We start from the raw sequence: 139659 nt of genomic DNA on the forward strand, positions 1-139659 counted from the left end.
ATTTAGACGGGTGGATCAAACGCTTCCCGACAATGAGCGTTCTCGACCACAGCAAAGATATGATTAAAAGCAGGAAGTATTGAACGCGCGCTTTTCTTGGGGAGATGACCCAAGTAACAAAACGTACTCTTAAAGGAACTTTTGGTTACTTGGGGAGTGCCCAAAAGACAGACGGTGGGTGAACGAAGCCGATGAGATGGAGAGTCAGTTGGATTTGTGGCTCGGTGTGAATCGTGTGCCTTATATTCGGCATCCCGGAGTAGGGTAGGTCTTGGGTAGACGCCCGTGGACACTACTCCATCCAACCGACATTACCCGTCTATCTTCGAGCAACTCTATTGCGGATACACCTGTTGGTCACCTTATCACTCGGCCTCCCGCCCATCACGCGGTTAAACGGCGGCCCGTAGGCATTGTCGTGACACCTGACGACATCTTGATCGTCAGCCGCATCACAGCCAAGCCATCCATCAGTTGCCGCATTGTCCAACCACCGCCCGTCGGCCACCTAGCCACACGCTCGTTGGTTTCATCTTCATCACCATCGACCGGTCTCCCGCCGATTTGCCCTTCCGCTCGATAATCCGTTGGCCACCGCTTTGGCTGACTCATGCATCGTGCGACCACCCGCCAGCCATCCATAATTTGGAAGCCAACCAATCACCCACCCGTAACTGTATGTTTGCATGAATAAACGCCTCTCTATAAAAATTAAATAAGGTAATTAATTGAATGTTTCAGCTATCATACGAAATGAGCATGGGCGTACTGCTTTACACCGAACTCAGATGTTTGAGGGCCCATAAACCCGTATCAAGACCAATTTTGACGACCATTTCATGGCTCATGGCTTAATTTTTAATTTATCAATGTATAACAGTGATAGAAAGACTAAACGCCAACGAGCCAAAATTGCATCAAAACATACAAAAATCGTTTTTTAGAATTTTTCATGTATCCAGTGGAAATATTTTCCACCGCTTTATCATATAAACTATTGAAAATAATCACAATGAGGATATTTAGCCTTATTCGAGGGAGGCGCGTTTTGAACCCTATGGGCGTGCTACCCTCACTTCCCCTACTGAGCCGAAACACGACAAAACAGGCAATCTGATTCTGATATTGTTGATTCAGACCTTCTAAAGTTAGATGAAACATGAAATTTTGTGGCATTTTCGTTCAAAATGTACAACATGAGGATCTGATATTCCATGCAGGACTTTTCAATAGCAGTAGTTCTTTTGTACTGCATAAAGATGGTGGAGGGACCTCTGCAAGTGTCGTTTTGAGAAGTGTGTGGTCTGGAAGGTGCCCGGCGCTGGGTGATCTTCCTCTATAACATAGTTTCGTTGGCTTCCTGCACAACATATCTGGATCTAAAATTGTTGTAAATATTTATATGGCAAGATTTTATACACAATGGTAAATTGATGGATGGTTGTACTTACAGTATTTACAATTCCATTCGATAGCCTCAGTTACATCCTATATTATAATAGTGCCAATTAAGATTACATTCCTGTTGAGAAAATCTGTTTGAAAGTGCGACATATAAAAAATTGCCACAATCTCGAACCAACATGTTGGATTTTTATACAAATATTGTACAAAAATCTAACGAAGTCATAATATTGAGGAAAAAGTTCATGTTTACGTTTGTTTATTTATGCATAACAGTAAACAAATAAACATACGTCAAACAACTCTATCGATGAAGACATCTGCCACATTGCCGCACATTCGTTCGTTGGTAGCAACAAGGGGACCGTCGATACATAATCATCGCATATGTACTCGCTTACACATGCCCTCCCTGGTGGGTGCTAGGCGAAACATCCGTCGACGAAAGACAGCCCTGTGGAACATTTCTATGCGCGTTCTGCTACGGTTCTCATATATGAATCGATATATAAATTCTATGTGTGTGTCGCAGGTGGTCTACACAAGCGAATTTGGCTTCCAAAAAATATGTGCAGGGGGCTATGTTGTATGGCGAGCAAGGCAGTGTTGTGGGAAATCGTTCGATGTTTTCTGGTATAGGAAATGGATGATATAAATGGACTGTTGGTGATTAAAGCTTATACATATTTATTTGATAGGTACATCATTTTATGACTGTAACTTTTTTGCACTGTAAGGTTATCATTTTTTTACATCATTTGTTTATGTTTCCAACTGGAGCTACTTCCCAAGCAATCATATTGAGAGCAAATAAAAAACATATTTTCATGTTTACATCAAATTGAAATTATAATTTGTTTTTAAATTTTAATTTTCATGATTTATTTGGATTTTACTTCTCTGTACATCATACACTGCCAAAAATATCTATATAAGATATATGTGTCGCCGTTATAAATTTTTGCAATAGCTCCACCCTAATATAATCGATATAGAACCACACATAAATTAAATAATTGCTAATTCGAGACCACACATAAAGTTTATTTGAATATATATTTTATTAGTAGTTCGTGTGGAGAATGATTATGTGTGCACTGATATACATCATAAGTTAAATCTATGGATTTTTGCCAATAAATATGTGTAGATTTTTAGTAGTGTACTGATTACTTATTCTGTAATTGAAAACCAAGATCATAATTAGGACTTGCTCTCAACGACAGCAGAACATGTGTACGATTTAATATTATGATTTTCTGCTGTAGATTTAATTTTTTTAACTAATTAAAAGGACCATAACAACGTCAACTTAAGTAATAAAAATCGGTAACTTCACAACATTAGTACAAGTTAACGATTTGAAATCAAGCTTTTCTCGGGTTAGTAGTTTAAATGGATAACACTGGACCAGTATAGAAATTTGCCTTTAGTGGGAATTTCAAAATTTCTTTTAGCCCAATTTTTTTTTTAATTACAGTTAAACTTAGTCAAACCTCAAGAAATCGATATTAAAGAGACCATATGGTCAATATGTTGAGGATAAAATCATTGGAAAACTGTTTTCACAATAACCCAGAAAGTATTTTTTCAAATGGAATAATTTGCTTCCATGCGTCGTTATCAAGTCATAGAACATCGTCTCATAGAGGTTTGACTGTAAAAAACAATTATTTTGAGCTTTTCAGCGGAAACAACGACTGAGGACGAAGAACCGGAGCTGGGATATTCATGTCCAGCCCGAGTGCTCCCAGTATCGTAACCAAACCGAAATCGTTGTCTGCCATATCGCCATTCAGGTGCTCTTCGTTGTGCTACCTCTGGATAACCTCAAATTTGTTCGTAAGTAGGGTTCCCCTTTATGTTACACATGTCAATCTGTGGCACATGTCCCTTACGTGAACGGTAATGGTAACGGAAACAGTAAGTAGTTAATTACAGAATTTTTGTGTGATTTTAGCGCGGTAAGGTTGCCCCGTCTCTTTACAGTCTCGATCATCCTGCTGGAGTTTTTTTTTTCATCCGGAGTTTCGACCTTGTTTGCTCTTGTGCGGTATTGCTGCAATCTCGCTCATGCTGAATTCTTCTCCTTCACTTACTGCTCTGCTCTACTCTTCTTTGCTGTTATGAGTTCCAAATTTTCAGTTGTGCTGTGTGTTAAATCGCTATCCGAGCCTATCCTGAATTTGGGCAAAGTGCGATCGGTGACCCATCGGCGCCGAACCCGTTTTCTAAGTCTGATAAAGATTATTATCTTGTTAATTGGCTCCTACTTGAGGAGCCTGCGCCTGGACGCTAAGGCGTTAAGTAGGAAACCAACTCCTCGGTGCCGAAGAGCGTTGTCCCCTCGAATATTATAAGACAGACATACCTGTTCCGTTAGAAGCCACATTCCTTCCATCCAACAGAGTAACGGATGGTATTCCCTGCCGATACCCTATTTTCCAATTGTTTGGTTATCCTTTATTAGAAACGAGCATTCGATAATTTCAAATTAAGGGTTCGTCGCTTCGCATTTTTTTTTCGAAGCATTGAAGTCATTTACGATTGTTTGACCACAAACATGTCCATATGAATTATTTCTGCAATTTGTGTGTGGAATGCCATTTTAGAGGAACGTGGTCCAAAAAATGGGGGATGGAGGATGGAGACGCATGGTATCGAGGGGTATTGTAGTCCATCCACCTCACGAGATATCATTTAATGTAAATAATTTATGAACAATTTATTCTACAGAAAAACAGACTAGAGATAAAAGGTAAATAAAACTTCTCAGTAACCGTGTAGATCCGGGGTAATTATAGTGATATGATAGTCGCCAAATAGTAATAAAAAGCAGTACATTATAATGTTGTCTGTGATTTTTTGCGTCATCCTTTATATTTACAATTATACTATACAGTAATATAATATCCAAACAAACAAAGATGGTACATTTACTATTAAATGCAGCGTCACAAAACACGGCATCTGTTGATGGGCAAATCATGGACCAAACATCAGTAGCAGTAAACGATGCAATGTTTCATAATGTTATGTCTGACAGTATGTGATTTTATCAAACATGCATCTTCAAATTCTACCCTTTTACAACTTGCTATTGCTCTTGAGCATATCCTTCACCAATTGTGTTGCATAAATCGCCGTTCCGGGCGACGTGGTCACGCCATATCCTCCGTGTCCATAATTGTGAACGACTTTCAACCGTCCACCAGCGAGGTCCAATAGTTCCGGTTCCACCCGCACTGGATCCCGATGGGGTCTCAACCCAACGGCTTCCCGGATGACCGGAGCCCCCTTCAAGCTGGGCAGCAGTGCCTCACACCGTTCCCGGATGGCAGCCGAATCGTGCTTGCACACTTTCTCGTTGTAGCTGTCGTAGTTCCGACAACCACCCAGCGTAACACCCTGGAAGCCGGGAATGATGTAGGTGTCATAGTCGGCGTAGAAAGCCGTCTTCACCCAGGGGGCTTTCACTTTGATCACCTGGCCCCGGATTGGCACCAGTTTGAAGTCGGTGCATAGCTTTTTCGCACCCATACCGGTACAGTTCACAACCACGTCGTACTGACCGCCGGTGACTGCCGAAAAAGATTCGACTTTCTGTGTAACAATGCGACCTCCATTGCGAAGGAATCTGTGTCGGTGAGAAATGAATTCAATGTAATTGGCAATAGTTGTCGTCATGATTATATTTGGTGATAGCGGATGAATAGTAGCCTGGTCAGCTGATAAAAAACTACTTACTTTTTCGTTGCCCACGGTTGGAAAAGTCTGCATTCCGTCAGGACAGTCGTGTAGAAGGAACCATACTTCCACTCTCCGGGACAAAGAGTGAGCTCATTTTCCGTTGCAGCACGATACACTGGCAGAATTTTCTCGATATATCGATTCTAGAACAGACGAGTAAGACGGTTAAACTTTTACCCTTGTTAGCTGTACTTAGAATTAGTGGTCAAATCAAGTTTTAACTACTGACATAACAACATGAATATATTGAAAAACATCCGGCACAAAATGTTTTTACAAGGTGGAACGCTGGCACAATTAGTAATTACCAACCTACGGCACAATTAGTAGTTACCAAGCGCTTTTCCATTTCAGTGACCGAACTAAAGCCAGTCAGGATTTCCGAGTGGTGCAAAGCATCCGGTTCAACGGCGTACCGACGACTAGACACCGATGTTTAACGCCCCACGGTCAACTCGGCTATGAAATGGTGAGTTGACATCCGGGAAGGAGCGCCTAACATAGCTCTGGTCCTCACAAGTTCCAATACTCACGCTTCCACCGGTCTTCCGATGACAATTGACCGCCAGCTATGGGTTGCGTACTTAGCTAGTAGTGTAGCCTGGGCACTGTTGTCCTTCTGACAGCAGCTATAGTGATGGGGTTTGGGTTCTATTTGGTGTGGTGGGATTCGACAGTGGGCTCTGTTGAACTTCTCTAAAAAGCTGCATGTGTCCCTAAGCAGGCCCTATTAAAGCGATCGTGTGCCCCTCAAAGCGCACTAGCCTAGTCCTGGCCGACTGCACTAGCCGGCCGACCGCACTGGCCGACTGATCGAGCGTCTGTTCACCAAGGAGGTGCGGCTCCAACAGCGTCTGTTCTGGCATCCAGCAGCTGAGTATGGAATGCTATTCCACGGAAGCTATACCTAAGATGGCAGGCCCATCCCGGTGTATAGGGAACCTTGGGCCAATAACCTACTGTCCCCGAAACATCAATTTGTTCGAGAATCCGATAATGAAAGAATACGGACTGATTTTACGGCGACGACTCTTAGCTCGAAACAACGGACAGGAATAGAAACATGGAACGTTTTAACCCTAGCCCAGCAAGGTAAATTGGCACAACTTGCCAATGAGGCACGTCGCATGAAGCTTGAGATCCTGGGACTGAGTGAGGTCCGTTGGCCAAACTTTGGAGAACACAGAACGCCATCGGGACAAGTTCTGCTATACTCTGGTTTCCGAAGTGAGTTGGAGTTGGCTTCCTACTAAGCGCTTGGGCCACTCTGCGCTTATGAAGTGGGAACCTATAAGTGAAAGGATAATCGTTGCCAGATTTAGAACACGGGTCCGAAACCTTACTATAATCCAATATTATGCGCCCACCGATGCTGCCGATCTTCAAGACAAAGAGAACTTCTACAGTCAACTCAATGCCGTCGTAGATAGAATTCCGAAGGGTGATATCAAGATCTGTTTGGGCGATTTCAATGCGAAGATCGGATCCGACAACTCGAACCATGAGCGCATTATGGGACGCCATGGTCTCGGAGAAATGAGCGAAAATGGAGAGCTGTTGGCAGAATTTTATAACGACATGGTGATCGAGGGATAACGACATGGTGATCGGGGGATCGCTCTTCCCTCATCGACCGGTTCACAAGGTCACGTGGGTCTCCCGTGACGGCTTTATAGAAAATCAAATCGACCACATCTGCATCAGCCGAAAATGGAAACGGAACCTTCTTGATGTACGAAATAAACGTAGTGCCGATATCGCATCTGATCATCACCTCCTCATCGGCAAAATACGCCTGCGCATTGTGCGGATTTATTTATTTATTTATTTAATTATAATTCATCTGACAGCTTAGTCTTAATGAATGAACCTAAAACTAACGGTTTCAAATAATAGTGACATCTTCACCCTATTTTTAAAACGTTCGGGTGCTTCGCAAAAGTCAAAAAGCTCCTCAATCATTGTAAATGTAGTGATCATTGCAGAGACTGGTTCGTTGTGCCCAAAGAACGTACGATGAAATCGATCCTGCAGTAGTGATCGTTGTCGAAGAGGTCGTTGAATGGCACGAATATACAGTAGCCCAAGCAACCGAGGAGAGTCGATTTCTCCGCACAGTAGTCTAGCCACGAATGTCGCTTGCTGCAGCTTTCGCCTTCCTTCGAGGGTGTCCATATTGAGCAATTTGCACCGAGCAGGATATGGAGGAAGATTAAGTGGATCACGCCATGGTAAATGACGCAGGGCCATTCGAATAAACCTCCGTTGGACACGTTCAATTCTCAAGTTCCATACAACGTCATTCGGAGTCCAGACAATAGAAGCGGTTTCCACGATAGGTCGCACCAGCGCACAGTACAAGGACTTCAAGCAGTGTGGATCAGTGAAGTCCTTCGCAATTTTCGATATGAAACCCAGCTGGCGGTTTGCCTTGGCAATTATCGACGTATAATGGGCGTTGAACGTCAGTTTTGGATCCATGTGGTTCCATCAATACGGTAATCAAACAATAATGGGTGTTTTGAACGATGGAAGGTCATAACAGAGCACTTTGGAACACTGACAGTCAATTTGTTCTGATAGCACCAGGTAATGAACACGTTCAACAAACTTTGCAGACGATGACAGTCATCAACTGATCGTACTATTAGATATATTTTCAGGTCGTCTGCATAGATAATTCTGCAATCCAAACCCAATTTCGATGCAACGTCGTTGAAGTAGAGTGTAAACAGCAGAGGTCCCAAGTTGCTTCCTTGTGGCACGCCAGATAAGTTGCAGAAAGGGGACGAAACGCATGAGTCAATTTTCACACGGAGTGTTCTGCCAGTTAGGTAAGAACCAAGCCACGAAGGGAGTTTGGTCGTTGCTCCGAGGCGCGATAGTTTGGACAACATGATGTTGTGGTCGATCTTGTCGAAAGCAGCCTTCAAATCGCACTAATACAAGTGTGAGTGAAGTTGAGCAGATTTGTAGTGACTGATCTACCCGGCATAAAACCATGCTGATCGGTAGAGATGTAGTTCTTCGATTGGCTAAGAATAACATCACTGATAATTATTTCGAATAACTTTAATGCTGCAGACAAGTTGGTTATTCCTCGATAGTTCTTGACATCCTTTCTATCACCCTTTTTGTATACCGGAAACGTATAGGATTGTTTCCAAATGTCCGGAAAAATGCCGTCGTCCAGTGATCGATTAAAAATGGAGGAAAGCGGCTCAGCAAAAACAGCTGCACAACGGCAGAACACAACAGATGGGATGCCATCGGGACCAAAGGAGAAGGAGCTTTCAACTTTTTGGCAGCAGCGATAATCATTCCAGGAGTAACCACGAATGTTGTCAAATTAAGAAGGTCCAGAGGTACATTTAATGATGCAGATTCAGCTTCGGCGTCTGTTGCTTGCACTGGCTCGAACACTGATGCAAAGAATTTGGCGAACATTTCACATCGTTCCAGGGGTGTATTTGCTTCGTCGTTATCGTACATCACATTACTTGGTATGGACGATTTTTTCCTTTTGCTATTGACAAATTTCCAAAAATATTTCGGATTACGCCTAAGACTGGTTTGTACCCTCATAACATGTGCCTTATACAGAGTTGAATTCAAACGACGGTATGCATTACTGGCGCGCTGGAAGTTGATTTTGCTCTCAGAAGACTGTTTTTCACAATGCTTCCATTGACTGGCATTTTTAACACGTTTTAGATTCCGAAGAAAAGGTGTACTCCAGACGGGCGAAAGTGGACGACGTTTTGGAGGTACGTTTAGTTGTAGCCATTGTTGAACGATATTACAGAAACTGTCCGCCATATCATTGACATCTTGGCAATCATTCAGGTAGCCCCAATCAAAGGTACGGACATAATCAGATAACGCGTCATAATCGATCTTATTGCAATCGGGAATCGGTTCGTAATCCACAGGATGGATGTCGTCAGAGCGGAAAGTACGTTGAATAGGAAAGATCATTTCTAACGGAGGGTGATGCAAGTCGATAGGCAATAGTGGAACGGCTGCCGTGTTGATGTTGGGCTTAAAACTGTTCGAGCAGAAGACTAGATCCAAAATACGATCATGCTGATTACGATGCCAGTTTTCTTGGGTCAAGTTTAAGAAGTTCATTCCATCATTTAGAGCCGCACTAGATGAAGAAATAGATATGTTTCCAGCAAGCACTACGTTGCCGTCCGTACGACGTGTCCATTGAAGCCGGGGTTGGTTGTAATCACCGCAGATTAAGATCCTGCCATCATAAGAATCGCTTTCGCACAGCTCACGAACGGAAGCCACATGTTCGTCTAATAAAGCCGCATCGTTACTGCGGTCAGGCGGGATGTAAACAGCTCCAATCAGTACATGATGGCTATCAATTGTCGCATCCACGAACACCTGTTCCAATCTTTCGCCGCAATGCACAATGGGGAAATCCGATTTCAAAGGTGGAAAAAATTGATAACTTTCTTCACGAACAAGTTACAGAGGAGATCAAGAGCTTATTCGAAAGGGAATTTTGCAAAGAATTCAGTGAGCGCTGTTTCATGGACGTGGGACGCTTCTGTATGTAGTTATTGAGCTCGTTTTGCCCTAATTCCCCATATATCGCGAGTTTCCAAACTATTTGTCATTTTATCTTTAAGACATTGTTCTAAAATTGAGTTTATCTCTTCACTGTGGATCCACAGAAGGGCACTAAATATATTTTGTTGGTAAAAGTTGGAAATTTAAGGGACTTTGGGGTCAAATACGCATCAAAGTGCATTTTATGTGAAATTTTCATGTATTCTGTAAGAAATAGTAATATTTACAGATAAGTATTCATATTATTGTCTCAAAGTGTTGAACGGATATTGAGAAATGTTTACCGATCAAAAATTAATGAAATAAATCGTTTCACAAATGTTTTATTTGGTTATTTATGGAGTAAAAAACGATTTTTAAAAACTTTTGAATAGCACCGATGCCAAACATTTCCAAACCATACCCGATAGCACAACTAGACAAGAATAGTCATATGTTATGAGTCTTGATGTGATCATAGATAGGAGGTGATGGGAGATACTCTTTTTTCTTACCTTTTTGCCCAAATTCCCCTATGAAATAATATAGCTCAATGATTCTGAGCAAGGAAATGTTGTTTTAATGTTTATTTAATTGATATTTTTTATTGATATAATGAAAATAACTAATAATCATATAAATCATTAAAAATATTGAATTATAGGGGATTTAGGGGTCATACAGCTCATTGAATGTAACTTTTTATACAAAATACTATAACTTTTCTCACGAGCGACTCACAGATAAGGTTAAGGGCTTATTCGGAAGCGAATTTTCCAAGAAATTCAGTGAGAGATGTTTCATAGATGTGAGACACTTCTGTATGTAGTTATTAAGCTCGTTTTTCCCCAATATTATTGTTCTCCCAAAATGTTCTACAGACATTGATAAATGTTTGCGAAACAATTACTAATGAAGTAAATAATTTCGTAAGTGTTTTGTTTTGTGATTTATTGTGTAAAACCCGATTTTTTAAATGCTTCTGAAAAGTGCCGATGCCAATCATTCCCAAACCACACCCGTTTACACAACTAGATAAGAGTAAATATATTAGTCGATGTGATAATAGATGGGAATAAATAAGAAATATTCTTTTCTCATGACATGCTTTTTTTATGGTATCAATTTCTGTTGAAAAAATTATGACAATAATATCAACTATTATCTGTAAATATCTGAATAATCAATAGGCAGTAAATTTCGCCAAAATTGACCATATGTAGAGCTACATCAATGCTTACAAGTTTTTAAATCACCGTATATTAACCCTAAATGATCATTCGATGTAATATAGTGTAAATGATTTCTTGGGTATTATTATTTTTTACAGAATACATAAAAAATTCACATAGATGCACTTTGATGATTATTTGACCCCAAAATCCCTTAAATTTTCAACAAAATATGTATAGTGCTATGTATGGATCTACAATGAAGAGGAAAACAGAATTTCAGTGTAATTTTTGAAAGATAAAAGTAACAAAATATGAAAAATTTTGATGTATGGGACATTGGGGCAAAAGCAGCTCAATAACTACATACAGAAGTGTCATGTCTATAAAACGTTACTCACTGAATTTCTAGGAAAATTCGCTTCCGAATAAGCCCTTAACCTTATCTGTGAGTCGCTCGTGAGAAAAGTTATAGTATTTTGTATAAAAAGTTATATTAAATGAGCTGTATGACCCCTAAATCCCCTATAATTCAATATTTTTAATGATTTATATGATTATTAGTTATTTTCATTATATCATTAAAAAATATCGATTAAATAAACATTAAAACATTATTTCCTTGCTCAGAATCATTAAGCAATATTATTTCATAGGGGAATTTGGGCAAAAAGGTAAGAAAAAAGAGTATCTCCCATCACCTCCTATCTATGATCACATCAAGACTCATAACATATGACTATTCTTGTCTAGTTGTGCTATCGGGTATGGTTTGGAAATGTTTGGCATCGGTGCTATTCAAAAGTTTTTAAAAATCGTTTTTTACTCCATAAATAACCAAATAAAACATTTGTGAAACGATTTATTTCATTAATTTTTGTTCGGTAAACATTTCTCAATATCCGTTCAACACTTTGAGACAATAATATGAACACTTATCTGTAAATATTACTATTTCTTACAGAATACATGAAAATTTCACATAAAATGCACTTTGATGCGTATTTGACCCCAAAGTCCCTTAAATTTCCAACTTTTACCAACAAAATATATTTAGTGCCCTTCTGTGGATCCACAGTGAAGAGATAAACTTAATTTTAGAACAATGTCTTAAAGATAAAATGACAAATAGTTTGGAAACTCGCGATATATGGGGCATTAGGGCAAAACGAGCTCAATAACTACATACAGAAGCGTCCCACGTCCATGAAACAGCGCTCACTGAATTCTTTGCAAAATTCCCTTTCGAATAAGCTCTTGATCTCCTCTGTAAGTTGTTCGTGAAGAAAGTTATCAATTTTTTCCACCTTTGAAATCGGATTTCCCCATTGTGCAATGCGTGCTGGAGCGCACACTTGGATGACGCTGATGAACCGCAACCAGCACACCGCCAAAACTAGTTTTTTTGCTATTCAAGTTGCTGCGATCGCAACGGAATACATTATAAGATGGCCCAAAAATTTGCAAAGAATCGATGGAGTCGCTCAATCCGGTCTCGGTCAGGATAATAACGTCGTAGTCGCTGTCGGCAACAGCCAGGAACAGGTAATCAATTTTAGTACGAACACCTCGAACATTTTGGTATAAGAACACGCAGTCATCGATAGGGGCGTCCGCCTGCAATATAGGGCGATTGAGTGTCTGAGAATACAAAGCTGATGTTAAATACTCGCCTGTGATGAGAGCCCGGAGGCTCCCACCATCCGCATCAGAACGCTTTATATCGGTGTACGGTTGCTGTCCACAGGATTGAAAGTTGGACAACGGGAGTTTTTTGATTGGTCCATAAACTCCCTGAATACTAGTCCATCCAGCCAAGTCGATGCCTGTAATGCCAGTTCTCGTAACGACGGGTCGAGTCCAATTTTAAAACGACATGTTCGAGACATCTTTCCCCTTTGGAACTAGACGGATCACATCACACGGCGAGAACAAATCCAGGCAGCGAGTGAAGATTTTCTGCACATCATCGGATGAAATTAGTGGTTGAAATCCAGATAAATACATCCAGAATTTCGGTGGTTCATTCATGAGCGGGCATAACTGATTCGATTGATAAATCACTGAGATCGATATTTCGTGTACCGCGATCAAAGCCGAGAGCTACCGTATCGAAGCGCTCGACGCGAGGGCGCTTCGCACCAAGTTTGGGCCACGTACGAAGGGTAGGGGTAATCAATTGCTCGGATTTGCTTCCACCAGCTTGTGATAAAGCGATTGTATCCCCAACAAGCAGCTGGACTTGAGTTGATAAACTGTCTGCCGCATCCACATTAACCGGGAAGCTTGTCTCAGGTTTCGCTTTATCTTCTAGGTAGCGTTTCACACTCCGACCGTTTAACTCAGAACGACAATCAGGGCAAACAAACATCACCTTGCCCTGGGAGAATAAATCTCGATTGGCGCGGCTGTTGAATCCACAGCATTGTTGGCTAATGTGATAGACGGCATCGCAAAAGCCACAGCGAACGGGTTCGATATCGTGCACTGCATGTTTACATTCTTTGCATTGTTTCTTGTCCATCTCCATTGTTGAATAAGAGTTGGTGTTGGAACAAGCAAAAATTCACTACCAGAATTCAATGGTCACGCGGTCAATTCCGACTAGTCTAGTATACTAGTAGCGTCACAGGAAAGTCAATCAACAAATACGATTATTAGTCAAAATTAAACTGTGTTTTTACACAAACAAAAATAACAAAATAGTCAACGGATAAAAATGCACTTGCGTTGTGTACGAAAGACGAACAATGAAAAACATGTCGGCAGGAGGAGAGAGTTGGACGACGGTTCAACACACGCCGACTGGAAGATGCCACGGTGAAACGGCCCTTCGTTGAAGAACTGGAGACGCGTGCTGCAGATATTCCGGAAGGTGGCAGCGTGGAAATCCAATGGACCGCCATCAAGAATGCCTGCCTAGGATCCGACATATAACACGTGTCACTACCGAAGCTTAATCCCTGCTAGAGATTTAAACAGCCAGCCAAAGCATGAAATCGAATAAAGTCCCAGGGGTCGATCGCATATCAGCCGAGATGCTCAAAGCTGACCCCATGACATCCGCTCAACTACTGCATCGTTTATTTCGTAATATCTGGGACACCGCAACTTTCCCGGTCGACCAGATGCAAGGTATCTTAGTGAAGGTACCCAAAAAGAGTGACCTGGCTGTATGCGATAACTGGCGAGGCATTATGTTGCTGTGTACCGTTCTCAAAGTTCTATGCAAAGTAATCCTAACCCGGATTCAGGAGAAGATCGATGCGACTCTCCGGCGACAGCAGACCGGATTCCATGCCGGAAGATCCTGTGTGGACCATATTGTCACACTCCGTATCATTCTGGAGCAGGTCAACGAATTCCAAGAGTCCCTTTACTTGGTATTCATTGACTACGAAAAAGCTTTCGACCGTCTCAATCACGAGAATATGTGGGGCGCCCTGAGACGCAAGAGGGCTCCTGAGAAAATCATCGGCCTCATCGAGGCCTTCTCGAGTAGAGTGCTGCACAATGCGGTCTTGTCCGACCCTATTCGGGTCGTATCTGGTGTGAGGCAAGGATGTATTCTATCACCGTTACTGTTCCTCATCGTAATCGACGAGATTCTGATAGGTGCGATTGACCGTGAACCAAACCGCGGGCTGTTATGGCAGCCTATAACCATGGAGCACCTAAACGACTTCGAATTGGCTGATGACGTTGCACTCCTCGCGCAACGGCGCTCTGATATGCAGAGTAAGCTCAACGACCATGCCGAGCGCTCCTCTTCGGCAGGTTTAGTCACCAACGTCAACAAAACTAAATCGTTGGATGTAAACATGGTGACTCCTTCCAGTTTCATAGTAGCCGGGCAACCAGTGGAGAATGTTGAAAGCTTCCAATATCTTGGTAACCAAATGGCGTCAGACGGCGGCACCAAGATCTACATAGGCGCACGGATCAAGAAAGCAAGAGCTGCCTCGCAAAGGCATATTAAGAAATATCTGAAAAAACAGGCAGATAAGTGAACGCACCAAAATACGAATTTCCAACTCTAACGTAAAATCTGTGCTGTTATACGCTAGCGAAACATGGTGTGTATCAGTGGAGAACATTCAACGGCTGCAAGTGTTCATCAACAGATGCCTGCGGTATATAATTCGGGCCTGGTGGCCTCACAACTGGATCTCAAACAACGAGCTCCATCGTCGTTGTCACCAGAGGCCGATAGCAACAGAAATTCGTGATTGGAAGTGGGGCAGGGTCGGCCACACTCTACGTAGGGGCGGAAACGAAATCTGTAAACAAGCATTAGACTGGAACCCACCAGGACATCGCAGCAGAGGCAGACCCAGAGGCTCATGGCGGCGAAGCCTCAATAAAGAAATAAAAGAAGTCGACAGAAATCTAACCTGGCAACAGGTTAAAGAGATAGCTGGACAACGCTCAGGATGGAGATCTTTCAAGTCAGCCCTTTGCACCACCGGAGGTGTATAGAATCCATAAATAAAAAATAAAAACGGTCAACTCGGTGGATCTAGATTTTCCAACGAGAAGCTCCACGGAGTTGGAATCTTCTCCAAAACCAGTCTCCATGAACCATTCGGCTCCCTGCTTGATCTAGATCTGCTCAAATATTCACCGGTGGCGGAATTATTCTTTTCCGACGGATAGTTCCCCGATAGTGGAACCAGCTGAACCAGCTATTGCTATGTTATTATCTACTCGTTGGTGTCTCGCAATTACGCGTGTTCACCACTGGTGTATAGCCAAGATCTGTAATGTCGTGGCTGACACCCCATTCCGGTTTTCGATTCAATAGAGCATTGCCATCGGAAGCAAGTTGAAAAAATTCGAAGCAGTTTTGTTGAAATCAATTGTTTTGCTTTTCGAATAAGATTTAAAGAACAATCACTATCAACTATTGTAGTCCATTTATAAGTCCATTTATAAGACATCCAAATTAGAATACCAATCAACTAAACATTCAGAAACATGCAATTAAAATGTCTTGCAAATGATCATTAATTCATGACTACGCAGAAAAGGGTGCACTCAATGTAAATTATTTCCCCTTGTTCATTCAGCATCAAACCCTGCCTTGCCTAAGCGTTGACCCAGTTTCCGCGGACATCCGTTGTTTGACATTCACTTTCATGATTTGCATAATTCACTCAAGTGCCGTCAACGGTGAAGCTCCCCCCATCCAATCAAATTATCCTTGCGTCAGTGATAATTCTACACGCTTCCCGCGCGGCAAAACCGACCGCATCGCGTCGCCGAACCCGTACCCGAAAACTGCTGACTCAAAGCTCCTTTCTTTCCTTAGTTTTTCAAAGGTATGCGTTGGTAAATGGTGGGTAAAAATAGGAAAGCGAACACGGCACAAACAAAAGCAGAAAAGAAACATCACCACCGCACCGGGTACGATTATGGGATGCGAACAAGGATGCGAACGGTATACTCACTAACCCTCACAATCGCTGGATCCGTGCTGGAGAAGATGTACGAGGAAAGCTGCGCCACTCCGGCCTCGGAGGACTCGACGGTTTTGCGAATTTCGTCCCAGTAGAGATACGCATCAGAAATCCATTTCCTGAAGAGAGAGAGAGCGAAAAGAGGCAGGCGTGGATGAAAATTATGTGAAAATGGCAAGAATGAAATATAGGCTTCTACTTTAGTCACTAGATTTTTTTGTTAACCTGATGGTGTATTAAAGAAAGGATGAAAGAGTTGTAAAGTGCTGTGCTGATAAAATATTATCGTATACGGAATACATGACTGGAAGCTGTCCTGTGTACGATCGGTGAATGTGTGCGTTTTTCCTTAGATGAAAATATTACTTAATTATGTCAGAAGGTGAAGTGTAACATCTATTGAGTAACACAATAATAGCTACTACTTTTCAATCAAAACATACAATTTCTCGAGCTACCGGAATCAGTTTTGAAAACTTTTAAGTTTGGAAAACATTTAGACATTACATAGGTAAAGATTAATATTCGAAACCGGTTTAGACAAATGTTACCTGTTTTCTTTTCAATGTAAATTGATCTCCAGCTGTGTATCGTGTTTAAAATAATTTCAATAATTTATCGAATTTGCAAACCCAACCATCTTACAAATCTGTAGAGCAAGATTTGGAAATTATGTATAATTAAACTTATGAAATTTTTGCATTCTTATACAAATAAAATGTATCCTTAGAATACCTGAACATACGATGCTTACTTTTTGCCTTTCTTGTACATCTAGCAAAGGCTATATTAACACTTTAAAAACTATTCAACCAAAGACCGGAGTGGCCTGTGTACTGTGTAGTACATATCAATCGTCTCCATTTAGCTCGGACCATGACTGTACGTCGCCAGCCTCGCAGTCTACGGAGGGTCCGCAAATCGTCCTCCACCTGATCGTTCCATCTCGCTCGCTGAGCACCTCGCTATCTTGTGCCCGTCAGATGGCTGTCGAGAACCATTTCACTGGTTTACTGTCCGAAATTCTGGCTACGTGCACGGCCCATCACAGTCCTCCGGTTTTCACGGTGAGAAGGATGGATGATTCTCCCAAAAGCTGTTGCAACTCGTGGTTCATTCGCCTACTGCATATACCGTCTTCCATCTGCACCCAGAAATAGATAGGCTTTTCGAGGACGCATCAAAATCAGTCATCTCCAAGAAAACATAAACTGTGGCAAAACAAATTGGGAGTCTTTTTTAATGTTCGGTTTCAATAAATTCGGGAGTTCCCCCTTGGCCATGGTTTCGAAACTCTCCCCAAGAAGGCAATATTACCTAACTCATTACTGTAAATGATAGCACATTATTATTTATTATTTATTCAGACTAAGGCCGAAGTGGCCTGTGCGGTATATAAGAGTCTTCTCCATTCGAGGTGGCCGAGGCCTGTGTATCATTGCCGGCGACTTGAATGCCAAACATCAAGCCTGGGGCAACAGTCGCGGCAATCGAAACGGCACCATCTGGAGCAACGATATGGAGGAAGGCCACTACACGATCTTGAGCCCGGATTCCCCCACTCGGCTGAGTCGGTCCGGTGCCCACACAACGCTCGACCTCTACATAACAAACCTGAGTGACCACGTCTCGCAGCCGGTTGTATACCAGGAGCTCAGTTCGGATCACTATCCGGTGGTGGCGGAACTGGGCTCCTCGGTCAATTGGCACCACTAGTTACGGCGGAACTACCACCGAGTGAACTGGCAGCGGTTCCAGCACTGCGTCGATAACACCGTCGATTACGAGGTGCGTCCAGAGACGCCGGAAAGTATCGACCGCCAGCTGTGCGCCATCGAAGAGGCAATCTCGGTGGCCAGAGAGCAGCATGTCCCGACGGCTCGGCAGGTAAGCAACTCCTTAAACATCGATACACTCACCAAAGATTTGATTCGATTGCGGAATGTCACTCGCAGGCAGTTTCAGCGTACTGGACTGCCTGAGCTTAAGGCACGCTGCAATCGAATCACAAAAATTATCAAGGCCAGAATGGTGGACCTCAAAAATAACGACTTCTCGAATAAGATCCGCACTCTCCCAGATTATGCTAAGCCGTTCTGGAAAATGACCAAAATTCTAAAATCCAAGCCTCGGCCCATTCCACCTTTGATCCCGCTAGACAATAATGGTTCTAAGGATCGTTTGATAACTCCTGCAGAGAAGGTCGCTGAAATAGGTCGTCACTTCGCAGCTCACACAATCTTGGGCAGAACATCGTCAGTTCACACGAAGCAGCAGTCAACGAGCATGCTAACAACATCCATTTGGTTCCCAACGACTTCTCAGAGGAGTTGGAATTCTCAGCTGACGAATTGACGGCCTATATCAAATCGTCGAAGAACATGAAGGCCCCAGGCTTCGACAGCATCCTGAATCTCGAGCTCAAACACATGAGTGCTCCGTTCTTTGAGCACCTCTCGCTGATCTTTAATCAGTGTCTCCGGCTCAGCTACTTCCCATCGTCCTGGAAGTCAGCGAAAGTCATCCCCATCCGGAAGCCTGGGAAGGATCCTTCCTCCCCCAAAAGTTATCGACCCATCAGCCTTCTCTCAGGGTTATCCAAGCTATTCGAAAAAGTTATTCATCATCGGTTACTTGAGTCTGCCGAAAATCTCAACATCTTGCTCGAGGAACAGTTTGGTGTCCGACGCGGTCGGTCAACTGTACACCAACTGACCCGAGTTACCAACGTCCTCAGACGGAACAAGTTTGTCTCGAAAACATCCGCCATGGCCTTACTCGATGTCGAGAAGGCATTTGACAATGTATGGCATGATGGCCTGGTGTAAAAACTACAACGCTACAATCTTCCCAGCTACCTGGTGAAAATCATCAACAATTACCTGTCGGCAAGGACTTTCCGGGTCTCAATCAGCGGAGCGAGTTCCAATGCGCACAACATCGTCGCAGGCGTCTCCCAGGGCAGTATCCTCGGGCCCCTGCTTTTCAATCTGTTCACCTCCGACATGCCAGAACCTCCAGAAGGCGGCATTCTGTCTCTGTTCGCAGATGACACATCCATCGTCTACAACGGTAGAGTGATCAGAGCACTAGTGGCAAAACTCCAACGAGGCCTGGATGCCCTGACAGAGTACCTCACCAGCTGGAAGATCTGTATCAACGCGGCGAAGACCCAGGTCATCATTTTCCCCCACTCCAAATCCCCTAAACTTGTTCCGTAAAATCATCCTCAATGGCACGACTGTGGAATGGGCCAATGAGGCCGACTACCTTGGCTTGCCCCTCGACAGCAAGCTTATTTTCAGGCAACAGGCTGACAAAACGGTGACAAAGTGTAACGTCTTGTTGAAACTACTGTACCCTTTGATCAACCGCCGGTCGTCATTGTCCCTGAAAAATAAGCTTGCTGTCTACAAGCAAATCATCCTCCCTGTGATCGAATATGGCATGCCGGTCTGGGACTCTGGGAGAGCTGCGCTAAAACCCACCACCTAAAACTTCAACGGGTCCAAAACAAATTCCTGAGGATGATCCTCAACACCCCTCCCAGGACAAGAACATCCGAGGTCCACCGTCTGGCCGGAATAAAAACCTTACATGAACGCTTTGGTGAGTGTAAAGAAAAGTTTGGGGTCCGTTGCTTGCACTCGGACCAAGAAGCGCTTAGGGCGCTAGTTCCAATCTAGGTTATCACATTTTTATTGTAAATATTAGTGTACATAGTAGTTAGGTTATCAAATTTTAAAAAACACACTAGCGCCTCCTGAAGGCCGTCATGATACATTATATTTTAAAAATCAAGTAAAAACATAATAATAATAATAATAATAACAATAATTGAAATTGAAGTTGGAGGGCCAAGCCGGCCGATCACTGTACATGTTAAAACTGATTGTAAAACAAAAAATGTTTTGAATAAAGAAGAATTTTACTACTACGGCTTGATCCATGGCTACACGTCGCCAACCACGCAGTCTACGGAGGGTCCGCAAGTCATCTTCCACCTGATCGATCCACCTTGCTCGCTGCGCACCTCGCCTTCTTGTGCCCATCGGATCGTTGTCGAGAACCATTTTCACCAGGTTACTGTCCGACATTCTGGCTACGTGCCCGGCCCACCGCAGTCGTCCGATTTTCGCGGTGTGAATGGTGTGATGGTTCTCCCAGCAGCTCATGCAACTCGTGGTTCATTCGCCTCCTCCACGCATCACGCGTTCGCCATCTGCGCCCCACCATAGATGGTGCGCAGCACTTTCCTTCGAAAACTCCAAGTGCGCGTTGGTCCTCCACGAGCATCGTCCAGGTCTCGTGTCCGTAGAGGACTACCGGTCTAATGAACGTTTTGTAGATTATCAGTTTGGTACGGCGGCGAACTCTATTCGATCGGAGCGTCTTGCGGAGCCCAAATACGTACGATTTCCAGCCACTATGCGTCTCCGAATTTCTCTGCTGGTATCATTTTCGGCAGTCACCAGTGAGCCCAAGTACACAAATTCTTCTACCACCTCTTTTTTTGCCTTTCTCGTACAACAAAGTTGTACCGAAAGGCTATCATTTCACTCCGAAAACGAACTTTTTATAGAAGCCTCTGAGACCCATAGTGTTATATATCAATCGACTCAGCTCGACGAACTGAGCACATGTCTGTCTGTCCGTGTGTATGTATGTGTGTATGTGTGTGTATGTGTGTGCACAAAAGCTTAAAAAACATTAGACAACTTTTCGCATAGTAATCCTTAACCGATTTCCTCGCAACAAGTTTTATTCGACAGGGGACAAAGCCTTGTTGATCACTATTGAATTTGAAAACGGTCGGTCATTGCGTTTAAAAGTTATGAAGAAATTGATACATCGAACTATGTAAGCCCCATATCAGGTTGGTATCTTAACTAAATGCGAGAAAGGCACCACCAACGCTCGGTGGATTAATCTGGGTTTTTATTCTTTATTAAGGTGTTTTTTTAAACTATAGATCCGAGGCAGCCAAGTTGGTTGCGACGAGACGGACGCAATGAGAAAACAGAACTGTGCAATAAAAATCCTATTCGACTAAATGCTGATGTCATATTAGAAATTTGGAGACAGTACTCGTCGATAGCAAATCCTTCCGCACGCGATGGCATATGAGCAAGTCAAACCACCTTCCTTTTGCCAGTGAAGATATATCAGCTTCCACACTGATATTCTTCCCTCCCCCTTCATACGGGAGCTTGGCAGAAGGAAGGTCGTGATATGTGCCATCACAAATATTGCCCTCCGCTCGCTTTCAAATCGACTTCTATAAAAACATTCTTCATGCCTGCCGTATCCTAACGGAACTATCAATTCTATACTTTCGCCTCTAATTCTATCATGAACATGTACGTCCAAGTTTGGAAGATGATATTAGCATTTCCATATCATTACAGATTTAAGTTCAACACCACTTCTACCACCTCGATTTTGTCACCACCGATGCAAACTCGCGGTGGGTGGCTCACATTGTCTTCTCTTGAATCTCTTCCTATCATGTACTTCGTCTTCGACGTGTTGATGACTAGTCCGATCCGCTTGGCTTCCCTTTTCAGTCTGATGTAGGCTTCCTGCATCTTCTCAAAGTTACGTGCCATAATATCTATGTCGTTGGCGAAGCCAAAAAGCTGGACGGACTTATTAAAAATTGTACCACTCGTGTTAATCCCTGCTCTTCGTATTACCCCTTCCAAAGCGATGTTGAATAGCAGACACGGAAGACCATCCCCTTGCCGTAACCCTCTGCGGCGTTTCGAAGGGACTCGAGAATGCCCCAGAAACTCGAACTACGCACATCACCCGATCCATCGTCGCTTTGATCAACCGTGTCAGTTTATCCGGAAATCCGTGTTCGTGCATTAGCTGCCATCGATTGTATCATATGCGGCTTTGAAGTCAAGGAATAGATGATGTTTGGGCACGTTGTATTCGCGGCATTTCTGCAGTACTTGGCGAATGGCGTGGTCCGTGGTGGAGCGTTCGCCCATAAAACCCGCCTGGTACTGCCCCACAATTGGTGCTTGTTGGTGCTTGTCGGTGCAATTGGTGCTTGTCGACGGCATAAAATTTGGGAGAGTACCTTGTAGGCGGCGTTCAGCAATGTGATTGCGCGGTAGTTGCTACAATCCAGCTTATCACCCTTTTTGTAGATGGGACACACGACACCTTCCATCCATTCCTGCGGCAAAACTTCCTCCTCCCAAATCTTGGTAATGACCCAGTGCAGCGCTCTAGCCAGTGCGTCACCACCGTGTTTAAATGGCTCTCCTGGTAGTTGGTCAACCCCAGGGGCTTTGTTGTTCTTCAGCCGGCCAATCTCATCCTGGATTTCCTGGAGATCCGGAGCCGGTAAAATTATGTCCTGCGCGCGTTCTCCCAGGTACCAAGCAGCACAACTTGTTTCACTACTGAACATTTCACTATGTTGCAACTATTCGGAAAGAAACAATCTTTATATATGTGCCATCAAATATAACTCTCTTGCAATCTAAAAAGCGCAAGAGGTGGAGCCTACGGAAACATCCTTCGATTACAGTAAAATTGCAATAATGTTGCAAAATACTACAGTGGAAAAAAATAAAATAAAAATATAAAACTGGATTCGATTTATAGATCTTGTGATTGATAGTCCTTCGCTCTACCACAGCACCATTCAACACTTCGAAGGGACGGCATGTTGACTCACCATAAAAACCATGCGATTATGAAGTTTTGTACTCGGGTTTTCTGTTACTTGATTGCACCATCACCGGAAAAAATGTGAGTCACCAAAACGTTGAACGATGCAAAACTAAACATGAAGACACATTCAACTTATCTGCAACTTAATTTAAACAAACAAATGAATTTTGAAAGACGCATTGAAGTAACATGATGAAAAATATGCAACTTGATGATTTTGTTTCGTGTTTGCAACATAAAGTGCAGTATTTTTTGTTTGTTTGTTTTCAAATGTCAAACACGTACTGCAGTGCAATGTTAATGAAACATTGATCACAGCTCGAACGTTTTTGACATCTTGATGCAACTTTTTCGTGCTTTGATGTTTTTCCAATGCCTTTAATGAAACTGAATAGAAATAAAGTGCTCTTCGGAAGATGTTGCGTGTGTTACTTGGGCATACCGCCATCTTCGTCTTCCACATCGCCATTCAGGTGTTCTTCGTAGTGTTGCCGCCACCTTTGGATCATATCAGGCTGTGGTACGTGGCTCTTACGTGAACGGTTTAACTTTTCATAGAACTTTTGTGAGTTATAAACGCGGAACAGTTGCTCTGTCTCTTCACGGTCTCGATCTTCCTGCTGGCGCTTTTTCCTCCGGAAAATCGAGTTTTGTCTGTTCCGCGCCAGTTTATATCGTGTCTCGTTCGCCCTCGTGCGGTGTTGCAGAAATCTCGCCCATGCTGCATTCCTCTCTTCTACTAACTGCTCACATTCGCCGTCATACCAGTCGTTTCTCTGATCCGAGGGCACCGTGCCAAGTGCAGCGGTTGCGGTGCTTCCAATGGCGGATCGAATATCTCTCCAGCCATCTTCAAGAGATGCTGCGCCTAGCTGCTCTTCTGTTGGGAGTGCCACTTCCAGCTGCTGCGCGTATTCTTGGGCTAGTCTACCGTCATGTAGCCGCCCAATATTAAGCCCCGGCGTCCGACTCCGACGCGTGTTGTACACCGTCGAGAGTTTTGAACGCAGGCATACTGCAACGAGGTAGTGGTCGGATTCAATATTTGCACTGCGGTAAGTGCGGACGTTCGTGATGTCGGAGAAAAATTTACCGTCGATTAGAACGTGGTCGATTTGGTTTTCCGTTTCTTGGTTAAGTGATCTCCATGTGGCCTTGTGGATATTTTTGCGGGGAAAGAAGGTGCTTCGGACTACCATTCTGCGGGAGGCTGCAACGTTTATGCATCGTGGGCCGTTGTCATTCGATACGGTGTGCAGATTATCCGGTCCGATGGCCGGTCTATACATTTCCTTGACGTCCCGCAGTGGGCATCCATCGTATGTCTGCTCCACCTGTGCGTAGAACGCTTCTTTCTCGTCGTCGGGTCTCCCTTCGTGTGGGCAGTGCACGTTGATGATGCTACAGTTGAAGAAACGGCCTTTAATCCTCAGCTTACACATCCTTGCGTTGATTGGCTGCCACCCAATCACACGATGGCGCATCTTACCCAGCACTATGAAGCCGGTTCCCAGCTCGTTGGTGGTGCCACAGCTTTGGTAGAAGGTAGCCGCTCGATGCCCGCTTTTCCACACTTTCTGTCCTGTCTCGCGAACAAAGCAAACGCCAGAAAAATGCAGGCAGTAGGTTCGCGCGAGTATGGCATTTTTGGTAGGCCCAATTACACTCTTTTCTTACTCGTGAAGCGAGTATTTCCACCACTGCCTGCAGCGCCACGACGTCGAAGTTGCGGGGATGTAATTCATCGTAGATCATCCTGTCGCAACCTGCGATACCTAGCGACTTGCAGTTCCATGTTCCAAGCTTCCAATCATGATCCTTTGTTCGTCGCCTTGACCCAAGTATCCCAAAATAAACTATTTTTTCATGCGGTGTGAAAATGGGATTTTAGGGGAACAAATCAATACTTCCAATACGAAACTGGGACCAGTCTGGAAGCTGGTATAGCGAATCCGCACCTGCGAGAGCGCAAAATGTTGGCTTTGAAGGGAGTTGATAGTAACCAACAGTGCATCATTGAGACCCATGAGGGCGGCAGCAGTGCGAATCCGCACCTGCGGGAGCGCAAAATGTTGGCTTTGGGGGGGTTGATAGTAACCAACAGTGCATCATTGAGACCCATGAGGACGGCAGCAGTGCGAATCCGCACCTGCGGGAGCGCAAAATGTTGGCTTTGGGGGGGTTGATAGTAACCAACAGTGCATCATTGAGACCCATGAGGGCGGCAGCAGTGCGAATCCGCACCTGTGGGAGCATTTTAAAGAGACTGTAAAGGTGTTCGGCCTTACGGCACACTATTTTTTGTACACACATACACGCTCACATGCACACATATAGCCTAAAGAGACTAATAGAAATTTTTGGATTTGGGCAAAGTTTCTTAGTTGTCGACCAAGTGTGACTAAGAAGGACGGCAGGGCTGTCGCCTAGGTCTTTGCCGATTGTATCGAGTCGCATTATCTCTTATATTGTTCGTAATTATTGGTTTTCCAGGCGGCTTATTGGGCCTCTCCAAACCTTCTGTCTCGTCGGAGGGCTGCACAGTGCTTCGAACGTATGGAACTACGGGCCAAAAGCCATAACTTGCATTCTACACGTTTTAACTCAATGGTGTTTTTGGGAAAATGGTTGTAAACTAGTTTTCTACTATTTGTATTATTGACCTATGTTAAATTGATAATTGCATTAGTGGCGCAAACGCCAAATTTCATAACATTAACATATAATATGCTTCGTATAATCGAGATCATTTTGGGAAAATTGTCACTTATGATAAAATCTACTATTTGTGTAATTGACCTATGTTGAACAGATTATTGCATAAATGCCGTAAACGCCAGATTTTACGATGTGCCTCAAAGAACCAGGATCTTTTTACGAAAAATATGTGGTATGATAACAGTTTCTATTACAACAATTGACCAATTTCCACTTTATCATCTCATAAGTGACGTAAATGCCAGCTCTCATGTTTTATACTATAGAATTAGAATATCCTTAGAAATGATTTGAGGGATTGTTTTTAACGACGGTATTAGAAACCATTGGAACCATTGGAATATTTTTTCCAAGTTTGTTTATTTGGTAGGCTCAGGCGTGTATAACTCTTTACGGAGCCATGGTTCTTTGTGATATGTACAATCATATAACAGAGGGGTAGCCAGCGTACTCGTGGTGACTGGGAGAATTTTCCGGATGGCCAGAGATGTTGAACATGGCCGCGGATTTGACCAGAGGATAGTGTTGTTTTTAATGTCGATAATTTTTAATGGAACTAGAGCAACAGGCAGACTCTCATTTGAGCTCTCATCCTCCGAAAATTTTCGTTTGTAAGTGCTATGTCCTATGCTTCCATCAAAGCCCTATTTGCATACAAGTTTCACCGTCCTTGAGCTCTCTCCCCAGAATTGCTGCATAATGCTTAGCGAGGTACAATTCATCAGGTCTTGCAAATCAACCTCAGCGGACGTTTCAGACGCGGAAACTTGTTTAGGAATGATTTTGTCCTTCTCCTTTTTTAACGCGTAAAGGCTAGGAAACAGTTTTGCATGTACCTCGTTTAAAGTACATTGAAGCAGATTGTACTTTCTGTCGGATAAATTCAAGTCAATGTACAACGCCAGTACTTGTGTCACTGTCATAGCCATTTCATGCGCTTTGAGCTACTTGATGTATTGGCCGCAAATGCTAGCTCCTCAGGTTCATTTTTATTGATAAGGTCTTCAAAACGTAGTTTCTTAGTTTTATTTGAACATTCCTGAAGCGATTTTAGGGCAGCAGGGACTATGTCCAAGGGCTTGACGATCCCTCCCCAGGCCATCTGCGAGTTGTGGGGCTTGCCTAGGATGTGGTGGGGTTTGACAGTGGGCCCTGTTAAACCTCTATAAAAAGCTGCATGTATCCGCAAGTAGGCTCCGCCAAAGCGACCGTGTGCCGCTCAAAGCGCACAAGCCCAAGTCCTGGTGTTAGGTGGGACGCTAAACAGCCCTGACACGACGGCCCTCCGACGAGACAGGAGGTTTGCGCAGGCCCAATAAGCCGCCTAGAAAACCAATCATTACGAACAATATAAGAGATAATGCGACTCGATATAATCGGCAAAGACCTAGGCGACGAATACAGGATCACGATTGGAAGCTTGGAACATGGAATTGCAAGTCGCTAGGTTTCGCAGGTTGCGACAGGATGATCTACGATGAATTACATCCCCGCAACTTCGACGTCGTGGCGCTGCAGGAGATTTGCTGGACAGGACAGAAAGTGTGGAAAAGCGGGCATCGAGCGGCTACCTTCTACCAAAGCTGTGGCACCACCAACGAGCTGGGAACCGGCTTCATAGTGCTGGGTAAGATGCGCCAACGCGTGATTGGGTGGCAGCCAATCAACGCAAGGATGTGCAAGCTGAGGATTAAAGGCCGTTTCTTCAACTATAGCATCATCAACGTGCACTGCCCACACGAAGGGAGACCCGACGACGAGAAAGAAGCGTTCTACGCACAGCTGGAGCAGACATACGATGGATGCCCCCTGCGGGACGTTAAAATCGTCATCGGTGACATGAACGCACAGGTAGGAAGGTAGGAAATGTATAGACCGGTCATCGGACCGGATAGTCTGCACACCGTATCGAATGACAACGGCCAACGATGCATAAACTTCGCAGCCTCCCGCGGAATGGTAGTCCGAAGCACCTTCTTTCCCCGCAAAAATATCCACAAGGCCACATGGAGATCACTTAACCAAGAAACGGAAAACCAAATCGACCACGTTCTAATCGACGGTAAATTCTTCTCCGACATCACGAACGTCCGCACTTACCGCAGTGCGAATATTGAATCCGACCACTACCTCGTTGCAGTATGCCTGCGCTCAAACCTCTCGACGGTGTACAACACGCGTCGAAGTCGGACGCTGCGGCTTAACATTGGGCGGCTACAAGACGGTAGACTAGCCCAAGAATACGCGCAGCAGCTGGAAGTGGCACTTCCAACGGAAGAGCAGCTAGGCGCAGCATCTCTTGAAGATGGCTGGAGAGATATTCGATCCGCCATTGGTAGCACCGCAACCGCTGCACTTGGCACGGTGCCCCCGGATCAGAGAAACGACTGGTATGACGGCGAATGTGAGCAGTTAGTGGAAGAGAAGAATGCAGCATGGGCGAGATTGCTGCAACACCGCACGAGGGCGAACGAGGCACGATATAAACAGGCGCGGAACAGACAAAACTCGATTTTCCGGAGGGAAAAGCGCCAGCAGGAAGATCGAGACCGTGAAGAAACGGAGCAACTGTACCGCGCTAATAACACACGAAAGTTCTATGAGAAGTTAAACCGTTCACGTAAGGGCCACGTGCCACAGCCCGATATGTGTAAGGACATAAACGGGAACCTTCTTACGAACGAGCGTGAGGTGATCCAAAGGTGGCGGCAGCACTACGAAGAACACCTGAATGGCGATGTGGCAGACGAAGATGGCGGTATGGTGATGGACCTGGGAGAACGCGCGCAGGACATAATTCTACCGGCTCCGGATCTCCAGGAAATCCAGGAGGAGATTGGCCGGCTCAAGAACAACAAAGCCCCTGGGGTTGACCAACTACCAGGAGAGCTATTTAAACACGGTGGTGAGGCACTGGCTAGAGCGCTGCACTGGGTCATTACCAAGATTTGGGAGGAGGAAGTTTTGCCGCAGGAGTGGATGGAAGGTGTCGTGTGCCCCATCTACAAAAGGGCGATAAGCTGGATTGTAGCAACTACCGCGCAATCACATTGCTGAACGCCGCCTACAAGGTACTCTCCCAAATTTTATGCCGTCGACTAGCACCAACTGCAAGGGAGTTCGTGGGGCAGTACCAGGCGGGTTTTATGGGCGAACGCTCCACCACGGACCAGGTGTTTGCCATTCGCCAAGTACTGCAGAAATGCCGCGAATACAACGTGCCCACACATCATCTATTCATCGACTTCAAAGCCGCATATGATACAATCGATCGGGACCAGCTATGGCAGCTAATGCACGAACACGGTTTTCCGGATAAACTGACACGGTTGATCAAAGCGACGATGGATCGGGTGATGTGCGTAGTTCGAGTTTCAGGGCATTCTCGAGTCCCTTCGAAACCCGCAGAGGGTTACGGCAAGGTGATGGTCTTTCGTGTTTGCTATTCAACATCGCTTTGGAAGGTGTAATACGAAGAGCAGGGATTAACACGAGTGGTACAATTTTCAATAAGTCCGTCCAGATATTTGGTTTCGCCGACGACATAGATATTATGGCACGTAACTTTGAGAAGATGGAGGAAGCCTACATCAGACTGAAGAGTTAAGCTAAGCGGATCGGACTAGTCATCAACACGTCGAAGACGAAGTACATGATAGGAAGAGGTTCAAGAGAAGACAATGTGAGCCACCCACCGCGAGTTTGCATCGGTGGTGACGAAATCGAGGTGGTAGAAGAATTTGTGTACTTGGGCTCACTGGTGACTGCCGAAAATGACACCAGCAGAGAAATTCGGAGACGCATAGTGGCTGGAAATCGTACGTACTTTGGACTCCGCAAGACGCTCCGATCGAATAGAGATCGCCGCCGTACCAAACTGACAATCTACAAAACGCTCATTAGACCGGTAGTCCTCTACGGACACGAGACCTGGACGATGCTCGTGGAGGACCAACGCGCACTTGGAGTTTTCGAAAGGAAAGTGCTGCGTACCATCTATGGTGGGGTGCAGATGGCGGACGGTACGTGGAGGAGGCGAATGAACCACGAATTGCATCAGCTGTTGGGAGAACCATCTATCGTTCACACCGCGAAAATCGGACGACTGCGGTGGGCCGGGTACGTAGCCACAATACCGGACAGTAACCCGGTGAAAATGGTTCTCGACAACGATCCTACAGGCACAAGAAGGCGAGGTGCGCAGCGAGCAAGGTGGATCGATCAGGTGGAAGATGACTTGCGGACCATCCGTAGACTACGTGGTTGGCGATGTGTAGCCATGGACCGAGCCGAATGGAGAAGACTCTTATATACCGCACAGGCCACTTCGGCCTTAGTCTGAATAAATAAATAATGAAGCGATTTTTGAGGTCTACCCTTCGCGATGTTGAATGCCTCGGCAATTCCTTCAATATTTATTTTCGGATAGCGAGGAAGATTTACCAACGAAGAAAATTAGAGAGTTTTGCTTCTCGAATTTCTCGGATGATCGAAAGCTCTTCAACAATTTTTAATCAATTCTCAAACAAAAGATTTTGCAAAACTGCTTTAGTTCTTTCTCAAGTTCCTCGGAGAAATCTTCTGGATTATATAAATCAGACAGAAACTTCAACACACGAGCTTTTCGTTGGGATGGATCAACGGAAAGCCACTGTTTGTCTATATTCATGTTATTAAGCGCAAGAATATCGTCTAGAAAATCGTTAATAACTATTAATAGAGCAAATAAGAGCAGCTGGAATCACTTCCATTCTCCTAAAAATACTATAAGTGAGATCTGGTGCGATTTTCAGAGATGTGTTTTGATGTACTTTTTTTTTAAAAGCTGTTTAATGTTATAGATTATTTCTTCCTATTTAACTTCATGCCCAAGACTTGGAAGCTTCATTTATCACAATGATCGAAATATGTCCCACTGAAACACATTGAATTAGATCTTACTTACTTGATTTTACGCTTTCCATATCGATTTTCACAGTGAAAGGTACCGTTCGAAAATTTAAGCATTAAAAAGATGCTTTTCACTAACAGATGATAAATCATCCACTTTCAGCGATGGAAATGTTTACAAACACGAGTTGTTTTGATCGTCCCATTGACCTCACAAAGATACTAATGCGCATACAGCATAATTGAAACAATTGTAACATCATTGTCTACTTGATTCGACTAAATACGATAGTCAATTTTTCCATTTTTGTCCAAGGGACACAGCACTGTGGGCCGTCGTGTCAGGGCTGTTTAGCGTCCCACCTAACACCAGGACTTGGGCTTGTGCGCTTTGAGCGGCACACGGTCGCTTTGGTTAGGCTCATGTACAGGTTGCTATGTGCAAGTTTAAACACAGGAAGCAAGGTTCACTTGGGTTCAAAAACTTGCGTGCACATCTCGCACATGTTGCACCTTGAAGACTGGATAATACAAACTTTAGAGTAACTGGCCAACATAGAACGTATGGGCCATGCGAGATACAGTCGCTTTTTCCACGTCTCGATATTCAAGGGACCATCGTGATAAGAATAGATCGAGGAAAGGAAGAAAATTGAAATAGGTACTAGATTCAAAAATGTGATTCTTATGAAAAACGACAATAAAACAAATGTAATTTATTGTTGTTTATGTGTTTGTTATTGTCCAAACAAGGTCTAGTAGCCTAAAAGTTTGAACATATCGACATAAGGAGAGTGAATCCAGAACAAAATATGATCAGAATACATCGAGATAGAGAGATATCGAAATAGAGATGTTAGTGAAAAGTAGGATTCCTAAATGTATGTAGATTCAAGGAACCGAGGAAACCTTCGACATAGGAAGAGATATCGAGATATAGAACAACAAGGTGTATAGAGTCGAATGTAGAAGCCGAAAGGTCTAGAAACATTTTTCGAAAAAGTTGTTCAAAACTGATTAATGTATTTTTGCATGGTATGGTGGCGAAATTTGAACTTAAATATACATACATTATTCAGTTTTAAACAACATTTCCGAAAACTATTTTTTTTATTGTCTTTATTTATGAGGTTTTCGGCCCTAGACCAGTTCACCTCATAAACCGAAAACTATTTTTAGACCATTCTGCTTCTATTCCTACCTCACTTTATTCACACTCGTAAATTGTTAATAAAATGTAACTTACCATCAATTGACCTTTCAAAAGCATGAGGACAAAGCATCTGTTATCACTAGCAGCTGGCACTCTGTGTTTCTCGAATCTGACGCCACGGTACCGAAGTAATGACGCAGGGAAAAATCTCACTTAAAAATAGCCACCACCAAACAAACATTTATCACGTGAACACACAAATTGCCCCAGACTCGAGCAAACATTTCGCGCGGTTCTGGCTTCATTCTACAACCGCTAGACCACAATTTTCCTGTCACCTGCTACGAGCGGCGGACTTTAATTGTGATGTCGATGTGACCTGTTGTAGTATGTATGCACAAAATAAACAAAAGTCAACTCCCCTTACTCGCTATAGACTCTAGAGAGGAACCAAACGAGCAGAGCACCATCGGAAGTCCTTGCAATTGACGTGAATCATGGCATGGCACGCACTTGCACGATACACTGCCATGAAAAGGCGAGGGAACTTTGGAGGAAAAATCCATTACCGACACGCAAAGTGTGCCCGAATGACGACAACAATTTTCAGCCGTACGCAGTCGACTAGTCTGCTAGTCAGGAACTTTTAATTCAAAGGTCGTTGCCGCCTTCGAGAAAATCTCGAATCATATCTTCCTTCGAAGTAAATTAAAACTATTAGTTGTGTGTGCTTAAAATATATGTAGATGAGATTCAGCACTGTAGACAATTTTCCACTACATTAGTGGGGTGGTTGATGGTGGTCACCGTTCGATTCAATATAAAGTGTGGAAAGCGGAAAAGCAAACAATTCATGGAAAAGTCATCACACCGGAATGTTGCTCATAGTGTTGGCGACGGTGCCGTGGTTCCACGGTTGACACCTGTCCCGGGAGGGATGGGTGACGATCCTGTTGGATCCATTCGGCGAATTGAGTCCATCCATCGTCATCGACAAATGGTGCGGAAAACTCGGTTCAATAATTGAGGCCACGTGACTGCTGGGAGATGGTTGCAAAGCGGCAGATTGAAGCTTGTTCGATTGATGCGTTCGGGCTTAATTGGGCAATTTGTATCTGAAACTAGGAGGGAGTGGCAGTTTCCAGAGAGCAATACAACGCAACGTATCATGTGGAAAAGCAATCTGTGTCATTGCCTCGGCAATCATGCGGAGAAATCCTGGGGGATGTGAAGCATTATTAGTCATTCGATGTTAGACCATTTGTTGATGTTGTAGCCGTAGAGAAGTTTGCTGTTTTTTTATTGTCATGGCAAAACGTGGATATGAATATGTGAAGTGAGGAAGGAGATTCAATAGACCACGAGTATGAAGGTGAAAATTAGATCTGGATTGCGTAGCTTAGACTAAATATACATGACTAACAATACATAAGTGCATCGGAATTTCAAAAAAACATTGCTCATCCAAAATCTTTACGAATAGGTATTACAGGAAGCACTTTAATTCCAATGTAACACATATTCGATTCTATACTCTTTAACTTTTAGCTTTGATTTTTATATCATCCATTTGTCGGCATTAGAGTCAATGTAAAGATTTTATATTTGTTTAAGACATATAACTGGTGAAGGAAAATCCAAATGATTATGAACCACCTGTGCAAATAAAGGATATAAAAACAAAACATTGTGAAATATCAATTTTTCGTGATTATTTCTCGTGACACATTGAAATCATACATAATGAATGAACGATATGTGATTGTTTACCATTTTGCCAAAATACAAAACCATTTCGTTATCTTTTTTACGCCATTTGAAATCCCACGGATTTTACCGTTTCACCAAAAGACATTTCCCGAAGCGCCATTTGACGGAATTCAGTACGGATTAATTGCCATTGAAATTATTAATTAAATCTACTTAATAACACGTTTACACTGTTCTACAATCCGTCCTAAATTTTTCTAATCGCGGAATAAGGAAGGAAAGAGATAATATCTTCTTTAACCGATTCAATACGGATGGGTCATATATGACCCAAGACGAAAATCAGCTGTCAAAAATCAGTTTTAAGAGATAGAGCCTTGCTTTCTTCAGCAAAAATGTTTATAATTAACTGTTCCATCCAGGAAAAATATTGCACAGATCAGGTTGCGGGTACTAGGATGATCTAGAGCATCCAAACTATCCTTGAGTTGTAATTTTGATGTTCTAAGGAATCAACACCATACTTTAACATATTCTGGTTGAATAATTAAAAGTGAAATGCTTTATGATAAAAGTCTGTGCCTGTCCAGTGGTATAACAGATCTTTTTCAATATTTACGATGCTCCAAACTGTCCTTGAGCTCAGATCCTAATATTCAAATCGATCAACATGAAGATCTTCGATGTCCCCACTAGTTTTATGAGTTGGAATAGCTCCACGGTACGTCATTACAACATAAAAAACACAGTAAAGAATTCGTTGAACATCTACGACACTTCAAGCTGTCCTTGAGCTCAGATCTTAATATTAAAATCAATCAACATGAAGATCTTTGATGTCCCCACTAGTTTTATGAGTTGGAATTGCTCCACGGTCATTACAACATTACAAACACAACACAGAATTCGTTGATCATCTACGACACTCCAAACTGTTCTTGCGCTCAGATCTTAATATTCAAATCAATCAACATGAAGATATTCGATGTCTCAACTATGTTTATGAGTTGGAATAGCTCCACGGGATTTCGTTGCACCATTATAGACATATGATGGAATTCGTTGAATATCTACGACGCTCCAAACTGTCCATGAGTTCAATTCTTTATATTCAAATCTATCAACAAGAAGATCTACTATGGTATAGCATGAATTTACCGCTAAAAAACGTGTATGACGAAGGATATCTAGGGAAGATCCATAAAGTACGTCAAGCAAAACTATTACCATCTTCAACACCCCTCTCCCCTTCATCACACTTCTTCTAATGAACCTCTAGTTTTTTTTATTCATCACGCTGCTCAGACTCCCACGTTCCAGTAAGGACGCACTTTGTGAATGGTTACCAGTCTACTAAGTATTTTTTTTTTCGATGAAGAAGATTATTATAGAGAAACGTAACAAAAACTTTACCCCTAGTGTGCTGCATGGTTTCAGCAGTGTACCAGAACTTAACGTGTCGATTCTAATCTGATTGTTTTTGATGATTTCAGAACTAATATGAAAGTTTTACTGAAGCGCCCTCATTTGACAATCTCCCAGTATCACATCAAATGGTTGCAGAGGAGCTGAGAAACAGATTTTTTAACAACATGCTTTAGATATTAAATTTAATTCATTTTGGGATAGGGTCGGTGTACCAGTAATAGTGGTATTAGTGACAGGTGTAAATTGTTTAATTCGTACCAAATGATAGGAATACATTTCCAATGATGTTAATATATTGGCAGAAAGCTGTTCTTTTCTACTTTTCGGGAAAAATGGTGTTGATTCTTTAAAATATTATTTTCTTTTTGAAATCGCTTCCTCCACTATATGGGCCATGGACAAGTAATAGTAGTACTTTGTTATCTTTTGTTCCTATAATAGTGAATCCCATTGATTTCTTATGGGATTCACTATTATAGGAACGCCACACTATTATTGGTGCAAGGGAGCAAAATGTTAAGGGAAAATGATGTTTTTCTATATTTTCCCGGGAAATTTCGAATAATTTTCGAACACATTTACCTATTATTAGCAAGCACTATGCTATGAAGTAATTTAAAAAAATAAAAATGTTCTAATTCTAATGAAAATTAGGTTTCCACTATTACTGGTACACCACTATTACCGGTACAGCCACCCTAAGTATGGTTAAAAGCGTTTGAAGTGAAATAATTATTCACACGTAAATTACTTTAATTCTTCTTCTTCTCTTCTTCTTCTTCGTTGGCACTACATCCCCCACTGGGACATTGCCGCCTCGCAGCTTAGTGTTCATTAAGCACTTTCACAGTTATTAACCGCGAGGTTTCTCAGCCAAGTTACCATTTCTGCATTCGTATATCATGAGGCTAGCACGATGATACTTTTATGCCCAAGGAGGTCGAGACAATTTCCAAGCCGAAAATTATCTTGACCGGCACTGGGAATCGAACCCAGCCACCCTCAGCATGGTCTTGCTTTGTAGCCGCGCATCTTACCGCACGACTAAGGAGGGCCTCCCAAGTAACAATTTTCATGCCTGTTAGATTTATTTAATTCTTATAGCGAATTTATGAAAGCAGTCACCATGGCTAGTTGCTCAGATTTATTGGCGATCTTATTGCTATCAATAAACCTCTAATAAATCTGTTCGAAAAGCTTCAAAAGTCAAATGCCGACTGGTCTTGTGAGCAGCTATACGGTTGTAACGAAGAGCATAATAAGTCCAATTTTCAAAGCTTGATCAAAGCCATAATTTTGGGTCGTAATGTGGTCAAATAAATAGCCCCAATAAGAATATTTACATTGCAAAGGGTTTATAACGGTGTTTAATAAGAGCAACATTTTTCTGATCGAAATCTATGATGGCCATATTGGAAATGGAGAGCCATCTTCAAGGCAGTGAAATTTAAGCATATGCGGTATTTCGAAAAATTTCGTTTCAGGTGGTTCGAAACGAAATTCCGCGGAATTTCGCGGAATTTGAGCAAGGCGAAATCTGATTTCTTGATTTCGTTTCTTTTCGTAAAATTGCAAAAATTTCGCTAGAAAAAACTAGCTTCTAACGAAATTTAACGGAATTCCGCGGAATTTCGAAACAAATTTAAACTTGAACCAGACTTTATATTATCAAAAATTTTGGCTGCGCCGCTGAACAAAATCGTAAAGTTGTTATAATTTTTTTTTCTATTAAAGCTTCCAACATAAACCCATTCTTAGTCGACAAATACGTATGTAGTTTTCTTCTATAAAACGTCTTCAGTGTTTCCAAGATTCCAATCCAATTTAAATTTGATAATACTTTTTTTTACTATTTGCACAATATGAATGCGGAATCGATCGTGGGACGGCAGCTGGTCCAGGAGAACTCGAAGTGAAAAAATTCTACCTCGCGTAGCAGAAATTTGTTTAACCAATGTGCAATCGACCTTGTTGATGTTGATCACGCCAGCTAGTGTTGGAGAACGTGAAGTGACAAAACTAATGTCTGCACCGAAGAGCACTAAATTATTAAGCGCGGAATCGATAGTGTTGTAAAAGCTTTTTAAACGAAGCACATTGATCTTGCGTTAGATTGATTTGAAACACAGTTTTCGTCTTCTTGTTTTCAAAATAACTTCGTTTACAATAAATATTTAGTCGCTTACCAAGGGGCTTCACATTAATTAGGGTAAAATGCCCAATAGTGGACCCCCTAGTAGCGGAAATTTGCTCTTCCTGTCATAAGGCTTGGAAATTTTCAACATATTAACTCTGCTTGATATCTAACAACAAGCTATGCATCCCCTCTTCCCCTCTTCACATACATAAAACACCCAAATACACGACGTTATTCGTTGAAATTAACATTTTAAAGTTTAACTGAATTCGCCCTATAGTGGACCCCCTGGGGGTCCATAATAGGAAGTTGCTTCCCTATAGTCGACACTTCATTTGATTTTCATGTCCCGTTTCGGGATGTTCTCCCTCCCTATTATGGACCCCCCAAAATATTCCTATAATGGACACTCTCCTGTTTATTTTTTATAGAATTGTAAAAAATCATCTAATTTTAATTTCTATAGCATTTCCAATGCATGTAATCAAATCATAGGACTGTAAGGTAGGTTCTCCCGATAGAATTTCATAGCAAAATGTTGACATTGTGCTGTAATAATGCAAAAATGGCTGGAGGGTCCACTATTGGTTGGGGGTCCACTATTGGGCACTTTACCCTACCTTCTCAACTAACCAACGATTCCTTTCCTGTAGCACTCCAGGAGATGCAGAGCATTCCTCGGTCTCTTATAACAATGAGTGTTAAACTAATTTTCCGCTCCTAATCCTAAATTGACAGTAAGGAGCATCGTTAGGTATTAATCATGAATTGGAAACTCTGTAGCAAGTATACAATAAGAATAAGTTTTTTAATTGATAACTAATAAATTAATAATTTAATTTCATTTCCCAAGAATATTATTTAATTGATGAGCTGTGCATATTTGCTGTTTCTCGGCCAATCATGATTGGCAACTACGATGTGTACAGTTAATCAAGCTAAGCTCTGCTTTGACTATTTGCACAAAATGTAAGGAACATTGCTGATTTGTGGGCATATCTAGATCTTTGCAAGGAATTTGCAAAAAAAATCCAGAACGGGTTGAAAGATCTTTAAAATTGCTGAAAGCTGAAAGCTTACAGCTCTTACTGACTATAACAGCTGTTCTCATATGCCAAGGACACACAGACAATAGCTCAATTCGTCGAGCTGATTGTACATAAGACTATGGGTCTGTGGAATTCAATCTGAAATACATATCTTTATGCTTTTTATTAATGTGCATAGGATTCTTCTTATGATTAAAAGTATGTTATATATATGTGGACGAATAAGAAGGAATAAGCTTTGGCTGTTACGCCCTTTTCAAATGTTGGTCTAGTAATATCAGTTCTCTATCTGCGTATACGCCTGGCAGATGTGGATACATAATTGAATATCCCACTAAATAAAAAAATAAACCAAAGCATTCATTTTCTAATTTGACTTAGCTCAATACTATAAAACCACGCTGACAAGACAATATGTAGCATTAGGGCAGTTCAAATTTCAAAAATGTTCGAAAATTCTAACCCCCATATATCTATTAGCATCATTTTGATAATATAGGAGTCCTGGCAAAATTTCAGGCAATTCGGTGGCCATTTAGGGGTGGCGCGAAGTCAATTTATGTTTATATGGAAATTTGTATGGGAAAAACTTAAAATTTATTCAAATCTCCCTACAACTCTTAAATCGTTATGAATTCAAATAAACATCCCCAACCTCGATTTTTAGAGTCTATTTGAGCTCAACCAGTGGGTAACTCATTAATTTTGATTTATATTTCCACTGCTACGTTGAGGCTAATTACACCATTTTAGCCATTTATCCCATATTCACACTGTCAATAGAACCGTTCAATACACTTATAACTAATGTGTTATCCGGAGGTCTCATTTATATAGATTCCAAAAAGGGAGGTTGGGGATGTTTATTTGAATTCATCACGATTTGACAGCTGTAGGGATACTTGAATAAATTTTACGTTTTTCCCATACAAATTTCCATATAAACATAAATTGACTTCGCGCCACCCCTAAATGGCCACCAAATTGCCTGAAATTTTGCCAGGACTCCTATATTATCAAAATGATGCTAATAGACATATGGGAGTTGGAATTTTCGATCATTTTTGAAATTTGAACTGCCCTAATGTAGCATGCTTTAGCATAATTACATAATTCTTAAGTGAACTAAGGTTTTAAACGAAATTTGAATCCGTATATGAAAAATCCCACAATTTATATATTTTTACATACTTACTGATGTAAAATTGATTGAATGAATTTCAATTGACAGCGGCACAAATGCTGGGGTAATGCCCTGTCGCCGACTTATCACATGCGGCGAGAATGCGGCGATTTATCACAGACTGCCTCCTCTGTTATTATAACTCTATTGGTCGCAAAAATGTTATTTGACTCCGAAAAAGTGGAATCAGAATTGCGTACATAATGTAAAATCAATTTAATAAAAATTCCGCGGAAAAAAAAAATTAAATTTCGTTTCGTTTCGAAAAATTTCGAAATCAATGAACCTTAATTTCGTATCGTTTCGAAGTCTCGAAAGTAAATCTATATTTCGTTTCGTTTCGATCCGAATCAACATAGACATTTTAAATTTCGTTTCGTTTCGTTTCGTTAGGAAAAAGTGTGTTATCGCATACCCTTAGTGAAATTTATCACTGGAATTTATGATTAGACGGTATTTTCGCCGCAAAAGACACGTTTTTGGTAAAGGATATAAAAAACAAACATATTTGGGTGTAATATTAATTAATTTAGTGAAGATTTACGTTATTGATGTTATAATAATTTTAAATTCATTGCCCAAAACTATATTATTCTGCGGGCGCGTAGTGCTTAATCTCATTTTTGCACTAGCTTTCACCATGAAATCGAGCGCGCACCTCATTTCCATGAAAGTACATTGGAAAAAAAACTTTGAAAAAGTATTATTTTGTAATCATCCTCATCATGATTTTCATCAACACTTTAGTTTGTTATTATTTGTTTGCAAGATTTTGTTTCTCTTTTTTCAAAGCAAATTTTTGACAGCTGCCGCAGCCAAATTCCCTTATAAATTCCCTTATAAATGTTAGTCTTAGTAACAACCACTGTCGTGCGATACTGAAACCAATTATATTGTCGATTGAACGTGTTGCGAGCTTTTTTCGGTTCTAGGTACGCAATCCTCATTTATTGGTTGGACTATCATCTCATGAGTGTGGTTTGTGGTTTCAATGCTTATAGAAATGTTAAACATATCGTACAACGTACGTGATCATGTAGAACCTCAAGCCCAAGACTCAATTGCAGTTCTGACTGAGGATACTGTAATATGTATAAAATATATAATATGTATAATAAGTTTGAAGCAAGTAAGTATGAGAGTCCCAACGCCTTCGGGGTGCAACTTACTCTAATTCTGATCGATTATGGGGTAGCAACAATTCACATGTACATCCAGTCATCAAGATACGTCGTGGTTCCCGTAGACCAAGCGAAACGAAAATACAAAAAAATTTGGATGCAATGTTTGTGATCATAATAACATGCTTTTTTTCGTACGTACGTAAGTACTGTGTAATGATGTCCATTGGAGCAATTCCATCTAACAAGCAAGCTTCAGAACCTATGAATAACTTTATTGGTCTTTGAGACCTCTAATATATGAACTCATGTATGGTACCGTAGATATTCTGGGAATGTTTTGAAGTACCATAGATATTTTGGGAATGTTGTAATTTTCATATACTGGTGTAATGATGTCTCCTGGGGTTTTTCGCAACTAACACATACGCTCAGAAGCCGTTGAATCAATCTGTTGTTCTTATGGACCCCCAAGATCTGAATTCAAGAATGGTTTGGAGTTCCGGAAATATTCTGGAAAAATTGTATTGTGTATATACTGGTGTAATGATGTCCCGTGGGGCTTCACCAACTAACACACAAGCTCGGAAACCTATTAATCACTCTGTTGGTACTGCAGACCTCCAATATCTGAACTCAAGAATGATTATGATAACCACAGGAACTCTGAGAATGTTGTGATTTGTGCATACTGGTGTAATGATGTCCCGTGGGGTTGCTCCAACTGTCACACAAGCTCAGGACCCTATGAATCACACTGTTTGTATTGTAGACCTCCAATATCTGAACTCAAGAATGGTTTGGAGTACCGTAGCTATTCTGGAAATGTTGAATTTCTTATATACTGATGAAATGATGTCCTGTGGGGCTTCTCCAACTAACACACAAGCTCGGGAACCTTTTGAATTACCTTGTTGATCTGGTACTCCTTCAAGATCTGAACTCAAGAATGGTTTGGAGTACCTCAGATATTCTGAGAATGTTGAGTTTTGTATATACTAATGTAATAATGTCCCATGGGGCTTCACCAACTAACACACAACCTCGGAAACCACTTTGTTGGTCCTGAAGATCTCCAATATCTGAACTCAAGAATGATTTGGAGTACCGCAGGAACTCTGGGAATGTTGTGATTTGTATATACTGGTGTAATGATGTCCCAAGGGGTTGCTCCAACTAACACACAAGCTCAGGACCGTATGAATCACTCTATCGGTGATGTATACTAGAGTTTCCATTTCCCGGCCATTTTCATTGTCCCGGGATTCGGGATAAACTTGTTCGTATATCCCGGGAAATCCCGGGATCCCGGGATTTTTCGATGTTTCCTTAGAAAACTTATTTTTTGATTTAAAAACGATTTTATTCAATGCTCAGGGGTAAGGTTCATATTTTAGAAAGGCCAGATAATACAGAGTTCAAATTGGAACTCTAATTTGAGCCGATTCTTTCAAAAAAAAATTGAAGCAAATAATATTCACATTTTCCTCAAAAGGTAGAGTACTCTTTTGGAATATATGATCGCCGAGTCCGAGAAGAAGGGTTCGCTGGCGGTTGAAGTCTGCTTGAATGTTTGCATTGTTTTGAAAATGCATTGTTGTTCTGATAAGAACTAATCAGACAAATGTACATCAATATATGTTCGCTTCTACCGCCGACGCATGATGACTTTTTCTTTGTCAATCCTTCTTATCGGATAAGCAAGGATAAGCAGCTGGAGTCGGAACCCCTCGGCAACATGTTGGGATTCAAGCTCTAAAACAATATTTGATGCAGCGACCTGCATTACTGCATTCTAGGCATAGAGTATCTGCACCGAGTAAAAACACTCTCAATGAATTGGTGAACCAACCTCGTCCCCTATTCAGTATGATTCGGTTAGGCTGAGGAACTTTCTCCTCACTGTTGGTCAAAAAATAATCGTTATGGATTATTATAAACTGGATGTGTTGCATCTTCAAAGTAGAAGTTTTGTTAATCATACTAAATTTATTAAAAAGTAAAGACATTAAAAATATTCTCAGATTATTTTCTATGGAAAACAAAGACTCTGTAAGAAATTTAATGATTGGTAAATTCGGTGATCTTCTTGAATTCCAATTAAATCCACGATTTAAACGCGATTCTGAATATTTGAAGGTGATGCAATGCTTGAAATAGGTTTTGTAAAACCAACTTGAGAATATTTGTACTTTTAACTGTAGTATACGTTAAAGTTAACTCGATAATTATCGATAAATCAACGAGTACTCGATAAGGATAACGTTAAATCGACGCTCACTTTATCGTCAACGAAACATCATTGTAAAACCGAGTCGAAGTCGGCGTTAAATTAACGACAATAATTTATCGATTAACAACCCTGGAACAGATTATAGTCCAGGAAGATTTCGGATCTTAAACATAGTGTCGATGGATTCTCACAGAAACGTAATCGCAGTCCGGGATCCATGGATCGGGTGCATAAGTCTCGTGGCTTCGTAGGATGATGCATTGGCTGCGAAATTCATGGGTAGCGCCGTACAGCATTTAGTGGGAGGTTCGAACTTTCGATAGCTTGTTAGTTGGTCAGTAGGAGTCCAAGCGAAGCTTTGGTCAGGAGCTAGTCAGCAGCAAGAACCAAAAAAATAGGCAGAGCATCGAGCTCGGACCACTTGTACTTGCGCATGTGCTGGAAAGTTTGTTGTACGAACGTCGATTGGGAGGACATGAATTGAATCAAGAATTGTTTTGGAGGCAAGAAGCTCAGGAAGACAGACAGAAGAATAGGAAGCAGGCGCCAAATAGATGTAGCGGATCTTGTACTGTAGATACTTGTCGTTTAATTAATAGAGAGCTGTAGCTGCTGGAAAAAGCATCAGTCAGTAGCCCTCCATTGAGTGGTATAGGGGAATCTAATAGTTTTTGTGAAGGTGTTCTATTAACTATCTCCGATATTTTCATGTCTGTTCCTCTCTTACTAATTTAATAATAAGATGATATCGATTGTGCATCACAAAAAACTTCGGCCCCGTATACGTGCCTGAGCCTACCAAATAAACGAACTTGGAAAAAACATCATGTCTGATGGGAGGTATAAAAATATGATATGAATTTATCACCTAAGTTGGGTTTCACGTTCAAAACAAATAACTTTTGTAAGAAGAAAAATTACACTGTTTGCGAACCGGAAATGAAACAGAATTTTTTGTCCCGGGTATCCCGGGATTTTCGGGATTTCAATAATAATATCCCGGGAATCGGGAAATCCCGAACTTACCTAAATCCCGGGATTTTTTGTCCCGGGATGTCCCGGGATGGAAACTTTAATGTATACCTTCAATACCTGAACTAAAGAATGGTTTGGAGTACCGTAGCTATTCTGAAAGGGTTGAATTTTTTGAATACTGATGTCATGATGTCCCATGGGGCTTCTACAACTAACACACAAGGTCAGGAACCTATCAATCACTCTGTTGGTCTTGTAAATCTCCAAGATCTGAACTCGAGAATTGTTTGGAGTACCGTAGATATTCTGGAAATGTTGTATTTTATATATACTGGTGTAATAATGTCCCATGGGGCTTCTCCAACTAAAACACAAGTTCGGAAACCTATGAATTACTCTGTTGATCTTGTAGACCTTCAAGATCTGAACTCATGAATAGTTTGGAGTACCGTTGATGTTCTGGTAACACTGAGATTTGATAAAAATAGTTTAATTATGTCTCAAGTACCATTCACAACTTCAAAATAGGATTGAGGCCCCGTAAAACGCTTTGTTGTTTATGTAGATCATCAAGATCTGAACTCAAGGGAAGTTTGGAAGCCCTAGAATATCTTTAAAAAAATATTTTACCCCATATTTCAACTTTTTCATGGATAGCATCCGTTTTTGAAGCGTGAATTTATGTTGAAACAAGACGAAAAAAAATCCGTATTGAATCGATTAAATGAACGAACGAATAAATCAAAGTAAGGTGATAATGCCTGCGTATAAAGAACACGTTTGCGGAACTAATGCCATATTAAATGAACACGTTTGTCCGATATATGGCAAGGAGACGAGATAGTTCTTTGTTTAAATAAACGCATCAGTCCGGTACATCAAAGAGAAAAGAAAATGTCTTATAATACACGTCTATCCATAATATGTAAATAATTCCTTCTTTAAAAGAACGCGTCTGCCAGGTATAATAAAGGCCTGATATAAGGCATTAAAATTTTTCAATATTTCTGCTGTTCTGCACATTTTTACTGAAGAAACCTGAGTGTACCGGAAATCCAGTCTTGATTGGTTAAGAAATCAATTCGGATTCCTCCGGGAATCAATCCGAATTGCTTAGGAAATCCAGTTCAAATTCCTCGGTTAATCCAGTACGCATTTCTGAGGATATCCTTTCGGATTTATCCAGGAATCGAGTTCGGATTTCTCCGGGAATCCAATCCTTATTATTCTGGAAATTCAGTCCAAACTGTTCCGGGAATCCAGTACGGATTCCTTCGGAAAACCAGTCCCATTGCCCTCCAATAATCCTGTTCGGATTCCTCCGTAAAACCTGTTCGGATTACACTGTGGTCGCTTTTTAACGGGGTTTTTTTACACGGATTAGGCATTTACGCGTTTTTTTGCGTTTTTCCTATGCCGTACGTATCCCCATGCAAAAAACGACTCCAGTCAGTGTTCTCCAAAAAATCTGAAGGGCTTCCTCCGAGAATCCAATTCAGATTTCTCCGGGAATACAGATGGGATTTCACCGGGCATAATGTTCAGATTCAGGAATGCCGTCCAGGTTCCTCCAGGAAACCAGTCTGGATTCCTCGGGGAATATAGTCCTGATTCCACTGGGAATTCAGTCCGGATTGCTATGAAAAACAAGTCCGCAATCCTAAGGAAAATAAGCCCGCATTCCTCCGGAAATCCTGTTTAGATTCCTCCGGGAATCCTGTTCAGATTCCTCCGGGAATCCTATTCAGATTCCTCTCGGAATCCTGTTCAGATTCCTCCGGGAATCCTGTTCAGATTCTTCCGGGAATCCTGCCTCTATTCCTCCGAGAACAAAGAACAAAGAATATTAACTGTTTTGTGCATAACTGCTATAAATTAAACCGCTGCTATAAATTAAACACCAGGCATCGGAGGCACGTAGGTACTACAAGTCAATACTTCTTCTTCTTCTCCATAAAAAAAATACGTCGGAATAAACTTTCGAAGCCACTTCCAAGTAACATTTTAAGTTTTATAACCTCTTGAAGACCATAATTTACTCTTCTAGAGTGTTATAAAACCAGCATAAAACCAAAATGTTTCTAGGGACTAAAACTCCGTAAGCAGGTATTACATATCTCACAGATATCTGCTGATAGCACATCTAAGTCCAAGAAAGGATAGAGACAGTTCAGATATCAGAACGCCGGCTCAGGAGGCACGTTCCCCTCAATTTGGGAGATTTGTGCCATACCATACCTAACTCAATTTCAACTACTATTTAAATACCACCTGATTTTTCTTTGATTTTTTGTTGATTTTCAAGCTGGGTCTAATCAATGTTTTATAAATCTGAAGAACAGAAAGAAACAAAAACAAGCCGCGTAGAAAACGACCCCACTGTAATGATTTTCAGTAAATCAAAAGTTGATTCTCAAAAACATTCGAAATAGCTTACTGGAAAAATCAATAAAAAAGTTTAAAGGCATAAAGAAACAATTGCATTCTTCTGGGTATTAAAGCCGAATTTTTGTAGGATTCCCGGAGGAATCCGAAAACGATCTCCTCCAGAAGAATCCGTACAGGATTTCCTGAAGAATCCGTAATGGATTCCCGGAATAATCTGGACTATACTCCCGCAGGAATCCGAATTAGATTCTCATAGGAATACGGACAAGATTCCCACAAAAAATCCTGGAGGAATCCGGTCTGTATTCCCAGAAAAATCCGGTCTGCCGGTGGAATCCGGTCTGGATTCCCGGAGAAATCCGATGTAGATTCCCGGAGGAATACGAACAGGAATCCCGGAGGAATCTGGACTGGATTTTCGGAGGTATTCGAATTTAATACCCGGAGGAATCCGGACAGGTTTTCCGGAAGAATTCGGACTGGATGTTCGGAGGAATCCGGTCTGAATTCCAGGAGGATTCCAGTTTGGATTTCTTCGGGAATCCAGTCCGGATTCCTCCGGACATCCAGTTCGCATTCATTCGGAAATGCAGTTCGCATTCTTCTGGGAATTCGGTCCGGATTCCTTCGGAAATCAAGTCCAGATGCCTTCGGCAATCCAGCCCGGAATCATCCGATAATCTTGTCCAGATTTCTCCGGGAATCCAGTTCGGATTTCTCCAGGGATCCGGTTCGGATTGCACCGGGAATCCAGTCCGGATATCTTCGGGATTCCAATCTGGATTCCTCCGAGAATCCAGTCTGGATTTTTCCTGGATTCTAATCCGGATTGCTGCAAAAATCTAGTTCGGATTCCTCCAGGAATCCAGTCCAGATTCCTCCAGGAATCCAGTCCGGATTCCTCCAAGAATCAACTTCGGATTCTTCTGATTACAGTCATGATTCCGCACTGAAAATCTCTCCTGATAAAACCACCTGTTCAGATTTCCTCAGGCATGCATTTTGGATTCTTACAAAAAATGTGTTTAGATGGCTCCACCCCTCTACCCCGAATGCCAGTACCCCGAATGCCATTACCCCCGAAGGCCACTACTCCGAATGGGACACTACTCCGAAATCCATTACCCCGAAAGGCAATTACCCCGAAAACATTTAGAATCTGTAGTATTCTATTATTATGTTTAACGCCAACAGATATCGATGAATCGCAACAGTTTTTTATCCGACAAGTTTAACCAACTGTTTGATTTTTCTTCTGATTAGCTTTAACTCATTCCAGTCATTATGACCTAGAAAAGTACTTTTCTACGAAAGCGGAAATGAGCCAGCCAAGGGCTGGGTATAAAAATACTATTCTACGAAATGGAGTAAGAGATCTTTTTTTCCAACAGAACGCGTTTGTCCGGTATAAGGCAGACAGAGGAGATGATGCCTTCTTTAACCTTCCTAGTGCATTGGGGTCTATTTTGGCCCAGAGATGATTTAAAAACGTTGTAGCTTTGTAATCAAATGAGATAGGGCGTTGAAATTTTCTGACTTTTCCTAACTTTTGGAAATGAAAATTTTGGGGTGATAACCAGCTATCAGCGACCTCTAGGAGCGCCACAACAAAAAAAGTGACACATTGTGCATTAGCGGGTCAAAAATGACCCAAATTGGATTCGCTCCCAAAAGTTCATTTTCGAACCGATTCTCAATCTTTTGGAACCAAATTGAAGGTATGGAATCCACGGATGTCGCTACGGACAGATTTTTGCACTTTGGCCATTCTGGTTCCCAGGAATCGATGTTGAAGGAACATAGATTCTTAGGTCAATTTTTGGCGTGATTTCTTGCCTCTCGAAGGGTGATTTTGGAAATGCTCATTAATTTGTGTAGCAATAATTCTATTAGAATGTAGCCATTGTCCATTTCCATGGATCAACACAATTCCTGGTTATTTCACGGTCCGGTGTTCCTCGGGAAGATCCGGAGCATTCGTAGAAGTGGTCAATTCATTGAACTCATCCTAGAAGAGCGCGGTTTTTTTCAAAGCTTTTAATTATCGAACGCTGAGTAACAAATGATTGTGGTGACCCATTGTGATAGACCTGAGTGGCCACCGGAGTTCCTTTAGAAGATCCGGAACATCCGTAAAAATGGTCAATTCATGGAACTCATCCTAGAAGTGCGCGATTTTTTTTCAAAGCTTTTCATTATCGTACTTTGAGTAACAAATTATTGTGGTGACCCAATTTGGTGGACCTGGGTGGCCACCGGAAGTCCTCCAGTAGATCCGGAACGTCCGTAAAAATTGTCATTCCATGGAACTCATCCTAGAAGTGCGCTTTTTTTCCAAACTTTTCATTATCGTACTTTGAGTAACAAATGATTGTGGTGACCCAATTTGGTGGACCTGGGTGGCCAAAGGAAGTCCTCCAGTAGATCCGGAACGTCCGTAAAAATGACCAACTCATGACTTATTATAAAAAAGTGCGGTTTTTTCCAAAGCTTTTCCTCATAGTACTTTGAGTAACAAATTATTGTGGTGACCCATTTTGGTGGACCTGGGTGGCCACCGGAAGTCCTCCAGTAGATCCGGAACGTCCGTAAAAATGGCCAATTCATGAAACTTATCATAAAAGGGTGCAGTTTTTTCCAAAGCTTTTCCTTATAGTACTTTGAGTAACAAATGATTGTGGGGACCTATTTTGGTGGACCTGGGCGGCCACCGGAGGTGCTCCAGAAGATCCGGAACGTCCGTAAAAATTGTCAATTCATGGAACTCATCCTAGAAGTGCGCTTTTTTTCCAAAGCTTTTCATTATCGTACTTTGAGTAACAAATGATTGTGGTGACCCAATTTGGTGAACCTGGGTGGCTACCGGAGGTCCTCCAATAGATCCGGAACGTCCGTAAAAATGGCCAATTCATGAAACTCATCATAAAAGGGAGCGGTTTATTCCAAAGCTTTTCCTCATAGTACTTTGAGTATCAAATGATTATGGGGGCCTATTTTGGTGGACCTAGGGGCCCTCCTTAGCCATGCGGTAGGACGCGCGACTACAAAGCAAGACCATGCTGAGGGTGGCTGGGTTCGATTCCCGGTGCCGGTCTAGGCAATTTTCGGATTGGAAATTGTCTCGACTTTCCTGGGCATAAAAGTATCATCGTGTTAGCCTAATGATATACGAATGCAAAAATGGTAACCTGGCTTAGAAACCTCGCAGTTAATAACTGTGGAAGTGCAGAATGAACACTAAGCTGCGAGGCGGCTCTGTCCCAGTGTGGGGATGTAATGCCAATAAGAAGAAGAAGAAGAAGGGTGGCCACCGGAGGTGCTCCAGAAGATCCGGAACGTCCGTAAAAATTGTCAATTCATGGAATTCGGCTTTGGGACAGTTCGTCGAATGACGTTTAGTTCGACATTTTGTTGAAAGGACATTTGGTCGAAGGAACATTTAGTCGAATGGACATTTGAACGAAAGGAGATTCAGTCGAATGGACATTTAGTCGAAAGGAGATTTAGACATTTCTGGTTAAAAAATCCATAAGTACATGAATAAACTGGTTGGAGGAATTCAGTGGACATGAGGAATTTCAATCAGCAGCTGAAGAAACGAATAAGGAAGCCAATGAGGATTTTTCATCTGAGCTAACAGAAACTTCTGGAGACCTGGTGGATTATTGAAAAATTGAAAACCTTCAGAAGGAGCAAAATATATACTGTTGTTAACCGCAAGTCGAGCACATCTGTATATGGGGCTCCATGTACAGATGTGCTCGACTTGCGGTTAGCGGCAGTATACCCTATTCTATTTTCGGTGGTATAGATTCAATGTAGTCGGTTAGAGGGGTTCGCGGAAGTCAATATCTAGTCAAGAATAATATATCATCGTTTTCGTATTATTTATTCTTTTTATCAGCCCATCATTCTTTGGACAATATTGGAAAAATAATTATATGACTTTTAGGAATACCGCAATAAATCATTTATTTTTTAATTGTTATTGGCTTAATTTTTTTTTTCAAATATCCATTCGACGGAACGTCATTAGACTGAATGTACCAAGATTATCAATTCGAAAATCCACTTTCGACCAAACGTCATATAACCAAATGTACGAAGATTCTTTCAGAAAACTGATTTCGACTAAATGTCAATTCGACGTAGTGTCCTTTCGACCAAACGTCATTCGATCAAATGTCCTACGTCTCTAGTGGATTAAAACATCATTTTCGACTAAATGTCCCTTCGATAAAACGTCCATTCGACGTAATGTCCTTTCGACCAAATGTCATTCGACTAAATGTCTTTCGACGAAATGACTTTCGACGAAATGGTATAGATTCATGGAATTCATTCTAGAAGTGCGCGTTTTTTTTCCAAAGCTTTTCATTATCGTACTTTGAGTAACAAATGATTGTGGTGACCCAATTTGGTGAACCTGGGTGGCCACCGGAGGTCCTCCAGTAGATCCGGAACGTCCGTAAAAATGGTCAATTCATAAAACTTATCATAAAAGGGTGCGGTTTTTCCAAAGCTTTTCATTATCGAACACTGAGTAACAAATGATTATGGTGACCCAGTGTGATGGACCTGAGTGGCCACTGGAGTTCCTCCAGAAGATCTGGAACATCCGTAGAAATGGTCAATTCATAAAACTCACAATGGAATAGCTGAATCACCGAACGCTGAGTAATAAATTATTATGATAACCCTTTTTGAAGGACCTGGGTGGCTACCGAGGTCTTCCGGAAGATTTGGAACGTCCGTTAAAGTGGTCAATTCGTGGTGAATGGTGAATATCGATCATGGAAGCAAATTATGCCATACTTGAAAATATTTTCTGGGTTAATGTGATTGTCCTTTCAAAAAAAATAGTGTCATCTTAATTTTTATGAATTGACTATAATTACAGATTTTTTGATCTTGCGGAGTTTCATTCGTGACTACACACGTTCCTGAGAATGGGTTACAACGATCATCCATTACTCAGGATATGAAAATAGGAAAACTATGATAAGTTTCATGAATTGACCGATTTTACGGATGATCTGAATGTACCTGAAGACATACAGTGGGCAATCCATGCGAAATGGTTACGATCATTGGTTTCTAAAATTAGGAAAATAAAAAGGTTTAGAAGAATAGTGTGCTTCATCTTCTTCTTCTATGGAAAACACGCCATTTCTAAGGTGGGTTTTATGAATTGATGATCTCTTTTACGTGTGATACGGACATTCCGAAGGGCCTTTAGTTGCTACTCACATCCGTGAGAAAAGGTCACGGCAATAATTTCATGTTCAGAGTACGACAAGGAAATTAAAAAAAAAATAGCCTATTCTAGTATGTATTACATAAATTAACCACTTTAACCGATGTTCCGTATCTTCCGTAAGACCTCCGGTAGTCACTTTGGTAAATAAGAACGGGTCACGACATTCCTTCGTATCTTGCTCAGAGCTCGATAATAGAAAGATTTTTTTAAAAGTTCGATAATGAAAAGCTTTAGAAAAAACCGTGCTCTTTTATGATAAGTTTCATGCATTGACCATTTTTACGGGCGTTCTGGATCTTCTGGAGCACTTCCGGTTGCCACCCAGATCAACCAAAATAGGTCACCACAATCATTTGCTACTCAAAGTACTATGAGGAAAAGTTTTGGAAAAAACCGCGCTCTTCTATGATGTATTTTATGAATTGACCACTTTTACGGACGTTCCGGATCTTCTGAAGGACCTTCGGCCATACAGGTCCATCCAAATGGGTCACCACAATCATTTGTTACTTGTAGTTCGATAATGAAAAGCTTTGGAAAAAACCGCGCTATTATATGATAAGTTTCATTAATTGACCATTTTACGGATGTTCCGGATCTTCCGGAAAACTCGGTGGCCACCAGTTCCACCAAAATGAGTAACCACAATCATTTGTTACTCAAATTACGATAATCAAAAGTTTTGTGAAAACTGCATTCTTCTAGGATGAGTTCCATGAATTGACCACTTCACCGAATGTTCCGGATATTCTGGAGGACCTCCGGTGGCCACGCAGGTCCATCAAAATGGGTCACCACAATCATTTGTTACTCAGCGTTCGATAATTAAAAGCTTTGAAAAAAACCGCGCTCTTCTAGGATGAGTTCAATGAATTGACCACTTCTACGGATGTTCCGGATCTTCGGAGGACACCGGACCGTGAAATAACCAGGAATTGTGTTGATCCATGGAAATGGACAATGGCTACATTCTAATAGAATTATTGCTACGCAAATTAATGAGCATTTCTAAAATCACCCTTCGAGAGGCAAGAAATCACGAAAAAATTGACCTAAGAATCTAAGTTCCTTCAACATCGATTCCTGGGAACCAGAATGGCCAAAGTGCAAAAATCTGTCCGTAACGACATCCGTGGAATCCATACCTTCAATTTGATTCCAAAAGATTGAGAATCGGTTCGAAAATGAACTTTTGGGAGCGAATTCAATTTGGGGTCATTTTTGACCCGCTAATGCACAATGTGTAACTTTTTTTTAATGCACTAGGAAGGTTAAATGGACGCGTTTGCCCGGTATAAGGCACACAGAGGAAATAATGCCGCGTTTGCCCGGTAAGGGCCAGACAGAGGAGATGATACCTCCTTTAAATGAACGTGCTTATACCGCGATAAGGCACACAGAGGAAATACTGCCTTTTTTAAAGTAACGCGTCTGCCCGATAGAAGGCGAACCGAGATGATGCCTTCTTTAAGGCAACGCAACTTCCCGAAGACAAACAAGATCTCCCTTTCTCTCTCACTCTCATACACACACCCCCTTACTCACTCACTTCCTCTGTCTCACTTACTATTACTCACTCACCCACTTTCATTCATTCACCCACTCTTACTCACTTAACCACTCTTACTCACTCATCCACTTTTACTCACTCATTTACTCTCAATCATTCGCTCTCTCTTTCTCGCTCACTCTTACTCACTCACTCTTACTCATTTACTATTACTCGCTCGCTCACTCACTCTTACTCGCTCACTCACACACTCACTCTTACTCACTCACTTAATCACTCACTCACTCTTACTCACCCATTCACGTCGATTTTGAGATTTAGACCACGCTTCATCCAGAATCCGTTGCTTTTACTACAGCGACCAAAGAACAACTTCTACCTTGTTGCCCTAGTAGCCATGCTGACGTGGACCGCAATTGCCTCCAACTCTCTGCATTGTGCATGAAAACGTGCTGCATAATCTCCCCCTGCCCTTCAGGACTCTTGAAGAGTGCCATACGAAGTGGAACGGAATGTTATGGAGTACGAATACTTAGTTCTATACTGCATTAAAACAGCCACAGTTCCAATTACTGTTCATTCATGTGAATTATGAATAAACTTTTATTGAGTAACATTTTTTTCATTGAAATGAAGTATAAACTTGAAATAATGACTAATTCGGGGTACTGGCTCATTCGGGGTAGTGTCCCATTAGGGGTAATGGCATTCGGGGTTGTGGCATTCGGGGTAATGGCATTATGGGTAATGGAATTATGGGTGGTGTCGTAGAGTCGTTCCTAATTTACTTTACAAATTTCAATAAATTTCTTATGTCTTTGTTCTTTGTTCTTTGTTCTTTGTTCTTTGTTCTTTGTTCTTTGTTCTTTGTTCTTTGTTCTTTGTTCTTTGTTCTTTGTTCTTTGTTCTTTGTTCTTTGTTCTTTGTTCTTTGTTCTTTGTTCTTTGTTCTTTGTTCTTTGTTCTTTGTTCTTTGTTCTTTGTTCTTTGTTCTTTGTTCTTTGTTCTTTGTTCTTTGTTCTTTGTTCTTTGTTCTTTGTTCTTTGTTCTTTGTTCTTTGTTCTTTGTTCTTTGTTCTTTGTTTTTTGTTTTTTGTTTTTTGTTTTTTGTTCTTTGTTCTTTGTTCTTTGTTCTTTGTTCTTTGTTCTTTGTTCTTTGTTCTTTGTTCTTTGTTCTTTGTTCTTTGTTCTTTGTTCTTTGTTCTTTGTTCTTTGTTCTTTGTTCTTTTGTTCTTTGTTCTTTGTTCTTTGTTCTTTGTTCTTTGTTCTTTGTTCTTTGTTCTTTGTTCTTTGTTCTTTGTTCTTTGTTCTTTGTTCTTTGTTCTTTGTTCTTTGTTCTTTGTTCTTTGTTCTTTGTTCTTTGTTCTTTGTTCTTTGTTCTTTGGTTCTTTGTTCTTTGTTCTTTGTTCTTTGTTCTTTGTTCTTTGTTCTTTGTTCTTTGTTCTTTGTTCTTTGTTCTTTGTTCTTTGTTCTTTGTTCTTTGTTCTTTGTTCTTTGTTCTTTGTTTTTTGTTCTTTGTTCTTTGTTCTTTGTTCTTTGTTCTTTGTTCTTTGTTCTTTGTTCTTTGTTCTTTGTTCTTTGTTCTTTGTTCTTTGTTCTTTGTTCTTTGTTCTTTGTTCTTTGTTCTTTGTTCTTTGTTCTTTGTTCTTTGTTCTTTTTTCTTTTTTCTTTTTTCTTTGTTCTTTTTTCTTTTGTTCTTTGTTCTTGTTCTTTGTTCTTTGTTCTTTGTTCGTTTGTTCGTTTGTTCGTTTGTTCGTTTGTTCGTTTGTTCGTTTGTTCGTTTGTTCTTTGTTCTTTGTTCTTTGTTCTTTGTTCTTTGTTCTTTGTTCTTTGTTCTTTGTTCTTTGTTCTTTGTTCTTTGTTCTTTGTTCTTTGTTCTTTGTTCTTTGTTCTTTGTTCTTTGTTCTTTGTTCTTTGTTCTTTGTTCTTTTTGTGCATTCCGCCAAACGGTATTCGGCCTAACTGCATTCGACATTTTAAATAAATAAGCAATGGACAACCGTCAACAGAGTGTGGTGTCTTCGTAAACACGAGATGAAACAGAACAATGCATCATCCCCTCTGAGCCTGAATTTGCCTTCGATTAAATTTGATCCTCCATACAAATGGCTTATGGATATTCAATTTCCACGTAGGCATGAACATTTAAAGCAATCCGAAAAACAACTCCCGTAGTACGGTACGACACAGAACAAACTCATTAAAGATGCAAACCGAAGTTTCCAAATCATTCCATATGACAAACCACATCATATAGCACTTCGTTTAGGCTTGAGAGCGCCGACTACCAGACGATTTACATTCGATAAACGATGACCTTCCTGCTAATACAGAATATACACGACCAAATGCATTCGAGCAACTTAACGACATCTGTGAACGATGTCGACAACATTGAACAGTTCAAGTTTTGCCAGGTACCAAAATATCGAGGTATTGGGTAAAAATATACAGATTGAATATGTTTACTAGTAAATAAATGAAAAAAATAGCCAATTAAAGTCAGATCATTGCTATTTAACCAATTACCAAAAATTGCTTGCAACAGTAAAGGGTATACTGTTTCTTTAGTGGAGAAAAAAGCTAACCTTGAATGAATTGTCACAGTAGCTCCACTATATGTAAAAGGGAAGGGATTCAATATTATTATTTAAATTTAAGGATAAAATTTAATAGGTAGATAGCATAATGATAGCAAGATACGTTAAATAAAATCATTGTTAAGTGGTAAATCACGGAAAATCTAATTATTAGTCCTATTATAATTGTTAACATCACTAAGGGTCCGGTTACTCTATTTCTAAAAAAAAGCCATTTACCATCTAGCCATCCATCATTTCTACCATCAAAATTGATTTCTAACAGCAAAATTTCAGTTGGCAACGAATTTGAGCATCTGTGTGCTGTATGGCATTCCGGTTGAATCGTCATCCAGTCGACCGAACAATATTCCATCTTCTTGCGTCCCACCCATATGGGACTGAAATGCTTCACGGAAAGCGGCATATTTATCGATTCAACCATCCCGCTGCTGCACAGCCAGTGGAATGAGGTAGCAGCGGCATATGTATGTTTTCCAACCGATCCAACCTTCTCGGATACACACCCCTTTCCGGGTGCCGCCCCACCACACGGAGTCTAAACAGATGGAAAACTCACACTCAAAGGGACATTCGGAGGAGGTGAAAATGAAAATAAACCGATTAGAGGCAATCACGTCACTCCGATTCCAGAGACCGCGCCACCACCGACCGGATTGCACATTTCCAGCGAAAGTGTTCTCCTTACAACGATGTCGGTAGCTTTATGGGCATTGCCAGGCACCCGGTGTATGAACCAAAATTTGAAAAGCTCGATTCTATTCATCAGAACCAATTTGACTACACACACACATATACGCTACTCAGCTATCTACGTCCCGTTGTGTGGCGCCCAATGCCGCCCAATCAAGTTCAATACAATCCACGAATAACTCAGTTTGAATGAAAGATGAAATAATTGATTTTTGTTTTGATGGATCAATATTTCTACCAACAGTATTTTATGTACCATGCTCTGATCACTGCGAACAGAGACAAAGCTCCGCCATGAAGGTGAACAGATTAAATAGCAGGGGCCCTAGGATACTAGCCTGAAAAAGCACGTGCGAAGATGATGGCAACATCAGTAGTGCTGAAATGTCCTTGACGAGATAAAAAGGTTGATGATTTCGACACGGTTGTTTCATAAGGGCCAATATCGCAAACGTAAACAATGCCTTTTCCTGCAAATTCCTCAACAACTAGGACCGCCCCCATCTAACAACCACTTGAAACTGGAGACGCTCCGCGCCTTTTATCGAACAGAAGTGGAAAATACCGCCAGAAGTCTCTAATCTTCCTGAAATCAGCAGAAGAAGTCAATGTTTACGTTTGCGACTTTCGCCCTTTTGAAACAACAATGTCGATTTATCCAAATAACTGGGAAGATTATACCATTGAAGGTAGTTCACCAGACCATAGTGTCAATGTCAAACTGTGCAGAAGATTTGGACATTCATTTGATCCGTCTTAGAATGCCAGATGCTGGTTTCTCGAGTCAAATATGTATTCGACAGCGTACTCTAAATTGTAAATCAAGCAAGATGCTGTTTTATTCAGCAGATTTAGGAAACCGACGAGAAATCGCTCATTCAAGAATCTTGGATAACCCAGATAAATAGCTCATAAAACGGTAACATGGGTAAATCGGATGGAGATGAGTATAGCTGACTTCAAGAAGTCATTAAGGTCATAGCATGATCTTCTGGCGCCATTGACGAAGCTATTATATTTAATATTTAACTAAAAAGACATTACCGTCTTCGGCCGGAGCTCGCACAGACTAAATTCTTAACACCTACACAGTATTAAAATGTTACAGCATATATGATGTAACAAAAAGGCTCCATGCGATTCGACTCATTTCCCATCACTTTTTAAAATTACAGGTCGTCGTTACTATGGAGCTTGTATTCAATATTGCGTACAAGAAAAAGTTGAATGTAAAATTAAAGGCTTTTAAACACAAAAATATGGGTTTGAATATTTACATAGCGTGTACTTTTCAGATTTTTTAACTGTGTAGCATTGGACCAGAGGAGATTTTTAATTTAAGAAAAGAGTTCTCCTTCTCGCTTCAAATCGAACCCACTAATCAATTAGAGCATGAGCATGAGCATGAGCATGAGATGATCGTACAATTCGTAGTTGCTACTCCGTGATTGACCAGAACTAGCGGAATTGCACAGGGAACCAACAGATGGGACTTGGGATTAGCTCTCGATCCTCAATGTGCAAGTTCAGCTCAACTTTGAATGGGTCAATTACGGCGCCGGCCACGTCCTTACGGTCATCAAGGGAAGGAAGGAATGTTGTTGTAACAACCGTTGTTTTAGAGACCGACGAATCGTCTGCATCTCTACGGTTGTTACGGGAAGGAGTATTGTAAGTAGGGAAAGGAAGTGTCATTACTTAGATCAGGATTCACCTTGGTAAGTGATGTAATCCAAGTAACTAGCATGTTAATGTTGACGCGGGAACAAAGTAAAGATCAGTTACGACGTATTTTGTTGTGTCATTGTTCACCCAACGTAAGGGCAGACAATCAATCGCTCCGGTAGAGCTATTGTTAATTTATCTTTTAACTGTCCGCGATAATTAATAATCGTGATTGTTTCATATTCATCGAACGCGAGGAAAAATAATCAATATAAAACATAGTTTTTTCTCGTACAGAAAAAAATAACAAATATGGTTTTATCGTATTTTGTACGTTGGTGCACCAGAAAGCTAAGAACTATTTACTGTATTGAAATGCAAATTGGTTTGTGATCATTCTTACATTATCTGCCCCGGAAAAATGTATGCTGGGTGTTTCTGTAATTGTAATATTACGTGGTCCCACTCAGGAAATGACGTACCGCACATAAGAAAACATCACAATGCTATTTATTCAAAGTTTAGCGGCGACACGTGAAGTTTCGAGCAAATCAACCACTTTTTTGATTTGTTATAAATTATTCAGAATACATCAATTTACGAGAAAGATCAAACATTTTTCATTAAACTAATCTTCAATGAAAGCAACATGCGAAACAGCAGCAAATAGAATATCCATTACGTAGACGACCCTTGAAACTATAGCCTAATGATTGCTTCTATGCATTCCTTCACACCATAAGACTAAACTATCTCGCATTTTGTTTTAAAAACTCAATGTCATCAAAATATTTATATCATGCTGACTGCCATGGAAGATTATTAACTAATAATTTGTAAGTGCGTTGCTAATTTCCATTTGATTAATAAAACTCAAACTTTTATAAATTATTCAAAAAAATTTACTAATCAGACGAGTTAAAGAAGAGACAACTAAAATCGATAGAGAAGATATCGATTTAGAGAGACATTTTTCCAAAACATAACAAATTAAGAACGAAAACAGTATTACTTATTGATGATTTAAATTCATGTTTTGGCGTTGAACGTTCAAAGAGGAGATGAGAATGAAATAGCCTACCACTATATTACTGATGTCATCAATATAGATGAAATGTTGAATTTGTTACCTTTATGGGAACTCCCAGTTATGCCAACACTAACCAGTTTGATTAGTTCTTGAAAATGAGATCCTGATAAATCGTGTATACCGTTATCGTCGCCATTGATGTGGGCTTGCATTCATCTTGCAACATCAGATAATTCACTAATTTAGCTCCAATAAATTGGAGCGAGTGTTAAAATGTGAAGTCTTCTATTTTGTACATTTAATATTTTTTCCAACATTTGGAACACAATTTTGTCGGAGGAAAAAAAAAGGCCTGCCATGCTTACTGAGACTCTCCAAACTATTTGCGTTGCGTAATTAAATGATTTTCTCAATTGGTATTGTATTAGGTATTGTATATTGGTATTGTAAACGCCGGCTTTTGGTATTCCGGAACATTCCGGCTTGGAATGATAATATGTAGTTGTATACAAAGTTCACGTCATTATATAATAAACGTATGAAGAATCTCTGGATTATCAGGAAAATTAAATATGCATTATGGAGATAGTAGGGTAAATCACTACTTGGGCCTATGGACCCGGTTCCCGGCTCACTACACAGAAAACTAATGATTTATACTGTTTGGAAGCCGTAGGTTTATGATTGATAATTTTTAAAAAGTCTCCCATTTATTTTTCACAATATTCAATATCTTTCAATCACTTGTTTTACTCCTAATTGATCCAATTGTAGAAAATAAAAATGTAGATTTCAAAATCTCACTCTCCGATGCCACACCACTGAGCCGGAGTGATTCTTTCCACTTTTACAAAACGGTATCATCAAATAAACACCTACCTAAAAATCGTCCTAGTGCTCGTTACAATCATTGCTTCAAGCTTTTAATCACCACACCATAATGCTCCACACACGCACTTCAATCTAATCACTAGAACGTATCACTAGAACTTATATAAACATAATTAGAATACATTTAAAAATGTATTCTCAAACCGAACAAAAAATCACCTCGGCCCAAAAACTTCTAGCCGCACCGTGCTGCCAAAAGGCCAGGAGAATGAAAATGATCCTTCATCGTTGATAGGAAAACTCTCGCGTAACATATGATTACGGCTTATAAACCAAAATCATGATTTTTGTTATTCTAGCATAAACGATTGCTTTGTAAACGATTCTTCATCCTAGGTAAAACTCCATACTTGATATTTCTTGAGAAACACATTTATTGCTGTTTTGAGTGAACGTCTCATGAACCATTTGCACCATAGTGGTTTTTAAGTCTTTTGTTGGCGCCCTTTACTATCATGCGGATTGTTTGCTTTGGTTTTAGGCCGTTCACTTTATATTATTTATTTAGAAAAACTAGCTTCAAGTTATTTTAAAATGTATATTCTTACTAGGTTTTCGATATATCGCATAGCAGAACTGCTCTGTCTAACAAATCTAAACAAATCCGATGATGTTACTAGCTTTGAGCAAACGGCTTAAAAACCAGACGTGTTGCCGGTAATGCAAGTAAACGGCGTAATTTTTGTTTTAGCTGAAATTTTGTAGATTTCGAATGGTTTTCCCATTAATCTTAATCTGCTGTTATAATATAACCATTCACGTATAGCATTGACATGGTTTTGGTCATGAAATGAGTTTCAAATTCAATAAATGAATTAAATTAGTCATAGAAAACTTGAACCTCATTTTTCTCGGTTCAGCATTGTTGGTTTTTCGGCCCTAATCATATGTTGCTCGAGAACTGTTTAATATGTTGACGCTATCATGTTATTTATAATTTATAATTTTCTCGATTTCAAATCGAACCCACTATTCAATTAGCCGACAAACGCCGATAAACAATATTTAGACCACAAAATCCCTTCCCAACTGTGTAGTATATTTTTGCTAATAATGAAATAAATCATGCCACAGTGGAACTTTCCAAATTTTCAACAGTAATCTATTACCATTTCCTCAGTTATTATCCCTTTTGTTACCGACAAAAAACACCTTTACGATTCCGACAGGGTACCCGGGTACCCACGGACTTGAAATGATCATAGTATCGTCAGTTTTCAACCGATTTTGACGATTTCAGTTGCTACGGAGACAGGAACAAGTTATCTATTCGATCCATGACACGTAGAACTGATTCGAATTATATGGTTACCGGAATTCCGGATTTACGGCGCCATGTTCTAAAGAATGTCCTATTAGAAATCTAACGAATAAGCTCGCAAGAATAATTTGAGATGCTGGCAATTTAGGTTTTAAAATTCTTAGAATTGTTTCCAAAGCATATTTCCACAAGTAGTAGAGCAATCAGATGGTTTGCCACAAAAACGGAACAGATTCCCGTGGGGCCTTGCTCCCAGCTGCTCCAAACACGGAAGTTGACTGTGTTAGAATTAAGACACTGTCAATGCTTTAGACCTAAAAGCTTGCGCCCCCAGAAGTACTCGAGTAGCATAGTATATTTTGGATAACAATTCTAACCACAAAATGAATTTAGCGTTCCAAAATTACTCTTTGGTGAAAAAATCAAGCAACGTATAAGGTTTTGTTCAGCATTTATATGAGGTCTCGCCACTGTACCCCTGCGTATTTTGAGATAATAACAATTCACAAGTATGAAGCAATTTATGTCTTAGTAATGATTAATGCGTGAGTAGTACAGACCCCATTAGATTTTGGCAACATTCGATTTTGGCAAAACATTTTTTTATATACCTATTATATAATATATTGCTTATAAACCACGTAACTATCGTAATCTTCGTAAAAAAAACTCAAAGGTGCAGCCCAATCGGGTTGTACGCATATGTGAAGTAGAACTACGTAGCTGTATGTAATGTACAGGTTTTCAAATTTTTTGTTCGATGAGGCCAAAGCAAGCGTTTTCCAGCTCAGGGTTAATCTGTTTTCGATGTTTATTTATTTATTTATTTATTTATTTATTTATTTATTTATTTATTTATTTATTTATTTATTTATTTATTTATTTATTTATTTATTTATTTATTTATTTATTTATTTATTTATTTATTTATTTATTTATTTATTTATTTATTTATTTATTTATTTATTTATTTATTTATTTATTTATTTATTTATTTATTTATTTATTTATTTATTTATTTATTTATTCATTTATTTATTTATTTATTTATTTATTTATTTATTTATTTATTTATTTGTTTATTTATTTATTTGTTTATTTATTTATTTATTTATTTTTATTTATTAATTTATTTATTTATTTATATTATTTTTAGACCAATATTTGAAAAGGATGATGAAATAAAATTTTCAAATAATCGAGGATGAACAACACTCTACAGCCACAGACAAACAGACGTAACACTAGAGAAATTACCATCGACCATGACTTCAACGATCAATTTGAATTTGATCGATTGCGCCTTTCACAACTAGAGGCGCTAGCGTCGTAATCCTTCGAGTTTGACATTTCACTCCAGCGCCTTCTGGTGACAATGTCATACGAAACATTGTTTCGTGTAACACGCTCGTAAGATGGTGGTAGAGGAGTTGAGCGATGAATTTTTCAGCAAAATGTTCAAGCTGTTACGTCTGTTTGTCTGTGCTACAGCGGTCACATATCCAAATTATTCTATAATAATTCTATCTCGATTCGTTCTTAAATGCATTTTTTTTTACTTTTTTTCCTACACTAAAACACAATGCCAAACATCCAATTGTACTTCATTGTTGACATTAAATTGATATTAGTCAGGTTTACATTTAAATGTTATCGCCGATGACAACTCGCCTACTTTTCACACCTGAGAAGTTATCAAAATGTTAATTCAAATACTGTACCGCTCATAGAAAAATATACTCACCCAACCGTATTGTATAAGAATCTAACAGTTTTGTAAGCTTTTCCTACAATATTTGTTTGATAGCTTACATTTTTTTGTATAAGAACCTAACAATTTCGCATATGCCCAGTTCTTATACAGATTTTGGTAGATTCTTATACAAAATGATTAGAAAATCTAACAACCGCCGGTTGGGTGCTCCTCCGCTTATTTTTAATCGCAACATAAAATGAGCGCCGGATAGTCGCCTAAGAAAAACATACCGCCAGAAAAAAGCTACCTTGATATTTTTGAAAATTCGGCCGTCACGTGGTGGATTGTGGTGATGAATGCTTTGATAGCACGTGCTATTTGTACTGCGGATAATTTTTTCACATCTATGAGAGCATTGGAAAATGATCACGAAGGTTGTCATTTTGTTGCAAGGCACAATAATTATCACATGAAAAAGATTCAGCACAACCCTAATAGTGTCGCTGCAACCATCACCGACGCAAACTGGAACAGAGACTAAGCACCCACCACTAAGTCAGTCTAAGCCCCCGGTGGTTCAGAAAAGCCCATCGTTAAGGCCACTCCTGACGGAATCCAATTTTCAAAGTACTCGCGTTTTCAAGGGCACACCATTCGATACGGAAGCAACGCACAACTGACATTTTTATTTTTTCACGCATGCTGCGACGCAGCAAAGCTGAAAAAATAACAATGACAGTTGTGCGTTGCTTCCGTATCGAATGGTGTGCCCTTGAAAACGCGAGTACTTTGAAAATTGGATTCCGTCAGGAGTGGCCTTAAAGCTGGGCTGTCAACGGCGATTGGTGGTCATCCTATGGAGGAAGTCAGAAATGACGCGATGCAACACGACGCGACAATGAGGTTTATTGATAATAATTATTATTCCTTCACGTGAGTTGCGTCGGATTTTGCGTTTACTCCGGCAGATATCTAGGAATCAGCAAAATCGAGCTGAAGAAAGTTTCCTAGGACGCATCAACTGCAGCAAGACTCCGAGCTCCTCTACTGGCATCAATTGACGTAAGCGAGAAGCTGCCGTCAAATGCCCTCAAGCTTTCGAGAGAAAATGCTAGTGTAAGTTAGCAGAAATGAGCAACACCAGCTAAAAGCCCTGTAAGTTGCATTAATTTTACGTCTAATAGATTACATAGTTGAAAAGCAGGCCAAGATCCAGTTGTTATGTAGTGCTGTGAAAGAAGAAGCTTGCAATGCACTTACAAGATTGATTGAATCACCGAAACCGATTGCTAAACTGAAACCCTTTTTTTTCCAATAGTAAATAATCATACATGAACATTGGAGCACACTCGAGTCAGTTTTCATGCGGAGGATATGGGCCGCGTAAATTGAAATAACGTAAAGAACCGCGTAAATCCCAAAATATGTCTGAATAAACAGACTTCTGTGTACATCGAGTATGAAGTGTACCACAATATAGAAAAGACAGACGTAGTTCTACGTCAAAAATTGGTTAGACACCTGAACAGACGTAAAAAAATGTAAAAAAAATCGTGTAAAAATTCAAATAATCATCAATGAATGATCATGTTCGAAAAACCCAGATTAATTTCTCGCATTTATTTAAGACACCAACTTTATATCGGGTTTATATGTACCGATGTACCATTTTTTCATAACTTTTAAACGCAATGGCCGATCGTTATAAAATTTAATAGTGATCAACAAGGCTTTGTCCCCTGTCGAATGAAACTTGTTGCGAGAAAATCGGTTAAGGATTACTATACGAAAAGTTGTCTAATGTTTTTCATAGCTTTTGTGCACACACATACACACGGACAGACATGTGCTCAGCTCGTCGAGCTGAGTCGATTGGTATATAATACTATGGGTCTCAGAGGCTTCTATAAAAAGTTCGTTTTCGGAGTGAAATGATAGCCTTTCGGTACAACTTAGTTGTACGAGAAAGGCAAAAAGACGCGCAGTTCTAGCTCGGACTTTAACAAGCCATGGTGGACTTTTGAGTGACCTTCGCAACAATCTACATCACGAAGATCCAATCGAAAGTTATAGACGTCCCTTCTTGCTTCTTGAATTTTGTAAAGAAACGAACATTCAGAGTGTTACATAAATAAACACTGTATTTCAATAATAATTTTGTTTCGAAAAATGATTTTATGCTTGTTTAAATTTTCTCCTTTTCATTTGTGAAAAAGGAGGTTGCCGCAAACATAATATGTTTTCAAACAAACTGCGAGAAACTCTATTGCCATGGATTCTTCTAAATGTTGCCATGAATTTATAGTTATTTGGATTCTTGATTGGCAGTGTGTAATATGCACAATATCCATTGCCGATAGCTATCTTACCTATCCTACGTCTCACGTGACTCGCCATACGCAACCACGCCAACGCGGCATAATTTGTTGATAATTGAAAGTCAGTAAGCCATGACTTACAACACATTTGCAAAGCAACCAGTTTTTCCCCTGATTAGTTATGGACGATATGTAAATACTATTTTGTTTCCAACAATTACCTAACGTATTTCGCTGGTCCTTTCCAATAACACGAGGCCACACAAGGATGACCTTTCCAGTGGCCATCCATTCTATGGTCCCAACCTGAGACGAGACTTGCAAAGACTCTGCTTCTTTTCGCTTGTTTCGACACTTGTTCTTTTCATCACAGTTGACCATCGAGTTTTAACTGTTTAGTTCAGCGATTCTCAACCTGGGGTACATGTACCCCTGGCTGGGGGTACCTTCACTAGCCCCAAGGGGTACCTTGGATGAAAATGCGTAATGGAGGATGTATTACAATTCCACTTCCATAAACACTTTTTTATCAAGTTTTGATAATTGTGTAATTTTTTATTCCAAAACTTTGCAGTGTACCTGATATTCATGGCGATTTATAATCAAAACCTAATATCCAGTTTTTTGCGAGCGGTAACGGCCGCCAGCTTGCCAACGGGTTAGTGTCTGATTTGACGTTTGTGAAGGTTTTTAATTTGAGAGGCATGACGACTTTTTCCGAAAAGCTAAATAGCTTTGTTGCAAGCATAGTGTTGATAAAATCATTCCCTTCCGCGCGAACAAATTAGAATTAGAAGGGATGCATCATGTCTGAGTTTTTTTAAGCAAGTACTCATTTGCCAAAAATCATTTCGCAATTTATTGTTTACACACGCAAAAGTATCCATTATTCAATGCGACAAACGACAATAGAGCTTGCTGACGTTTAATAATCCTTCTCTTTCAAGCGTAAAGGTAGGATAGAATTTATTTTAATCGGGAAACGTTTTCCGATGAAAACAAATCCTACTATCTTTTCTATGCGAGAATTAAACGATTAAACATTTATTCACTGTTTTAACAAAACAGAACAAAAGAAAAGCTACGATGATTCAACTCAGTCATGAGTGTTGAGTTTGATGCGTTTCATATTACAATTAATTTGGCTCGTTCGTGAGTTTTGAGATTTTGAGTCTTTACCAACATAAGAGGTTATAAGACCTCCTTGGAAGGACAATCCTCACGAAATCCAAATTTGAAAAGTATTCGCAACGTATGGTGCGATGCAGGAAAGCGGAAATAATAAAAATGACAGTTGCGCGTTGTTTCCGTATTGAGTGGTGTGCTCTTGAAAACACGAGTACTTTTAAATTTGGATTCTGTGAGGATTGTGAGCAGCTCGGCAAGCCTTTTTCAAACGGCTTGGAAACCTCCTTTCAAGAGACTCAAAAACCTCCTTTCAAGAAGCTCGGAAGCCTCGTTTCAAGAGGCTAGAAAGCTCGGAAGCCTCTTACAAGCGGCTTGGAAGCCTATTTTCAAGCGGCTTGAAAGCCTCCTTTCAAGCGACTCGGAAACCTCAGCAGGCTCTGAAGCCTCCTTTCAAGAGGCGCGGAAGCCTCTTTTCATGAGACTCGAAAGCCTCCTTTCAAAAAGCTCGGAAGCCTGTAATCATGAGGCTTGGAAGTTTTCTTTAAAGAGTCCCGGAAGCCTCCTTTAAAGTGGCTCCGAGCCTCCTTTTGAGAATCTCGCAATCCTTCTTTCAAGAGCCTTAGAAGCGTCCTTGTAAAATGCCTCGCAAACCTCTTTTCAAAAGATTCGAAAGCCTCCCTCAAAGAGATTCGGATACATTCTTTAAAGAGCCGTTGAAGCCTACTTTCAAGAGGCTCGGAGGCCTATTTTTAAGAACCTCGGAAACTTCCAAAAGTCCTCAAAGTATGCATAAACCTAATTTGAATTGGCGAACAGCGAAAATTCAGACAACTTTTGGAGTGCAATATATCCCGTTACTTTCGCGAACCGTTTTTCAAGACTTATGTGTTATGCTTATTTTCATGTACAACGAATAGGGGGTACCTTAATGAATGTAAAAGCTCGAAGGGGTACCTCTCCAGAAACCCAGATTAATCCACCTAGCGGTGATGGTGCCTTTCTCGTTCATTATAAAAATAGTATTTTGGCCATAACTTCCGAGCCCATAGTCCGATCTGACCAATTTTCAATAGGAAACAATGGTAGAGTATCCTGCGTCGAATTCAACTTGTTGCAAGTAAATCAGTTAAGGATAAGTACCTTAAAAATGAGTGACATTTTTTTTTGGGTGGGTGCGCACAGACACACACACATACACACACACACACATACACACAGACATCACCTCAATTCGTCGAGCTGAGTCGATCGGTATATAGCACTATGGGTCTCCGGGCCTTCTATAAAAAGTTTGTTTTTGGAGCGATCATATAGCCTTTACGTATACTTAGTATACGAGAAAGGCAAAAAGGTTGAGAACCGCTGGTTTATTTGACTGCACCTAAGCCCCGGGTGGACTCTTTTGAGCACAATAAAATTGTATATCCGCACAGTATACAAATTTTACAGCGATTTAACAAAAAGGCACCATTCGATTCATCTCATTTATCCATCATTTTTAAAACTAACAGTTTGTCATTAATATAGAGCTTATATTCAATATTGCGTACAAGAAAAAGTTGGATGTAAAATTAGTGGTTATTGTGCAGAAAAACATGGGTTAAAATATTTCTAGGTCGCGTAGTTTTCAGTATTTTTAGCTGTGCGATACACGAAATAGTAAATTCATTTTCATAAGGATTTTTATACCGGGAACAAAGCACGCGTTTATAACTGATTATTGATAAGCTAAACGGATGATTTGGAATACTGGTTGAAGTGAAAAACTCTTCGTAAAACAAAAATCATGCGGAATATTTTATTTGGGATACAAAAAGCTGTGGGCTGTATCTGACAGTTCGTGACAGCAGTTGATCGGCTACAGATGAAGTTACATTGTTTCCTCTTTGCAAGTCCCGTCCCAAGTCTCAACTACTTGGAAAACATGTTTGCAGAACAATTCCAAGAATGTTGATACCCATATTGCTAGAGTTTCTTCTAAATACATTTGTGGCCACTCCCACGGGAGCCGTTTGTCCATGGAACCGACTATGGCCATCAGATTTCTGCGGTTCCCAAAATATGCCTATCCTACCTTTTTTGTCCAATAAAATACTTCATTTCCAAAACAAAATTTGGCCTTAATATGGGTCATAAAAAAATAATTTTATGATTCGTACATAACTTTTGCTATAATCAACATACACCTGAGATTTTTGTATACAAAGCACAATATAGGCTGAACTGTCATTGATATCAAAGATCGGTGGTTGCAAACCTAGCGAATAAACAAATTTCAGCATTAAATCCAAGATGGTTGCCAAATTTTAAATGGTTGTTGTCTTCATTTGATATCCTTGCAAATTGGGACCACACTCTTCCTCTTTCCAACGATATGCTGACCTTTAAGATCGGTTAAGAAATGTTGAAGTTATGACAGTTTTTATGAGTCAATAATTTTTAAAACTCGAGGGGTCCATAAACATGATTTCGTATATAACTAACGAGGGGTCCACCTTTATGAGTAATTCAACTGAACAAATTGGCATCAATTCTTTCGATTTCTTCAATACAGATCAATAGTTTTTGGCAAAACTCACCACTGTGGGACACTTCCAGTGCGAAAACTGTAAGCAGTACTCCGTAATTGCTCTTCAAAGTGCGTGCACATATGTAGTTTCTCAAACGAACGAAAAAAAATTCATACATTCTTGAACAAAAATTGTTTTTTTTTCGTATTTTTTGCCAGGATACGTATTTTTGGACGAGGATTCAGAATATATAAAAATCTCATTTTTGCCAAAAATGTCACATATGCAGTTTCTCAAACAAACGGTTCAATTGTAAAATGTTATTGTTTTACCGAGATCTTCACAGCCAAGCGCTTGGTTAGTAAACTTCTGCGGATGTATCAGCTGAAAGAAACGTTTATTTATCGTGGCAGTCAAAAGAGCCGCCGTCATCCTAAGTTAATTTAGTTGAATGAACTTCAACGGGGATTTGTACAGCCAAGATCGGTGGCAAAATTTAAGTGTGTAGGTAATTAATAGAAACATTTGCTCAAAAATGTAGTATAAACGATTTCATTGGCCTATTTTCCCCATATGTACATTTTAGACCATTCTCCCCTGCAAACAATATTTGCATTGTAATAACTTCTATAAACCATGCAGTTTGATACTCATATTGATATAATTGGAAAAAGGTATAACTATGGCTATGTGGTAACACTTGACCATGGATTTGTACTAGTTTTCCAAAACTTGATTTATTTTTCTGTCTAACGCTGTCAAAACCAAAGAAATCGGTTGATATTTCACGGAATTATGGTCATTTGAATTTTGATAAAATTTTGCATGTCCCGATCATTCTGTCCAACCCCCGTATTTCTATAATATTCTTCTAGATTTTACCTCGTTTCAGCAATACTCGACATAACATCCGATCGAAGGCTTACGAATGTCCATCATGTACCATAGCCCAGCAGAGAAACTTCATCGTAATGGATTGCAACAGTTGCAATTATAAACATATTATAATGGATTGTTTTACCAATTGCCATCCACCGTCGTCCTTGGAACAATTCCGTTGCGGAAAACTCCAATAACCGTGAAATAGCTTTCCCCGCTAAATCCATGTAACTAAGTATATCACACCGACAACGCTATCCAACAGCTGCAGTAAGTGGATGAGCGCCTGGTGTTTCTGTTCCCGTTGTTGTTCATAACCAAGTGTGTGGCACCAATTCATTTGATTTGCATAAATTCACTGTCGTGCTCGTTACGTAACTTATGGCTTCTTCCTAGTGGATGGCGTGCGCACACATAAGAACCTGATCGTACACTGTGCATATTTTTATTTGCTACCCATCAACTTCATAATAATATCGTCGTCATCATGTCATGGACGCGGTTGTCAACGTCGCCGATTGGCGTCGGCATGGTGGTCGCGGGACCTGAGCTGGGACGGATTTATTCTGATGTTCTAATCCCTACCGCGCCTCACTCGGAGGAGCGAACCTGGTCGCGTCTATTTTTGGGCCAGCGCGCTGTTTATATTTCCGTGCCTATATTTACGGATTATAAACACCCAATTTAAATTTGTTTGCACGGGGTAATCGGCAGTGGCTCCTTAGGAAATATGCATAGAATGGGGAATATTTTCAAAGGTGGATTCCACACCATGACATGTACGGTTTACCACTTCCTAGGTTTGATGTAGGAACCGAGTAGTAAATATCACTTCCTCGTGGCATTACTTCCCAACCAGCAATTGGCTGGCCTTTTATTTTCGTAGTCTTGTGAAAATACAAATAATTTATCAAGTCAAATACATTAGGGTTCGTCTCCGCATTGACTGCTCTGTGTCAGTGCTTAGGCTAACAGAAGACCCCCAACGATGAAGCAGTAAATGTTTTACATAAATAAATAGACAGAATGTGAGCTTGATACCTATGCTGATGGATTATCAGTCTGACTAGACTTCGCTCGACATTGTATTGAGTGCACAATATACTGATTGATGGAACAGGTGAATGAACAACAAAGTAATACTTGGATAGTTCACCAAGTAAATAAGTTTGCCACTAGCTAGGAAAAAAATTAAACCCAGTATAGTTGAAGGCACAATCCGGCACACCTACTTCTAGGTTTATCTCAATACAAATCTTGTAAATCTCACGGTTCTTCTTAAAATTACCTCTTGCAGAGCTTTGATCTATTGAGAGATATTGTAATATTAATATGTATATCATTCTAACTTTTAGTGATCTTTGTGATTATGCGTGTAAGTCAAGCAATGCAAAATAATTAGTATAGGGGAGTGTATCCGGTTGTGGGGCTAGTTGCGTATTTCGCTCAAAACTTTTTTTTTCAGGTCAAAATATTATGCAGCGGTTGGGGGGGTCCCGTAGCGTAGTTGGCTACACGTTCGCCTTATAAGCGAATGGTCATGGGTTCGATTCCCAGCCTCTCCACCAAACCCTCGTCAGTCGCTGGATGCGCAGGCCATGCGGTAGCGTTTTGAGAAACGCGCCTATCGTCATGGCTGCCTGATGACGTCTGACACTTGTTCTTCTCGGAGGCATTCTTCCAACGTACCCGGATAAAATGGCAACCGAGCAATGCAACGATTATTGGATACACGACATGGACAAACGGACACAATGGACTCACGATGAGATGGACTGGCAACGACAACACCATAATGGCAATGGAAATCTAAAAATAAATTCTGTGTGGATTCTACAAAGCAAAATACCACAGTAGATCTCGGCACAGTAGCGGTTAAGTAACACAGAGTGCCTAAATAAATAAATAAAGGAATAATAATAATATTATGCAGCGTCATAATCACCAACGGAAAGCTAGAGATCTTAGCTATCTCTTCCCCGAAGAACCTATACTGTTTAACAAAAACGGAAAAAATGCAGCTACTTGTAGAAGTGTTGATTTTCGGATTTTTTTGTACCCAGTTGTAGGCCAAATCAAGTCCAAATTTTTCTAAGCGGTATTACCCAGTAAATTTGATATATTCCATTTGTTTTCGTGATTAATAATGGAGAAAAGACAAAACAAGCTAAAATTTTTTTTTGGGATTTGCTAGATCATCCAAACAATCCTTGAGTCCAGAACTTGCGATCTACAGTTAACATGCTAGTTGTTTTCGTCACTTCAAGCTTGGATATATATTCAACCATATCCATAATACATTCGTAAAGATCAAGAGACATCTTCTTCTTCTTCTTCTTCTTATTAGCATTACATCCCCACACTGGGACAGAGCCGCCTCGCTGCTTAGTGTTCATTAAGCACTTCCACAGTTATTAACTGCGAGGTTTCTTAGCCAGGTTACCATTTTTGCATTCGTAATATCATGAGGCTAACACGATGATACTTTTATGCCCAGGGAAGTCGAGACAATTTCCAAACCGAAAATTGCCTAGACCGGCACCGGGAATCTAACCCAGCCACCCTCAGCATGGTCTTGCTTTGTAGCCGCGCGTCTTACCGCACGGCTAAGGAGGGCCCCAAGAGACATGGTAAGATGATTTTTGGATATCCGATGTCGATGTGTCGCAAGCTGGGTTTCAGAATCAATAAAAAAATTACAACTTCCCTGAGAGCTTCAGGTTCCCAGGGAATCCCCGGAAGTGGACAATGTGCTCAGATGTTCTGCAAATGTCCTCTGTTGTATTTGCGTTGAAAATCATGAAGTTCGATGTGTCGCAAGCTGGGTTTCAGAACTATTCAAAAAGTGACCACTTCCCGGGGAGCATCAGGTTCCGGTAAAATCTGTAACCGTATTTTGGAGGTCCAAACGTGCAGTTTTCATTCCCACTATTGCAAAACGATGAATGAAAACAATTGCATTATTGAGAGCATTTACTACTAGTTATCTGCGATTAAAAGGAAATTGACCTATTTTTGACCCCATTTGATCCAGGGGACACCCTCGATAAAACCGTCCCCAAGAGCCCAATCACCAAATCAATACATCTATACAAAAATATAGGGTTTAATGCATCTTTCCTCCAAATATCATGCAAATCGGTCGAAAAGCAAGAGAACGGTGGATTTTTTTATTTGAAATCGTAGCCCGGGCCGAAACGGGTTAAGCCGAATGGTAATGCGGACAAATGATCATTAGGCCGAGTGAGAAGCAAAAAATGAGAAGTGAGAAGTTACAATTGAAAAGTTAGTTCTTCTTTTTTCCTCTTTCTTCTTCCTTCTTCTTTGCTATTTCGTTCTTTCTCCTCCTTCGTTCCTTCATCCTTTTTCTTTCCAGTTTCATTCTTCGTTCTTGGTTCTTCCCTCTTTTCCTTTTTATTTTGTCTTCCTGTTTCCTTCTTCCTTATTCATTCTTCCTTTTTTCCTCTTCCTATTTCTTCTTTTTCTTTTACTTTCTTAATACATACATCTTCCTTCCTCCTTCTTTCTTATTCTTCTTTCTTCTCCCTGTTTTTTTACCTTATTTCTTCTTTCTCCCTTTTTGATTTTTAACATATCATCCGCCTTTCTCACTTCTCATTTCCTCCTCGCCCACTTCTCACATTTTACTTCTCATTCCTCACTTCTTATTTCTCACTTCTCACTTCCTCCTCGCTCACTTCTCACATTTCGCTTCTTATTTTTCACTCCTCACTTTTCGATTCTCACTTTTCGTTTCTCACTTTTCACTTCACACTTTTTACTTACTTTGTAGTTCTCACTTCTTACTTTTCACTTATTTCTCATTTCTCACTTGTCACTCTTCTCTTCTTTTTTCTCACTTCTCACTACTCACTTCCTTCTCGCTCACTTCCCACATTTCACTTCTCATACCTAACTTTTCAATTTTCGATTCTTACTTTTTACTTCTCACTTATCACTTCATCTTTCTCGCTACTTACTTCCTAGTTCCCACTTCTCGCTTCTCACACACGTACACATGCACAGACTGGAATTTGCTCAGTTCGTTGAGCTGAGTTAATTGCTATATACAGTAAACTCTGCCTTACTCGATATTGAAGGTGCCATCGAGTTAGGGAGGTATCGATATAGGGCACACATTTCCAAATTCCACTTTAAATAGCATGTAGAAATATGTTTTAAAGTAATTTGGTCGAATGCCATTTGGTTGAAGGATCATTTTTGACCCTAAGGGTCATTTGGCCAAACTCCATTTGGTCGAATAGTTGAAATGGTTCCTTCATTAAATAAGGGGAGAAGTGAGATGTTCGGTACAGTTAAAAGTGAGAGCTGAGAAGTGCGAAAGGATATGTTTGAAGTTGAGTACAAGGTAGTAAGAAGTGAGTGCTGAGAAATGGAAATAAGTATTTAGTAGTGAGATGTATGCAGTTAAGAACTGAGAAGTAAGTAGTGGGGAGTGGACATGATAATTGAGTAGTGAGAAGTGAGATGCGTTGGTTGCGAAATTAGAAGTAGGAATTGACTAGTGAGGAAAACAGAAACAAGAGGTGAGAAGTGAGGAATGATAGTAGGTATGTAAGAAGCGAGGTGTTGAGAAGTGAGAAATGAGTGGTGAGATGTAAGACAGAAAGAAGAAGGAAGAAGTAAGAAGAAAAAGGAAGAAGAAAGACAGAAGAAAAGGAACGAAAGAAGAAGGAAAAAGGACCAAGGAATAAGGAAAAAATGAAAATTTTGAATTTTTTTCTAAGTCCCTGCTTTGGAAAAATGGAGAAAAAACAGTGTTTTTTTCAATAACTCCGGAACGCAATGGCCGATTGGGCCAATGCTCAATAGCAAAAATTAAGGATGGATTCAAAGTCAAATGCAACCTGTTGCAAGCAAATCGGATAAGGATAAGTACAAAAAGTGTGTTTCACATTTTTTGTACACATGCACACACATACATACATACACCCATACAAACATCACCTCACATCACCGCCATTACCGAGCGCAAAATACTGGATAAGATAAAAAGAAGGAGAAAGATGGAATAAGGAGGAAAGAAGGATGAAAACAAAAGAAAGTAGAAGGGGAAAGAAGAGAAAAGGAAAAGAGTAAAAGTAAAGAAAGTAGAAGAAAGAGAGAATAAAAAAAAAAGAAATAAGAAAATAGGTCAAGGAAAAAGAAAGAAGTAAATGGAAATAAAAAGGATTTAGAGTGAATGTTTTACCATGCTACGAACAGCAGAAAGATCGCGCGATCTTTCGAAGTATGTATTGTGTTCTGCATTGTGCGGCCGGTAATAAAGTTAATCAGTGCAAGTTTTACCATGTTACGAACAGCTGGAGATCGCGCGATCTCCCGAAATATTGTGTTCTGCATAGTGCGGAAGTTTTATAATAATAATTTATCCCTTTCCACAGATCGCATCACTTACCGAAGTGAATCAAGATAAAATATACTTTGTAGAGTAGAGTGGGGCAAGAGTACGCACTTAGTTTTCAATCGAACATGGGGATCTTATGAAACAAGCTTCTGCATATCAAATCAATGTCGACGGAAACCCCTCCCAGCTAAACGTTGCGTAATTTATGGATGTTGATTTCGATAAAATGAAATAATCATTTAGATGAAATTGTGTTTTCAGACTATGTTTAGATTTAAAACAATACCTAATATAATTTCATGATTTCACTTAAGCGCTTTGTTCGCTAAGTCCCTTCTAACACCAAATCTGCCGTAATCTGAAAAAGTGACGCTTTAACCATTTTCTGAAAATGGTGTCAACGAGTAGTACTCATAACGCGCTTTAATAGAAAAATGGAAAACTAGTATGTTGTAATTTGGCGTATACGTCACTTTTTCAGATTACGGCAGAAATGACATTTTATTTTAGAAGCCTTTTATTTATTATTTTATTCTTATTCTTAGAAGCAGAAATTAATACAGCCCCAAAATTTATACATGCAATGGTGTTGGCCTCTTGGAAAACCAACCCTATTGATGTTCTGCACCATAAAGTACTCTATACAATAGGTTATTGAAATGATATAATGTTTACCTGATCGAACGTATATATGGTAATGGAATGACCAAAAAAATATCTAACTTCATACCTCTCTTGTTGTTTATTCAAATCTTCACAATTACACATGACAATAGTTGGTCAGAATACCTGTCAAACTGATGCAGTGCTGCTAATTTATCTTTTTTTATAACTTCAAAAAATCGAAAACGTACTCTTACCCCACGCGCACTCTTTCCCTACTCTACTCTATAACCAATACAATACCCTATCCTAAGACAATCGTGAATATGCAGAGGTATTCTCGGTCTTTAGGAGCAACGAGAGTCGGACTAACAATCCTTCTCTTCCTATATGACCGTAAGAACGTGGCCGGCGCCGTTATTGACTGAAAATATATGAGTTTCTGAAACGTGTACATAGATAATGGATAGCTAATCCCAAGTCCCATTCAGTTGATTCTCTGTACAATTTCACAAATTCTAGTCAATCACGGAGTAGCAACTACGAATTGTACGGTCATAATGCTCATGCTCAATGGAAAGAATAAGGATTTATTTCCCAATTTTCAATTCTCACATCTCACTTCTCAACAGTAACAACAGTAATTCAACTTCTCATTTCTCACTCCTCGGTCTTCGGTTCTCACTTCTCATTTCTAATTTTTTTACTTTCTTCTTTTCACTTTCATTTTTCGTTTCTCACTCCTCGCTTTGAATTTCTCATTTCTCAGTTTCCTGTTCTCGCTTTTTACTTTTTCATTTCTCTCTTCTCACCGCCTGCTACTCACTTCTCATTTCTCAATTCACACTTCTTACTTTTCACTTCTTACTTCTTTCTAAGGAAGAAAGAAGAATAAGTAGAAGGAATGAGTGATCTTCCTAATGAAGAAAGCGAAAGAAGTGAAGAAAAGCGGAAGAAGTGAATAAAATTCTTTCTTAGGAAGAAAGCGGAAGAAAGTAGAAACAGAAATAAAGAAGAAGAAGAAAGAAGAAAGAAGAAAAAGGAAGAAGAAATAAAGTAGAAGGAATAGGGAATAAGAATGAAAAAAGCTCACTTAGGACCTCTCACATTTTAATCCTGACTTCTTACTTTCCACTTCTTACTTTTCACTTCTCACTTCTCAACTCTTACAACTTAATTCTCACTTCTCACTTTTCACTTTTCGCTTCGAATTTTCTCATTTCTCACTGTCCAATTCTCACTTCTCACTGCTCACTACTCACTTCTCACATAGTACGTCTCACTTCTCAATTCTCAATTCCCACTTCTCTATTATACTTTTCACTTCTCACTTTAAAATTCTCATTTTCTTTTCTTCACTTTTCACTTTTCATTTCTCACTTTCCACGTCTCACCTCGCGCTTCTCACTTCGCACTTTTCACTATGAATTTTACACTCCAACTTCTTCTCATTGCTCACTCTTTATTTTCAACTATTCGGCCAAATGGCCCGATACCTTGTATATGGTGCATGTGAACCGTTTTTGACAACATCGAGTGAGCGAGGTGAAAATTCATTTGAAAATTACTTCGACTTAAACAGTATCGAGCAAACAGTATCGACTTACGGAGGGATTCAAAGGACTTTGAATTTTTTCGAGTAAGAGAAAATATCGAGTTACAAAACATCGAGTTAGGGAGAGTTCACCGTAAACGATGGCCTTCTATAAAAAGTTCGTTTCTTGGAGTGAAATGATAGGTCTTCGGTGCAACTTTGTTGTATGACAAAGGCAAAAATGTCATACTTACGAACGAATTGCAACAAAACGCCATCCTTAACGTCCAAAATATCACCAAATTCTCCTTCGACCTTATTCACACAGCGTTGCACACTGCTACGAGGCAGTTTGTATGCATTGGCGGCGGAATTGATGGACAGCTCGTCGCTTAAACATCGATTGATGGCATCGCTCAGCGCATTTAAATTGCTTGCCGTTGATTCGAATGAACAAAAATTCACAAAAGTACTGTTGAAATATGTTGCGCTATCATCCACAACGATGTATGGCCATTTTATGCCTACACACAAAACATAAATCGGCCCTCATCCGTGAATGGTCAACTTTTTTCTTTTGTTCAGCAATTTTAAACAACGCAAACATTTCACTGGAGTTTGATATCACATGGCAAAATATACTTAATTTACAAAATCACAAAGTATATCACAAAATTGGAAACACAAACAATTTTTGCGATATTTTCTTGTGTGCTCGCTTCGGTATTGACGCTGATTTGTGGTTTATCAACAGGATTGCGATCTTATCCGAACAACACATAAGTTTAATTTATATAAGTTTAATATGCCATAGCTAAGCAGAGATTGCTTTAATGTCGTAGCTGTAACGATTTTCACAGGTATTTTTGCCTAATGCAACAGTTAAACAATAGAAAATCCCTACCATATTGACAATATTAACATTTTTAAAAAGTGATGATATTCTGCGACCAGAAAACTCATGAGGGACAACGCCTTTTAACTGGCATCTCTTATGAAATAAAGCACCACGCGTCGGCGAATTGGCGCTTTGATGTTGCACGAAGAAGAAGAAGCAGAAACATGATAATCGAAAAAATCTCTACGGAAAACCATACGGAAAAGTTTTTTAACTTCTTCTCAAAAATTCTAAAACCAATTTAATTAAAAACGGTAAGCAGTACGGGGTTGGACTTTTCTTATACTGTGTTTTAAGTGTAATATCAGAAAATAAAATTTCGGATAGAAATATTATGTTTATTATACAGTAGAAGAAAAGCCCAACCCCGTACTGTTTACCGTTTTTAATTAAATTGCTTTTAGAATTTTTGAGAAGAGTTTTAAAAACTTCTCCGTATGGTTTCCCGTGGAGATTTTTTCGATTATCATCTTTCTGCTTCTTCTTCTTCATGCAACATCAAAGCGCTAATCAGAATTCTAGTATGGAAAGTGCCTGGGAACGCGTAGTACATTATGTAGGTTAGTCCCACTCGCCGTTAGTGCCTCGCAAAAACCTCGCTGGTCAGTTGTTAAAATTACAAAAATTATATAGAAAATTCCTCTAGCCGTAACACAATTAAATCAGCAGTTGATACCTTCATATCAACATTATCTTCTTCTTATTATTGACATTACATCCCCAACTGGGACATTGCCGCCTCACAGCTCAGTGTTCATTTAACACTTCCACAGTTATTAAGTGCAAGGTTTCTAAGCCAAGTTACTATTTTTGCATTCGTATATCATGAGGCTAACACGATGATACTTTTATGCCCAGGGAAATCGAGACAATTTCCAATCCGAAAATTGTCTAGACCGGCACCGGGAATCGAACCCTGCCACCGTCAGCATGGTCTTGCTTTGTAGCCGCGCATCTTACCGTTAGGCTAAGGAGGGCCCCTATCAACATTATAACAAACGTTGATATAATTATCTTCTAAACGTTGATATAATAAAATCTACTTTCAAGATAATTGCCTACATCACATATAAAAATCTGGTACGCTACAAGGACAGATTTCCATCCATAATGTAGGCAATAACCTTTGTACTTGCTATTAATATCGAACATAGATTCAAGTTATACTGGAGGTGTTTTCCTCCGCTTATTTCTAATATCTTCAAAAAATGTAGACAATTATTTTGTGTAAATATACATAACTAATGTTATTTTAATTTTGTTATGAAATCAAACTGGCCGAATACACATTTTTATCGAATTATCTAATTATAATACACGTTGTTTTAAATAACAACCATTGACAGATTTGAGTTATAATTTTGATATACATTGCTGATCGGGATTCCATCAAAATGCGTAAAATTTCGATTTTTCCTACCTTCCTATCGATTATTTTTAAACTTCTTTCGCCTAGCCTACATAATTTCAGGTCTAGATTTGTCCCGAACACATCAAACAGAGTAAACAAGAGGGAATACCCTAGAGACGTTTTGCATATGGGCGGGACGTTTATGGGGCCTCTTCCCCCAGTATTGTAACACAAAACTTTTCATGAAAGCTTCAAGAAATCGGAACAAAGCGTTTCTTGAGGTCTAGATATGTATTTGCAGCATGATTTATCATTTTATTCGATAATAAAGGAATTACTGCGATGCCAACTGTACACCCACCGAAGCTCCATTTCCTTTGTTTGTGTCATCAAACAGTCCTCATGCCACGGCAAACCTCGACGAGTACCGATTTCTCCTTCTTCAGTTCGTGATTGCAACGCTTTTAAACAGCCGCAGTAGGTTAGTTTGATGGGTGAAAACTTGAAGTACCACGACACAAGCGAGTGAAATCCTTCAGACACCGCCCGTACGGACTACGGGAGCGAGCGGTCGCTCCCCATAACCCCTTGTACACACTTAAACCGTACTTCACTCGGTGAGCACATGGTGGGTGAGAAAAGGGTTTCAGTCAACAGTCACGTAAGCTCACGAAGGAATGGGTAATAAGGGCGGGGATGTCAGTCAGGTCAAAACTTTGTGGGAGTGAGTCAGGCCGCTTGTATATGACCTCTACGTACCTAAGTATGTATCGTATTGAACGCGCGTGTCTTCCGTGTTTCCATCCAGCAGCAGTGCGCCAGCAACCACCGATGGAAAAGAAAGGATTTCCCTAATGCTTTTTTATTATCACACGGACGACGGAGCGCAATGTGAGCTATGACATTCACACCGCTACAGCGCACTATAGGATTTCGGGCGGTCATTAATCGAAAATGTCATGTCTTCCGAATTATTTTAAAATATTTTCTCTCCATTGTCAATACTCTAATTAAGAGAAATTCTGAATTTGAAGTCTCTAGGTGCACTAGTTCCAAAGATATAAGGTGGCAAAGTCAGAAATGGGTAAAAAAGTTAGCAAATTTTCTGAAAAATATTTTATTTTCAACTATTTATTGAAATATTTTTAAATGTTTTTCTTCAATGTTAATACATCATTACAAAGGTTATTGTATAAGCTTTTAAATGGTGTGCAAAAACTAATGGTTACACTGTGAAAAAATTGAAAAAAATGCGGAAGCAATATTTTTTCCAAAACGACGCTATTTTCAACTTTGATAGTGAAGAACTTTTTTCCTCAGGAATCCCCGGTTCTTTATGATACACATCAAGGACAAAGCTTCGACTAAAATGTCCTGAAAGAATTTCTTGCCAGTATTTGCAATTAACAGAGTTAAGTCACTCTGATTTTTTTCATTTGTTTTTTACCGTGTTTTGCCTCTCTCGTACTCCAAGGTTAATGCTCATTCCAAAAACGAATGTTTGATAGAAGGCCCGGAGACCCCTAGTGGTATATATCAACTAACTCAGCGCGAAGAATTGAGGTGATGTCTGTATGTGTGTGCATGCGCGTCTGTATGTATGTGCGCAAAAGAACGCAATCGCCATTTAGACACTTATTTGTGTCCGATTTTCTCGCAACAAGTTTCATTCGACGGGAAATCTAGTCCCATCGTTTCCTATTGAAAATGGGTCAGACTGAACTATGCGCTCAAAGGGTATGGTCAAAATACATTTTATTGGTAATAACTTCGACTTTATTTATAACCATTTGAGCTCATTTAATTAACTTTTCAAAGGAGTAAATGAATAAAACCCCAATGCAATGCAGCACAACGGTAACGGAAGGATTTAACAGTTCGCTCATATATTTCCTGTCAAATTTTACCGTTTCCGTCGCCATTCCGCTGAAATGCGTTTGGGGCTTGAGTGGTTTGAGTCATTCTCTAAACCTAATTTTCTGAGCTATTCATTAGCTACTGATGGAGAACTAAATATGAGATTTCATAATATGTAAATATTTATAAATCTCCTGGAATCAATAATTCCCGACATGTTTATTGCAAAAGTAAAGACGAACAATATCTTAGTTAGAACGGAGCGTATGAAATTCCTGCTAGTGTTCATGAATGTCTGGCTAATGGTAGGGAAATATTTATTCACTCATCTACACTTTGAGGTTCACTGGCTGAACAACCAGCGGAAAGTCAATATAAACAGTTGAAGAAATTTAGAAGTCATAATGCAAGAAAATGATCAAGAGAGGCAAATGTTGACATTTTCCTTCGTGCCTTACATGAATCAGATCCATTTTAAGCTCGATTTGGATAACGAGGAGACGTTGGAAAAAATTTTTCACTTAGTTATTCTTATGCCATGCGTAATTTTGTAATATTTGAAGATTTTCAAAAGTTCTTTATCTTCTAATACTTTAGATGAATTTATCTCATCTTCCATCGTTGATGGAATTGAAGAAAATATCATTGAAGACTTAAACCTTGACACAGAAAAAGAATGATGCTGTATATAACTTGTAGAAATCATGAAAACAAATCAAAAGTAATTCAAATAGTGTTGTTATTTAAATTAAAAGAATTTTGCTTTTCGGAAGAATGGAGCATTCTTACATTCCACAATGAATGTCCACATTTTTTGAGAATATATTAATCTCATTTTTGAATAACTTGTACACGTAAAAATGTCATGGGATTGCGATTTCTAATTTGCTAATACCCTTTTTCAAAAGTTATTTTCAATTCTGATTATTTGATTAACATTTAATGCTTTATGATCCTTCAGATCCTAGTACTTTGTCAAACAAATTGTTCTAAATACAAATTGTGAGGCATGAGAGTGAGAACAAAAAATATCACGGAATGTCATGAAATTAATGTCATTTAACATGATCGCCGCCATAATGTCCATAAATTGCTGAACTTAGTTTTTGTACAGCCCCTTCCTTCTCCTTAAGAAAACGCACGAAATTTCAACTTCCCAAATAGGTTTGCTTTGTCACGTTAATCGAACCTATGAAAAAAATAATTACGTAATTCATAGACGATCCCCAAAGGGGGGGGGGGTTGGAAATTGTATATTCATGCTATTTCGACCATACACAGCTAAAACTAAGTGGAAAATCACTTTAAAAGTCCAATTTTATTTTTGACCGCTCGCTTGTATGGGGATCCCCCATAGTGCAGCGCCAGCGGCTCTGTTGGCCAGCCCATCAGTGTCGACGCAAGAGTGACCCCAGCTGTGCTTTTCCAGCGATGATGTGACGATGATGCTTCCAAGCAAGAGCCATCTGAGTAAATATTCATGAAAACTAGGTTATAAGAGTCATCCTTGGACGCTTGGTTTGTTGGTTGCCTTTTGTCTGTCCATCGTGTCTGTTCACCCTCGTTGGTTCATTCGCACCTGCTGGCCCTCACGGTCGCCCAATGTAGATTAGTTGTGCAGTGCAACGTTGTAACTGGACTGGACAGGAGGATGCCCCATCATAGTCAATACAGCAGCAGCGGTCGGTAATGTCCACCAGTCTTTCGAACATGCAATTGCACCAGGGATCGGACGGTACGGATAAAACAGAATGGTTGAGTGTGCCACAGTAAAACACTGCATAATTGAAATCCCAACCGGGAAATGGATTTTTCCTCATTTCGCATTCAGTTATAATTGGTTGCTAGGACATGGCACGTTGGAAAATTCGTCGGGCGATGCTATTTTATTTTACGATCGGGAAATTGACGGATAATTTGACACGCTGAACAAACCCCTTTTTATCTTGCCCGAACAAAGCGTTCGTTCATTTCAGGAAATGAGATGGTCAAATGTTATCAAACATTCGATTGATTTTTTTTTTAAGTTGTTCACTAAGCTCTACATACGATTCTGTACACGCGGCCAACATAGACGCCGTTGAAAATATTTGACAAATATTAACACCGCAGTCTTCCGATTTCCACGGTATGGATGATGGATGGTTCTCCCAACAGCTGTTGCAACTCGTGGTTCATTCGCCTCCTCCAAATACCGTCTTCCATCTGTGCCACAATAGATAGTTGGTCCTTCACAAGCATTGTCCAGGTCTCGTGTCTGTAGATGAATACCGGTTTAATGAGCGTTTAGTAGCGATAATAAGTTTAGAACGGTGGCGGAGCCATTCGATCGTTTTGCGGAGTACAACGTACGTACGATTTCCTGTCATAATGCGTCTCCGAATTTTTCTGCTGGTATCATTATCGGAGGACACAAGTGAGTCCAAGTACACGAATTCTTCAACCACCTCGATGTCGTCACCACCGATACAAATTCGGGGTGGGTGTCTTACATTGTCCTTTCTTGAGCCTCTTCCCATCACGTACACAGCAAAAAATAATTAAATTTACATGGCCTGTAAATTAGAAATAATGTAATAATAAATTGATTGAATCAATAATTTGATTGAAAATTAAGTATTTTTTTATAATTGCTGTAATAATGAACTGATTGAAATTTATTGCGATTGAAAATTGAGTGTATTTTAATGCACATAATTAGAGCATCGAAAAACACATAATATTAAATTTTATTCCACATGATTTTACAGTACAGTGTATTTTTCAACAGCTGCTTTAAAAATAAATATATATTCGTTGAATTTTCAATCAATATTAATTTAATTTTCAATCATCGTGTAATATTACAGCAACATAAGAAAAAAAATGGAGCATACCGCAATAGCACTTCAGTTTTTCTCATTCAATGCGGTGGTGCATCATTTTTTTTGTTACGACATGTTTAACTTTGCACAGTTAAAGTGATTGGAAAATGCAACTCCGGAGTGTGGATTATTGTGCAAATCTTTGGATTTATTCGAAAGGCATGCGTCAGCGATAATTCAATTTGAAGTTTCAAACTGTTTTATTAACTCATACGATTCCATTCAAAGAAAAACAGACTATTTCGAAGAAAATTTTCGTTTGAGGAAGAAAAAACATTATACAAATGTACGATACCTCCATATCGCATATTAATATTCCAGGCCAATACTTGAAAACGGCATTACAGCCAAAATGTTAAGATATCAGTTCTGCATTTATGTATACGGAATGATCACTGTTACGCCCTTTTCTACTTTTTGCCTAAATCGACCATTTGAATCCCTAGATTTTTTTCTTCAGAAAGCCCCAAATATTCAAAGCAAAAATACAGCAAACGTAATATAAAATTAAATCATTGTTTAAATTTACACGATCGTGTAAAATTAAACGATTACAAAGATTCAATTGAAACTACATGTCATGTAATTTCACATGACTACATTTTCAATCCGTGTAAATTTCATATCTGACACATTTTTGCGTTTATTTTCATGCTCCAAATATGTGCATGAAAATAAACGTAAATTTACAGGAAAATTAATACTGTGTAATTCGTCTTCGACGTGTTGATGACTAGTCCGATCCCCGATCCGCTAAGCTTCCTAAGCTACTTAGTATGATGTATGCTTTTTCCATTTTCTTACGTGCTATAACATCAATGTTGTCGAAAAAAAACAAATAGCTGAACGGACTTCGTGAATTACCAGTACCACTCGTGTCAATCCCTGGCCTTCGTATTACTCCCTCCAAAGCGATGTTGAATAGCAGGCACGAAAGACCATTACCTTGCCTTAACCCTCTGCGCGTTTCGAAGGGACTCGAGAGTACCCCTGAAACTCGAACTACGCACAGCACCCGATCCATCGTCTTCTTGACCAATCGTATCAGTTTGTACGGATATCCGCTTTCGTGCATTAGCTGTCATAGCTGGTCCTGATCGATTGTATCATATATGGATTTGAAGTCGATGAATAAATAATGTGTAGACACGTTATATTCGCGGCATTTCTACAAAACCTGACGTACGGCGAACACCTGGTCCGTAGTAGAGCGTTCGCTCATGATGCCCACCTGTTACTGCCCCACGAGCTATCTTACAATTGAAGTGCGCGTTAGTCCTCCACGAGCAACGTCCAGGTCTCGTGTCCATAGAGAGCTACCGTTCTTATAAGCGTTTTGTAGATAGTCAGTTTGGTACGCTAGAGGTATCCCCTAAGTTTTTTTTGCTCTAGTAGCTATCGACTAATAGAAGCTTCTAGCTAGTTGAGCTAACTCAACTCACACGGAAAACTGAATCGACTCAATGACTAAGTTGTTTTGCCTTGCACTTGGCCTTTCCTCTCCTTTTTACTCACAACAATTTTACGGCAGGAAACAAGCGATAAGATTGATCAATTTTGTATCTAGCGTGACACTAGAAAAAAGGGCATTTACATTTGAAAACACGAAGTTACCAATTATGTGAATTGAAATCAAATAAGACAAATAAACCAAGTAATTGTTTCATGATATTCCTCCAGCTAGAGATTTCCTCCGGATGTTCTTTCAGGAGTTCCAACGGATATTCCTACAGATATTCCTTCGAATATGCCTCCGGATATACTTCCAGGAATTCGTCCGAATGTTCGTCCACGAATTCCTTCGAATATTTCTCCAGAATTTTTTTCGGCCATTCCTCCAGGAATTCTTCCGGATATTCCTCTAGGAATTTCACTGGATATTCCTTCAGATACTCCTTCGGGTATATATCCAAGAATTCTCCCAGATATTCCTCTAGGAATTCCTCCAAATATTCTTACCTATGTTCCTCCAGGAATTCGTCAGGCTATTCATCCAAGAACTCCTCCGGATATTCCCCCAGAAGTCCTCTGGATATTTTTCCAGGAATTCCTCCGGATATTCCCCCAGGAACTCCATTGGATATTTCTCCATGAACTCCTTCGAATATTCCTACAAATATTCTTTCGGATATTCCTCCAGGAAGTCGTCCGAATATTCGTCCAAGGATTCTCCCGGATATTTCCTCCAGGAGTGCCTCCAGATGTTCCTCCAAATATTCCTTCGGATATTCCTCCAGTAATTCGTCTGGATATTCCTCCAGAAACTCCTCAAGATATTTCTCCAGGAATTCCTTAGAATATTCTTCCAAAAATTCCTTCGGATATTCCTCCAGAATTTCCTCTTCTTCCAGGAGCTCTTCCAGATATTCCTCCTGGTATTCCAGATACTCCTTCGTATATGCATGAAGGAATTCTCCCAGATATTCCTGCAGGAATTCCTCTGAATATTCCTCCGAATATTCCTCCAGGAATTCGATCGAATATTCATTCAAGAATTCCTTCGGATATTCCTCCAGAAGTTCCTCTGGATATATCTCCAGATATTCCTTCGGATATTTCTCCAAGAATTCGTCCAAATATTCGACGGAGAATTCCTACAAATATTCCTGCAGAAGTTCCTCCGGATATTGCTCCATTTGTCAGGATATTAGTCCAAGAATTCTTTCGGATAATCTTCCAGAAGTTTCTTCGAATATTCCTCTAGATATTTCTCCTAATGTTCTCCCAGGAATTCCTTCCAAATATTCCTCCAGAAATTCATCCGAATCTTCCTCCAAATATTCCTCCAGGAAGTCGTCCGAATATTCGTCCAAGAGTCACGGTGCTCCCCTGACCGTTATTAACAAAAAAAAATCTCTATCAAAACTTATACCTGGAGCTGAATTCTGGGGCTATACTGCATCTCTGGACAAAGTTTTGAAAAAATCGTAGGGCCCGTTTTGGAGTTACGCCCTTTTTAAGACGTAACTGCATGATTTTGAAGAAAATCAATATAATATCTCGTCAAATACATATTATTCAACTTCCAATGAGTTGTCAGCAATAAAAGTAGTGTGCTGATATACCAGTTGTAGACATCAAGTACTTCTTAGCTTTTATTCAATGTATTAAAAACAGTAGGCATATCCTCGTCTAAAATGTGTTTATTAAAATTGGTATCGATAACGGAGGTAGATTATCAAAAAACACTCTCCCTGGTTTCGAAAATTCCAGATCAAAACCAAAGTTTCAAAATCTAAAACTCGTACTTTTAAGGCTAGTGATGACAATCGGCTACATGTGCTGTGTTTTGTATCCACACTGCCTGAAAAATTTGAACCTTATTGATATGAAACAGCTTGTTAAAATTGTACGATTTGGAGTACATTATTACAGGTGCCCTCAAGATTATAAACCTGATAATATGAATAATGGCCTATTCCTAAATAAATTCCTGCCTACATTGTGAGGCAAAAAAAACTTGAGAGCGGCGTTCCCAGGACAATTGGAAATATGATAACTGCGGCCGCGATAAAGGTTCTAATGGAAATCGGAAAAGTCGGGCATGCTACATAAAAATAAATTTCATTCAATCGATAAACGATAAATAACACACTGAAGATGTCCACAAGTAGTGGACGAAATACTTATTTGTGAAGACACGTAAAAACAAAATAGTGGAAGTAAAAGGAAGATAATTTTTTTCAAACCCTGTAACATTTTCATCTAAGACGCTCAAAATTAATTATTAATTATTAAGTGATTCAATATTGATGAACTGTCCTCCTCTTTCACTTCACAGTGTAAAAACGAACTGGGCAGATTTAAGAATTTATGGAGTAAGGTTATGTCGGACACCTTAAAGGTGCCTTAAGCGTACAAATAGCTTCACTGGGCATCCCAAAAAAGGCGGATTTGATAAATTTTGTTCACGTAAGTATAGATGGAGCTTTAGTAAAGAACAAATTAGCTTACTGCTCCTTGAATCCATATTAATATAAATCAAAAACAAAGAATTGAAATTGCATTCACGGTGTGTCTGTGACCATTATTAACGAAAAAAAATGTCCATCCATTCTGAACTCGCCTTTCGAAAGATATAATATCCAGGCGTCTGCTATGAAAATTTCAAAATCTTTCATCTAGGGAATCTAAAGTTATACTTGATTACAAATTTAAAGATTTTGCGTTCGATATCTTACTAATATGCAATCATATATACCGTGAATTTCCTCCTGATTACATCCAAATAAATTATCATCAAATATGCAATTTACAACCTCAATCAACTATAACCTAAAACCTATTCTTTGAATAATAGCAAAAAAATTGCAAAGGATGTTAGAGATAACATTGTACAAATATCGATGGCAAAATAGACAATACAACCAAAATACAGTATTCAGAATTATTGCACTTGAATCTCCTAATCATACCAAAGTTTGAATATTGTCTATGACAGACAAGTAACTACACTCTGTATGATGATTCTGCTTTTATTAAATATGATAATAGTTGGTAACATAGAATACCGCGCTGAAACAATTTTGTCTTTCATGGGTACTGGGTAGTTAGTAAGACTAGTAACCAACATTTAAACAACAATGTGCATCATTTGTTGTCAGTTATACAACCATCATCCAGTTCGATTCAAGCAGTGGTACGAAAACGAGTTCCATTTGGAAAAAAAATGGGAAAGGCTAGATCACCCGAGGAAAACCGCCTTTTCCGAGAACGGTAGACGGAAAAAGCATATATGCACCACCTTGGAACGTCTCAACAGTTTAACTGATTTGCTGAAAAACGATGCATTCACTCCATGAAATAATGCATTTACTACATAAATTAATTTACAATGTTATGAAAACTTATATGTGAATATGTACATTTTGTGGAAGATAATAAATTGAAAATTGTATTGGAGGTAACCACTTTCCCTTCGGTAGGACTCGAACCCACAACCCTACAGTACGCTAGACTAGCGCTTTAACCAACTAAGCTACGAAGGACCCCCATCGGCCTTCGCAACCTAGAGGCTACTGAATGAGCTCGAGATTCCTAAATTGGACGCATAGTCAAATCACTCGCAATCCATTTGTCAAGCCAACACTTCCATATGTGTATAGTACACGTCCACATTATAGGAGCGTGAGTATTTAGTCTGTTGACTTGTTAGATCGTCTTCAGTGTCTCGACTTGAGTCGAGCCAAGTACGAGAAACTTAAGACGACCATACAATTGAGGTCGAAATACGATATGTAATATGATTTGGTGAAATTAAATGGAATTGTACTAAAATCGTCTCATGACAGTGAAATATTTCTTAAATAGTTTCACTCTTTTGAAATCTCTCATTTTCTTACCTGGCTTCATGGAAATGCGATGGTTTCCATCTTCTAGTCGGATACTAGTATTCCCTGTGTCAGTTAATTTATGTAGTAAATGCATTAATTTATGAAGTAAATGTATCGTAGTTCAGCAGCAAGTCAGTTAAATTGTTGAGACGTTCCGAAGTGGTGCATATATGCTTTTTCCGTCTACCGTTCTCGGAAAGGCGGTTTTCCTCGTGTGATCTAGCCTTTCCCATTTTTGTTCCAAATGGAACTCGTTTTCGTACCACTGCTTGAATCGAACTGGATGATGGTTGTATAACTGACAACAAATGATGCACATTGTTGTTTAAATGTTGGTTACTAGTCTTACTAACTACCCAGTACCCATGAAAGACAAAATTGTTTCAGCGCGGTATTCTATGTTACCAACTATTATCATATTTAATAAAAGCAGAATCATCATACAGAGTGTAGTTACTTGTCTGTCATAGACAATATTCAAACTTTGGTATGATTAGGAGATTCAAGTGCAATAATTCTGAATACTGTATTTTGGTTGTATTGTCTATTTTGCCATCGATATTTGTACAATGTTATCTCTAACATCTTTTGCTATTTTTTTTCTATTATTCAAAGAATAGGTTTTAGGTTATAGTTGATTGAGGTTGCAAAGTGCATATTTGATGATAATTTTTTTGGATGTAATCAGGAGGAAATTCACGGTATATATGGTTGCATATTAGTGAGATATCGAACGCAAAAATCATTAAATTTGTAACTGCTATAACTTTCGATTCCCTAGATGAAAGATTTTGAAATTTTCATAGCAGACACCTGGATGTTATATCTTTCGAAAGGCGAGTTCAGAATGGATGGACATTTTTTTTCGTTAATAATGGTCACAGACACACCGTGGCATTGTTTCTCGTTTTCGTAGGCAGCAGTAAGCATGCACGAGAGCATTAAAAAATGACACAGATCAAGTCGAAATCATCCATTTTGCGAAAGTTATTGGTATATGATCAGTGACGGGAAATGTCATTTCGATGTCATGAGACATGAGACTTATTTGTTAATAACTTTTTTCACATGGTATGTATAATTGTGTTCTCATTTAAACATGTATTGCTTAAATGACCTTAAAACTTTTTCTAATATGTAATTTCTCTAAGTCTGAAATTGGTTATTGGAGCATGTTATTAATAATGGAACAAATACCCTATGTTGATAACATCTGTCGTTTTTGTAACGGGTTTGAAGCATTTTCAAAATGTTTTTCAATTCTTGCTTTTCATATGAACTGTCACCTGGGTTCTATGTCGCAATTCATAAGCTCGATGTTTCTTGGGACAGTTTGGATCTTCCGAAGACCTCCACATATCATATCACAAAGTTTCATACAAAAGGATTTTTTAATTCATTCGGCCATGCGCAGGGATGGCACAATGAGAATATATCGGTTTCCGTCCACATCAACTTTAACGCCACATGTAGAACCATAACTTTGAACATCAGAACATCCAACTCTTGCAAGCTGAAATTTATTGCAGAAAAAAGGACATGTGTACATTTAATATTGTCCGTTTACTATTTGAACGTAAAGGGATAATCATAATTAATTGGCTAAAGCAGTGGTGCTCAGCACTTTGGGCGTTTTTTTCCTTAATTTACTTCTCACACAATAAAAATGAGCTTTAACCATACAAATTAGCACTTGGTCGAAAGCTTTCAAATATATCTATCTGCTGAGGGTAATAAAACGGATATTGGTGTTAAATTCACTCCGTACGAAACGATCAAAGCAAAACAAAAGTGCGGCCCGCGGGCCGCAGGGTAATTTTACTTTGATCAAGTCGTACGGAGTGATTTTAACACCAATATTCGTTTTAATATCCTCAGCTGATAGATATATTTGAAAGCTTTCGTTCAAGTACTAACTTGTAAGGTGAAAGCTCATTTTTATTGTGTGACAAGCAAATTAAGGCAAAAAACGCACAAAATGCTGAACACCACTGGGCTAAAGGATTGAATGTAGAAAAAGATGAAACTAATCTTAATTTTTAAATGTTCTTTGATAAATCTCATTTCACTTATCGTCGTCAACATTTTTGCAAAGAATTCTATTGGTTGTAACTAGTAATGAACTTAATTTAAAAATTAAAAAATCACTTAAATAAAGAATAAAAAAATATTGGTTGTAACATAAAAACTATTTTTATCGCTGACGACACCTTGGAAGTTGAGAAATATGTATTTGACTGTTTTTATACGATTTTGTTTCGGTTGTACTTTTAATCGTGTGGCTTGAATTTACGACCAAAATTCCTAAAACCCCAAAATAATTCCAGAGAAATATCAGATGGTTATTCATATAGGGACACGGCAGGTATTTCCGTCCATCGTCATAGGGGCTAAAATCAATGAAAGCAACGTCATTTTGCTAGAACTCCACTATAGCAGAACGTTTCGCCTGAGCTTACGATTGGGTACGGATGAATTTGGCAAAAAAGCTTCTATTTGATTGATATTTGAGACTATGACGATAAGACGAAAATGCCTGCCTGAACCCTACGATAAAAATTTTAGATGGGGGCAAAACTGAATTTCTGTGCATTTCTTTGATATATGTCAGTTACGGCTTAAAAAGGGCGTAACTCCAAAACGGGCCCTACGATTTTTTTAAAACTTCGTCCAGAGATGCAGTATAGCCCCAGAATTCAGCTCCAGGTATAAGTTTTGATGGAGAATTTTTTTTTTGTTAATAACGGTGAGAGTCTCTTCGGATAATCCTCCGGATATTACTCCAGAAATTCGTCCGATCGATTCGATTTTTCGCGGTTTTTAAATTTTCCTAGCTGGAAATTTAAAAACCACATAAAAAACAGGTAAAAACGACTTTGTATAATAACTGTATAGAGTTTCAAAATTAATTTCTACCTTATAAATGATGTATTTGTAATTATAATTCAATGTTCGCCATTATGCATATTTTTCCGAGGTACCCCCTGGGGTCAGCAAAGGTACATGTGCCTCAAGTTGAAAACCGCTATTACAGCATTAACTTTAACAAGCCTTCAACAAAAATTAGATTTACAATCTTCTTATTTTAATTCTTCTCCTTCTTATTCAGAAATAGTGAAATTAAAAAAATAAGCTTCATGACCGAACGAAAAAAATGAGGTTTTGTCCGGGTTCCGCCATTGTGCACGCGAGGATTTCGAATCTTTCTTGGTTGGATCTACACTCCCGGCCCGACCCTCAAAAAATGGGGAACTGTACCGGTTTTGGCCATGTTCCCGATTTGGCCAATTTTACGAATAACTCCGAAAATAAAGCAATTCGCGAGGGTGAAAGGATGAAAATTTGTCGAAAAAAATAGTTTTTTTTAAATCATGGTTTGGAACAAGTAAAACGCGTGCCTTTCTCGCATTTAGTTAAGACGCCAACCTTATATGGGGTTTATATGGTTCGATGAACCATTTTCTTCATAACTTTTCAACCCCTAATCCCGAGCCGTTAAGCGACCCGTGCCGAGGGGATGCATGGCCAGGGGTGAAATAATGAGCTAGGCCTTTAACGGAGCCTGTGGGGTACCTGGGCACCCTCCACAGTAATTGACCCTTACCGCGTTATGCTGGGCGTGGTGGACCTCTTTTCCCGAGCAACTCGTAGGACCAAAATGGAAAACCAAGTCAATTCTTTAATTAGTGGTAGTAGTGTAGGCGACAACCCCTTCGCAAGAGGTGGGTTGTTCAGGTCTCCGCCTAAGAGGCCAGAGGCAATAGTCGGCAGCTCAGTGCGCAGCGCCAGCGTGGGTCACTTAACCATCTCCCAGCTCCGCCGGTAGAGGTTATAGACGGCCCATGGCTTGTGAAGGCGATGAACCGCAAACGCGATGGGCTTTCGGCCTTCGAGGTGGCGACGGAACAGCTGGACGCCATCATCGACTTTGCGTCATCGAAGCATAATATCAGAAAGGAACTCAAGAGGAGCTTGCTGAAACTTCGAAAGTCGATGCTGGACGCCAAGTTGGAGAGGGCTTTCGGGACAGCCAAGTGTAAACCCAGATTGAGGCCCAAGAATTCGCGGACTCGGGCAAGGTCGAATCGACCGAGGGCGTGCCAGCGAAGACGATGGTGCCCAAGTCTACCCAGACTGAGGCTCAAGTATTTGCGGGCACGTCGGGGGTGACTGCTCCAACGGAACAGACACAAAAACGGGGGAGACAGTCTCCAGGGGATGAGCTCCCTGGGGGCCGCTCCAAAACGTGGAGAGTTAATACCCCGAACAAGGGTAGTGGGGCTGGGAAGCTGAACCCCGGCCAGGTACCTCCAAAACCGGGGGAGGAAGGACCTGGAAAGGTCCGTCCACCCAGGAAAGACGGTGGTAAGGGGTTACGGCAGGCTGAGAGCTCTCAGCCGCATCAGACCAGGGAAATAGAGGGGGATGACGCATCCTGGACCCTGGTCAAGAACAAGAGGAAACCAGAGACATCAAGGGCCAAAAAGAAGGCCCAGGCGAATGAGGGTAGCAATAAGTATAGGGTAGGCGCCAATCGCCCCAGGGGCGATGCCCTAGTCATCAAAACGGACGAGGCTAAGTACACGGACGTCTTGACGGCGATGAGGAGTGACGTCAAGCTCGGTGAACTCGGCGCCGACGTACGTCGAATAAGACGTACCCGGATTGGCGAGATGATCCTCGAGCTGAAGCGGGGCATCTCGCTAAAGGGCGCCGCCTACAAGAAGTTGGCGGAGGAAGTCCTAGGCGAGACGGTCAAGGTGAGGGCACTCACGACGGAGGTGAATCTAAGAATTAAAGACCTGGACGAGATCACCGAAGTCGAAGAGCTCGTCACGGCACTGCGGCGACAGTGTAAAGTGAAGTGGACGCCCACCGCAGCCGTTCGGCTACGGAAAGGTCCGGCAGGGACACAGGTAGCATTGGTTCGGCTATCTGCAGCGGACGCCTCCAAGATAGTCAAGTTATGGAGCGTCAAGGTGGGATGGTCGGTATGCCCTGTGAGCATATACGAGCAACCCGAAGTTTACTTCAAGTGCCTGGAACCGGGGCACAAGCAATGGGACTGCAAAGGCCCTGACAGAAGCAATCTCTGCCGACGCTGCGGATTGGAGGGACATAAGGCACAATGCTGCACGAACCCTTCCAATTGTTTGATTTGTTCCAGCAAAGCTGTGAACAGCAAGCACCCCATGGGGGGTTCGAAGTGCCCGGCGTTTAAGCGTGCTGCAAAATCACAGTGCAGGTAACGCAGCTGGCTTGCTCGGCCTCGCCCGAATGTTTGGTGTGCGCAGGTTTAGAGGAAACGGCGGAACACGTGTTGTTCGTGTGCTCACGTTTTCGCGCAATGCGTGACCACATGCTTGCCACATGAATTCGGAGGATGTGTAAAGATGAAGTTGGCTAGAACGCTGTTTTATCGGCTATCGCCCAAATCGTCTCGGAGCTACACAGAAGGCGCATGGACTCAAGGATGGATAGTTCAGGCGCAAATAAGAGGTGGTCCAAGGGATCAAATTCGGCTTCATGGGTCATACCGGTGGTCATGCTCTGTGGTCGAACTCGATCCTTTTATCGAACAAGTGGTCGCGCGAAGAACAACGTGGTATCGTCGCTTTCGCGGCGCCGGTCAACCGGGCAGGTTCCGAGCCCGAGGACGGAAAAGGGGTCCTCGTCAAGGCTGGGCCAGGCGTAGGGACCGCGTCGGCAAGTCCCTCTGTGTGTTGGCGAATATACCCTGTCGCAGAGAGGTCAATTTGGGGTGCACGCGGCATCATCATTCTTGATACCAGTCGTGCAGAGGGAAGCAGGCGCGAAGTCGACCCTTCCCACCTTCCGAGGACATAGGGCGTGGTAAGGCCACCTGGAAAGCCGGCAATGCGCTGGCACGATACCATGGTGTTCTTCTAAAAAAGCGAGCTACGATGTTCGGTGCTGTAAGGACACGCAGCTAACCTCGAGGGTGCGTTGTGCACTGCCCCCTCTTTGAAGCATTACTTTCTGGTTGTACCGAGGGGACTATAGGCTTGGCGGCAATGGAAACGGTTTAGCGGGTCGGGGATGTAGTCCTGCCTCCCTCGTTTGCTGTTGGAGGTGGTCCCTAACCCCGCACTTCCTGGACAACCCAGGATGTCTGTAGAGCAGATTCCCCCTCCATTGCTTGGGAAGAAAAAAAACACACACACACATACACACGGACAGACAGACATGTGCCCAGTTCGTCGAGCTGAGTCGGTTGGTATATAACACTATGGGTCTCAGAGGCTTCTATAAAAAGTTCGTTTTCGGAGTGAAATAATAGCCTTTCGGTGCAACTTCGTTGTACGAGAAAGGCAAAACCTAACTTAATTCACCGAGTGATGATAAAGCCTTTCTCGCATTTAGCTAAAACACCAACCTTATATGGCGCTTATACAATTCGATTCCATTTTCTTAATAACTTTTAAACGCAATGGTCAATCGTTATAAAATTCAATAGTGATCAACAAGGCAACTTGTCGAATGCAACTTGTTGCTAGAAAATCGGTTAAGAATTACTATATGAAAAAGTGGCTAATGTTTTTCGGTTCTGTGTGCACTCACACACATACACACGGACAGACAGACATTTGTTCAGCTAGACAAGCTGAGTCGATTGGTATATAACATCATGGGTCTCCGAGACTTCTATAAAAAGTTTGGTACAACTTTGTTGTACGAGAAAGGAAAAAAAGGATAAAATGTGATGAAATATTGCCCATGGACGAGTAGAAGCGGGTGTCTGGCGGTAACGAACAGATTATTTTCTGTTGGCTCACCACAAATATTTCCCCACGACAGGATGATCAGCTGAGTTTGCGCCCGGTCGAAGGATTTGAAGACCAGAAGTTTGGACGTTACATTGACAATTATCTCGCTGCCAGAGCGGCCAGAAAGCTTGTAAAATCTTCGAAACACACACGCATTAGCACGGTACAGAAGACTATCATTAAGTGGGGGTAATTTAAGGTTTTTAACAAGGTAAAAAAGAAAAAAAACTGTTATTCGTCATATTTAAACAACAACAAAAAACGGTTCAGCTTCAATTAGGGAAACTGTTCGATTTTCCATCTCACTGAGCATATGTTCATACCATCGCAAAACAAAGAAATACAACACTCTCATCGCTTGTTTTTGTTAACATGCGTGCTCACGGCAGAAAAGAAAATCACGAAAACAAATCAAATTCCTCTTCATTGCTTTGTTTTTGATGCGATGAACATGGGAGCTTTGAGATGGAGTGCCGAACAATCCCCCTATATCCTAATTTGTTTTCAGTACAATCTACGTCTAAACTGAAGGACTCGATTGTAATAGAGGAAACGGTGCTCGTGGACAATTGAGTTTTACTGGTGATGATTTTTCACATAGTTTTAAATAAACTTTATGGTACATTGTCACCCATTCGCAGTGAGCGTTGCATATCCTCGCGTTGAAGCAATTATTATGGCCAATCGCTCACTTTGAGTTATTGATATTCTCAATCCAGTTGAAACCCGAAATTGGGTGCTAGCGAAGTTGGATTTTTCTCACAATCCGTACGTTAAACCTAACTTCGGAAGTGGTGCGCTGAATAGCGCTTCGCGATATGAAAACAGCGCACCACTTCCGAAGTTAGGTTTAACATACGGATTGTGAGAAAAATCCAACTTCGCTATCCCCCAATTCCGGTTTTCAACTGGATTGAGAATAGTTTATTCTTACGATGGGTAAACAATGGAACTAACAAATCGGATTTAAAGATACTTGTTGTATATAAACTGCCGTGAATCGCATATCTGTCCCATCTTTGCTGGGTTTCCTATTCATATGGGACAAATATGCGATTCACGGCAAGTTGCCTTGATGTAAAAAAGAAGTTGCCTAGGTCACTTTCATCACTTTCCATGGTGAATCCCGACCTATGTTTCTGATTACTCCACTCAACCAACACAACTTCCATCCCGTGGTAATTGTGGAGATGCAGAGGTATTCTCGGTCTCTAGTAGCAACAATTACACACGCATTAAAATTCCCTTCCTTTCCCAACTGACTGTAAGCACTTGGCCAGCGCCGTTATTGCTCAACATTTGAGAGCTGCTGGAACGTGCACTTTGAGAGTGCACTTGAATTGAAGTGCAATTCGCACCAGCTCTGGGCAATCACGGAGTAGCAACCATTGATATGTACAGTCAGTCAAGCTAAGCTAACAACTAATGCGAGAAGATGAATAGTAAAACAAATTTTCTTTTCTATACACATATAACTTTTTTCGCCGGGATCTCAGCATTTTTTGTTTATTTTCCCTAGGTGGGCACCGCCGAGTTTTTTGCCGAAATCTCAGTAAAAATGACGTTTCGGTTGCTGACATACGGTAAATATTTGGCTGAAAAACTGTATGAAACGATATTTTATGCCGAGACTCAGTTCTTAAATTTACTGAGCTACAGCGGTGCCCGATTTTGCCGAGCTCGAAAAACAAAAACTTAGTGTGTAGGTTTCCTCAACGTTTAATGCATAAATGTAATTAGAATAATATTTAGGAGCTGCTGCCAGTAGTTCAAACCATGATACGAATTTAGTTCAAACCATGAACAGTGTACCCAGGATGTTTGTTAGAAAAATAATGGACTAATCTTTCTTTGTTTTGACGGTTCATCTGATGCCTGCCATTTGGTTCAAACCATGATTGGATACCCTACTTGAGTATGAAGAGTATGAAGAAATTTAATTTTAGTACATAAAAAATGGAAAATTGTTACTTTCAAATACATACGATGCTTGATCTACTCATAATCTAAGCTAACAATACCCGAAACCGGATGTAAGACGGCAAAAATACGGCCAAAAATGTTGCCAATGTTGCCAAGTGTATCTAAAGACAAAACCATTTCACCACACCCCACCACCCCCCCTCCCCTTCCTTGGAATCTCAACCCGCATCCTAAGTCAAGCTGCAGAACTCAATAAGGTCAGCTGAGGGGACCTCATACTCCCCTGTACTAAGTACTAACATGTAACTCCACTCTATTTACCTGGTCATGACTTTTGAGTATTGACTAAGTTACAGCCACACAAACTCGATTCGGCTGTTTCCTTTTATGCCAGTCGGTTGAACCAGCGTTCAAATTAATTCCCAGTCGGTGCATCCGGCTTTCTTTAAATACCAGTCAACGGAAATATATCCGGTCTGAGTGACGAAATGAGGAGTTCAATCGCGACTTTTGCCTCCAGCTATCGTTGTATCTCCGAAGAACAACGCAACTAATCAAATTCAGTTCTTGTTTTATGGCCATTAAAGTATACCTAGATTTGCTCAAAATGACTGGTCCCTTATTTGGTTCAGCTTTTATTTTCTAACCAAAATTGGATTATTCGAAAGTGTTAGTTTGAGTTCCTTTTATGTGTGTCTATGTTAAGGCGATGTTTAAGTCGTTTATTTGTAAGTTATAATTGCCTACGGAAGGTCCCTACGATGGACCTGAGAGTGATTCTCAACCCCCCTTTCTCAACAAGTGCCTGAGTAATCTACGCCAAGTGAAAAACTGAATATGTGTTTCTCAAAATTCCTATGAATGAAGAAAAACTAAATTTCTTAAACTAACCTACCTGGTTATTTCCTCTGTCGGACCGGAAAAGCTCGTTCCGGGTCGAAATAATCCGGCCGCCACATCGCTGCATGTATCCTGTTCGAAACGATCGGCCAGAATGGTAACACTGGCGTTGCGAAACTCACGCTGCAGTTCCAGTGCGGTGGTCAATCCGACCACTCCGGCTCCAATCACGCATAAATGCATGTTGCTTAGGCTGAAGGGAAATAGAAATAAATTTGCAATCTGGCATAAACTCATATAGCTAATAAATATCTTCTTATTCTACTTCTCTATGTAATAAAAATGAAATGGTCTGTGTTCGTATCCGCACAACTCGAAAACGGCTCGATTGATTTTCTTCATTCTTTCAGCAGATATGTTCGTTATTTCCGACAGGTTGATATATTTCTTCATGCTTAAATCACGAGTAAGTTTGAGTAAATCGTGAAAATCTAAAATTGAGATTTGTATTGGGAATTTCACTACTGTGCAGGACAACGCAACGTCTGCTGCGTATAGTCTTATATTGTCTCAGGCTCTCACAGATGTGAAAAATTTCTCCGCAGTACAAATCTCGCTTAACTTTTCAAAAGGACCTAAGTAACATTTTTTTTCATTAATTAATTTGAATAGTGCAATCAACAGAACAACATGTAGAGTAGAGTGGGGCAAGAGTACGCACTTAGTTTTCAATCGATCATGTGGCCCTTATGAAGCAAGCTTCTGCATATCAAATCAGTGTCGATGATTTATATACTCTTCCTTTATGTTACCCAGTGAAAAAAATATTGAAATTATTGAGATTTGTTTTAGTAGAACCCTTATTGCAAGACAAGTGAAAAACGCACTCTTACCCCACCGGTGGGGTAAAAGTGCGCATCGGGTGGGGTAAGAGTACGCATTTATCCAATCATGTGCTTTGAGTATATAATAATACAAATAAGAGTTAATAACATTTAATTGATGTTTAATGAGCATATATTAGAGAATATTTAAAGATTACGTAACTCTTAAAGGGGGAGGGGGTCCTAAAAATGTGCACTTTCATACGAAAAACCATTGTTTTTTATAAATACAAAAAACTACACAGGTAAAAATATATATCTAGTTTCGCGTGGCGTATACAAAGGCATTTTCCTTAAAGAAAGTCCACCAATCACGTAACGTAAAATTTGGCTATTTCATCACCCCTCCCCCCTATCTTACACTATTTGTATGTCCTAATACAATTTCATTATTTCGCTTCAGTGCTTTGTTTGCTAAGTCCTTTGTAACACCGAATTACTTCAACTTATCCTAAAAACTTGTGATAATTTCGAATTCTGTCCCTCTTTTCTTAGTTGTGGATATTTACGTTTTGGAAGAAGTCTTATTTCGGCCGGAGATACGGGTTTGACATCATAACTTGAAGATTCTTATGCGTACTCTTGCCCCACCGGTTCCTGCGTACTTTTACCCCACAGTCCCGAAAATTATTCAAGTAATGGTTTTGACTTCTTGGAAAACCAACCGAATTGGTGTTCTGCACCATAAAGTACTCTATACAATAGGTTATTGAAATGGTATTATGTCCACCTGATTGAACGTATATATGGTAATGAAATACTAGTTGCGGAAACCCAATTATTTTTAGCAAAATGACCAAAAAGTTACCTAACTGCATATCTCCCTTGTTGTTTATTCAAATCGTTTACAATTACACATGATAATAGTTGGCCATAATACCTGTCAAACTGATGCAGTGTTGCTAGTTTATCTTTTTTTATTACTTCAAAACACTCTTACCCCACGCGCACTCTTGCCCCACTCTACTCTATTGATTGCAGTACTCAAATTAATTCATGAAAAAAATGTTACTTAGGTCCTTTTGAAAAGTTAAGCGAGAAATCAAGATGAATATAGTAGTAGGTGCTCCAACCTGCCAAGTTTGTGGAAGAGAAGACGGCGGGGGTGAAAAATTCATTTTCAGTGCAAAACGAAAACAAACCGGCTAGCTCTTCCGTACTAAAATCCAAGATGGCTGAATCCTGAATCTGGCAGATTGGAAAACCTAGTGGTGTACTCATCTTGGTACAAATAGTACGTGCTATCCAAGCATTCGCCGCCGGAATGCACCACGTAGGGTAAAATGCCCAATAATGGACCCCCTAGTAGCGGAAGTTTGCTCTTCCAGTCATAAGGCTTAGAAATTTTCAACATATTAACTCTGCTTGATATCTACCAACAAGCTCTGCATCCCCTCTTCACGATACATACATAAAACACCCAAATACACGACGTTTTTCATTGAAATTAACATTTTAAAGTCTAACTGAATTCGCCCATAATAGGAAATTGCTTCCCTATAGTCGACACTTCATTTGATTTTCATGTCCCGTTTCGGACCGTTCTTCTTCTCTATTATGGACCCCTCAAAATATTCCTATAATGGACACTCTCGTGTTTATTTTTTATAGAATTGTAAAAAATCATCTAATTTGACTTTCCATAGCATTTCCAACGCATGTAATCAAATCATACGACTGTAAGGTAGGTTCTCCCGATAGAATTTCATAGCAAAATGTTGACATTGTGCAGTAATATTGCAAAAATAGCTGGAGGGTCCACTATAGGTTGGGGGTCCACTATTGGTCACTTTACCCTAGCGGCCAAATTTTAAAAATATCGAAGTAGCTTTTTACTGGAGCTGGTCGTAGCTTATAATTTTTCGTTGCGACCAAAAATATGCGATTTCTTTATGTAGACTTTTTTATGCGTGATACAGTACACCCCCGCAAATAGTAATAAGGCATTCGCTGGTTTTCATACAAAATGGTCATGTTTGAGGACTAAAATCTCGATTTCTAGTGATTCCCGGGAAGAAGCCGTGATATTGATAACAAAACATGACTACATAACAAACCTGAGTGACCACGTCTCGCAGCCGGTTGTATACCAGGAGCTCAGTTCGGATCACTATCCGGTGGTGGCGGAACTGGGCTCCTCGGTCAATCGGCACCAGCAGTTACGGCGGAACTACCACCGAGTGAACTGGCAGCGGTTCCAGCAGTGCGTCGATAACACTGTCGACTACGAGGTGCGTCCGGAGACGCCGGAAAGTATCGACCGCCAGCTGTGCGCTATCGAGGAGGCGATCACGGCGGCCCGAGAGCAACACGTACCGACGGCTCGGCAGGTAAGCAACTCCTTGAACATCGATACACTCACCAAGGATTTGATTCGATTGCGGAATGTCACTCGCAGGCAGTTTCAGCGTACTGGACTGCCTGAGCTTAAGGCACGCTGCAATCGAATCACAAAAATTATCAAGGCCAGAATGGTGGACCTCAAAAATAACGACTTCTCGAATAAGATCCGCACTCTCCCAGATTATGCTAAGCCGTTCTGGAAAATGACCAAAATTCTAAAATCCAAGCCTCGGCCCATTCCACCTTTGATCCCACTAGACAATAATGGCTCTAAGGATCGCTTGATAACTCCTGCAGAGAAGGTCGCTGAAATAGGTCGTCACTTAGTCAGCTCACACAATCTTGGGCAGAACATCGTCAGTCCACACGAAGCAGCCGTCAACGAGCATGCTAACAACATCCATTTGATTCCCAACGACTTCTCGGAGGAGTTGAAGATCTCAGCTGGCGAATTGACGGCCTATATCAAATCATCGAAGAATATGAAGGCCCCAGGCTTCGACAGCATCCTGAATCTCGAGCTCAAACACATGAGTGCGCCGTTCTTTGAGCACCTCTCGCTGATCTTCAATCAGTGTCTCCGGCTCAGCTACTTCCCATCGGCCTGGAAGTCAGCGAAAGTCATCCCCATCCGGAAGCCTGGGAAGGATCCTTCCTCACCCAAAAGCTATCGTCCCATCAGCCTTCTCTCAGGATTATCCAAGCTATTCGAAAAAGCTATTCATCACCGGTTACTTGAGTCTGCCGAAAATCTCAACATCTTGCTCGAGGAACAGTTTGGTTTCCGACGCGGTCGGTCAACTGTACACCAACTGACCTGAGTTACCAACGTCCTCAAACGGAACAAGTTTGTCTCAAAAACATCCGCCATGGCCTTACTCGATGTCGAGAAGGCATTTGACAATGTATGGCATGATGGCCTGGTGTACAAACTAGAACGCTACAATCTTCCCAGCTACCTGGTGAAAATCATCAACAATTACCTGTCGGCAAGGACATTCCGGGTCTCAATCAGCGGAGCGAGTTCCAATGCGCACAACATCGTCGCAGGCGTTCCCCAGGGCAGTATCCTCGGGCCCCTGCTTTTCAATCTGTTCACCTCCGACATGCCAGAACCTCCAGAAGGCGGCATTCTGTCTCTGTTCGCAGATGACACATCCATCGTCTACAACGGTAGAGTGATCAGAGCGCTAGTGGCAAAACTCCAACGAGGCCTGGATGCCCTGACAGAGTACCTCACCAGCTGGAAGATCTGTATCAACGCGGCGAAGACCCAGGTCATCAGTTTCCCCACTCCAAATCCCTAAACTTGTTCCGCCTGGGGACTGTAAAATCATCCTCAATGGCACGACTGTGGAATGGGCCAATGAGGCCGACTACCTTGGCTTGACCCTCGACAGCAAGCTTATTTTCAGGCAACAGGTTGACAAAACGGTGACAAAGTGTAACGTCTTGTTGAAACTACTGTACCCTTTGATCAACCGCCGGTCGTCATTGTCCCTGAAAAATAAGCTTGCTGTCTACAAGCAAATCATCCTCCCTGTGATCGAATACTGCATCCCGGTCTGGGAGAGCTGCGCCAAAACCCACCACCTCAAACTTCAACGGGTCCAAAACAAATTCCTGAGGATGATCCTCAACACCCCTCCCAGGACAAGAACATCTTAGGTCCACCGTCTGGCCGGAATAAAAACCTTACATGAACGCTTTGGTGAGTGTAAAGAAAAGTTTAAGGTCCGTTGCTTGCACTCGGACCAACAAGCGCTTAGGGCGCTAGTTCCAATCTAGGTTATCAAATTTTTATTGTAAATATTAGTGTACATAGTAGTTAGGTTATCAAATTTTAAAAAACACACTAGCGCCTCCTGAAGGCCGTCATGATACATTATATTTTAAAAATTAAGTAGAAACATAAAAATAATAATAATAATAATAATAATAATAAGTAGGTGGGAGCTCAGGTGAAATACCCTGGGCGTCCATGAAAAACCACCATTTCGAGTAGGTGGGAGCTGAAGGCCCAATTCCTAAGCACCAATGAAAAACCACCCTCGGGCGAGCACTGGCGCTTGAACCTAGCTATTTAGCACTGTAAAGAATTAAATAACTTTACAGAACCCGTAGCTTCCGGGAATGAAAGCACACCCAAATATGGAGTTACGCTCAAGAACAATACCACCCATGCGATTGCCCGAGGAGGGAGCCCCTACTGGAGCTGGTCCTGGAACGGGGGCAGAGCGAGCGGCCAGCGGCTAGAGGAAGGAGAGGTGCAACAGCGACCCTCTAGTCATCGGGCTCAGCCCGTGCCGACAAGGCAAAACAGAAACGGCAGCAGAAGAAATCACCAAGGCAATGCTGCACCTGCTGATGTTGCTGTGGTTGATCGACGTCAATCACTCACGTTAGCGGGCCGCCGACGGCAACGGATCATGTGGACAAGGGAGATGAATCAGTACGTGATCCGTTGCTACTACGTTTGCACCAGGATGGAGACGGATATGTCCGGCAGACCGGCGATGCTGGAGATGTTCAATGAGAGGTTCCCTCGGTTTGCACCCCAGCTTGACCAGAACAAATTGTACACACGCCAGAGAGCTATTATGTCACATAATATGCTGACTCCAGAAGACGTAGAGTACATCAAGCGGGAAGTGCAGAGGGAATTAGGAGAGGAGGAGGAGGCATGATCGAGCGATACGTCGAGAAGGAGTTCTGTTGGGTTGGATGCATCAATCGCAAGTAACCGTCGCGATTCGATTGCACCCGCCGCTCCAGGACCAACAGTGGAATTGCAACGACAGCAATTGAAGGACGAACTACACAGCAAATAATTTTGAATATTCAACGACGTGTAAAATTGCAGCTAGTCCCAACAAACGAATAAACACTCGATATTCAATTAAATTTGATTGATTTTTACAAGCAGGCTCGATTTAAATTTATTTCGATTTAGAGGAACAGTAAGATCGATTGAATGTTACGTTTATTTGCATGCTCCAAATATGTGCATGAAAATACATTTAAAATCACAACATATTTTTATCTGTGTAGCTAATCATATGGGCACAGCAGTTACACAGTTCCGTGGGACAGACCCCATGTCTCGACACCGGATACCCAAGTTGCAGTACTCCTATCGGTTGACGAGTACAGTAAGCATCCTTAACCAGGATATTTTGCCACAGTACTTGGAAACCGTGGAGAACCTTGAGGAGCTGCAATTTATCGTGTATTCGGCTGCAGTGGCTGTTGTAAGAACGTTGGGATTGCGAACGCGCCCACAAGGTGAGAGTGATGGACGCGCACGCCCCAAAGCACGAAAACCCGCGTGGATGCGACGTCTGGAGACCCGCATCGCCACACTGTGGTCAAAGGTTGGTCGATTAACACAGTACAAGCAGGGGAATCGATCAACTAGGCTAGTTCGGAATGTTGCTGAAATTGTGAAACCCACAGAACTCCGTGATCTCACCGAGGCGAACATAACTGAGATCCTCGACACCCATGTACAGCGGTTGAGTGCTCTTGCTAAACGACTGCGACGTTATGGAGAATGTTCGAAGAGGAAGGAGCAAAATCGAATGTTCAACATCAACGAAAGGGAGTTCTACAACCACATCCGAAACGACAAAGCCGACTTTGGCGAGGGCCTTCCGGAGATTGGAGAAGTCACGCAGTTTTGGTCCAATCTATGGGAGAACCCCGTCATACACAACGGCGATGGGGTGTGGATGGCAGAAGAAGAGCAATATTGTGGTGGAATTGGAGACATGACCGCTATCAACGTGACCGCCCAAGACATACGTGAGGCTACTCGGTATACCAGGAATTGGGCTGCACCAGGACCCGATTTTGCTCACAACGGTCCACGGGCGGATGGCGGAATGCTTCAACACGGTACTAGATAACCCCGGGCAGCTACCGGAATTCAGCACTAGGGGTGTCACTTATCTTCTGCCGAAGGATCGGAACACTTTGAACCCAGCCAAGTACAGACCAATAACGTGCCTTTCGAGTCTGTACAAAGTGGTGTCATCGGTAATAGCGAGGAGGGTGCAGAACCATTGCGACGTCAACAACCTGATGACCGAGGAACAAAAAAATTGTCGACGTAACACACGAGGCTGCAAGGATCAGGTCATCATTGATGCAGTCGTTGTTGGGCAGGCCACCCACAAGCAAAGAAACCTGAGCATGGCTTATATCGACTATAAAAAGGCATACGACTCAGTACCTCACTCGTACCTTCTTAAGGTACTGCAGTTGTATAAGATAGACGGTAACGTCATCAGGCTAATGCAGCACGCTATGGGGATGTGGAGCACATCCCTACACATTACCGACGGAGAAAAGGTGTTACGGTCCAGGACTCTCAGCATCAGGAGGGGCATATTCCAAGGCGATACCTTTAGTCCTCTATGGTTTTGCCTTGCCATGAACCCTCTTAGCAGAGCACTCAACCAACACAACTATGGCTATCATTTGAAGAGTGGGGAAAGGAGTACAAACATTACCCACACCTTCTTTATGGACGACTTGAAGCTGTTTGCGGAGTCTGTGGAGAAGCTGCACCAATTTCTGCGGCTTGTAACGGTATTCAGCAACGACATCCGGATGGAGTTTGGTATCGATAAATGTCGATCCATACATCTACACCGGGGTCACCTGGTGGATGCCGACAGTTTCCGCGTCAACGAACAGGAGGAGATTCGAAACATGGTTGAAGGCGAAACGTACAAGTTCCTAGGTTTCCTGCAACTGAAAGGAATTCGCCATACGACAATCAAGAAAGAGCTGCAGGAAAAGTTCTTGCATCGTGTCAACGGTATTTTGAAGAGCCTCTTGTCGGCCGGCAACAAGGTGAAGGCGATAAACACATTTGCTGTGCCCTTGTTGACATACAGTTTCGGGGTGATGAAGTGGACCAAGACTGACTTGGAGGCGTTAGAACGAGCAGTACGAGTGGCGTTCACTAAGCATCGCATGCGCCATCCAAAATCGTCCATTGAGAGAGTCACCCTGCCACGTACAGTAGGAGGAAGAGGCGTCACCGATATACAAACACTATGTGTTTCCCAGATCCAGCAGTTGCGAAGATACTTCGTGGAAAGCCAGAACCGCCACGAAATCTATCGCGCTGTGTGTGAAGCTGACCACGGATTCAGTGCCCTGCATCTGGCGCAGGAGGACTATCAGCTGAATTGCGACATCAAATCTGTCGACGAGATGATCGCATCATGGAAGCAGAAGGAGTTACATGGGACGCACCCCCATCAACTGGAGCTGGAATATATCGACATAGCGGCGTCGAATACGTGGCTGGTGCGGGGTGAACTCTTCTCGGAAACAGAAGGATTCATGGTAGCCATCCAGGACCGGGTAATTGCGACGAAGAACTATCGGCACTATATATTGCACGAAAACGTGGAGGACCGCTGCAGGAAGTGCAATTCAGTAGGAGAGACGATCGAACATATCGTGTCCGGGTGTTCAGCCTTAGCTGATTCAGCCTATCTCGGTCGTCATAACGAAGTAGCCAAGATTGTGCACCAACAGCTTGCTTTAAAGCACAACTTGGTTAACCAGTTTGTCGCCTACTACAAATATGTGCCTGTCCCGGTTCTGGAAAATAGTTTCGTGAAGCTGTACTGGGATCGCGAGATCATAACGGATGTCCTCATTCGTGCCAATCGGCCTGATATTGTGGTCTACGACAAAAGGATGAAGCGGGTAACCCTCATCGACATTGCTGTACCGCTAGACCATAATGTCCAAACAACATTCTCCAACAAGATAACGAAGTACCACGACTTGGCGGAGGAGTTGAAGCAGATGTGGCACCTGGAGGACGTGCGTATAATTCCGGTTGTTATCTCAGCTACCGGAATAGTCCTGAAATCTCTTCTGAGATCCTTAGGAGAGCTGGAACTATCTCATAACCTCCATAGCATCCAAAAGACAGTGGTTCTTGGAACTTGCAGCATCGTAAGAAGATTCCTGAACCACCATAACTAATACATCCGGTGCAAACGTTTATTATAGGATTTTAAGTCAACCGGCGAATGAGATCCACAGAGCCTAATCCCCTTTGGCATTCAGATTGCCCGGGGTAGGTGAAAATTCCCAGCACGCTTGCTGAGGAAGTGCCAAAACTCTATAATAATAATAATAATTAAAATTGAAGTTGGAGGGCCAAGCCGGCCGATCACTGTACATGTTAAAAATAATTGTAGAACAAAAATTGTGTAAATAAAGAAGAATTTTACTATTACTACTACAAAACATGATATGAACTTGTTTGAAATAAGAATAAAAATAACAGGCGAAAAAAAATCAATTACATTTATGTCTCAGAGTTACTCATATAAACGTGACGTTAAATCAAAAACAAGAAAATTATGCTTCAATAGTTTTTGGGAAATAGACTCGCTAAATTAATTTCGTTACTGTGAGAAAGAATAAAAAATAACATTCAATAGTATGTATCTAACTACAGTAAACCAATGTATATCTTATTTGTACTCGTGACTTTTTCCACTACTTATGCCGCCTGTAACTAACTCGACCCACTCCAACAATATACCTCTCTACTCTCTAGATATATATTCAGTCCCCAGTCATCCACTGAGGATGCAAAAGCAAAATGAAAATAGCAAAGGAAAGAAAAATTGAATGACACTGAATATTTTAATGTCACAAAACGAAAGCCAGACAGTGTCCGTAATACAAAAATCATGAGACTTTGTGAACACCATCTAGCCGTGACTGCGAAATTGAATTAGAGAAAAAAATCCTCGACTTAATTCATCCTACAAACATACATTCCACCTTACCTGTCCGGCTGGTGTCGTGATGCTTCCGCACGTCTCTGGTTCACGATGGGTTAGTGCAAAAATCGATCGTTTTCAGCGTTCTCAGATGGAACTGTAACTTTCCCAACAGTGTGCCACTACGGAAGAAACTGAAACAGCATCCACCAGATGAAGTTACGTCACCAAAAGCGAATAAAGGCGCTCGGTTTATGTCACCTGCTAGCGAGAGAAGCGAAGAACTGGAAAACATTGACTAACTAGCGACGGCGACGGTGAACCAAGAGTAGAAGATTCGATTATTTCTACTCACACAGAGCAACAGTTTAATCACATTCTCAGTGTTCATTGAGTGAGCCGCTCTTGTGATAAGAATTGATAGCTGCTCATACAATGGTAGTGCAATATTTTTGAATTGTTGTCCGATGGTTCAATTCGCAAACATTGAATGTGAAAAGATTAATCATAGAGAGACGATACATCAATTATACAGATATGGAATAGGTGTTTAGAGCACTGAATAGATAATTTCAATCTCGTTGGGACATTACGAGCTTACAATGAACAGACTGTTATTCTTATTCAGCTCCCACCAAAACAGAATAATTATTTGTTTGATAATAATCTTTTGTTCCGGTTCTTCACTTTACAAATCCCTCATTCATCCGCATCGGGGATTCTTTTGTTGAATCCATCCACCCTGAGACGAGAGAGTAAGCGTAACTCTAAACAATTCCAAACGGTGCGGTTTTTCATCATCGCCTTGACCTTCTACCATGTTAGGTCAATTTTACTAACGACTTCTTACTATTCCTGATTGAGGCTACGGCTGAAAACAAATAATTATAATTAATAATTAGCTACTAGTCGTACTCGCTACGACGACACAATGGGCATTTAGTTCTACTTTGTTGAGATGTCCTGCTGGGTTAAACATTTGCTTGCAGTTTTCGTTTCTGTTCATGCATGTGGACGCATAATAAAAGAAAATTATTTTAAGCTTTTAGTGGAATGTATTCATATGTCATAAGACGAGTTTGTGTTATCAACAGATACGTATTTTGACCTCAACTGTAAGGCCGTCTTCAATGTCTCGTACTTGACACAAAAAACTAAAAAATACCTCATACAACAATTAAACAACATAGCTAGCCAATACCATCTTAAAATTTTAGAAAATTTCAATTTTTTTTTTTTTGAATGTTTACTGGCGGGACTCTGAATAAAGTAGAAACCTCTACACCAGGCCTTTGATGATACCGTAGCATCTGAACTGAATCTGTGCCACAGCCCGATATGTGTAAGGACATCTTACAAACGAGCGTGAGGTGATCCAAAGGTGGCGGCAGCACTACGAAGAGCACCTGAATGGCGATATGGCAGATAACGGTGGCGGTATGGTAATGAACCTAGGAACACGCGCGCAGGACATGCGACTTCCAGAAAATCCAGGAGGAGATCGGCCGGCTGAAAAACAACAAAGCCCCTGGAGTTTACCAACTACCACGAGAGCAGTTTAAACACGGTGGTGAGGCACTGGGTAGAGCGCAGCACTGGGTGATTACCAAGGTTTGGGAGGATGAGGTTCTGCCGCAGGAGTGGATGGAAGGTGTCGTGTGTCCCATCTACAAAAAGGGCGATAAGCTGGATTGTAGAAACTACCGCGCAATCACATTGCTGAACGCCGCCTGCAAGGTATTTACTCTTCCAAATTTCATGCCGCCGACTAGCACCAATTGTAAGGGAGTTCGTGGGGCAGTACCAGGCTGGTTTTATGGGTGAACGCTCCACCACGGACCAGGTGTTCGCCATTCGCCAAGTACTGCAGAAGTGCCGCGAATGCAACGTTCCCACACATCATCTATTCATCGACTTCAAAGCCGCATATGATACAATCGATCAGGACCAGCTATGGCAGCTAATCCACGAACACGGATATCCGGATAAACTGACACGGTTGATCAAAGCGACGATGGATCGGGTGATGTGCGTAGTTCGAGTTTCAGGAGCATTCTCGGATCCCTTCGAAACGCGCAGAGAGTTACGGCAAGGTGATGGTCTTTCGTGTCTGCTATTCAACATCGCTTTGGAGGAAGTAATACTAAGCATAGGGATTGGCACGAGTGGTACGATTTTCACTAAGTCCATCCAGTTATTTGGTTTCGCCGACGCCATTGATATCATGGCACGTAACTTTGAGAGGATGGAGGAAGCCTACATCAGACTGAAAAGCGAAGCTAAGGGGATTGGACTAGTCATCAACACGACGAAGACGAAGTACATGATAGGAAAAGGCTCAAGAGAGGTCAATGTAAGTAGTATCTACAAAACGCTTATTAGACCGGTAGTTCTCTACGGACACGAGACCTAGACGATGCTCGTGGAGGACCAACTCGCACTGGGAGTTTTCGAAAGGAAAGTGCTGCGTACCATCTATGATGAGGTGCAGATGGCGGACGGTACGTGGAGGAGACGAATGAACCACGAGCTGCATCAGCTGTTGGGAGAACCATCCATCGTTCACACCGCGAAAATCGGAAGACTGCGGTGGGCCGGGCACGTAGCCAGAATATCGGAAGTAATCCAGTAAAAATGGTTCTCACTTGTCATAAGACGAGTTTGTACAATCCCCTTGAATTCCACCACTTAATTGTATCTTGACAGATACGTATTTCGACCTCAACTGTAAGGCCGTCTTCAGTGTCTCGTACTTGACTCGACTCGAAGTCGAAGTTGTACTCCCGGAATTCTTCAAGGATTTGTCTCAGGGTAAACCTTTGATCCGTCGTTGATCGTCCCTCACGAAAACCTGCTTGGTATTCGCCGACGAATGACTCTTCAAGCGGTCTTAATCTCTTTAACAGAATACAGGACATAATTTTGTACGCCGAATTAAGGAGAGTTATTCCTTGGTAATTGGCGCACTCCACCAGTCTGTGCCCTTTCTTAAAGAGAGGGCAAATGAGGCTGTCCAACCAGCTAGCAGGCATTTCCTCGTCTTCCCATATTTTTGACATAATATGGTGCAGAACTTCATAAAGCTGTCTTTTTATTTCATCTTTACAGATATGTCTATTTCTCGATGTTTGAACCAGAATGAAGTTTATTCCCCGGTCTAAATCAGAACATTTCTTGAAGATTGACTATATGATTATATACCATAAAAAAATAACCATTAGGGCACCCGATTGAAGCGATTTGGATAGAAAGAGTGGACTCGCCAACTTCCTTTTGTTAACATCTCGTGGATAAAGGGCGGGCTCTTCTCCCCATCTATTGGGTCAAACTGGGAAACGAGGGCTAGATAATATTATTGTATGTACGAACTTTCTTCTGGAAGGAGATTATTATTTATTATTTATTTATTGACCAAAATTTCGTAACCTAAGACTGACAGTCTTTTTTATGTTACATTGATTATTACTAGTAGAATAAGCGCTTTTATTATTTTGGTTTTGCTGATATTTTTACTATTTTACTCATTAAATTAATATAATTCCTATTATTTGAAATGCTGCATGCAACCTCTTTTAAATGCCGTGAAAGATATTTCTTTTGATAAACTATTAGGCAATGTGTTCCAGTGAACTACACCTCGAACGAAAATGAGTTCTATACTTAGACGTGCGGTGTCGCGGCAAAACGAATTTTCTTACTCTATTGCTTCTAGAAATTTGTAGTTTTCATATAAATAATCTGGTTGCTTTGTACTCTGTAGAGTGTACACCATGCAGAAATAAACAAGAACGAAATTTACTGAAGTTTTTAAATCGACACCCAACTGGGAAATGTTGAAGGTGAGAAACGCTTGAAAACCTGTTCAAATTAAAGACATACGTACACACGTATTTAGAACAACTCTAAGCTTATTGAAAGAAAACCAAGAAAAAGTAAAAAGTCACGGGACATAAAATGTGGAAGTATTAGACTTTTAAACAATTATAATTTAATATTGGTTTTCAGAAAACATGCTGTTCCATAAAGTGAACGCAAACTAGCGAATATTTTTCCACATTGCGACAACGCAAATTTATCCCGTTCAAAACTTGATTAAATATGTTTACTCAAACTTGTGGCATTTTGAACATATTCAATACGTTCTTGATTCATAAGTAGAAGTGGTTTCACTGTTTCATGAAAAGAACTTTTGCTTATAAATATTGCTTTTGTTTTCTTTGAATTGAGCGCTAGCATGTTACTAGAAGACCATTCATGAATTCGTTGTAGATCTTCATTGATATTCCTTGATGTTTCCATGGCACTAGTATTTAAGCAATCGTAATATAGTTGGGCATCATCTGCAAATAAATGAATTTTACCGTTTCGAACTGCATCGGTTAAGTCATTTATATACAAAGAGAATAGAAGCGGTCCCAAAATCGAGCCCTGAGGTACTCCTGATAAAATCGGTGAAAAACTGGAGTAAGTGCCATTGTAAAAAACTGTCTGAGCTCGAGATGTTAAATATGATTTCACTAAATTTACTGCTTGCTCCGAAAAATTAAATTTTGTTTTTAGTTTGTTACACATAACACAGTGTGACACTGTGTCGAAAGCCTTCGAAAAATCCAGTAGAATGAGAATTACAGGACGACCATTATCAAGAACTATTCCAATATCGTCTATTATTTTAAGCATCGCTGTTTTGGTACTGTGTTTTGAACGGTAACCAGATTGAACTTTATTTAGAAGACTAGCTGTATGTACCCGGCCTTGCTCGGAGTTGCCAGTTTAATTCGCAGTTTTTTTCACCATCGGAATTGGAATAGGTCAAAAGGATAATTGTGTTTTCTTATTGATATTTCATCATTTGATTAAAAGAAGGTAGATTACATTTGAAAACATTGACTGATTTTGAAAATGGGATCAAACCCAAAATCGCTTTATTCCGGGCAAACGTCTATTTCTAAAGAAGGAAAAACATACACCGATGCCTTATTCCGGAAAAACGTCTATTTTAAAGAAATGATCACATTTACCGTCCAGAAGGAAACACTTTAATCATTGCTTTTCTCTGGGCAAACCATGATTTCGATGAAGTGTTGAGTTGATCGATCCCTGTCATCTTCGCCTTCTTAAGAAAAAAGAATGTTTGTTCCAAATTTGGTTGAAATCGGGCAAGGGTACAGAAGTTATGCTGGAACATTGGATCATTGCATACCTTGCTTTTATTTATTAATCTTGAATCATTATCATATAATTATCATACCTTTTAAAATTTGGAATAAAGGTTACTCGATTATGGATCACTATGCAATTTGATCATTCATAATCATCAATCATTAATCATATCGATCGTTAATCATTAACCATACACATAGTGTGTCAACATTTAATCACGATCGGTAATCGTTAATCATAATCCAACGGTTTTTTCATTATTCATAATCGTTAATTATTGTCAAAATGAATTTAATCATTAATCATTATCAGTCATCATTTTCAAAAATTATAATTCATTAATCATAATCTTTAATCATAGAGTTGAATGATTTAATCATTTAATCTGCTTAGAATTGGTCCTGGGGTCAGGAGTTACACTGAATTGCCCGTTTTCTAAAGACAACCGCTTTCCCTTTACCCTTCCTCTTTTCTCAACGGCCATTTCACCCCTTTGTTATCTTCTCCTAGGGATAGAAAATGTGTGTACCAACTTTGGTTGAAATAGGTACAGGGGTTCCACAGTTCCCATAAATTGACCGTTTTCTGAACAATAACAATCCCTTCAGAAAAATACACCCCTTATACAAATTTCCCTCCCGTCCGCTCGGCTACTCCTAGTGAATATGTGGACAAAATTTGATCTAAATCTGTCCTGGGGGTTGTTAGTTACTCTTAGTTGCTCGTTTTCCAAAGACAACTCCTCCCCTATACCCTCCCCTTTTTCCAATGACCATCCCATCCCCTTTGTTATCTTTTCCTTATGATGTAGAATGTGTGTACCAAATTTGGTTGAAATCGGTACAGGGGTTCATGATTTACTTTGAATTGCCCGTTTTCTAAACAAAACCCCTCCTCCAGACCCCTCCCCTTTCCCAAATCCCTCCCATAAGATTACCTCCTCGTAGTGAATATGTGTACAAAATTTGGTTGAAATCGGTCCTGGGAGTTGAAAGTTACACAGAATTGTTCGTTTTCTGAACAAAACCCTCCCACCACCCCTCCCCTTTTCTACATGACCATCCCACCCCTTTGTTAACTTCCCCTGAGGATAGAGAATGTCTGTACCAAATTTGGTTGAAATCGGCCAAGTGGTTCAGAAGTAGTTAGCGAACATACATACATAGATTGGTTTTTATATATATAGATTATTTCTCTCTACGTACCCACGCATATCTTTTTGAACGATTTTTTCGAACATTTTAGACAGTGCACACAATATGCTGATAGGCCGCAGATTATCCAACGAGTTACAATTCTGCTTCTTTTTTATAGGTAAAACTTTCGATAGTTTCCATTTATCAGGATAAACGCTTGTAGTAATTATTGAATTGAATAGATGTGTTATAGGTTTAATCAGTATGGGGGAAATATTTTTCAAAAATTCAATTGGAATCCTATCCAGTCCTACTGCATTCGATTTGATAGAATACATAGCATGAACAACATCAGTTTCATTGATATGGTTGAAGTAAAAGGAATCCTCATTTATTCTATGATCGACAGTTGAATGATTCACAATAGTACTGTTAGAGGAAAAGTTATCACAAAAAGTTATTAATTTCATCAGCAGTGAAATTGTTAATTACAGGAGTTTCTGTTTTTCCAATTCCAATACTTTTTATGTTTTGCCACAACTGTTTTGACGGAAGTTTATGGTTAAGCTTTTTCTCATAGTGGCGTTGTTTGGCAGTTCTTATCAGAGTATTAACACGATTTCTAGCTATTTTGAACGTCAAATGGTCGGATTGAATCTTACTTGATTTCCATTTTTTTAAATAATAAATCCCTGTTAACAATTGCTCTACATATAGATGAGTCAAACCAAGGATTCACTTTCTTATCAGCCGATATAGTGCGAATCGGAACAAAAGAGTCATGTAAATCTATCAACACTGAGTCCAAAAAATTTAGTAAATAATTAGAGTCAATATTTCGATAATAGTCAATCCAGTCAATTGAATTGAAAGCACTTACTAATGGATCAATTTTGATCGATTTATAATCATGAAACTCAATGATCTTTGGCAAGCAAATTGTATTGAAGTCAAGAGACGCAAATAGTAGATCATGATTGGAAAACACAGGAGCTTCAATTTGATTAAATCTTAGAACTTTTGATGGATCATTTGTAAGTAATAAGTCCAGTTGTGATGAACCATTCCTATGAAAAAATGTTGGTTCACTTCCCACACATTGTAGTGAATGTGAGAACAATACATTCTGAAGCTTCTCCGATTTTGATGTGTTGACTAGCATATTAGTATTGAAATCTCCTAACAGGAAAATTTGTTCATAAATAAAACCGAAAGACGATAGTAAATATTCTAATGATGTTGTGCAGTCAACTTCTGGAGGGTTGTAAACTACCGTTAATAAGATTTTTCCTTTTGGCAAAAACAGTTCTACAGCAATAAATTCAGTAATTACAGATCCGATCTGGTTGTTTGATTTAGCAATAAAATTGTAGGTTAAACCTTTTTTAATATATAGCAATAAACCCCCTCCTAAGCGACCTACCCTGTCATGTCTTACTGACTCATATCCTGCAATAGCTACGATAGAGTCATCAATTGTATCGTTCAACCATGTCTCGCATACACATATTACATCGACACTACTCACTTCAACAATTTTTCGTAATTCCTCAATTTTGCATAGTTTACGAGCACATAAACTCTGACTATTCATACAACACACGGACAACTTATCTCCAATTAAAGCGGATTTCATAACGGTGCCGGGAATGCACCAGTTCGTCGAGATGTAGGAACTAGAATTATTAGCCATTACAGAGAAAATAATATACAGCAATTAAAAGAGGATGGAGTATGAGCATTTCTTCAAACATAACAGTATTCATAATATACAAACTTTTAAATTTTTAATACATACAAAAAAGCAAACAGTAAAAACGGTAAGCATTATTATACCAGCTGAAGTACTATATCGAGCGCATTCAACACTCCGATAGCAGCATGACATCGAAGTAGCAGCATAATCAGCGCCATTTAGCGCCCAGGACTAAGCTATTAAACAGCATCATTTTTTTTGCGAATTGCCTGCGCCATTGAGCGCCCAGCATCCAGCATACAACAGCAACAGCAGCAACAGACTTTTAGGAGTGGAATCATGGGATTAATAGGAAGGAGAGGAAGGATAAACAGAAACTTTTTAGGATCGGGTTGATGACGGCAGATTGAGCTCACTCTCAGTTGTAATAGCAGTTACCTTTTCCTCCCCAGCTTTTTTCACGTAGAGTACGACATTACGTGTAAACACCTCTCGCAGTTTCCCATCCTTCTTAAGCTTCAGCGCCTTGGCTCGCAGATCACGGATGTGAGGTCCTATGTTTTCGTTAATGTAAATTCGTTTCTCAATCGTAAATCCAATTCCAGTGAGCGATAAAGAACGGGATCGAAGATAGCGGAAGTAAAAATCGTTGCGTTGGACAGTAATTGCGAACTGTATCATGATCATATAGACATTTCCAGCTGTGGTGGTCCCCTTCGAGAGACGACGAATGTCAACCAATGGAAAATTGCTTTCTGTGTAACCAAACGATCTGCACCATGTGTGAAAGTAGGAGAGAAGGTCTTCTCCATCCACAAAAGGAACTCCGCTCACCACCAAGTCATTTACACGAGCTGATCTATCCAAAGCTATTGATGTTTCCTCTCTGACCTTTACAACCGAGGTGGACAATTTAGTGAATGATTGATTATTTTCTTCACGTAATTTGTCGATGTCCGAGGCGAGGTCCGTTCGCAGTTTATTCATTTCCGATGATATTGATGAAAGAGAGTCTCCCAGTTTTTTGAAATCTTCCTTTGTTGTTCGTTGGTAGGAAGCGAGTTGTGATTGCATGAGGTTAGCAAGCTCAGCAACGGTCATCTCACCATCACTCTTCGCCCCAGTTTTAACGAGTGAGTTACTACGAAGTCGTGTTGCATGTTCTTTGTCTGTCATGGCGGGATTCGACACACTCACAGGACCACTCGAATAAACTGTCTTTTGTAATGGAACACAAAAGCCGGGTGATAAAATATCACTAATTTAGCGACAAATGTCGGCGATCGCGGTGTAAATTGTAGGGTCCACGAAACTAGAGCACTAGAATATCACTTCAAGCGAGCGTAGATAATTTAAACACAGAGAAAAACAACCGTTTTTACTGTTCGCACAGGATCGATATATCTTACGTGCGCTTCATTCTACACACTCTCTGCTTCGATTCTCTATTCATCCCGTGGATTCGCATAAGTGTTTCTGCTTATGGAACCACCCCACCCATTTTTGGCCCTTCATACAGGAGTTTGATGAAATACAAACAATAATATAATCATGATCGAATCGTTTGTCAGATATGGTCAGTGCTATCGACAGGTGCCTTGCTACAATAGATGGTAGTATCATCATCAATATGGTGCAGAACTTCATAAAGCTGCTCACTGCCATGTTTGAGAAGTTCAGCCGGGAGTTGGCCCTTCCCCACAGCCTTATTATTGTTTTTCAGCTCTTCAATAGCTTTTTTTAACGTCATCTATAGTGTAGGCGACTCCACAGCTTGTCCTTCGTCGCTAATATTTATTATGTTCACCGATGCACCGTCGCTTACACTATTCAACAAAGTCTCGAGGTGTTGCTTCCACCTGGCAGATTTTATGTGTCAGCAAATTCTCTTCTTGGTCGTTGCACATGACGGGAGGTGGCGCTTTCTTTCTCCACAGGCCATTGACAGATTCCTAAAACCTCCGTATATCATTCTGCTCCATTTTTTCCTGTGCCTCGCTAATCACTTGTTCTTCATACTCTTTCTTCTTCCCGCGTGGGTTCGTTTTTCGGCTGCTCTTGCTTCCTTGTCTTCTTTTTCTTCAATGGCTCTACATTCCAACAGGAATTTGGCCTGCTTTTAAACTTAGTATTCTATTATCATTTCCTCGGTTATTATTTGAAAGCTTTTCTATGCCCGCCATTGCATGAGTATACAGGGGTTAGACAAAAAGGTTGAGATAGGCAAAAATTTGTCGATGTTCAAATCATCATAGCTTTGCGTAGAATGATCCGATTTTGATGAAACTGGGACCATCGGACGCGGAAACTCTTCTAGTATACTGTCCCCAACCTCCTCTGGCCATAGGAGATGTTCCGGTTTTTCTAAGGGTGTGTTAAAAATGCATTTTTTTTCTTCTGCATGTCATTTTATATGACGTTTACTGCCTTCATGTTTTGTGCTTTCCCCAGAAACTAGAACTAATATTCTGACCAATGCTGGCTGCAGATCGAAAATTCGTTAGATATACGCAGAGATATGGCCATTTTTGTGAAAACGGTACGGGATTGGTCATACACCCTGAACAAATGTCACTTTCGCAGAACACCCGGAACCTGTTACAAATTGGCCAGAGAATCTTATAGTCCTCAAAATGTATCTTTAATAAAGATCCTGCATCCATCGTCTTGGGAAAACATGAATTTTAGCATCAATATATGCATGGTACCAGATGGCGCCAAAACCGGCCCCTCCTGGAAGGCCCATGGAACCTGCTGTAAGGGTGGCAGCGGACACTATCATTCTGGAAGTGTTTCTGTTATCATCGTCTCGCAAAGTCATGAAGTCAGATACTCATATTTCCATTATTCCGATCTGTTATCATTTCATCATGTTCCCGGTACCGTTTTTACGGAAATGGCCATATCTCTGCGTAGTTTAGATGGATTCTCGATCTACACCACCGTCGGCATATTAGTTCTTGTTTTTGGAGAAAGCATAAAACATGATGAAAGTAAATGTCACATAAAATGACTAGCAGTGGAAAAAATGCATCTTGAACATACTCTCGGAGAACCCGGAACATATCCGGTGGCCAAATATCACTTATATAGTAAATTGCCTACATTTTGACTCCATCCATCCGCAATGAACATGCAAAAAATAATTGAATTTCGCATCCACTATCGAACTATACGTAATTCTACGTTCATTTGGCTAATACAACCTTCTACTTTTTTCGAAAGGATGACGAGGATAATCGATCTCGATTGATAGACACCCATATTGCATGATTTTATTGCTGAGATCCCCACGAAACCGCTTTAAACTTTAGTTTTGGTCCGCCATCTGGCATTCCAAAATGGCGTCAAAAATCGATTTTTGAATTCTATTTATCGATTACGATTGATAGACACCCATTTTGCCTCGAGATATAGTAATGATCTTTGAAACCGTCATTTTTCCAAAAAATATTTACTTGTGCATTAAGTTTATGTTAAATGCTATAGGATCACAATAAAAATAAACCTTTGATAAGTGGCCAATAGGCCCATAGTATATTGCAACACGATGAACTGAGCTGATGTCTGTATGTGTGTATATTCGTGTGTATGTGTGTATGTATAGACATTTCAGCAAATAACAATTTCTCACAGAAAACTGCATGATTATTGAAAATTTGAGAATGATTAACGGTGGCGGATTGGAGGATTACAGTAAACGAGAAAAGAATCTTCACCGATGTGTGTAGTATTCTGTTTTGGGTGCGACCAACGGGACCATCGTCCCTAACCCCTAATCCCAAGGCGTTAAGCGACCCGTACCGAGGGGATGCATGGCCAGGGGGGTGAAATAATAAGCTAGGCCTTTAACGGAGCCTGTGGGGTACCTGGGTACCCTCCACAGTAATTGTCCTTTACTGCGTCATGCTGGGCTCTGGCGGGGTGAACCTCTTTTCCCGAGCAACTCGTGGGACCAAAATGGAAAACCAAGTCAATTCTTCAATTAGTGGTAGTAGTGTAGGCGACAACCCCTTCGCAATAGGTGGGTTGTTCAGGTCTCCGCCTAGGAGGTCAGAGGCAATAGTCGGCAGCTCAGTGCGCAGCGCCAGCGTGGGTCACTCAACCTTCATCTCGGCTAAAAAAACGCCGGTAGTGGTTATTGACGGCCCATGGCTTGTGGAGGCGATGAACCACAAACGCGATGGGCTTTCGGCCTTCGAGGTGGCGACGGAACAGCTGGCCGCCATCATCGACTTTGCGTCATCGAAGCATAATATCAGTAAGGAACTCAAGAGGAGCTTGCTGAAACTTCGAAAGTCGATGTTGGACGCCAAGCTGGAAACGGCGGTCGGGACGGCTAAGTGCGAATCCGTGAAACCTGTGGAGTCGAGGTCTACCCAGACTGAGGCCCAAGAATTCGCGGATTTGGGCAAGGTCGAATCGACCGAGGGCGTGCCAGCGAAGACGGTGGTGCCAATGTTTACCCAGACTGAGGCTCAAGTATTCGCGGGCACGTCGGGGGTAACTGCTCCAACGGAGCAGACACAAAAACGGGGGAGACAATCTCCAGGGGATGAGCTCCCTGGGGGCCGCTCCAAAACGCGGAGGGTTATTACCCGAACAAGGGTAGTGGGGCTGGGAAGCTGAACCCCGGCCAGGTACCTCCAAAACCGGGGGAGGAAGGACCTGGAAAGGTCCGTCCACCCAGGAAAGACGGTGGTAAGGGGTTACGGAGAGCTCTCAGCCACCCCAGACCAGGGAAATATAGAGGGATGACGCCTCCTGGACACTGGTCAAGAACAAGAGGAAACCGAAGACGTCAAGGGCCGAAAAGAAGGCCCAGGCGAATGAGGGTAGCAAGAAGTCTAGAGTAGGCGCCAATCGCTCCAGGGGCGATGCCCTAGTCGTCAAAACGGACGAGGCTAAGTACTCGGACGACTTGAAGGAGATGAGGAGTGACGTCAAGCTCGGTGAACTCGGCGCCGACGTACGTCGAATAAGACGTACCCGGATGGGCGAGATGATCCTCGAGCTAAAGCGGGGCGTCTCGCTAAAGGGCGCCGCCTACAAGAAGTTGGCGGAGGAAGTCCTAGGCGAGACGGTCAAGGTGAGGGCACTCACAACGGAGGTGAATCTAAGGGTTAAAGACCTGGACGAGATCACCGAAGTCGAAGAGCTCGTCACGGCACTGCGGCGACAGTGTGAAATGGAGGCGCCCACCGCAGCCGTTCGGCTACGGAAAGGTCCGGCAGGGACACAGGTAGCATTGGTTCGGCTATCTGCAGCGGACGCCTCCAAAGTAGTCAAGTTAGGGAGCGTCAAGGTGGAGTGGTCGGTATGCCCTGTGGGCATATATGAGCAACCCGAAGTTTGCCTCAAGTGCCTGGAACCGATGCACAAGCAATGGGACTGCAAAGGCCCTGACAGAAGGAAGCTCTGTCGACGCTGCGGACTGGAGGGACATAAGGCACAATGCTGCACGAACCCTCCCAACTGTTTGATGGGGGGTCGAAGTGCCCGGCGTTTAAGCGTGCTGCAAAATCACAGTGCAGGTAACGCAGCTGGCTTGCTAGGCCTCGCCCGAGTGTTTGGTGTGCGCAGGTTTAGAGGAAACGGCGGAACACGTGTTGTTCGTCTGCCCGCGTTTTCGCACAATGCGTGACCACATGCTTGCCACATGTGGTCTGGACAACCTAGTCCGGAGGATGTGTAAAGATGAAGTTGGCTGGAACGCCGTTTTATCGGCTATCGTCCAAATAGTCTCGGAGCTATACAGAAGGTGGCGCGTGGACTCGAGGAATGGCTAGTTCAGGCCCAAATAAGAGGTGGTCCAAGGGATCGGAGTCGGCTTCATGGTACATACCGGTGGTCATGTTCTGTGGTCGAACTCGATCCTTTTATCGAACAAGTGGCCGCGCGAAGAACAACATGGTATCGCGGCGTCGGTCAACCGGGCGGGTTCCGAGCCCGAGGACGGAAAGGGGTCCTCGTCAAGGCTGGGGCAGGCGTAGGCACCGCGTCGGCAAGTCCCTCTGTGTGCTGGCGAATAGGCTCTATCGCAGAAAGGTCAATTTGGGGTGCACGCGGCATCATCATTCTTGATACCGGTCGTGCAGAGGGAAGCAGGCGCGAAGTCGACCCTTCCCACCTTCCGAGGACATAGGGCGTGGTAAGGCCACCTGGAAAGCCGGTAATGCGCTGGCTGGCACGATACCATGGTGTTCTTCTAAAAAAAGCGAGTCACGAAATTCGATGCTGCAAGGACACGCAGCTAATCTCGAGGGTGCGTTGTGCACTGGCCCCCCTTTGAAGCATTACTTTCTGGTTGTACCGAAGGGACTATGGGCTTGGCGGCAATGGAAACGGTTTAGCGGGTCGGGGATGTAGTCCTGCCTCCCTCGTTTGCTGTTGGAGGTGGACCCTAACCCCGCACTTCCTGGACAAACCAGGATGTCTGTTGAGCAGATTCCCCCTCCTTTGCTTAGGAAGAAAAAAACATACAGACATCAGCTTAGTTCATCGTGCTGAAATATACTAAGGGCATATTGGCCACTTATCAAAGGTTGATTTTTATTGTGATCCTATAGCATTTACATAAACTTAATGTACAAGTAAGGCAAAAAGTGGTACATTCGAAATCTATATAACTCACGTGTAATTTCGTGTAAACACAAGCTTCAACCGCGGGATAAGAGTCAAAATACAGTAGTTTTAGAGTACTAAAAGTTGTGTGCCCCATTTTGCGCCGACACGATTCTAAAACACCCCTAGGAAAAACACATTTTCTCACATAACTTTACAATTTTAAGAGATAAAGCTTTGAAATATTCTACAAAAACGTGTAATTTTGTTAGTCAAACAACTTTGTAGAAGATGGTAAAAATGCCTAAAACATAGAAAAAAAAGCTATGCTAAAAAAACTGATTTTAGGGACCTTCTACAGAAAATGTCACATATCTCGTATTATATAAGTCATAGGTATGGGGTGTCTTTGGCAAAGTGGCTTGAAATACCATCCGCTACAACTTTCCTGAAGACACTAGGCTCATATCTGGTTTCGATGGTTAAGCAAAATTTTTATCTCACTTTTAGGTAGGTTAACCATTTTACAGAGTTTCTCAAAAAAGGCTCTTTCATATCTAACGCCTTTTCCAATCAAACTACAGACAAAAAATCAACAGAAACGATGTAATTAAAAAAGCGCACGAACTCAGCAAAGGTGGCGGCAGCACTACGAAGAGCACCTGAATGGCGATATGGCAGACAACGGTGGCGGTATGGTAATGAACCTAGGAGCACACGCGCAGGACATGCGACTTCCGGCTCCGAATCTCCAGGAAATCCAGGAGGAGATCGGCCGGCTGAAAAACAACAAAGCCCCTGGAGTTGACCAACTACCAGGAGAGCTGTTTAAACACGGTGGTGAAGCACTGGCTAGAGCGCTGCACTGGGCGATTACCAATGTTTGGGAGGATGAGGTTCTGCCGCAGGAGTGGATGGAAGGTGTCGTTTGTCCCATCTACAAAAAGGGCGATAAGCTGGATTGTAGCAACTACCGCGCAATCACATTGCTGAACGCCGCCTACAAGGTACTTTCCCAAATTTTATGCCGCCGACTAACACCAATTGCAAGAGAGTTCGTGGGGCAGTACCAGGCGGGATTTATGGGTGAACGCTCTACCACAGACCAGGTGTTCGCCATACGTCAGGTATTGCAGAAATGCCGCGAATACAACGTGCCCACACATCATCTATTTATCGATTTCAAAGCCGCATATGATACAATCGATCGGGACCAGCTATGGCAGCTAATGCACGAAAACGGATTTCCGGATAAACTGATACGATTGATCAAGGCGACGATGGATCGGGTGATGTGCGTAGTTCGAGTTTCAGGGACATTCTCGAGTCCCTTCGAAACTCGTAGAGGGTTACGGCAAGTGTATGGTCTTTCGTGTCTGCTATTCAACATCGCTTTGGAGGGAGTAATACGAAGAGCAAGGATTGACACGAGTGGTACGATTTTCACGAAGTCCGTCCAGTTATTTGGTTTCGCCGACGACATTGATATCATGGCACGTAACTTTGAGAGGATGGAGGAAGCCTGAAAAGCGAAGCTAAACGGATTGGACTAGTCATCAACACGTCGAAGACGAAGTACATGATAGGAAGAGGCTCAAGAGAGGTCAATGTGAGCCACCCACAACGAGTTTCTATCGGTGGTGACGAAATCGAGGTGGTTGAAGAATTCGTGTACTTGGGCTCACTGGTGACCGCCGATAACGATACCAGCAGAGAAATTCGGAGACGCATAGTGGCTGGAAATCGTTCGTACTTTGGACTCCGCAAGACGCTCCGATCGAATAGAGTTCGCCGCCGTACCAAACTGACTATCTACAAAACGCTTATAAGACCGGTAGTTCTCTACGGACACGAGACCTGGACGATGCTCGTGGAGGACCATCGCGCACTGGGAGTTTTCGAAAGGAAAGTGTTGCGTACCATCTATGGTGGGGTGCAGATGGCGGACGGTACGTGGAGGAGGCGAATGAACCACGACTTGCATCAACTGTTGGGAGAACCATCCATCGTTCACACCGCGAAAATCGGAAGACTGCGGTGGGCCGGGCACGTAGCCAGAATGTCGGACAGTAATCCGGTGAAAATGGTTCTCGACAACGATCCGACGGGAACAAGAAGGCGAGGTGCACAGCGGGCAAGGTGGATCGATCAGGTGGAGGACGACTTGCGGACCCTCCGCAGACTGCGTGGTTGGCGAAGTGCAGCCATGGACCGAGCTGAATGGAGAAGTCTTTTATGTGCAGCACAGGCCACTCCGGCTTTAGTCTGATGATAAATAAATAAATACAAACTCAGCAAAAAGCAACACTGTGCGTTGGCGTTGGTCTGTACACTGCTCTAAGATCTGTGACGTGAATTATAGCTGGGAAATGGCATATGGTGACGGTATTGACGACAACGATACTTCTATTTTACATCAATGAAAAAATAAAAATTAGAAACATTTCATCCACATAGTCTTTACGTATCGTGACCCGTTTTCATCTCACGACATCAATGGCAAACGTAATATTATTCGACACAACACACATTGGCCTTCTTTGCCAATAATAGCACACGTTTGAGGCAACAGTTGAAACGTCGAATAGCAACGACTGATCGCACACAGAAAGAGAACAATAATTCAAGCCCGTTTCTCCGGCATCCGCTGCTGCGATACGGAATGGTCATCGCAAACCGTTTGGGAGTTGTTGTAAGTAGGTAGGCAGGTCCCCTCTGTCGCGGCAATGTGTTTATATTGGAATACCGTCGAACTCGCCGGCAGCATAATCAATCAACCGGAAAGAAGTGAGACGTATTGCGTGAGCAAACAAGACCCGCGAATGATAACGGGACAGGAAGGAGGGCTTTGAGGAATGAAATGCGCTTAACCGTTTGGCTTGCTTTCCGTTGAGGAAAGAGCAGGTTGCTCTGAAAGCTGGAGGTCGTGGATAGGAACAACTGAGCATTCGAAATGAAAACGTTTACATTTAGAATTTGACAAATTTTGCAATTAACTTGTCGCTTTTTTCATTTAGGCAACATTTTGTTGTGGTGACATTTGTTGAGGTGCTGTTTGGCATTTTTTAATTATTTGGGACAGATGCAACTGGGTTCTGCTGTCAAGCGTGAATTGTTGATATGCCTTTTATCATTTCATTCTGAAATTGGATTGAGCAGAACTATGTCAAGGAGTTGCAGGCAGAAATTCAACTGCTTTATTTAAATCGGTTATTGACTATTGGTTTTATCAGCAGAAATGTGTCCAATTTTCGAAATGTCAGAAATCAGATGGGAAATGTGATATGAAGAAATACAACTTTCGCAATTACTGATAATCATGTATTACTAGATTAATTGCTACGCTTTTCTACAGAGTGGTTTCCATTTGTTTCATTATTCATAATTAGTATTACAACTTGCTTACTCCTCATGCGTGTTTGTGAGTTTATGTTAATGTAGTTCCTATATTTTGTTTGTTCAAAATAAATAATTCAAACAGTGAGAACCAAAATCAACGTCATCCATGCTGGCTCTGTCTCAATATTTCGACTGCTTAACTTACTCTTTCTAGGTATTTTCCTGTAATCTTATCGATATAACATTCCTATAAGCGTCCGTTGATTCGCTCTTTTATAATTATTACAACTTTTCATTTTTGTTTTACTTCTCATTGAGTTTCAACTGAATTCAGTTGATTCCCACTGCTATGACCACACTGGCGCAGGTATTGCTCATTTTTAACTCGTTTCGAAGCTTTCTTCTTCAACTGTGAACTGTTGTAAAAAATCTTCGACTTGAAAAAAAAAACTTTCATTCATCATATCTATAATTAGTTCCGATTGCCTTCCTCAACCAACTCCGTGTGCGCGAAAGCCTGCTGAATATATCACGCGATTCCTCTCGCCCTCTATCGAAAAGGGATGAAAGTCTAACATTTTTATACGCTACGCTCTTGCGTCAACAAACGTTAAAACGAAAGGGATAAACATGTACACCATTTTGGGATAACCTACCACGGAGAAAACATGACCGATATTAAATTCATGAGATGCCAAGAGACATTAAAGCCTTATTACTCTCGTTTCGCTTGCATTGTGTTCTAAACCCGCTAAACTTGCTTATTTTCACTCGATGGCTTCGTTTGTTCGTGTGTTTAATGGTTTTTCACTCTGCCACGTTTTCGGTTTTTATTGGCGTGCTGGAACCGTTCAGCGGTGCTTCGGTACAGATTGCCTGCGGCCTGGTTCTTTTGATTTTGAAACAAGGTTCTGGCACGATGTCAACCGGTTGGTGGTTGACTGCTGGTTGGTACCTTGCAGTTATTGTACAATATGTAGGTCGACTTCGATTCAACACAAAAGCATTAAAACCCACTTTGAAGGGTGCATGTGTTCTGCAATCTGTGCATGATTGCAGAGAAATTCAAATTTGTTAGAACAAAGGAAATGCTTTCACCGTTCTGATTCATACTACGGACAATTTAGCAATTTTTAAAACGTAAGAAGCCTTTATGGTATATAAAATAAAATATGATCAGCCCGAAAGTAATAAGCTAGAACTTCCACCGTCTAAGACGAGTTTAGTACTCTCCATTTAATTCCACCAATTATTTTGATATCTTTGCAGATACGTATTTCGTTTACAACTGTGTGGTCGTCTTCAGTGTCTCGTACTTGACTCGACACACAGTTGTGGTCGAAATACGTCTTAGATGGTTGAATACATTCCACTAAAAAGAGCTTAAAATATTTTTTCTAGAACTTCCAGTTAAGTGAAATTATATTTAACTAATTGTCCTATGCAACATTACGGTCTAAATTATTCAATACTGAGTACCGGTAGATCTCATCAACAAAATAAATTAAATCAGACCGTTTTAGATGAACTTTTTTATTCAAATTAGCAACGTTGATCATGAAATTTGGAATGGGAACTTAAGCTATTTAGGTCAACTGATTCAGTATCAACCTGATTTTGTCACTCCCCGACTTTGTCTACCCTCGTTGTTATCACGTTTTTGACCTAATTTTAACGTTTTCGACTTGATTTTGTCACCCAAAAAAAATGAAAGTTGTAGTTCAAGACAAAATATTCAAAACGACTTATCTGCTTTTGTAAACAAAGATTCAAACGACGATTTGATGAATCTGATAGCCCTCCCACGCAAACCAACACCATCAACAGGTAGCGGAATCCTTCCCCTACCTATTGATGGTGGTGGTTTGCGTGGGAGAGTTATCAGATTCGTCAAATCGTCGTTTGAATCTTTGTTTACAAAAGCAGATAAGTCGTTTTGAAAATTTTGTCTTGAGTTGTCCCTTTTATTTTTGTTAATAATACCGCAAACAACAATGATTTTCATGAAATAACTTTCACCGCCTGTGGTTTATTGTGAATCATTTCTGAGTACCTGTCAAGAATTTTGTAGAAACATAAAATGATTCATGTTTGTGAAACAAATTAAAAATTGAAAATATTTTTTTCGATTTTGTCACATTTCTTATCACTCTAAAATTCACCCGGCAGTGATAAAATCGAAATATTACTGTATTAGCTATTTTAAATTATTATACACTTTGTCCCACATTTATACGTACACTTGAACAAAAATAGGGTTTTATCTTTTTTTCATTTATTGAAGTACATTAAGCTTTTATCAAAACAAAATAGTAAATTATTCAACAGAGCAGAGCTCAGTTCCGTTTTGTACACCATTTTTATTTGAAGGGTGTCCCAGTAAGTATAAGAATTAATTAAACAAAAATATTACGACTTCGATTTTTGGTTTTTGAATATTGTTTCGCTTTTATGTCCTTCCTTATGTCGAGCACTTCGAACAACTTTTTCAAGTCCCAGCCTGGCCACCACCACCTCGGCATGATCTGCCTAGGATCCGACGTATAACAGGCGTCAATACCGAAGCTCCATCACTGCTAGAGATTCAAACAGGATGAAATCGAACAAAGCCCCAGCCCCGAAATGCTCAAAGCTGACCCCATGACATACGCTCCTCTACTGCATCGTTTATTTCGTAATATCTGGGACACCCCAACTTTCCCGGTCGACTGGATGCAAGGTATCTTAGTAAAGATTTCCAAAAAGGGTGACCTAACTGTATGCGATAACTGGCGAGGCATTATGTTGCTGTGTACCGTTCTCAAGGTTCTATGTAAAGTTATCCTAGCACGGATTCAGGAGAAGATCGATGCGACTCTCCGGCGGCAGCAGGCCAGATTCCGTGCCAGAAGATCCTGTGTGGACCATGTTGTCACGCTCCGTATCATTCTGGAGCAGGTCAACGAATTGCAAGAGTCGCTTACTTGGTATTTATAGACTACGAAAAAGCTTTCGATCGTCTCAATCACGAGAATATGTGGAGCGCCCTGCGACGCAAGGGGGTTCCTTCGAAAATCATCGGCCCCATTGAGCCACAGTTCGAGGCCATCTCGTGTAGAGCGCTGCACTATGGGGTCTTGTCCGACTCTATCCGGGTCGTAGCCGGTGTGAGGTAAGGATGTATTCTATCCCCGTTACTGTTTTTCATCGTAATCGACGAGATTCTGGTAGGTGCGATTGACAGATTGACCGAACGACTTCGAATTAGCTGATGACGTTGCACTCCTCGCTCAACGGCGCTCTGATATGCAGAGTAAGCTCAACGACCTTGCTGAGCGCTCCTCTTCGGCAGGTTAAGTCATCAACGTCAACAAAATTAAATCGGGCAATCAGTGGAGAATGTTGAAAGCTTTTAATATCTTGGTAGCCAGATGGCGTCAGACGGCAGTACCAAGATCGACATAGGCGCACGGATCAAGAAAGCAAGGGCTGCCTTTGCGAGTTTAAGAAATATCTGAAAAAACAGGCGGATAAGTGAAAGCACCAAAATACGAATTTTCAACTCTAACATCTGTGCTGTTATACGCTATCGAAACATGGTGTGTATCAGTGGAGAACACTCAACGGCTGCAGGTGTTGATCAATAGATGCCTGCGGTATACAACTCGGGCCTAGTGGCATTAAAACTGGATATCAAACAACGAGCTCCATTGTCGTTGTCACCAGAGGCCGATAGCAACAGAATTTCGGGAACAGAAGTGGGGCTGAGTCGGCCACACTCTACGCAGAAGCGGAAACGAAATCTGTAAACAAGCATTGGACTGGAACCCAGCGGGACATCGCAGCAGAGGCAGACCCAGAGGCTCATGACGACGAAGCCTCAATAAAGAAATAAAAGAAGTCGACCGTCGAGAATGCTTATCTTCTTTTTGAGTGCGGCATAAAGCGATTGGAGGATTTCTGATCCGGAGGTTGCGAGATCGATTCTCGGTTCGGCTTAGGATGCTTCTGGGTGAGAAGCATTTTTGGCCCTTTGAGCACATTGTGTCCATTGCATTTGCCACACAAGACATTCATGCAACTGGCAGGAACGGGAAAGCTTTCAATAACTGTAGAAATGCTAGTAGAACACTAAGTTGAAAAACAACCCAAGGCGAAGTGAAGAGATATTGCTTTCTTTAAATGTATTAGTATCCTTGGTATGATGAATTCATCTGCCCGGTTTATACCAAAATGAAGTGACAATGTCTTCCTCAAATGAACACATTTGCCCGGTATAAGGCAAAGAGGATAGATAGTCCCTTCTTTAAATGATCCCGTCTACCGATGTAATGCTAATGGAGGAGATAATGCCTTCTTTATAAAAACTCGTCTATCCAGTATAAAGCGTCTGAACTCCAGACTCTGGAGAAAGAACGTCTGTCCATAATAAGGCAAGAAGAAGAGATAATGCGTTCACTATAGGAGCGCGCTTGCCAGATATAATAAAGGATTGATATGGAGCAATTATATGTTTCAAAACTGCTGCTATGCTACATTTATCCAAGAAAAAGCCAATTTTTAGAACAATCTGAAAAAAAAAGCCTTAATGCTATTCTGAGAAAATGAATTCGGCAAAATGTTTCTCGATAAAATATTATGCATTCAATACATATTGCTTATATATTTTTTCCTTATTCTGGCTTAATTGGCATCAAAATAAGAGAGCACATTAATCCTTATTATCATTCTCAATTCATTCATATTTGCATTATTTCGAGCTAACGCCTATTTCTGAAGAAGGGACCACATCTGCCATTGCCTTACTTCGTGGAAATGATTTCTTTTGAAGAATGGATTACATCCATATTATCGTATTTCGGGCAGATAAGTGTTATTGAAGCTAGAATAATAACAATAATAATCTAGGGAAACACTCCCTAAAGAAGCGACGGATTTACCATTGCATTAGTCCGAGAAAATGCATTATTTATAAAGAAGGAATCACATTCACCATTGCCTTAGTCCGGGCAAACGCAATATTTTTGTTCAAAAGGATTCACATCAACCATTGCCTCAAACTTCTTAAGAAGGTATTTACAGGACAGGAGTTTAATTTCGAAGATAAAAAAAATATTTACCAAAAACGCTTTCAATCGGAATTGCCGTTTGCGATTCTGCTTTAAAAAAACACAGCCGTTGTTCGACTATTATAGATCAAAAAGCACCTTGGAAATCATTCTACCCTGATATTTTTATAATTTGAAAACGCATCTTGGAGGATCAAGAACATCTGATACTATGAAATGATATTGAGCTGATAAACATAGCATAGTTACGGTGTACTTTGTAGATTGGACACTAGTGTCATGTTTTTCTTTTGAAATCCTTATTCATCAATCCTTATTTATATTGCTATCAGTGATCAAGGAAGGTGTGATCCTTGATTTCAATCTAGGATAAAAATCACGAAAGCGAGGATTACTACTCCTGGCCACGTCCATCTTCACCAAAGGATATTGCGCTGGTAATGCCCAATAAGACACACGAGGAGGTACTATGTTTTCGGGGAATTGTTCCATTCGGGGAAATGTCACATTCGGGGAATTGTTACATTCGTGAAAATTACATTCGGGGAAATTGCATTCGGGGAATTGTCGTACAATCCTTCAACACAGACCGTTTGTCAACGATTTAGGCTAAATGTTCATTTTTTTAAATGTGTGATGCAGTCCGCTGCCTTACCATGTTTTCACGAATGTGCCTTTGGCAAAGCCCAAAATGTTTCATTAGGAACTTCCTGGGAATAGTTTAGAAAATCCATCTCCTTGAGTACGGATTCGACTCCTTTTGCTTTGTACCAGACTATCATGTCCATCGTGTAATACACTGAATCCGAAACCGGAAAAAAATAGTACTGGGTTATGATGCTTTCGGACAATGAGCAGTAGCCGCCGTTACAAGAATTCTCGAACGTTCACATCACCAGTTTTTGTATCGATTGACGCAATAGGATTTGAGAGCATACTACACTTACAAATTGCTTGACAAATCATTGTTTTTTTTACAGAACATCTCTAAATAAAATGGCTAATCAACAACAACAATACTTAACCAACACAGATCGTGTAGAACTGGTCCCGTGGGAGCATCTTATAATCGAATTTCACTCATGGTTTACCATCTATAACCTTGCATAACCATCTTCCTCACAAAAGTTTATCGAATACCTTATGGGCCCAGGTTCTGACAAATGCGGCTTGTTATTCACCACTTTTTCTTTCTTCTTCTGCTTCCTGAAAATCCGTAGTTCATTTTTTGTCTTGTTCTGTCGACTTTATTTTTAGATGGCTCAGATTTTTCCACAGCTTGAACGAAAGAATCATTTTTTTAGTTTTCGCATTTTCTTAAAAACTTAGTTCAATCAAATTTAATTGCCTATTTTTGTGGTAGCAGATTAGGCTCAAGAGGTGGCCAAGTGGCCACATTAAAAAAGTTCCTTGAAGCTCGCCATTGAAATAAGCTGCTTTGTCAGCTATGTGTTTGATGAGCATTTTCCGTTGGTGAGCCACAGATGACTGGACCTGGACCGCTAATCGCGCCTTATAACGAACGACGTTACCTTGTTCGTCTTCCTTTCGCACAAAGGTCCATTTGCTAGTGATGAATGAGTTCCTTTGAATACTGTTACATCAGGAGGAGTAAAGTATATCATGACTAGGCTTACCAGATAGTATCCTTTGGGAGGACATGTTTTCCTTTTTCAGACAATGTCCTCCCGTCCTCCTTTGAGCCAAAAATGTTCTCCATTTGACGGAAGGACCTCACACATTTATTATGTTTCTTATTGCTGTGTTTCTGTTTCTACAATCTTCAAATCTTTAGAGTGAACGCATGTATCAGTTTTAGATTCTTGAGGCATTCCGAAAACCATATACTACAAGTCAACGGATTGCTCAGTTGCATTGACGAGACATTTATTTCAGGACAGCAAGATTGCCAAAAATATGAGGTGAATCACAACGAAATTCGCCAGAATTTTTTTTCGCCCATGAAAGCTTTTTCGTCCTGGAGACTTGCGTCTTTATCCAGACTATTTACATAATTCGGGTGGGCACTTGGTGACCTTCCGGAGCTAATTTCTAGCCATTTCACAGGCTCTAATCTCACAGTATAAAAAAGTTACAGCATATGTGAAGTAACAAAAAGGCTCCGTTCAATTCGACTCATTTTTCCATCACTTTTTAAAATTACAGGTCGTCGTTAACCTTTTGTCTGTGCTCTGGGGTCAATATGACCCCAGGCCACTTTGAGTGGCTGCCATTTTTTTAATTTTCAACCGATTCTCCTAATTTTTGGTAGTTTGGTAAAACTCGCCGAGATCTGTCTCCTAGGTGCTCACTTCAAAAATCTTGAAAATATGCGCTACAGTGTACTTTTTTCAAAAAACTTACGTTGTCTGTGCTCTGAGTCAAATTGATTTAAATTGAAATTGCTATAACTTTTTAATGCTTGGCCAATTTTGGATTTTTGGGGCTGTTTCGAAAGATAATTTAATAATCTTTCAGGTCGTTACCAAAGATTGATTATAGGTGGGCGGGTACATCGCGGGGAGGGGTTTTCGTAAAAAGGGTACAAAAATAGTGATTTTTCATGCTTATTTTACTTATATCTGAAAATCCTACCCATTTTGAACTGCACCTGCACCTACCCATTTTGAACTGCACCATTTTGAACTGCACGCAGGAAGGCGTGTGCTTTGATATGGGGCATTGATTAGTTTAGAGCTTGGTCGCTAGGTGGCGGTTTATATGAATTCATTACTTTAGACTACTCAAGTAATTCCGATATATGGAATTTTCCTCATTGTAAATATTCTTATCGCACAAATTTGAAATTTGTAAAGATGACGTCTTTAATAAAGTTTGTCTGGTAGGAATGGACTGTCATGTGACGAAATGAATAATTAGGAAATTTACAAATAGGCGACGCTAGCGGACTTGCAATATTCTTGCATATATGAAATATTGCTTTAGCTTGAGATCCCTCATATCTACACTCAAGTTGTATTCGGTAACATTGTTCAGGATGTCTAGCACTACAAAGCGGTGCTCAATATAATGAGTACGTCTTCCAATTTTTGAATTTGTGCGATAAGAATATTTACACTGAGGAGAATTCTATATATCGGAATATCTTAAGTAGTCCAAAATAATGAATTCAAATATACCTCCACCTGGCGGCCGAGTTCTAAACTTATCAACGCATCATGCCAGAGCACATGCCTTCCTGCATAACCCTTTTAAAAAGGTGCAGTTCAAAATGGGTAGGATTTTCGGATATAAGTAAAATAATGATAAGAAACCACTGGTTTAATACCCTTGTTCACTAAAACCCCTCCCCGCAATGTACCCGCCTACCAATAGTTAATCAACCTGAAAGATGATTAAATTATCTTTCGAAACAGCCCAAAAAATCCAAAATTGGCCAAGCATTAAAAAAGTTATAGCAATTTCAATTTGGGGTCAATTTGACCCCAGAGCACAGACAACGTAAGTTTTTTTGAGCACAGACAGAAGGTTAATATGGAGCTTGTATTCAATATTGCATACAAGAAAAAGTTGGATGTAAAATTAGAGGCTATTGAACACAAAAATAAGCGTTTACATATTTCCATGGCGTGTAATTTTCAGAATTTTTAACTGTGTAGCTCTTAGATTTCTGTACCAATGGTTCAAAAAAGGTAGCTTTCTAGGACAAATAAAAAAAGACACTTTTATGGATGTTCAGTAGCTGCTTACCTTGGGTCAAAGAATGGTCCTTGCGTTCTATATATCGAATATATCGATATTTTGTTTCGTTTTGTTTCCAATCAACATTCGACATGAAAAAAGTTTGGTATTGTATACCGTTATTGAAGAATGCTTTCAGAAAATCTGACAAATATTGTAAGAATCGGGAAAATATAACATTGAGACATTTACATAAAATCACACAGTAAAAATCATCTGGTAAGCCTAATCATGATAATTTTCAGGTGCCGTTGTAAGGGATGTATAGGTTTCTGGTAGACTTTTCAGCACCATTTCCACTATCTGCTGCTAATTAAGCTTCTGGACAGCATTTGATAGACGTAGACAAGACCTTTTGTTTTCTGAGGATGATGTACCATCTCGGAATTGTAATCCTTAGTAGTTGTAATTGTTCCGGATGAATCTGTCGGCCTCTTCAAAGCGCAGTTTTATCAGGAAAGTTTTTATCAGGAAAAATTTAAAAAAATACCAAATTGAAATGATTTACAGGAGAAATACTCTTTTGTGAGTTTACGAAACATGGAGATCCAATCACATTAGTCAAGCACCAAATTTCAAATATGCAACGAATATTCGTCAAATTATTGCACGCCTGTGAGACTTGGATCATGCAGAAGCTCCAAATATTCATCAGCCGATGTCAACGTTGAACAATTCGGCACCATCGACAATGTCATCGAAAAACGATATCAACAGCCCCGTAGAATTAAGCAAGTTTTTTTCCCCAAACTAAACTGGGCGAATGCAATCTGCATAAAAGAAAAAGTTTCAAACTGATCAACTTTTCAGTTGATGCAGACAGTTCTAACTTCTGATAGAAACCTTGGCATTTGGGATACCATCATCGGGGGTGAGAATGGGTCATCATTGCTCTCACCAGCAGTCTGATGGTCGGATAATAAAACCCTTCAAACTGTATGCTTAAAAAAAACATTAATCCATTCTTGCTTCCATTATCACCTCCGACGATGGTAGTTTTCCTATACCAGGATTGTTAAGGAGAACCAAATTGTTTGTTTTTTTTTTCGCGTCTAATGCACGCCATTTCCCCGCGGCTTGAAATCCAGTCCGCGCAAAATCAGCGGGACCCAGCACTAAATTCTGGACAAATACGAGTGAAATATTAATTTTAGAGATGTCAATTTTCAGATCGTTTTCTCTTCAAGTGCGTTTTATGAAAAATATTACTGAAGCTTGCAGGTAGTATAACAACACTTCTAGATGGCCTCATTCACCACTATAAGTACCAGAGCTACGTAAACAAGAAAATTACGCAATTTTGTTGCAATTATTGATCATAATACAAACTTACTTAGAGGTTAGTTAAAAAACAATGCAACTCCGTTTTTTAACAAAACCTCGGCATACAAATTATCTTATTTCGTATTGTTGTAAATTGTTGAGGAATTTAGTGGAAATTCCATCTTTATTCGAGAATTTTTGCGGAAAATATTCCGAAAACTCGGAAATGAAGTCAAATTATTTGCGGAAAAATCTTTTAATTCTAGTGAACACTTTCTCCGGGAAAGCCTCGCGGATTATTTTTTAGAAATTCCTACGATTCTCCGGTACTTTTCTGCGGAAATTTAACTGCTATTTTGGAACTACTGCAGAAATCGATGCAAAATATTCTGTGGAATTCTCGCGACTGTTCCTCTGGTAATTTATGAAGAAACTCTTTGGAGAAAAATCCTACAGAGCTGTGTAAATTATTCAATCAAATTCCTCATAAAATCCTTAAAAGAGATGTTTCGCAGATGTCTTTGTAAATTTCCAGCGGGAATTCCTATTGGAATATTTTTGGGATTATTCGAATATATCGCGAAAATTTCCGCATGTGTGAACTCATGCGGAAACTAAAAGATATTTTAGTTACTAGATAAAGATTGTCGCTGTCGTCGCTGTCCGGAACATCTTTTGCTGGCGAGGATAGGGGAGCTAAATGTCAAAGAAGGAAAATCCATACGATTTGACAGGTATGTACCACACATGTTTCGGACAGCAGAACAAAGGGAACAGTAGCGACAATCTTTATCTAGTAACTTAAATATCTTTTCGGAAACTCCTCTGCAGTTGATGAGCAAATTCTTATTAAAATGAGGCATTTAGGGGAAAAGACGGCTTTGGCAGGTTTTGTTCTATTATTGTCAGGGGGGTTTTTAACGACCATATTTTATGAAATTTGGTCACAATATTCTTCGATATGCAAAGAATGTTCAGGCCAAATTTGAGCATCATCAGTCATAAAAAAAATTCCTGACAACAATAGAACAAAACCGGCCAAAGCCGTCATTCCCCCTACATCGAATCAAGGTACATTTCTATGTTTTCAATCGCTGAATGAACCTTGATTTGTTTTAGATGCATTATAATACCTTCAATACTATAAGAGAAGAAACAAGAAACTAATTCCTCACAGGAATACATCTTAAACATTATGTGATGGTTCGCCGTGAAAGAGTCAATCTATCAAAAACTAACAAACACATATATCGCAATCAAAACGAAATTGACGAGATAAAATGGGTATTTTAATAGACATGTTTTGTATGTGCCATGATTAACGAGAAATGAGAAAAAGTGGCGTCCCTCTCCTTATAACACTTGTTTAAAGAATGCTCAGGAGTGTAGTGCATGACATTCAATAAGGGCTTGGAAATATCCGAAATAAGCATACATCTCGAACAACTTTTTGCTATCGATATAAATATAAATTAGCATTAGGAAAGATCCATTGCTAACGTAACTTTCATCGGAAATTCGTCGAATTTCGTGAGAAATTCCTACAGGGGCCATCCACAAAGTACGTCACGCCTCTAGGGGGAGGGGAGTTCCGAGTAGCGTGACAAGTCATACAAAAATTTTAGAGGATTAATACAAAAAGTGTGACAAAGGGGGGAGGGGGGTCGAAAAACGCCAATTTTTGCGTGACGTACTTTATGGATCTCCCCACATGGGTTTTGTTCCTGAATTCTTCCAGAAATTTCTTTGAAAATTGAAAATCATTGAAAATTGTTCCAGAAATTCCTTCGGTAACAATTCATTAGAATATTTCTCGAATAAATTCCTCCAGAAACTCCTTCAGAAATGCGTCCGGGAATTATTTTAATATTTCCTCCAGAGGAAATTTAAAAAAAAACGGGTATGTCTGGGAAATTCATCATATTCTTTCGAAAATATCTTCTAGAATTCTAGAATTCCCTTCGAAAATCCCCACGATTTTTTAACAAATTCCTGATGATATCTTTCTATCTTATTTAGGGTACCCCGGGGCAAGTGGGACCTAAAAAAAAACACTAGTTCAGCAAAATCGCTAACGCATACTTAGAAAACAGGGTATTTCAGGACATTAACCACGGATACATCATTATATGCTTCCGTTGTTGAAGTGTAAACGTGTTGTAAGCCATTTATTCAGTTACAAAAATATTGGTAGTGACATAAATAAATTTACCTGTGGGATTCACTTACCCCTTCAAACGGGGCAAGTGGGACCTATTCTGCTCTATACTGTCGAACGGAGCTAATTTGAAGAATGTAGATATAATGTTCATGTAATTTCTGAGCCGTAGTATTTCAGATCATGGATGGAATTTTATTGCTTGTCAGACTTTTGTTTTTGGCAAAAAAGGCATTACAATGTTAGCAGATATAAAAACAAGACAACAGCCAGTTTACTGTTTAATTGTTGTTGTCTGGTTTTACATTAGCTCACTTTCTAACCAAATGTGCAAAATGGAAGAGATAAGCAAATCTTTGTTCACTTTTCGAATGAATGTTTCTCTGTTTAACATAAATTATTACTTCAAAAGGATTGTTTTTATTCAGGCGGTGTTGTAAATTTGCAATAGAACGAAATGGCCAGTTTATGTCTTAAGCACTTTATTTATCTGTTAATCTGATGCAAAGTTTAAAAATCCCAAAACACAAGACAAAACCTGTTGATCTATTGTAGGATAAATAGATTGTTTGCACTGTAAACGGAAAAAATGCATAGTTATAACCATTGCTTTTTTCCATGATGGAGATAATTTTCAGAAAGTAAAATACACATTTGGTAAATCAACTGTACATTACTTCTTAACAACTGAACCAACGATATCAACTGCATTTGATTCAGATCCACATGATATATGAGTGTCGAAGTTATTTTAAACTAGACAACAATC

At 40.7% G+C, this 139659-nt stretch overlaps 1 protein-coding gene across 1 annotated transcript; it reads right to left on the reverse strand.

Annotated features, from left to right (window-relative positions):
* Positions 1-2074: 2074 nt before the first annotated feature.
* On the reverse strand, positions 2075-109132 carry LOC134210286 (D-aspartate oxidase). Its single transcript, XM_062686333.1, has 5 exons — positions 108888-109132; positions 98883-99080; positions 16347-16470; positions 5152-5297; positions 2075-5041 (listed from the first exon to the last, which is right to left on the reverse strand). Exons 2-5 carry the CDS (start codon positions 99068-99070, stop codon positions 4492-4494), a joined length of 1008 nt encoding a protein of 335 aa, XP_062542317.1. The 5' UTR covers positions 99071-99080; positions 108888-109132; the 3' UTR covers positions 2075-4491.
* Between the last annotated feature and the right edge of the window lie 30527 nt (positions 109133-139659).

This window comes from Armigeres subalbatus, chromosome 2 (assembly GCF_024139115.2).
Source record: "Armigeres subalbatus isolate Guangzhou_Male chromosome 2, GZ_Asu_2, whole genome shotgun sequence".
NCBI classification, from domain to species: Eukaryota; Metazoa; Arthropoda; class Insecta; order Diptera; family Culicidae; genus Armigeres; species Armigeres subalbatus.

Bases quoted from the DNA above. Each gene is read 5' to 3' on its own strand.
- LOC134210286 (XM_062686333.1), bottom strand. From the start codon at position 99,070: ATGCATTTATGCGTGATTGGAGCCGGAGTGGTCGGATTGACCACCGCA. The intron at 16,471-98,882 runs GTAGGTTAGTTT...CTCTCTCTTCAG, and splicing joins CCGACAGAGGAAATAACCAG to GAAATGGATTTCTGATGCGT. The intron at 5,042-5,151 runs GTAAGTAGTTTT...TCACCGACACAG, and splicing joins CAACCGTGGGCAACGAAAAA to ATTCCTTCGCAATGGAGGTC.